The sequence below is a fragment of the Astyanax mexicanus genome, chromosome 3 (assembly GCF_023375975.1).
Source record: "Astyanax mexicanus isolate ESR-SI-001 chromosome 3, AstMex3_surface, whole genome shotgun sequence".
Classification (NCBI taxonomy): Eukaryota; Metazoa; Chordata; class Actinopteri; order Characiformes; family Acestrorhamphidae; genus Astyanax; species Astyanax mexicanus.
The window spans coordinates 12,910,756-13,054,934 of NC_064410.1; the positions used below are offsets into that span (position 1 = coordinate 12,910,756).

General features: G+C 39.6%; 1 protein-coding gene across 3 annotated transcripts; it reads left to right on the plus strand.

The window, feature by feature from the left end:
- The first annotated feature begins 942 nt into the window (after nucleotides 1–942).
- Nucleotides 943–120,173, plus strand: LOC103035315 (protein shisa-8). 3 transcript variants are annotated; one of them, XM_022682925.2, is made up of 6 exons: nucleotides 943–1,176; nucleotides 3,276–3,591; nucleotides 4,193–4,809; nucleotides 69,367–69,482; nucleotides 95,828–95,947; nucleotides 118,348–120,173. In XM_022682925.2, the coding sequence occupies exons 3-6, from the start codon at nucleotides 4,274–4,276 to the stop codon at nucleotides 118,809–118,811; spliced, it is 1,236 nt and encodes a 411-aa protein (XP_022538646.2). In that variant the 5' UTR covers nucleotides 943–1,176; nucleotides 3,276–3,591; nucleotides 4,193–4,273; the 3' UTR covers nucleotides 118,812–120,173. The 3 variants fall into 3 exon arrangements, with proteins under 3 accessions (XP_022538646.2, XP_022538649.2, XP_022538645.2); XM_022682928.2 differs by having other exon boundaries at nucleotides 95,831–95,947; XM_022682924.2 differs by lacking the exon at nucleotides 943–1,176 and having other exon boundaries at nucleotides 2,927–3,591.
- The last annotated feature ends 24,006 nt before the right edge of the window (nucleotides 120,174–144,179 follow it).

Genomic DNA, 144,179 nt, shown 5'->3' on the forward strand with positions numbered 1-144,179 from the left:
GTGCAGTATGCAGTGTTTGGTATGTAGTCTGCAGAGAGGCTGTAGATGAGTGCGGAGCTGCTGCTGAGTGTAATCTAGTTCATGTTTTGCATTATTATAAATTAAAATGCAGAACCGCCTTCTCTCTCTCTTTCCTTTGTTCTCTGGCCTGCTGTTTGTTTTTAACTCCTATCTCCCTTTCTCTCTATCTCTCTCTCTCCCTTTCTCTCTATCTCTCTCTCATACTCTCTCTCTCTCTCTTGCTCTATCTTTCTCTCTCTCTCACTTTCTTTCTGAGCTGCTCTGAGTGTGTCTCTCTTATCTGTCCTTTCCTTTCTCCTTTTTTTCCCCACAGTAATTCCATCATTCTCTCTCTCTCTCTCTTTCTCTCTCTAGGTCAGTGCTGTCGCTGTTCCCCCATCATCCACTTCTTTCCCGCTCTTTCCTCTTCTTCATTTCTCTCTTCCTCTAATCCTCTGTGCGCATCATCTCAGCCTAGCCCCACAGCGCGCGCGCACACACACACACGCACGCGCACACACGTGCACGCAGTGAGGGACAGGCGAGTGTGTTGAGGGGAAAGGAGGGCAGGTAAACAAAGTGAGAATCAAAGAAAGAACAGAGCGATAGAACGAAAAGAGCAACAGTGTGAGCGCGTGAGAGAAAGAGAGAGAGAGAAGGTAGTGAAAAGGCGGGAAAAGAGATGCGCGAGAGTGAGAGGGTTTTTGGAGTGAAATTATCAGGGGAAAGAAAGGAGGAGGAGAGAAAGAGAGAAAGAGAGAGAGGAAGTGTCAATGACGGAGCCACGGAGAAAATATAGTGACAGAGGAAAAGGGGATGGGGGAGAGAGAGGGAGAGAGAGGGAGAGAGAGAGAGAGGTGCGCTCATTCGCTCGTGAAATAGGGAGGGAGGGCGCGCGCGAGAGCGGGAGAGAGAGAGCGGGAGAGAGAGGGGGAACAGAGCCATCATTCGTTCCTGAGCTGGTCCAGGAGACACACTCGGCTCTGCAGCACAGCCAGAGGAGAGATAAAGCGAGGGAGGAAAGAAAGAGAGAAAGAGAGAGGGAGGAGGTAGAACCCTGGTTTCTCCGTCAGCCGCAGAGAGAAAACACATACAATATAAGATATATCTATAAACCTGATATACATATATCACTATATACAGTATGCCTGTTTTCCTAAAGCACACTCAGCCCGGGTAAGAGCTCTCTCTCTACTGCACCACTGCACCGCTCTCTACCTCCACACAGCTCTCTGTCTCTCTTTACATTTACATATGGAATAGAGAGAGAGAGAGAGAGAGAGAGAGAGAGAAAGAGAGAGAGATTTATATACATTTTCTCTATTTTCTCTTATTTTTCTTTTTTTCCCCCTAATTAATTCTTATATTTTATCTTTATTTGCTTTTTTGTTATTCTCCTTTTGTCTCAATCTCTCTTAATTGCTCTCTTTTTTGATTAGTTTATATCTCCCTCCTTTCTCTCTCTCTCTCTCACTCAATCTGAAAGAGCTGGCTGAGGGGGAACAATACTGATGCAGAGATTGGCTTCAACACCACACACACACACACACACACACACACACATACAGACACTTGCAGAGCTTTTTGTTATCTGTACTATTGTGCAGATATCGCTCACATACATAGTTGTGTGTGTGTGTGTGTGTGTGTGTTAGTGAGTGTGTTTTTTTTAAGTGTGAGATAAACAGAGAGAGAGCGAGAGGGAGAAATAGAGAGAGAAAGAGAGAGAGAGACAGAGAGAGAGAGAGAAATTGAGCCAGATGGAAACAGAATCATAAGGGATCTAAACACTGATTAACACTTAAACATTAAGGGTCAGTTTTCAGGGATTAAGACTAATCTTGGACTAAACTGCATTTTATATGGATATTTTAGAAGAAAAATATATAATCAACTAGATTTAATCTCTGCCCAGAAAACTTAACCCCATAAACTTTAATCTTCTGATTAAATTTATATCTTTATCATCAGATCTGGCTCTGTACAGATCTGCTGCTCATCCTTTTCCACCTCTCCATCCTCCACCTCCTCCATCTCCTTGTTCTAATCCTTCACTTCCACCTAGACGTCCTCCTTCTACACATCCTCTTCCTCCACCTTGATGTCCTCCTCCCACCCCCACCCCCTCAACCTCATCGTTCTCATCCTCCACCTAGACCCCCTTCTCTCTCCACCTCCTCTAAATGCACCTTGATTTCCTCCTACTCCCCTCCACCTCCACCTCTTTGTCCTCATCATCCACCTCATCCTCCACCTCCTGATTCTCATCCTTCACCCTGATGTCCTCCTCCTAATCCTTCTCCTCCACTTTCTCTACCTACACCTTGTCCTCCCCAAACACTACTTGCCCATCTCTACCTCCACCTCCTTTCCAATTTCTCCACATCCACTACCTTTTTCTCCTCCACTTCCCCATCCTCTTTGTCCTTCTTTCTCGTCATTCTCTCCTTCTCACCTCCTCCTCCTTCACCTTTTCACCTCCTCATCCTTTATCACTTCCAGCTCCTTCTTCACCTTCACCTCCTCCTCTTTCACAACGTCCCCAACCTCCACCTCACCCACCTTTACCTCCTCCTTATCCTCTACCTCTTCATCCTCCACCTTCATCTCACCTTTCTTTCTTCTTTTCCACAACCTTTTCTTTCTCCTCCAACTCCACCTTGTTCTCCACTTATAGATAGACACTTTATTGATCCCAAAATTTAGAAACTTTCTCTTCCACCTCTTTCTCCACCACCTCCTACTTCACCCCTCTTCCACCTGCTTCCCCTCCTTCTTCTCCTCCACCTGTCTGATCTTCACAGCCCAGCCACCTCCCACTGAAGGGGTGTGTGAAGTCTGCTGTGTTTTAGAATCACACACACTGCTTCAGCAGGGAGTGTGTGATCTGTGCTGGCTGCAGCATGAGCTCATTAAAATACATGCACACACACACACACACACACACACACAAACACGTGCAAACACACACACACACACACACACACACACACACACACACACACACACACACACACACACAGGGAGGGATAAGCCGAGGGCTGACTGTAAGGGGTCCGGCTCTGCTGCTGTAGATAAACACTTCAAACACACACTCAGACTCTGCGAAGAACGGGATCAAACACACACACACACACACACACACACCCATACACCCATACACCCATACACACGCGCACGTCCCTTCCTACAAAGAAGTGTGTCAAACACACAGTCTCAGTCCTGCTGTCAACAGGCTGCGTGTGTGACCGTGTGTGTGTGATCTCTGACCACAGGTGTGAGCACAGCTGGAGCAGGTGAGACGGGACGGTTGCCGGGCGACGAGGGACAGGTGTGCTGATAAACAGGGTTTAAACAAACCCATCTGTCTTAAAATGAGGTGCACGAGGGGCGAGCGTGCGGACCCCCTGCACCCCCTCCTGACTTCTGCTGAGACTTTGGTGGGACAGAAATCGCCTCGGATACGGATGAGTTCTGATATCTCCTCTGAAACGGCTCGGTTCTGTTAACCACACACAGACGAGGGTCCGGTTTCCTTAAGGAGAGGCGTGGATGAAGCAGGAGAGCAGCTGATTGGACCACTGGGAGTGTGTGAGGACACGCACACACATACACACTTTCTGTACAGCTCTCTGTCTCTCTTTTCAACTTTTGTCTTTCTTTCTTCTTGGTTTACTCTTCTCAGTCTCTACTTGTCTATCTCTGTCTAAGGTTTCTGTATACTTTCTTTTTTTCTTATTCCATATTACCATTCTTCCTTCCTTCCGTTCTTTTTTTCTTTTTGTATCTTTTTCTTCTTTCATTTCTTTTTTCTGTTTTCCTTCCTTTCTTTTTGTCCTTTTTATATGTCCTTTTTCTTTTTTCTTGTTCCCATTGGCATTTCTTTCTTTCCTACTTCCTTGCAACTACTTTTCTTTTTTTTTTTTTACCTTTTTTTACCTCTTCTTCATTGTATCTCCTCTCTTTTTTCCACTTGTTCATCTCCATTTGTTGCTCTTCCTCTTCTCTTTTGTCATTCTCCTCTCTCTCTCTCTGTCTCTCTCTTTCTCTCTTTGTTACAATGTGAGGTGATGTCAGTGATGCTCTGAGCTGGTGAGGATAGATCTGTAGTGTTGGTGGGATGTTAAATTGATTGCCCTTCATTCTCTCTCTCTCCCTTTCTCTCTCTCTCTCGCTCTCTCTCTGACTGTAGTGCTGTTTGTCTGAGTGGGCTGGGGCTGGTGGTCTGAGTGGAGGAACAGTGAAGAAGAGTAAGAAGGAGTGAAGAGTGAAGATGGCCTGCTGTTTTTATCTCTGTGCTCTGGTATCTCTGGTCCTGCTGTGTGGAGAACCTTCTTACACCCAAAACTCCGTTACCACGGACGCCCAGGCGGCCAATCAGACGGCCGGGCCGTCGGGCGCGCCGGAGCTGACCCTGACGACTCCGGGGTCGGAGACGGAAGTGCCGTCGTCGGGGAGCCGTTGTTGGGGATACTATGACGTGATGGGTCAGTGGGACCCTCCGTTTAACTGTAACGCGGGGATCTACCTGTTCTGCTGCGGCTCCTGCTTCTACCGCTTCTGCTGCCAGTTTAAAGCCCACAGCCTGGACCAGACCTCCTGCTCCAACTACGACACACCCGTCTGGGCCAACACGGGCAAACCGGTGGCCCCGGTCACCGAGGTCCAGCAGCAGCAGGACCGGGACCGCACTCACATGATCGTCTACATCATCTGTGGAGTGGTGGCCATTATGGTGCTGGTGGGCATCTTCACCAAACTGGGATTGGAGAAGAGTCAAGGAGGGCAGACTGACATGAGCAACTCCAGGTTAGAGACTCTTACTCTCTGTTTATGTGTGTGTTAGTGAGTGTGTGTTGATTGTGAGAACACTGGTGGGGACTGGTGTTAATCCTGTGGTCACTACTGCAGGTCATTATTCATCTGTGCAAAGTATATGGCTGTCCAATGTTTGGCCCAGTAAGAGATGAGATGTTGAATTGGCCACCTGAGAGTTTTTAGGGTTTTAGGGTTCCATGATGGTGTTGAAGTTCTAAAAAAGACTATTTAAGACCAGAATGCTGAACAGGTTATAGATATTACTTAAATAAGTACATTAATAAGTTCCAGCTTCAGTGCCTCTGCGAAACTTCATGTGAAACTAAGTTTGTGAGTGTTGCACGAAGCCAAAATTGCCTTCACAAGTTTACACACTAGCATATTTCCTGTGGTGTGTTTGGCTATATGGTCCCAGTTTGTCCAGTGTTCAGTGTTTGTGATACAGTGAACAAAGCCTCTGTGTGACCTCTTTATAGTACTAGGTCATTATTTTAGGTAACATAATGACAACATAATGTTCAACACGGCATTACCACACTGAAATACATAACCAGGCTGACTGACTGGCTCCCAACCCTGATCCTGATTGGAGAACCTCCTGTCCTGCACATTTTAGTGTTTAGTGTTTGATTTGAGACTATAAGGGGGACAATACACACACATACACACACACTGTATTACACTGAAAACTCACACAGTTCACACAGGTGTTTTCTAGAGTGTTCATTTATACATGAAGCTATAATAAATACTTTATGCTTTTCTATTGTTATATTTTTTGCTGATATGTGTCGTAGCAGGCAGATTGACAAGATTCTTACAATAACTGTTTAAACATTTGTTTTTTAATTTGTTTTTTTTTACAAGATAAGGTCACTTCTATTTCAAAGCATACACTGATTACCCATGTGTGTGTGTTTTTGATGATGTACTGTTGCACTCATGTTGTGATCAGCAGAGATTAGAGGGCTTGTGCGTATGTTTAAAGCGTGGGAGGTGTATGAGGTGGTGTTTAGGTGGTGTTTTTTGGTGTTTTGGGTTGTGTTTTAGTTATTAGGTATTTAAGGCTGTGTTTTATGTGGTGTTATGTGTTGTGGTTTAGGTGGTATTTAAGGTGGTGTTTTATGTGGTGTTTATAGTGGTATTTATGCTGGTGTTTTAGGTGATGTTTAGAAGGTGTTTTGGGTGGTGTTTTATGTGGTGTTTTGGGTTGTGATTTAATGGGGGTTTATGGTGGTTTTTGGGTTGTGATTTAGGTGGTGTTTTAGGCGGTATATTGGGTGGTGTTTATGGTAGTGTTTTGGGTTGTGATTTAGGTGGTGTTTTTGGTGGTATATTGGGTGGTGTTTATGGTAGTGTTTTGGGTTTTGATTTAGGTGGTGTTTATGGTGGTGTTTTGGTTGGTGCTTTGGGTAGTGTTAATGGTAGTGTTTTGGGTTGTGATTTAGGTGGTGTATCTTTTATGGCACATAACTGAATGATAAGGTTTGGTGTGTTCTGTCTATATCTGTGCTGGTTTCCTCCGGGTTTCCTACTTCATACTGTAGGTGAGTTGACTCTGCTAAATTACCCTAGCTGTGTGTGTGTGTGTGTGTGTGTGTGTGTGAGTATGGGTGTGTGTGTGTGTGTGTTTAAATTAGTGTGATTGTGATTGTATGGGTGAGAGTTGGATTCTCTGGCTAGGAGCACACTGCAGGAATCATAACACTCAGGGTTTTTTCCTTCATTGTAATATTATATATAATAATACTAATGTTATCCAGACTACTGTTGTGTTTTCTGAGGCTGAATGTATCCTGTGAAACAGATGTAACTCTTGGTCTCCCTTTCTTGGGGCAGTCCTGATGAGGGCCAGTTTCATCTTAACGTTTTTGATGGTCTTTGTGACTGCAATTCATACTTCTTGAAATGTTTCGGATTGGCTGACCTTCATTTCATAAAGTAGTTTTTACTTTGCTTGGTTGAGTAGATAGATAGATAAATAGAGTTATTCACTGTATACCTGTAACTCTACCTCATATAACTGACATAAAGCTGCTTTCAGATTTCACACAGGTGATCCACCAGTGTAAGATCTTAGACTTGCAGCACAGCGGCAAGAACATGATAATGAAAGAAAGAGAGAGAGAGAGAGAAAGTGATATACACTGGGGCAGAACTACAGTGATTTGTTAAGGTGAACATATGAAGCTATCATAATTCAGTGGCTGACAGCTGGACTTGTTTCAGAGCTCACTCTTAACACTGAACATTAGAAAGAACAGTTCAAACCAATCTAGCCCTGTGTAAAAAGCTGTTTGCCTCTAAACCAAAAAAAAATTGTTGTGCTTTTCTTGGCAGCAACAACTGCAATCAAGCTTTAGTGATAACTGTCGATGACTCTTTTACATCTCTGTGGAGGAATTTTGTTCCACTCTTCTTTACAGAATTGTGAATTCAGACACATTGTAGAGTTTTTGAGCATAAACATCCTGTTTAAGATCATCCACAGCATCCTAATCAGATTTTGACTAGGCCAAACCATTCAGAGGTGGACTCGTTTGCGTGCTTTGGGTCATTGTCCTGCTGCAGAACCAGGATACGCCTGAGCTTGAGGCTATGAACAGGTGGTCGGAGATTCTTCTTCAGGATTGTCTGGAAAACAGCAGAAATCTTATTAGTATTCCATCTATTACAGCAAGTTAAGACCATCACACTACCACCACCATGTTTTACGTTTAATATGATGTATTCTTTTGCTGAAATCATGTGTAAGTTTTACTCCAGATGTAACAGAACACAAACCTTCCAAAAAGTTCCTTTTTTTGTCACGAATATTTACTCAAAGTCCTGGGGATTAGTTTGTTGGTAATTGTGAGATGGGTCTTTGTGTTCTTTTTGGTCAGCAGTGTTTTTTTTATCTTGGAACTCTTCAATGGAGACCATTTTCGACCAGTCTCTTTCTTATTATTGAATCATTAACACTGATCTTAACTGTTGCAAGTGAGACCTGCAGTTCTTTAAATGTTGTTCTTTTGGGACCTCCTGGATGAGTTGTCCATGCCCTTTTCGAACAATTTCAGTCAGATGGCCATTCCTCGGAAGGTTTACTAGTGTTCCATGTTTGCTCCATTTGTGAACGATATGTGGTCAATGACTTTGTTTTCTCATCTGTTTTTGAATTTCTTCAGATCTCGGCATAATGTGTTTTCTTTTTGAGATCTTTTAGCTGCTTCGTGTTTTCAGACAGGTTCTATTTGATTTAAGTGATTTCTTGATTCTACAGCTCTGGCAGTAATCAGGCCTGGTTGTGGATAGTGATGAAAAAATGTGCTTAATCACAGTCAATTTATAGGGGGCAAACACTTTTTCACACAGGGCTAGATTAGTTTGGATAGATTTTTTTTCCCTTAATAAATGAAATCATAATTTAAAAAGTGTGTTTTATATTTACTCAGGGGTTATATTTGTCTGATATTGAAGTGTGTTTGATAATCTAAAAAAATGTAAGTAGAACAAAAATGCAAAAACAAAAGAAATCTGTAAGGGGTCAAATACTTTTTCAAACCAGTATATCAGATTGAATATATTATAGCTCTGTGAGCTTGTTATCCCACCACTAAAACAAACAACTCAAACTAAAAATATACATACTTCATGCTTCGAAGGAAATTAAGAGACCCCTTCTTTTTAATATCAGTTTCTCTGATTTTGCTATTCATAGGTTTATGTTTAAGTAAAATAAACATTGTTGTTTTATTCTATAAACTACTGACAACTCTGAAAGAACTGAACCCCACTGAAAACCTCTGGAATATAATCAAGAGGAAGAGGAAGCCATCAAACAAAGCTGAACTGCTTGATTTTTTTGCATCAGGAGTGGCATAAGATCAAAAAGCAAAAGCAGTGTGTAAGACTGGTGGAGAGCACGTCAAGAAAAATAAAATAAATGCTCTAAATAATAAAAATATATTTGGTATTTGGGAGAAATGTTGTCAGTAGTTTATAGAAAATTGTTCATTTTACTCAGATACACACCTTTAAATAGTAAAATCGGAGAAACTGATCATGTTTCCAGGGAAAAAAATTGGAACATTTATTTGGCTAAAGTAATGAAAATAATTATTTAGATTTTTTTTCAATCTGTACTTTTATATCATATATCAATTTTAAACTGTCATGTCACAGCATTTCTCTTTTTTTCACGACAAATCAAACAAAACTGCAAAGCCTCACCCACACAGAAACCTCATTGGTCAACTAGGCATGAAAAGAGGCCAATCAGGATGCTGTACTTGTCACTCTCTCACTATGTGTGTGTGTCTTTCTCTCTCTCGCTTGCTCTAAAAATTAAAAAAATATATATTTCCAAAATATTGTATATAATTTGGGGGCATTAAATAGACCCTATTAAAATATGGGAGGCTCCCGGAACTTCTGTGACAGGTGGGATATTTGGATTGCTGACACAGATGTGGAAATGCTTTAAATGTTGTTCTTTTGGGACCTCCTGGATGAGTTGTCCATGCCCTTTTCGAACAATTTCAGTCAGATGGCCATTCCTCGGAAGGTTTACTAGTGTTCCATGTTTGCTCCATTTGTGAACGATATGTGGTCAATGACTTTGTTTTCTCATCTGTTTTTGAATTTCTTCAGATCTCGGCATAATGTGTTTTCTTTTTGAGATCTTTTAGCTGCTTCGTGTTTTCAGACAGGTTCTATTTGATTTAAGTGATTTCTTGATTCTACAGCTCTGGCAGTAATCAGGCCTGGTTGTGGATAGTGATGAAAAAATGTGCTTAATCACAGTCAATTTATAGGGGGCAAACACTTTTTCACACAGGGCTAGATTAGTTTGGATAGATTTTTTTTCCCTTAATAAATGAAATCATAATTTAAAAAGTGTGTTTTATATTTACTCAGGGGTTATATTTGTCTGATATTGAAGTGTGTTTGATAATCTAAAAAAATGTAAGTAGAACAAAAATGCAAAAACAAAAGAAATCTGTAAGGGGTCAAATACTTTTTCAAACCAGTATATCAGATTGAATATATTATAGCTCTGTGAGCTTGTTATCCCACCACTAAAACAAACAACTCAAACTAAAAATATACATACTTCATGCTTCGAAGGAAATTAAGAGACCCCTTCTTTTTAATATCAGTTTCTCTGATTTTGCTATTCATAGGTTTATGTTTAAGTAAAATAAACATTGTTGTTTTATTCTATAAACTACTGACAACTCTGAAAGAACTGAACCCCACTGAAAACCTCTGGAATATAATCAAGAGGAAGAGGAAGCCATCAAACAAAGCTGAACTGCTTGATTTTTTTGCATCAGGAGTGGCATAAGATCAAAAAGCAAAAGCAGTGTGTAAGACTGGTGGAGAGCACGTCAAGAAAAATAAAATAAATGCTCTAAATAATAAAAATATATTTGGTATTTGGGAGAAATGTTGTCAGTAGTTTATAGAAAATTGTTCATTTTACTCAGATACACACCTTTAAATAGTAAAATCGGAGAAACTGATCATGTTTCCAGGGAAAAAAATTGGAACATTTATTTGGCTAAAGTAATGAAAATAATTATTTAGATTTTTTTTCAATCTGTACTTTTATATCATATATCAATTTTAAACTGTCATGTCACAGCATTTCTCTTTTTTTCACGACAAATCAAACAAAACTGCAAAGCCTCACCCACACAGAAACCTCATTGGTCAACTAGGCATGAAAAGAGGCCAATCAGGATGCTGTACTTGTCACTCTCTCACTATGTGTGTGTGTCTTTCTCTCTCTCGCTTGCTCTAAAAATTAAAAAAATATATATTTCCAAAATATTGTATATAATTTGGGGGCATTAAATAGACCCTATTAAAATATGGGAGGCTCCCGGAACTTCTGTGACAGGTGGGATATTTGGATTGCTGACACAGATGTGGAAATGCACACTCGCAGCTTGTCTAGTCCCTGTGGAGAGTACTGCCAACAGAATAGGACTGATGTCCCAATACTTTTGTTCATATGGTGCACATACATAAATACTCTATATATCTATGTGTGTGTGTGGTCTATGTGTCTATAAGTATGCTGGTGTGTGTGTGTGTATGTGGACGGAAAGAGAAAGAGGGGATTCTATTGATTAGCTCTGAGAAATCCAATCAGGCCAACATGGGCATATCCAGCCAACACTGCTATCGACCACACACACACACACACACACACATATATGTGTGCATGCAGCACTGACCTAATAAAATTGGTGGTTTAGGACAATGGAGAAGGAACTGCTGACGTCTTTCAACTGGAGTGGCTTATAAACGTGTGTGAGTGTGTGTGTGTGTGTGTGTGTGTGTGTGTAACAGAGAGAAAGAGAGAGAGAGTTAGCTATCTGTTGATGCAGTGATGGAATGCCTTTCAGTTTTAATGAAAGTGATTCTGAATTGTTCAATGTGTGTGTGTGTGTGTGTGGATGTGTGTGAGTGTGTGTGTGTGTGTGTGTGTGTGTGTGTGTGTGTGGATGTGTGTGTGTGCTGTAAATATATAATCTGTTGTGTGTTTATTATTTCAAACTGCCGCACTCTCAGAAGTCACTCGAGAGAATGTGTTCTGCTTCTGGCAGCAGTGTGTGTGTGTGTATGTGTATGTGTGTGTGTGTGGGGGGGGGGGGGGGGGAGTTTTCCATGAATTTACATTTACATGTCTTTCTTTTTTCTGTTTCTGTCTCTTTCAGTCTCTTTACTTCTGTCTCTTCCTTTTTCTTTCTCTCACTATCGGTCTCTCTCTGTCTTTCTTTCTAACTCTCCGTTTCTGTCACCCTCTTTCTGCTAGTCTCTTTCTGTCTGTCTTTTTGCTTCTGTCTCTCGTTTTGCTTCTGTCTCTCTTTCTCTCTGTCTGTCTCTCTCTCTTTCTTTCTGTCAGTCACTTCCTGTCTCTCTTTCTCTTTGTCTGCTTTGGTTCTGTTTCTGCCTTTCTCTCTTCCTTTCTGTCTGTCTCTTTGTGCCCATCTTTTCCTGTCTCTCTCTCCTTCTTTCTGTTTCTTTCTCACTTTCTGCCTCTTTTTTCTGTCTCTCTCTCCTTCTGTCTGTTTCTCTCTCACTTTCTGCCTCTTTCTTTCTATCTCTCTCTCCCTTTCTGTCTGTCTCCTTGTGCCTGTATCTCTTTTTGCATCTGTCTGTCTCTTTGTCTTCCTCTCTCTTTCTGTCTCTCTCTCTCTCTCTTTCTGTCTGTCTGTGTGTCTGTCTCTCTCTCTCTCTCTCTCTCTCTCTCTCTTACTTTGTTTCTTTCTTTCTGTCTCTCCGCAAACTTCACACAAACAGCAGCATTTTCTCCAGCAGGCTATGCCAGTGTGTGTGAGAATGTGTGTGTGTAAGAGTGTGTGTGTAAGAGTGTGTGTGTGTAAGAGTGTGTGTGTGTGTAAGAGTGTGTGTGTGAGTTTGTGTGTGTGCGTGCATGCATAGAGCGTATGAATATTCATGTCCATAAAGATTTGATCAGAAGCTGGAGGAGAAGAATCTCTTTGATGTCTGTGTCTACGTCATGCGCACTGGTTGCTGGTGGAACTGCAGTTCCTCTCAGCACCTCCTCCTTATTCCTCATTAGCTAACGCTAATAAACACTGCTACTGAACCAACTGCAGCACCACCACTGATACTTCCATCTCATCATCCACCCAAACTCCATCACTCTCCACCCAAACTCCATCACTCTACATCCAAACTCCATCACTCTCCACCCAAACTCCATCACTCTACATCCAAACTCCATCATTCTCCACCCAAACTCCATCACTCTACATCCAAACTCCATCACACTACATCCAAACTCCATCATTCTCCACCCAAACTCCATCACTCTACATCCAAACTCCATCAATTTCCACCAAAACCCTGTCACTCTCCACTCAAACTGCATCATTCTTCACCCAAACTCCATCACTCTCCACCCAAACTCCATCACTCTCCAGCCAAACTCCATCATTCTCCACCCAAACTCTATCACTCTACATCCAAACTCCATCACTCTCCACCCAAACTCCATCACTCTACATCCAAACTCCATCACTCTACATACAAACTCCATCACTCTCCACTCAAATTCCATCACTCTCCACCCAAACTCCATTGCTCTCCACCCAAACCCTGTCACTCTCCACCCAAACTCCATCACTCTACACCCAAACTCCATCACTCTCCACCCAAACTCCATCACTCTACACCCAAACTCCATCACTCTACATCCAAACTCCATCACTCTAAATCCAAACTCCATCACTCTCCAGCCAAACTCCATCACTCTCCACCCAAGCTCCATCACTCTTCACCAAAACATTATCACTCTTCACCCAAACCCTATTGCTTTGCACCCAAACCCCATCACTCTCCACCCAAACCCCATCACTCTCCACCCAAACCCCATCACTCTCCACCCAAAACCCATCACTTTACACCAACTTAATATTATACCTAGCAATATCAATTTTCCACTATTTTACTCCCCAAAAATAATCACACTCCATCCGAATTCCGTCATCTTTCACCCAAACACCATCATATTTTTTTAAACACTCATTCACACTGTATTTTATTTTTATTGTTATTAATGTATAATGTAGCAGTGTACAGTAATCCTTACACATTCTTGCACTCAGAGATCAGAGATATCATGATCTCTTGTTCTGAAAGTCAGCTGGGTGTGATGGACAGATCTGGAACGCTGGAGCTCGTTTGTCTTTCTGGAGACTTTGGACAAACTTTTTTCCTGACCCCGTCTCATGACATCATGCTTTGACTGGCTATTCATATCATTGCTTTGAAAGCCACCCCAGGGGTGGAGACTATCATCAGTCAGAGCACACACACACACACACACACACACACACACACAGCGTATTCTCAACAGGAATGTGTTATTCGTCCATATTGCATTATTTCTGATGCTTCTCTCTGCTATCCATGGCCTTTCTCTATCCACCCCTCTCTCTCTCTCTCTATTAATTATAGGGACAGTATGTTCTCTGGACCCTCAGCACACCTGAGGTTGGGTCAAATGTTTCTAGACTGTAGTTGTGATCACTGTAAGCTGCTCAGTGTAGAATTACAGACTGGTGGTGTGTAGATGTGACTCTCTTTGCCCATGGTGCGTTCAATAAAGCAGTGTGTTGCGTAATGCCTTGTGTGTGTATGAATTAAACAAGCTGTTAATCCAGCTGATACCATGAACACAAACACACTCAACATGCAGACACCAATTATCACCAGTCTTCACCAAACACTAACACTCTCCAAAAACATAAACTTTCTTTACCAAAAACCATCCATTCTCCATTAAACACTATCATTTTGCACCACAAACCATCATTCTACACTAAATACTGTTAGGTCCAATCCCATATACCCCTTGGCCCTACCACATACCCGATTCTTGTTAGGCTGGAGGGGTAGGAGGATGGATAGAGCTTGGTAGCCCTTCAAATGGAGATGTTTTAGAGGCACACTTCAAACCGAGGGGTATAAGAATAACTGGTAAAATGGTGGCTCAAGTGACCAAATGTAAACATTTTCCATGTTAAAAGTGACAATTAGCACTATATTACTATAGTTTAATATGTAGTTTCAATGTTTTATGACTGAATTCTTCATAACAAAGAAGATTGCTAGTGGTTTGTCTCTTTGGTTTGTAACTTTCCTATTCCACCTTAAATAGTGCAACAGGCAGCAGGGGCTACAGCATTTAGATAGATAGATGGAAGTAAACAGTCGTAGATATGAGGTAGTGCAGTAAAACAATAAATTAAGTATAGGAGGTATCAGCAGATATGACAATATTAAACATAAACCTGTGCAAGTATTGTATTTAAGTCATGATGGAGAGTATGTTGTGCAGTTTCCTCCTCTCTGCCACCGTTACCACAGAGTCCAGCTCCACACCAACCACGGACCCCGCACGCCTGACCAGCTTGGTTGGTGTGGAGCTGGACTCTGTGGTAAGGGTGGCAGAGAGGAGGACCAGAAGGACCAGAATTTAAGGCGGGACAGAAAAAAAATAAAAGCTAATTTCAGCTTCCCCTCACAGAGTTATTAAGGAATAAATAGTAATGTGAACAATGAGCACAGATGACACTGGAAGACACTTTAGCAGGTTTTAATCAGGAGAGTAACAAGAAACAGACTACCAAACTATAAACTGGACAAAAACACAACAGGGCTTAACAGAGCTAGAATTATCACGGTTTTTGGCAGGACAAAGGCACATGGAAGGTGCAATGCTGCGCAGGGAGCTGAACAGGAGTGAGGTTTATATAGGCAGAGCTAACGAGCAGGGAACGAGATCCATGTGTCAGTACTCAGGGGAGGCGGAGCGCTGACTTGTCACTGAAGAGGGAGTGATAGGGAAACGCTGGTTGGTGGAAGGAATATTTCAAGTAATAAATAATTTCTGTATCAAGTGCTTGAAGGGTTGTCCCAATTCTTATGGGGAGGATTTCACCCCTTCCCCTTGTAACTCTGGGTTACACTGGAAAACAAGGGGTAGGGGTAAGTGGTAGGGCCAAGGGGTGAAATGGGATTGGGACTTATTCTCCATCAAACCTCACTATTCTCCATTGAAACCCATTATCTCCCAAACACCACCATTTCCCATTAAACGTTATCATTCCACACCAAACACTGCTATTCTCTATCAACCCCCCAACATTCTGCATCAAAGCATATTATCTACCAAACACCAACATTTTCCATTAAACACTATAATTTTCACCTCAAACCATCATTCTACATTAAACACTCATTCTCTATCAAATACCACCATTCTCCACCAAAGCCCATTATCTACCAAACACCATCAGTCTCCATTAAACACCACCATCCTCCATTAAAGATCATTATCTACCAAACACCACCAGTCTCCATTGAACACCACCATCCTCTATCAAAGCGCATTATCTACCAAACACCATCAGTCTCCATTAAACACCACCATCCTCCATCAAAGCCCATTATCTACCAAACACCATCAGTCTCCATTAAACACCACCATCCTCCATCAAAGCCCATTATCTACCAAACACCACCAGCCTTCATTTAACACCACCATCCTCCATCAAAGCCCAATATCTACCAAACACCACCAGTCTCCATTAAACACTATCATCTCTACCACAAACCATCATTCTACACCAAACACTGTATTTCTCTATCAAACACCATCATTCTCCATCAAAGCCCATGTTCTACCAAACACCATCATTCTTCGTTAAACACTATCATCTTCAACACAAACTATCATTCTACATCAAACACTGTATTTCTGTATCAAACACCATCATTCTCCATCAAAGCCCATTATCTACCAAACACCACAATCCTCCATCAAAACCCATTATCTGCCAAACACCACCATTCTCCATTGAACTCTATTATATCCACCAACGCCCACCATTCTCTTCTAAGTACCAACTTTCTCCATCAATCCCAGCTATTGTCTATTGAACACTGTCATAGACCAAATTCACTGTCATCACCAAATACCATCATTCTCCATCCAACACCATCTTTTTCTATGAAACTCCACCATTGTCTACCACATACACACCATCCAGTATAATGTATACACTGAGAGAGTGTGTTGGTATAGAAGGCTGTGGGTGATTGTATAAGAGCTTGAGTGTGTGTCGTATATGTGAGAACATTTTGAGTGCTGTCTTCTTAGCTTTCCACTTGGGTGGGCTTGTTACGGTGTGTATGCTGCTGTGTGTGTGTGTGTGTGTGTGTGTTTTGTAGGCCGGCTAATGTTGCAGGCTTGGCGATTGACGCTTTTCTAGAATCGCACTGACAGAAAATCAACAGCTAACTTGTAGTAATTTGTTGGCGAGCCTTTAGAACCCAGAACCCAGAGTTATCCTCTCTCGCTCTCTCCCTCACTCTCTCCTCCTCCCTCGCCCTCTCTCTCCCTCTCCTCCTCCTCCCTCCCTCCCTCTCTCGCTTTCCTTATCCCTCTCTTGACATCTCTTTATTCTCTCTAACTCCCCATAAACCCTGACTGCTCTCGTTTCAGGCTTTTCACCCAGATAAATACTATACGACCTCAGAGCTTCTCAAATACACACTGCTGATCTCTCTCTCTCTCTCTCTCTCTCTCTCTCTCTCTCTCATTCTCCTTTCTCTCTATCTCTCTCTCTCTTTCTCTCTCTCTCTCTGTTGTTGTGTTCTTTCTCTTTCTGTATTAGCCTCTCTCTCTCTCTCTCTCTCTCTCTCTCTCAATTTTTTAGATTGGTTGCAGTGATTAGCTCTTCTCTGCCCCAAGGGAGTAAACATCACCCCTCTCTCCTTCTTTCTTGCCCCTCACTCCATCGCTGCACACTCATACACCACTGGTTGGGCTGTTAGGGGGTGGGGTGGATGGGGTGGTATGTGGTGCTGGTGAAAAGGATTTGATTGAGAGCAGGAAAGGTCAGAATGTGAATCAGCGGACTTAACTCGATCTTAGAACTGTCAATCAATGCTGAAGAGATTATTTATGATGATGATCGCTTAGAGAGAGAGAGAGAGTGAAGTTAATACTGTAAATGGCTCACTAGCATAGTCTCCTTAGTCCTGTGTAAGACTAAAATACCAATACTCTTTACCAAACACCCCACTAAACACCACTGTTCTACACTAAATACCATTATTGTCCATTAAACACCATAATTTTAGTGCTGGACGGTAACCAAAAATGCATATCACAGTATTTTGCAAGATTCTGATGGTTTCCCTGTATTTTTAATTATTATTATTTATTTATATATATATATTTTGCATGACTGGGCTTTTATATTGGTTTGTGACTTGTGTTTGGAGTACATATAATATAAAACACTATGGCTTTAAATTAAGTCTTTAAATACAATTGGGTTTACTTTGTCCCACAAAATTACACAATATATGAAGAAATCAAACTTCATTAAAAGAAAAACAGCTAAAGAATTGAAACAATAGACCTTAGAAAGAGATTTAACACGGCTTGCTTTACTAAACTAATTATTTTAACCCTCCTGCTATGTCACAGGTGAAATTGACCTGTCTTAAAGTTTAAAGATCTAGGAAAAATAGTTAAAAGTATTTTTTTCAGTATTAAACTTTTTCTGCTGGCCTTGATTATTGTAATCAACATATAATATAAAAATGGTTCATCTCACATATTTACAACCACCCCCTGCACAAACTAAATCTAAAACAAAATTGCAATGTTGTGTCTCAATGTTATGTAATAAATGTAATAAATATGTTGGTCATTCAAAAGTAATAAAGTAGTGAAACATTTAAAAAAGTTTGAACATGAATTGTTCCTGAAAAACGAGTTAATTATGCTAATTGAACCATTACCTGTTATAGGTGAGGAATAATTAGCAATGGAGTTAGTTATGATAATAATTAGCAATGGAGTTATAAAATATTCACATTGCTGGTTAAGATTTTTTTTAGATATCTTTTGGATAATTAAACATGCACCAGGTGAAATTGAAACAGACCAAAGCTTTATTGCACAAGTAAAACACAAGTTTAATATCAATTTACAATATGTTATTACTGAAGCCATTAGAGACATTACTGTATTTAAGCAGCTGTTTCACAGTTTATCACAAATCTCACAGTTCTCCAGTTAACAAATACATTCAGTTTAGTGTGCATTTAAATAATCACTTAAGCTACAGTATTAATGTATTTAAACAGGGCTATAGTTACTCATATAGCAAGGAGCAGCAGCAGCAGAAGCTGCAGGAGGCCTGTTCTCATGTTTCTCCTTCTTTGACGGTGCTCTACACTTCTACACAGCGCTCCACTAAACACCATGATTCACGATGCACCGAAAGTTTACTATTGGTACTGGAATGCAAGAGAGCCAGTTCTGCACCTGGACTCATTTTTGCAAAGCCAAGCTGTTGTGATGGATGCAGCAGGTGATTGTGCATTGTCTTGCTGAAATGTGCCAGGTTCTAAAACCTCTGTACTCTACACTGTTCAGCATTGACTCTTCAAAGGTTTATGAACTGTTTGCTGATAACAAGCTGGATGGTCCCTGTCTTTTTGAGTGTGTAGCTCACAGTGTCCGTAGTTTCCAAAACCACCATTAGTGGATTGAAGCACAGTGGAATTTGTTCACAGAAAGTGATTTCTGGAAGTGGTTGTGAAAAGTTGTGTGCAGTTATTTTCAGTACAGAATCAGTACAGCCTGTTTTTTTTTAATTCAGATCCACCTGTGTGCCTGAAGATTACCAGCATCTAATACTGATAATAAGCTTTGTTTCTTGAATCTGGAGTCTGGAGTGATATCCTGATGTTAAGAAACATGATTTTTTCATAAATTGTTCCACATCTTTGCTTCTGAGAGACCCCACATTTCTAGAATGCTCTTTTTATATCAAATCATGTGAAGTAATTGCTCCTATAGCAGCTGTTTTTATTAGTATCACTCACATTTCCAGCCTTGTGTTGACCTTTTCCCAACTTTTTCAGATGTATTGCTGCCATGAAGTTCTAAATGAGTTAGGGCCCTATTTAGCGATTTATAGCGCAGTAGGTAATTGCGCTTTGCGCAGCTGGATTTAGGGGCGTGTCCTGTGTCTTTGGTTTTGTGAGAGCGTGGAAAATACACCTTGTGCAGCTCCAATAGCGCAAAAAACGTGTTTTAATTCCCTCAATTATTCATGGGTGTGTTTTGGGCGTAACGTGAAATAAACCAATCAGTGTGTCTGTAGTCATTACCTTTAAGATGCAGAATGATAAGAAATGATAGAATAATAATAAACTAAAAACATGGGAATCAAAATAAAACATAAGACGAAATAAATAAATACATAAATAAATAAATAAATAAACAAATAAATAACAAACTCAAAATTAAAATATTATAAAATATAAACTCTAAAAAAAATAATAATTTAAAACAATCACATGATGCGCAGAATAACTGACATTGGTTTCATTTCCAAATCGTTAAAAAAACAGCTCACCAAAACCTCAACATATTCTTTATATTTGACTATATTTTAACATTTGATTAACTTTACAGGGCCTTATTCACCTTAAATTCATTTAACTGAAATGTGTTTTATATTATATTTTAGCCTGGCTCTGAACTCCACTCTTTAACTTGGTTAAATAACAGTAAAGATGGTTGTTTTTTAATTTTATTTCATATTTTTTCATTATTTTCTCCCAATTTGGCTATCCAATTGTCCCACCCCTTTGTGCGTCCCCATCACCGGTGGCATCTGCGACCCTTGGAGGATGCGGACGAGCACACGCCTCCTCCGACACGTGTGAAGTCAGTCACCCCTTTTTTTGAGCTACTGCAGATGAATCATTGCCTGAACAGCTAGCATACTCAGAGGAAAGCACAGCGGCCAGGTTCCGATACATCCGCTCACAGACGCCTCGTGCCGCCCGGCGCCACCTTTAAGCGTGATGGGGAGAGAGCGCCATCTACCCACCCGGAGGGAGCAGGGCCAATTGTGCTCCCTCTGAGCGCCTGCAGCTGATGGCAAAACTGCATGAGCGGGGGGTTTGAACCTGCGACCTCCCGCTCATAGTGGCAGTGCTTTATACCGCTGGACCACTCGGCGCCCTGTGGTATTTTAGAGCGCTGGACGAGATTTTAATTAATGAAACAATATATTTTATATTTTAATAAATGATGTTATGTAATAACAAAAGTTTGGGAGAAGGACCACGCCCGAACTCTACGTTCTAACTCCACCCCGTATCAATCAACCGTCCTATAAATACCTCCCCTAACTAACTACCTCTCGTGACGAAAACTTCGCAACCCACCTCCTCCCCAACAACCCCCTTTTTTCTACTCTTCCACTAAAAGGGGGGGATATAACTGCACGCTTCTTCAGCACGCAGTTCAGAACTCCAGCCCAAATTTCCCCGAGTTCCCTCCCCTTTTTTCTTCCTCCTTTTCTACTTCTATAAGGCGTGGTCCGCACTTAGCAAAATGTGCAGTGGTGATAAGAAAGCAGTGCTAACATATAGCTTTTATTTAAAATAGCAGGTAAAACAATATTAATTTATAATCAGTCAAAGTGCTTCTCACTTTTCATTTTTTATTTCCTAAACTGCAGGGTTTTATATAGAGAAAGATTGAGAATAAGCATCTGTTAAAATTCTCAAATAGCAGAATGATAATGATATAATCTACTATATTAAACAATTATTAAATCTGTGTACTTATAATTGATAATAACTAATAATAACTAGTTCCCGTGCACATTTTTTAAGCATGTTTTATAGTTTTATAGAGTGCTGAAGGCTAATCCAGGTGTTTTGTCCTGTGGAAGTGATGGTATGTGGTATTTTGGAGCGCAGCGCTCGTGGTGATCGTGATTCAGTTCAAGTCTTTTTTCCGCCACCAAGATAGAAACATGCCAGAAATTCACCTGAACACACGTCATTTCCAGACCACCACGCCCATCGGCGTTAATATATTCATACAGCCCAACGCTATTTTAAGGAGGCGTGCGCAAGGAGTGAAAATAGACTGTTGATGGGGTGTACGATGGCAACACACCACACTGTGCGCCTTGCGCAGGGTGCACGATAGGGCCCTTAATATTTTTTTCATGAAGAATTTAGATGTTGCTGAAATGTGCAAAACATTACATTGTGTTTGTATTACTTTTATTTAGATTTTATACAACATCCCATCTTTTTTTTTGGAATTGGGGTTATAGTTAGTTGATTCTTTTTGATCTAGTTTATTTTTAGTGGTTCGTTCCTGTTGGATCACGGGCCTGTGATTGATTATACTCCACACTCACCAGCAGTAGGAGCAGCAGCAGCTGGAACCTAATTCACTTTATGGTGGGGGAACATGTGTTCATTTGTAAATGTTTTGTGTGTGTGTGTGTGTGTGTGTGTGTGTGTGCGCAGTGTGGAACCCGTGTTTATGTATTCCAGTTCAGGGACTGGAAATGGAGCGTGGCATAATATCCCTGATATTTCTTCACTAATTCACCAATTCTGCATGGACTATTCTCTTTATCTACACCCAGGTGTTTGTTATCCCTGAGGTTGTGTCTCAGTATCTCATGCTCAGTCTAGATCCGCAGCAGTTTAAGTGATCAAGTGCACACTCCAGCAGAATCCTGTCTCTGGTGCTCTTTTAAAGCTGCTACACAGAAAGCTCAGATCTGTATCAGTGTCGGCAGTGTTGCTAATGCGCTGGAATCAGATGCTGCAGACCCTGATGCTAATTGAAGGTAGCAGACACAGAAATCAGAAGATTTAGGGCTAATTTGGCCCAGTTAAGGCATGTACATACTCTACCAGTACGCTAAATATGGTAGTGCCAAGTGTGTGTGGCCTCAACATCTGTACTCATCATCAGGAAGTAAGGTACAGATCTGGAAAGGCTTCTCATGCCAGGTTCACACTACACTATTTTAGCCCAGTTTTTCAGTCAGCCAATAAAAAATCAGCTTGGAGGCAAATCCAGGAAATCTGGGCGCTTGCCAGACAAATATTTGGCATGCTAAATATCTGATCCAGTCTGCGACTAAGAGTCAAGAGCAGTAACTACTAATCTACAGCCAATGGGATCAGTGGGGTCTAAAACACATTTCTACAAGACCAGAGCTGTTCATGGAGAGTCTGTTTCCTCTGTTATATTACTGTTAACCTCTAGAGTGAGCCTGTGTGTAGGTCCACTATAAATGGGAGCGAATTGAGCTAAAATCGAACAACTTTAAAAAATAAAAAAAAATACTAACTAACTACTTATTTGAGCATTACTTTAATTCTACAAAGTAGTATAATAGATTTTACACAATAAAAATGAGAAAGCATATTTGGATATTCCATTTTCCTACAGCAAATGTGTTTTACAGAGTAAAGACACTAGCATCCCTGCTACTGCATGCTGATTGGTCTGTAATCTGACGCTGGAGCACATTTAAGGTTTATAACTCTAATTTAAACCGCCAAGCATTTCATATAGTTCATATTTAAAATTAATCAGACATTTATAAACTCAGATTTTACTTAATTGCTTAATATGAACCCTTTTATTTTAAACTCACTGCAAGGAGAGAGCGCCATCTACCCACCTGGAGGGAGCAGGGCCAATTTTGCTCCCTCTGAGTGCCGGCAGCTGATGGCAGAGCTACATGAACAGGATTCGAACCTGCGACCTCCTGCTCGTAGTGGCAGGGCATTAGGCCACCCCATAGTTCTTGTGTGTTCTTGTGACAAAACTTATTTTTGGAGACTAGCCAAGTGAGCCATTAAATTTCTACTGAAGAAAAATGTGAAACATGTGTAATTCCACATGTGCCTCTTAATTGTTTTATGTCTTTAATATTAATGCACAATGAAGAGAACAAATTACATAATGAAAATTTAAATGATATCAACAATATTACATGGTGTATCCCACCATGCAAACTGCAATAATCTTAAATATGCACAGATCAGACTTATAAGAAATTACAACTTTACAACTGATGCTCTCAAACACATTAAGAGGACAGTAAATCCAAGTAATTAACTCTTGAGGAGATCAGCACAGCTGTTAACTGAAAGCCTGAATTCCAGGTGACTCTACCTCACAAAGCTGCCAAGATGTGCAAAAAAGGGTGCCTATTTCGAACAATCTGAAATATAAAACATATTCTGGTCTGGTTTGTTTGTTTGTGTTTACTAAATATTTCCGTATATTTTTCCTCATAGTTTGGATGACTTTAAATTTATGTTGTGTCCAAACCTTTCCATCCTATAGAAGAACAGTTTGTTCATGCAGAAAACCATTAAAATCCACTAATGCTTGAAAGATGTGGAGCTACATCAAATAGTCCAGCTATTGTCAGTCTGTACTGCATGTTTTAATTGGGTTAAGTTTAGCTCAAGGCCCTAATCAGACTATGACAATTAAATTATACTGTTTATACGATCACAGCTCAGGCCATCAGTCTTACTCAGACAAATATCTGACCACCGGTGGGCCTGGAAACCCGGTTAGTGTGCAGATGGACTGGGTCTGCAGTATGTGCCCAGCATTAATGGGCTCTTTTCAGCAGTACCTCCATTGTGAGTCCCAGTCTGGCCTTCAAGGACCTCCAGCCAGCCCTCCTTCTCCCTTACATCAGCCTCCAGCACCTCCAGCACTCTAATTACTTGGCTCAGGTGTGCTGGGAGCTGGAGCGAGATAAAAGCACGGACTGGTCTTGGGTGGACTCTGCTGTGCCTTTGTGTATCACACAAAGAACAACTCTGTTAGCCTCATTAGCGTTTCCCATTCTGGCAAACGCAGATTCCCATCTCCTCGTTCTTCAGCCCGGGATCATGACTCACTCCGCCGGCCGCTCTGTTTCCTCCACTCAGCACCGCGCCGCCGTCTCTCAGCTTTGTGTAATCTAGTGTATTGCCTCTCTCTTCTTTGAGCTGTCCTTCCAGGCACATGCTGAATGCCTGAGATATTTTAACACCGGCAATAAATCACCTGAAGAGCTAAGCTTTGCCAAAACCTCAGCGGTGCAGTGGGGATTTATGGTTGGCTTTCCTGAGCGGAGCTGAAGCGCGTGCAGTAAGAGAGCACTGCGGAATAACACCGCGTTCCAGAATCCATCACATGATCCTGCTCCTCATGAGGAGAAATTCTGAGAACGCTGTGAGAGATTTGTCTGATTGTATCTGTCAGCTATAGGGGAAGTGTTTCTAGATCAGCATTCCTTTTGTACAATTCCTCTACAAGTCATCTAACGTCTGATCTGATGTCTTTACTGTGTATTACTCATCGCCAGGCCACAGGGCCGGACTGAGACTGCTGTTCAGACCACACACACATGCCAGACCATCACAGCTACTGTATCTGAATTGGTGTTTAGTAGGGCTTTTATATAAAAGCAATATAATGTGTTTTTCTGCAGTCCTTCTGTTTTTCTACATATTTTATTATCCTCCTTTATTATTTTTTATTTAAGGTATTTTATTTATTTATTTTATTTATGAAATGTATGGTTAGAAAGTCATTACTGAGGTAAATTCATGATTAGAATAACGCTGCTGACATAAATTCTTGATTAGAGAAGCACTGCTGAGGTAAGTTTAGTATTAGAACAGACCTGTAGAGGTAAATGTGTGAGTAAAATAACACTGCTGAGGAAAATTCATTATTAAAATGTCATTGTTGAGGTAAATTTATAATTAGAATAGCACTACTGATGTGAATTCCTGATTAGAATAGCATTGCTGGCATGAATTCATGATTAGAATTGCAGGTAGATTTATAATTATAATAGCACTGCTGAGGTACATTTGTTATTACAATAGCGCAGATGAGGTTCATTTAGGATTAGAATAGCACTGCTGAGGTAAGTTTATAAGTAGAATATTGTGGCTGAGGAAAATGTATCATTAAAATAGCACTGCTGAGGTAAATATATGATTCTAATAGCACTGTGGATGTAAATAAGTTTATGAGTAGAATATTGTGGCTGAGGAAAATGTATGATTAAAATAGCACTGCTGAGGTAAATATATGATTCTAATAGCACTGTGGATGTAAATAAAAAATAATAGATTAACACTGCTGAGGTAAATGTTTTATTAAAATAGCACTGCTGATAATTATGATATTATATATTTATAATATTGATGCTAAGGTAAATATAGGTTTAGAATAACACTGCTTATGTAAATGTATGATTCAATAACACAGCTGAGCTAAATGTATGCTTAAATAGCATTGCTGATGTATTATTAGAATAGCACTGCTGAGCTAAATTGTTTAGAATAGCATTGCTGTAAATTCAGCATTGCTGTAAATTCATGATTAGAACAAAACTGCTAAGGTAAATGTTTGATTAGAATAGCAATGCTGAGGTAAGTTTATGATCATAATAGCACTGCTAAGATGTATAATTAGAATAGCAATTCTGAGGTAAATTTATAGTTAGAAGAGCACTGCTGAGTTGATTATATATTTACGATAGCACTTCTGAGGTAAATTCATGCGTAGAATTTCACTGCTAAGATTTATAATAAGAATCGCACTGCTGAGGTAAATGTATGATTACAATAGCATTTCTGAGGTGAATTCATGATTAGAATAGCACTCCTGAGGTAAATTTATGATTAGGATGGTACTGTTGAGGTAAATGCATTGTGTTTTTTTATATTTCTTTGTATGTTTTCATTGTAGTTTTGTTTCCTTTTGAAAAAATAAAACAAGACAAAAAGCACATTAATTAATCAGTGGTGAAAAAAAGTATTAAAATGAATTAGAGCTTGTTTGAAGATTGTTGCTTATTATGTAAATCCCTGACCACAGTCTGATCTTCTGATGTGAGGAGTCTGAGGAAGGTGCTGGTGGTATATATTAGATTAGCAGCCTGGCTATCTCTGCTTCTCTAAGCTCTTCCTTCATCATATAGACGCTTTCAGTTTAATGGGCTGCAGTCACACCGAGCACTCATCCTTCTCCTCCCTCGCTCCTTCCCTCCGCTCTCCCTCCACTCCTGCTTTGTGTGTGAAGTGCTCTCGTTACACACTGATACCTTTCTCCTTCCCTCGCTTCACCGAGGACACGAGAGAGAGAGAGAGAGAGAGATGTGCTGTATCACTCTTCTCCTTGTGTAGAGTCACAGGTTTATTTCTGCTCTCACCGCCTTCCTTTTTTAAACAGAGCCGGTGGGAGTATAGAGTTTAACACCAGAGTGAAGGACAATACACACCTCTCTCTCTCTCTCTCTCTCTCTCTCTCTTTTTCTCTATCTCTCTCTGTCTCTATATCTCCTTCGCTCTCTCTCTCTTTTCCTTTTCCTTTCTCTTTATGTCTCTCTCTCTCTCTGCCTCTCTTTCTTTTCATTTCCCTTTCTCGTTATGTCTCTCTCTCTCTCTCTCTCTCTCTCTCTCTCTCTCTCTGCCTCCTTTTGGATTTACTGAATGTGTGTGTATTAAATTGTAGTGTATTTTCTCATTCTGTTATTCAGGTTATTCTGGTCAGACAGTGGAAGATATGTTGCATCACCATTTTTTTCACTTTTCTCCATAATGTAAATCTTATTTTTCTCTGATTTTCATAATGAATAAACCAATAGAAATGCTTTAAAAAGTATTTTGTCCACTTGGTACCTATAATGAACCCATCTGTAATGGTTAATGTACAGTGGGGCCAAAAAAGGATTTAGTCAGCCACCGATCATGCAAGTTCTCCTACTTGGAAAGATAAGAGTGAATATTCATGATTAGAATAACACTGTTGAGGTAAATTCATATTTAAAATGTTGTTGTTGAGGTAAATTTATGATTAGAATAGCACTATTGATGTGAATTACTTAATAGAATAGCATTGCTGCCATAAATCCATAATTAGAATTGCACTGCTGAGGTAGATTTATGATTAGAACCACACTGCTGGGGTAGATTTATGATTAGAATCACACTGCTGAGGTAAATTGATGATTACAAATGTGTGTGTATTATATTGTATTGTATTTGTGTTATTCAAGTTATTCTGGTCAGACAGTGGAAGATATGTTGCATCACTATTTTTTTAGTTTTTCACTTTTCTCCACAATGTAAATCTCATTTCTCTCTAAATTTCATGAGGAATAAACCAATAGAAATGCTCTAAAAGGTATTTTGTCCACTTGGTACCTATAATGAACCCATCTGTAATGGTTAATGTACAGTGGGGCAAAAAAGTATTTAGTCAGCCACCGATTGTGCAAGTTCTCCTTCTTGGAAAGATGAGAGAGGTCTGTAATTTTCATCATAGGTACACTGTAAACTATGAGAGACAAAATGAAAAAAAAAATAGTGTTAGATTTAGAACAGCACTGCAGAGGTAAATTCATGATTAGGACCACACTGCTGAGGTAAATTTATGATTACGATTGTGTGTGTATTATATTGTATTGTATTTTGTCATTCTTTATTCGGGTTATTCTGGTCAGTGGAGGAGTATTTTGTCCTTTTGGTACCTATATTGAACCCATCTGTAATGGCTAATTACGGCCACCGATTGTGCAAAGTCTCCTACTTGGAAAGATGAGAGAGGTCTGTCATTTTCATAATAGGTACACTGTAAATTATGAGAGACAATATGAGAAAAAAGGTTTGTATTAGAATAGCACTGCAGAGGTAAATTAATGATTAGAATAACACTGTTGAGGTAAATTCATAATTAGAATGTCGTTGATGAGGTGAATTTATGATTCGAATAGCACTACTGATGTGAATTCCTGATTAGAATTGCACTGCTGAGGTAGATTTATGATTAGAATCACACTGGTGAGGTAAATTTACGATTACAAATGTGTGTGTATTATATTGTATTGTATTTTGTCATTCTGTTATTCAGGTTATTCTGGTCAGACAGTGGAAGATATGTTGCATCACCATTTTTTCAGTTTTTTACTTTTCTCCATAATGTAAATCTCATTTTTCACATATTTTTCCCCTAGACCTATGTTGTAATGCCACCTGTAATGGTTAATGTACAGTGGGGCAAAAAGTATTTAGTCAGCCACTGATTGTGCAAGTTCTACTTCTTGGAAAGATGAGAGAGATCTGCAATTTTTATCATAGGTACACTTCAACTGTAACAGACAAAATTAGAAAAAACGAATCCAGTTCTTAAAGAATTTATTTGCACATAATAGTGGAAAATAAGTATTTGGTCAATAACCTTTGTTGGCAATGACAGAGGTCATTTTCTGTAAGTCTTCACCTGTAAGGTTTCCACACATCGTTGCTGGTATTTTGGCCCATTCCTCCATGCAGATCTCCTCTAGAGCAGTGATGTTTTGGGGCTGTCGGTGGGCAACATGGACTTTCAACTCCCTCCACACATTTTCTATGGGGCTAAGATTGCAGAAAAACAGCCCCAAAGCATGATGCTTCCACCCCCATGCTTCACAGTAGTTATGAGTAGGTAGTGCTATATCTAGCTTTAGTTTGAGTTAAGCAGGTAGTTTCACACTTTTTCTGTGGACACTTTTGAGTCTTTATTTACTGATATTATTTGGTTTGAAACATCATATAAATAAGTTTGAAGCACTAAAGGTAAATAATATTGGTTGGGAAAGGAGATTTCACTTTTTTAGGTGTTTTTCTCAATGGGTTTCTTGTAGATTTAGCTTTACCGCACTGGGGTGTCATCGCTATTTTTAGAAAGAGTAAGTTTCATCCTTTCTAATCATATGTGGATTATGTTTATGTGTGAAGGGATTCCTAAATAGTTAAGCTGAGAACACAAGGTGCGATTTTGTACGGAAAATCCGTTCATAGGGTTCTAGGGGTTAAAGAAGAAGTAACAGGGGGCGCCGAGTGGTCCAGCGGTCTAAAGCGCTGCCACTATGAGCGGGAGGTCGCAGGTTCGAACCCAAGCTAATGCAGCTTTGTCATCAAGCTGCTGGCGCTCAGAGGGAGCACAATTGGCCCTGCTCCCTCTGGGTGGGTAGATGGCGCTCTCTCCCCACATCACTCCTAGGGTGATGTCTGCAGCACACACGTCTGTGAGCTGATGTATCAGAAGCGAGCCGCTGCGCTTTCCTCCAAGAGTGCTGTGATGCTGCTCGCCAGTGCTACATCAGCAGCAGCACGAAAATGTTTTGGAGGAGGCATGTGCTAGTCTTCACCCTCCTGGTGTGTTGGGGCATCACTAGTGATAGCAGGGAGTCCTAATGAGCGAGTTGGATAATTGGCCGTGTAAATTGGGGAGAAAATGGGAAAAATTAGAAATAAAATAAAAAATAAAACATAAAAAAATTGTTTGTAGGTGAACAAATACCTATTTCCCACCGTAATTTACTAATAAATTATTTAAAAGTCCTACAATGTGATTTCTTGGATTTTTTTTTTCTCTAATAGATGAAGTGTTCTTATAATAAAAATTCTAGATCTCTCTCCTCTTTTTAAGTAGAAGAACTTGCACAATCAGTGGTGGACTAAATACTTTTTTGCCCCACTGTGTATTTTGTTGGATAGACACAGTGATTGATTTATGGTGCATTAGTGTTTTTGTGTTTTTCTTTTAATATGGCACAAACTGTCATAATTATTATTATTATTTGTTTATTATTACCGATGCATGAATATCCTTACTGGTATCAGGTATTTTCCCGATACTCTTCTCATGTACTCATACTTGTAATCACAAACGAGGCTCTGATACCAACATCCGATATTGTTAGTAACCAGCTAATGCACGTTGCTGCGCTAATAAACATACAACTTAAAATGTTGCCGATCTGGAATGATCTTTCGAAGAGTGATGCAACCCATGCAGATCAGACTACAAAACTGTGCTTTATGAAGCATCTTCCTACAGCACACATAACCTGATAAAACATTTGAAAAACTAATGAAGTGCTGCATTGCACGACTTTACACTAATTTTGCTTAATCCTTAGTAGGTATCAAATATCAGCAAGTACAAAAATACATATAAAAATTGGGTACCACTTTAAAATAAGACTACCTTTATAAAGAGTTTATAAATGGTTTACAAGTAGTTTATTAATGGTTACTTATTAGGTTGTAAATGCCTTAAAAATCATTAATAATCAGTTATAACACATGCGTAGAAAGATGGCTGTGGGTTCACTATTTGGCAAACAACAGGTCATTGTTGCCCTTTCTATGTATGTGTTATAACTGAGTATTAATGATTTTTAAGGCATGTACAATCTATTTAGTAACCATTAATAAACTAATTGTAAACCATTTATAAACCCTTTATAAAGGTAGTCTTGTTTTAAAGTGGTACCAAAAATTGTACATGCTTCTCTTGTTATTATTATTATTATTATTATTATTGTTATTATTATTATTATTATTATTATTATTATTATTATTGTGTGTGTGTGTATGTTTGTGTTTGTGTGTGTATATAAGAGTATAACTGGTCAGTGTGGTTTGTTGTTACATCACCTCATTGACAGCATCAGCACGGCTGTGTGAATAATTACGTATCGACCAAAACAATTCACCAACCCGGGGCCATGTGACACAACTCTACCCCCCTCAACTCAGACCTGCTCAGAGTTCACACCATTTACTCCTGAATCCAGTAGATCACCCCAACACTCTTACTGTCGATACGCAACGACTCAACTGATTAACACGCTTTACAGATGTGCGGTCATTAAGCACGGTTTAAATCAGATCAAATATGACATAAAACTAATTGTTATTTCATTATTTCTGTTTGGTATTTCAGTTAATAATTTAAACAGAGTAAATCTAATGAAGCTGGATTACACTTAACCCTTGTGTGGTGTTCGGGTCTGTGGGACCCGTTTTAATTTTTCATCAAATGATACAAAAAAAATATTTTTTCTAACTCAAACTCATTGGCATTGGCTCATTTTTGGTGAAAAACATATATCAAAACACATTTTCGATAAACACAAACTGTACCCCCCCCCCCCCCCCACACACACACATTTATATTACATACAGTCTGTTTGGCCAAGGGTTAATAAACATTGCTTCATTTGTAAATTTGAAACTAAACACATTTTCTACTCATATCTTGAGTTTAATTCATTTTCTTTTACATTTTATTAAAAAACTAATAAAAAAGAGTAGCACTTTTTGAAAGAAATGAAACATAAGAAAGGTAAAGGGCAAATATTAACCATGTAAGCTGTTTATATTGCTTGCAATTTAGGTGAAGCAAGCATGTGTAAAGCATTTTAATGTAAAATTGCTTAATTTTGCTGAATTAAATACAAGTAACAAAGTAAACGAGTAACAAAAATATGAACGCCACACGAGGGTTAAACAAGAGATACATCAATCCAGTTATGACCAGAAATAAGTAGTGTAAAGGTGCTGATGTGTTGTTTGGATATATACTGTGGATTATTGTTCTGCTGAGGCTTTAGCTTTTCAGCTCCACTGATAATTAAGGGAGTAATTTGTAGTTCTAAAAGTACAGATTGTAGTCCTGTTCCTGTTTCTCTGTATACTTTATAATTCCCACAGAATAGACCACCACAATGCAGCTATTATGTGGGTGGTGGGTCAGTCTTAGCACTGCAGTGACTGTACTGGCATGGTGGTGGTGTGTATAAGGTGTTAGTGTGTGTTGTGCTGGTATGAGTGGATCAGATACAGCAGTGCTGCTGGAGTTTTTAAACACCTCACTGTCACTGCTGGACTGAGAACAGTCATCCAACAGCCAGTGCTGTGGGCGGCGTTCTGTAATCACTGATGAAGGACTAAAGCATAACTAATACAAAACTGTGCAGGAACAGATAGAGAGCTTCTGTGTCTGACTTTACTTTATCTACACAGTGGAGCATTATGATGAGTTGAGGGGTTGGGGATGAGGTGGGTGGTGGGTGGGTTCACTACTGCTAGCTAGCACAAAACCTTCACTGGACACTAGAGAACATTACTCCAACAAAAACAGAATAAACCTGTTTAATGTACTTTTAGATATATATCATACATACAGAAAAAAACTCTCTGTCTTATAAATAAATAATACTAATCTTAGTGTGGGTCTTAAAGAGAGAGACCTACAGATTGAGAGAGAGAAAGAGAGGGAGAGGAAAAAAGAGAGAGAAACGCTGCGCTCACCACAAAGAAATAAATCTACTTAATGACTGCAGACCGTCGTGTGCCAGAAGGAGAGAGAGAGAGAGATAGATAGAGAGAGAGAAAGATAGAGTGAGCAAAAGATAGATATAGAGATAGAGATAAAGCGAGATGGAGACATATAGATCCGTTAGAGATATAGATAGAGTAAGAAGGAGATGGAAAGAGAGGTAGAGAGAGATTCAGAAAGATGGAGATATAAAGAGAGATAGAGAGAAATACATAGATAGAGAGAATGATGAAGAAAGAGAGAGAGAGGTGGACAGAGAGAGGTAGACAAAGAGGTATACAGATATAGAGAGAGTGAATGAGAGATCAATAGATAGATACAAAGAGAGAGAAGCAGAGTGACAGAGAGATAAAAAAGGGAGCAAGAGGTGAAAAGATAGACAGGTAACAAAATAGATAGATAGATAGATAGATAGATAGATAGATAGATAGATAGATAGATAGATAGATAGATATAGAGTAAGCAAAAGATAGATATAGAGATAAAGATGAAGCGAGATAGAGACTGATGAAGAGAGAGAGATGGTGAGAGTGAGGTGGAGAGAGAGAGAGAAACGTATATATAGATATCTTGATAGAGTGAGCAAGAGATAGATATATAGAGAGATGTAGATAGATTCAAAGACGTGAGAAAGGGAGAGAGATTGAGGAAGAGATAGAGATTTGAAGAGTAAGAGATAGGGAGCAAGAGGTGAAAAGATAGACAGGTAACAAAATAGATAGATAGATAGATAGATAGATAGATAGATAGATAGATAGATAGATAGATAGATAGATAGATAGATAGATAGATAGATAGATAGATAGATAGATATAGAGTGAGCAAAAGATAGATATAGAGATAGAGATAAAGCGAGATGGAGACAGATAGATGAAGTTAGAGATATAGATAGAGTGAGAAGGAGATGGTAGAAGAAGAGAGGTAGAGGAAGATTCAGAAAGATGGAGATATAAAGAGAGATAGAGAGAAATACATAGATAGGGAGACTGATGAAGAGAGAGAGAGAGAGAGGTGGACAGAGAGAGGTAGACAGAGAGGTATACAGATATAGAGAGAGTGAACGAGAGATCAATAGATAGATACAAAGAGAGAGAAGGAGAGTGACAGAGAGATAAAAGAGGGAGGTAGAATTGAGAGAGAGAAAAAGAGATGGAGACAGATAAAAAGAGATATAGATAGTGAGCAAGAGAGATAAAGAGAGTGAGGAAGAGATAAAGAGATTCAAAGACGTGAGAAAGGGAGAGAGATTGAGGAAGAGATAGAGATTTGAAGAGTAAGAGATAGGGAGAGAGAGGTGAAAAGATAGACAGGCAACAAAATAGATAGATAGATAGATAGATAGATAGATAGATAGATAGATAGATAGATAGATAGATAGATAGATAGATAGATAGATAGATAGATAGATAGATAGATAGATAGAGGAGAAATTCAAAGAGTGAGATATGGGAGAGAGATTTGGAAACAGATAAATAGGTAGACAAATAGATAGATAGATAGAGAGAGAGAGAGAGAGAGAGAGAGAGAGAGAGAGAGAGATAGTAATATAAGAGTGAGACTGTGTGAGGTGTTATTGTCCTATATTTCAGTGTGGGATAAGCACTGAAAGCACTAACACAGTTTGAACCAGGTGTCCCAGTTGGAAGCTCTGAGTGTCTGGAGGAACAGGATGATGTCATTAGCTGATCTTCTGGTTCACAGAGCCACAGAGCTGCACAATATTCCACTATTAATCTTCATAATAATACTGTTACTGGAGGAAGACCAGTATTCCCAGTTCAGCTCCCACCCAGCACCCAGTTTATATTTAATCAGTCCTACATTAAAGTTAATCAGGTGAGCTGCTGGAGGAACTGAACCCACCCACACAGTGTCTGCAGCCAGACCTGTTCTTGTCTAACCAACATCTCAATACCTGTGTTGTCCAACTGCAAATTCCTACCACTGGCTTTAATGTGTTTGTAATGTATGCAGGGTGTGGTTTAGCATTGTCTTGTTGAAAAATGCATGGATGCCCTGGAGAAGACGTCAGCATGAAGGCAGCATATATTAATATGTTTCTCTAGGATCTGCATTTATGTTGCATTACAGAAATAAACTTACACCCTGACTTTTGAATTTATTGCTGATAACAGTCTGGATCAGGGGTGTCCAAACTAGGGCCCGCGGGCCATTTGCGGCCCGTTTCCTTTTATGGAGCGGCCCGTGAGGTATTTTAGAAATAGAATGAAAGTTGGCCCGCTGTTAAGCAGGTTCTTATAATGTGAGATTCAAAGTTTGAACGCTAGGTGTCAGAAACGAGCCAACGAGTCTAAAAGCGGAGAGAGTGCGCATTTCTAGCTCAGAAAAACGGGCCAAAGAGTCTAAAAGTGGAGAGGGTGCACATTCCTAGTGCAGACAAACGGGCCAAAGAGTCTAAAAGCGGAGAGGGTGCGCATTTCTAGTGCAGAAAAACAGGCCAAAGAGTCTAAAAGCGGAAAGAGTGTGCATTTCTAGCTCAGAAAAACAGACCAAAGAGTCTAAAAGCGGAAAGAGTGTGCATTTCTAGCTCAGAAAAACGGGGCAAAGAGTCTAAAAGCGGAGAGAGTGCGCATTTGTAGCACCGAAAAACAGGCCAAAGAGACTAAAAGCAGAGAGAGTGCGCATTTCTAGCTCAGAAAAACGTGGCCAAAGACTCTAAAAGCGGAGAGAGTGCGCATTTCTAGCTCAGAAAAACGGGGCAAAGAGTCTAAAAGCGGAGAGAGTGCGCATTTCTAGCTCAGAAAACAGAATCTAAAAGTTGCCGTAATTAAGGATTTCTGCATAAATTGGTCATTAAATGTGTTCTGTCACAACAATAGACAAACACTGTCTGTTTAAACTAATACCACACAAAAAATATACATTTGCATGGTTTTATTGAACACAACATGTTAACATTCACAGTGCAGGGTGGAAAAAGTATGTGAAACTTTGGATTTAATAACTGGTTGATCCTCCATTGGCAGCAAAAACCTCAACCAAGCATTTCCTGTAGTTACAAATCAGACCTGCACAACAGATCAATTGGGCTGAGGTCAGGACTCTCCAGAAGGTGTATTTTCTTCTGTTGAAGACATTCGATTGTTGATTTAATTGTATGTTTTGGGTCGTTGTCCTGTTGCATCATCTATCCTCTTTTGAGCTTCAGTTGGTGAACAGATGATCTTAAGTTTTCCTGCAAAATGTTTTGAATAACTTGGGAATTCATTTTTCTATTGATAACGGCAATCCGTTCAGGCCCTGATGCAGCAAAGCAGCCCCAAACCATGATGCTCCTACCACCATGTTTCACAGTTGGGATGAGGTTTTGATGATGGTGTGCTTTTTTTACTCCACAGTACTGCTGTGGAACATCCAGGTGTTGTTCTTCAAACTTCAAACATGCAGCAATGAGTTTTTTTGGACAGCAGTGGCTTCCTCCTCCGTGGTGTCCTCCCATGAACTCCATTCTTGTTTGATGTTTTCTTTATTGTAGATTTGTCAACAAAAAAGTTAACGTGTGCCAGAGATTTCTATAAGTCTTTAGCTGACACTCTAGGATTCTTCCTCACCTCATTGATTCTCATTCTGCGCTGTGCTCTTGCAGTCATCTTTACAGGACTTTACCACGATTAGGGAGAGTAGCAACAGTGCTGAACTTTCCCCATTTGTAGACCCTCTGTCTCACTGTGGACATGTGAACATCAAGGCTTTTAGAGATACTTCTGTAACCCTTGTGGTATTAGTGAATATAGTAACTCTGTATTCTAGAGCTTGTTGTTAATAAATATGGGTAAAGTAATCTCTTGTTCTTGTGATTCTATCAGCTGTTGTTGATGGTGGTTCTTAATTCAGTGCATCTGAGGGATCAGAGATCATTGACATTCAGCTCAGGCTTGAGCCTGTATGCTTTAAACAGATATTGATATTATGGGATGTAGGGGAAAAAATTACAGAGCGAAAATGTTCTTAAACATTTCACACAGTTTTCTACGTGCCTTTGCTTCTTTTGTACCAGTTCATGATTATAACCACCTGTTTTAACCCTTGTGTGGTGTTCGGGTCTGTGGGACCCGTTTTCATTTTTCATCAAATGATACTAAAAAAAATATTTTTTCTAACTCAAACTCATTGGCATTGGCTCATTTTTTGTGAAAAACATATATCAAAACACATTTTCGATAAACACACACTATACACCTCCCCCCCCCCCCCACATTTATATTACATACAGTATGTTTGGCCAAGGGCTAATAAACATTGCTTCATTTGTAAATTTGAAACTAAACAAATTTTCTACTCATATCTTGAGTTTAATTCATTTTCTTTTACATTTTATTAAAAAACTAATAAAAAAAAGACAAAGAAATGTAACATAAGAAAGGTAAAGGTCAAATATTAACCATGTAAGCTGTTTATATCGCTTGCAATTTAGGTGAAGCAAGCATGTGTAAAGCGTTTTAATGTAAAATTGCTTAATTTTGCTGAATTAAATACAAGTAACAAAGTAAACGAGTAACAAAAATATGAACACCACACAAGGGTTAAATCTCATCATTGTTTTTTTTTTTTTTATTGTGTTAATAAATGGGATCATTCCTAAAAAATATACATTTGTTTCAAGCAAATGCAGGAATAGATGTATATTAATGCATTAAATGGACAAAAAAAAGTTTGGGCTCATAATGTCTGCAATTCTAATGAATTATAATTAATTGGGTTGTAAATGGCAGTATTTACATTAGGATTGTATTTACAGATGTTTGTGGCGTAGCTAAGCCATAGAATACTAATCTATAGCTGATTAATGTGTTTTTATCATGAGCTTAAATTTGACTTAGACTTTTCATATATAATTTACAATATGATCAATTTAATCTATTGGCTATTTATTGATTGTCATTTTTGGCCCAGAAATCTCATATTAGTTAAATTACCTACATCCCTCATCCAAATTTCAGACACTGACCTGCTACCTATCAGATACACACACAGCCCCAGATCACTACAGGCAGGCTTTCAGCAGCCCTACCAACTCTGTGTGTGTGTGTGTGTGTGTGTGTATGCACGTGTTTGTGTACGTGTGTTTAAGTAAAGTAAAAAGGTCCTGGTACATTTACTCTACATTGGGCTTCTGGGACTGTGTGTGTAAGTGTGTGTGTGTGTGTGTGTGTGTATGAATCAGAGGGCATTTTGTCATGTTGCTGCTTCAAAGACCTGATTTAAGCTGACAGGTGTAGCCAACCAGAGCGTGTACACACACACACACACACACACACACACACGCAAACACACACTTACAGAATGAGAGAGAGAAATGAAATGAACTGATGGTTGACTGTTTTCTGTTTCTGTCTGGTGACGTAATGGTGTAGTGGTTAATATCAGACGCATCATTCTGCTGATGAAACGTCTATCAGTCATTCTGTCTCTATACTCTATACTATTCAGCTTCTGTCACAGTAATTTATTGTGGTGACGGACATATTTAGTGGAAATAGGAGAGTTGAGGTGGACATTGAATTCTGCAGTGATTTGATCAGCCGTGGTTTTATGTTTTTTTGGATACAATCCGGGTTAGCACCCGAACATCCCTTTCAGACAGCTTCCTCTTACAGCGTCCACAGTTAATCCTGTTGGATGTGGTTGGTCCTTTTTGGTGGTATGCTGACATTACCCTGGATACCGTGGCTCTTGGTACATCACAGAGACTTGCTGTCTTGGTCACAGATGCCCCAACAAGACGTGCACCAACAATTTGTCCTCTTTTGAACTCTGGTATGTCACCCATAATGTTGTGTGCATTGCAATATTTTGAGCAGAACTGTGCTCTTACCCTGCTAATTGAACCTTCACACTCTGCTCTTACTGGTGCAATAATGTGCAGGTAATAAAGATTGGCCACCAGGCTGCTCCAATTTAGCCATGAAACCTACCCACACTAAAATGACAGGTTTCAGTTTCATTGTCCAACCCCTGTATATAATCTATTTAATAACACAAAATGAAGATAACACTGTAGAATAAGTGTAAGACTGCAGAATACTGTAGATTTTGGTAAATACTGCAAAGTAGATTCAGTTAATACTGTTTGAGATCTTCATAGGGCTAGGAATAGAGCAGATTGTGAAGAGTGGATAGTGTTGAGCAGATAGTGATAGAGCGGAAAGTGTAGAGCGGATAGTGATAGAGCGGATAGTGTAGAGTGGATAGTGATAGAGCGGATAGTGTAGAGTGGATAGTGATAGAGTGGAAAGTGTAGAGCGGATAGTGTAGAGCGGATAGTGATAGAGCGGATAGTGTAGAGTGGATAGTGATAGAGCGGATAGTGTAGAGTGGATAGTGATAGAGTGGAAAGTGTAGAGCGGATAGTGTAGAGCGGATAGTGATAGAGCGGATAGTGTAGAGCGGATAGTGATAGAGCAGATAATGTAAAGTAGATAGTGATAGAGCAGATAGTTAGAGTGCTGATAGTGGTAGAGCTGATTGTGTAGAGGTGATAGTGATGGAGGTGATGGTGTAGAGCGGATAGTGATAGAGTGGATAGTGATAGAGCTGATAGTGTAGAGGTGATAGTGAGGGAGCTGATGGTGTAGAGCGGATAGTGATAGAGTGGATAGTGATAGAGCTGATAGTGTAGAGATGATAGTGACAGAGCTGATGTTGTAGAGCGGATAGGGATAGAGCTGATAGTGTTGAGCTGATAGTGACGGAGCTGATGTTGTAGAGCGGATAGTGTAGAGCTGATAGTGTAGAGGTGATAGTGATGGAGCTGATGGTGGAGAGCAGATTGTGGCAGAGTGGATAGTGATAGAGTGGATAGTGATAGAGCTGATAGTGTAGAGGTGATAGTGATGGAGCTGATGGTGTAAAGTGGATTGTGATAGAGTGGATAGTAATAGAGCTGATATTGTAGAGATGATAGTGACGGAGCTGATGGTGTAGAGCGGATAGTGTAGAGCTGATAGTGTAGAGGTGATAGTGATGGAGCTGATGGTGTAAAGTGGATTGTGATAGAGTGGATAGTAATAGAGCTGATATTGTAGAGATGATAGTGACGGAGCTGATGGTGTAGAGCGGATAGTGATAGAAAGAATAGTGATAGAGTGGATAGTGATAGAGCTGATAGTGTAGAGATGATAGTGATAGAGCTGATAGTGATAGAGCTGATAGTGTAGAGCTGATAGTGTAGAGCTAATAGTGATAGAGCTAATAGTGATAGAGCTGATAGTGATAGAGCTGATAGTGATAGAGTGGATGGTGATAGAGCTGATAGTGATAGAGTGGATAGTGATAGAGCTGATAGTGATAGAGTGGATAGTGATAGAGCTGATAGTGATAGAGCTGATAGTGATAGAGCTGATAGTGATAGAGTGGATAGTGATAGAGCTGATAGTGATAGAGCTGATAGTGTAGAGCTAATAGTGATAGAGCTGATAATTTAGAGCTAATAGTGATAGAGCTGATAGTGTAGAGCAAACAGTGATAGAGTAGATAGTGTAGAGCTGATAGTGATAGAGTGGATAGTGATAGAGCTAATAGTGATAGAGTGGATAGTGATAGAGTGGATAGTGATAGAGCTAATAGTGATAGAATGTATAGTGATAGAGTGGATAGTGATAGAGCTAATAGTGATAGAGCTGATAGTGTAGAGCTAATAGTGATAGAGCTAAAAAAGTAGAGCTAATAGTGATAGAGCTGATAGTGTAGAGCTAATAGTGATAGAGCTGATAGTGTAGAGCTAATAGTGATAGAGCTGATAGTGTAGAGCTAATAGTGATAGAGCTGATAACGTAGAGCTTATAGTGATAGAGCTGATAGTGTAGAGCTAATAGTGATAGAGCTGATAGCGTAGAGCTAATAGTGATAGAGCTGATAGCGTAGAGCTAATAGTGATAGAGCTGATAGTGTAGAGCTAATAGTGATAGAGCTGATAACATAGAGCTTATAGTGATAGAGCTGATAGTGTAGAGCTAATAGTGATAGAGCTGATAGCGTAGAGCTAATAGTGATAGAGCTGATAGTGTAGAGCTAATATTGATAGAGCTGATAACGTAGAGCTTATAGTGATAGAGCTTATAGTGTAGAGCTAATAGTGATAGAGCTGATAACGTAGAGCTTACAGTGATAGAGCTGATAATGTAGAGCTTATAGTGATAGAGCTGATAACGTAGAGCTTACAGTGATAGAGCTGATAGTGTAGAGCTAATAGTGATAGAGCTGATAGTGTAGAGCTAATAGTGATAGAGCTGATAACGTAGAGCTTATAGTGATAGAGCTGATAGTGTAGAGCTAATAGTGATAGAGCTGATAGTGATAGAGCTAATAGTGATAGAGCTGATAGTGTAGAGCTAATAGTGATAGAGCTAATAGTGTAGAGCTAATAGTGATAGAGCTGATAGTGATAGAGCGGATAGTGATAGAGCTGTGGGGTTCTGATTCTCATGATTGGGCATATGTTCTGTTGGAGTGTTGGAACATGTAGAAAACAAACAATCTGAAAACATTCTAATAACAGAAATAGTGTTATATTGTGTGTGTGTGTGTGTTTGTGTGTGTGTGTTTGTGTGTGTGTGTGTTAGTTGATGACAGGATCAGTAGCAGTGGTGAAACAGTGCCAGCAGGGCTGTTATAGTGCCGCCAGCTCGCTCTCCTGTGACTGTTCTCACTGATTTAGCCCAAGTCTGATTCTGAGCTTCTGCCAACCTGCAGATATTTATAAACATCCTGATTCCAGACTTTCTTCAGACAACTCACTATCATTTACACACACACACCAGATCACACATCAGATCAGATCATTTACACACACACACCAGATCACACATCAGATCAGATCATTTACACACACACAACAGATCACACATCAGATCAGATCATTTACACAAACACAACAGATCAGATCACACATCAGATTACAGATCTGATCATTTACAGATTACAGAGTATTTTGGTTCCCCTCATCTAAGCAGGTAGGAGGCAAGTCTTGATTGGGTGGATATAACTGCCTGGTGAGAAAGAAACCAGAGAGACAGAGCGAGAGCAAGAGAGAGGGTGGAGAGAAAAGAGAATTTTGCATTTTAAAACACTTTTATTTTAACAACGAAAACAAAAAGAGAGAGAGAGAGAATGTACAAGTCTGGAATGAGAAAGAAACCTGAGAGAGACAGTTTTTTTTTTTTTTTCAACCACTCTCAATTTAAATTAAAAATAAAGAGAGAGAGTGAGAGAGCTGAGAAAGTGAGGGTGAGAGAGAGAGAGAAAGAGCGGTAGAGAGAGAGAGAGAGAGTGAGATTGAGTTAGAGCTGTGTTTGTCCTGAGAGAGTCACACACATTTACTCTTTAATCACTCTATTAGTCAGTGTTTAGTTGTTGTTAGAAAAATATCTGCTGAAAGACACACACACTCTTTCACACACACTATCACACACACTATAAGAAACACACACACACACACATACACACACACACGATCGCTTAAATTCCTATGGTGCAGCCCAGAACAGATGAAGCTGCAGGCCATGGTGCAGACTGACGTCAAGAATATATCCAGTGTGTCATCACACACACACACACACACACACACACACACACACACACACACACACACACACACCCTTTATGCAGATCGTATGACAGCGTATTGTGGTTTAGTGTGCTAATCTGATTTGCTTGATGGTTATTGGTTGATTTTTTTCTAATGGAAATAAACATCACTTTTAATATACAGTGAGGAAAATAAGTATTTGAACACCCTGAGACTTTGCAAGTTCTCCCACTTAGAAATCACAGTGTATGTATACTTTTTTAATTATTTATAGTAGATTTCATAGTTTAAAGTCATACATGACACGGAAGGTTCCCCTGCTTAAATCAGCACACGTTCAGGCCTGTCTTAAGTTTGCCCATGACCATTTGGATGATCCAGAAGAGCCATGGGAGAAAGTTCTGTGGTCATATGAGATCAAAATATAACTTTTTGGTCTTAATTCCACTCAACGAGTACCATCCCAAAAACACCATCCCTACTGTGAAGCCTGGGGTGGAAGCCTTATGCTCTGGGTGTGTTTTCTACTCATGGGACAGGACGAATGCACTGTATTAAGAAGAGGATGACCGGGGTCATGTATTGCGAGATTTTGTGAAACAACCTCCTTCCCTCAGTTAGAGCATTGAAGATAGGTCGTGTCTGGGTCTTCCAACATGACAATGACCCAAAGCACACAGCCAAGATAATCAAGGAGTGGCTCTGTAAGAAGAATATCAAGGTTCCTGGAGTGGCCGAGCCAGTCTTTAGACCTTAAACCCTATAGAAAATCTTTGGAAGGATCTCAAACTTTGTGTTTCTCAGTGACAGTGCAGAAACCTGGCTGACCTGGAGAAGATCTGTGTGGAGGAATGGGCCAAAGCCCCTGCTGCAGTGTCTGACCTCTGTAATTGCAAACAAAGGCTACTGTTCCAAATATTAACACTGATTTGTACAGGTGTTCAAATACGTATTTGCAGCAATAACACTTAAATAAATAATTAAAAAATCATACATTGTGAATTCTTTTTTTTTTTTAGATTATGTCTGTAACAGTGGACATGCACCTAAGATAAAAAAATCAGTTTTCAAGTTGCAGGGTGTTCAAATACTTTTTTATTCCAAAATCAAGCATATTTAAATGAGTTTATCCTGCTTTTGTTGGAGTAACTGTCTCTACTGTCCAGAGACTGGTTTCTACTACCTTTTTTTTCTCACATTGCTGTGAGGATTTGATTGCATTCAGAGACATGAGCATTAGTGAGGTCAGGATGTTGGATGATCACCACCCCACCTAGTGCACAACTATACAGTGGCAGGAAAAAATAACAATTTGGAATGTCATGGTATTTGCATGAATTTGTCATATAATGTGATCTTCTAATCTTCTGATCTTCATCTAAGTTAAGGGTACTGACAAATCTAATGTGCATTAAAATGTGAACCCTTGTGTTAATGACCCAAAATATGCTAAGTAGATTCAAGTATTAGCAGGCATTGTGTCTTGCTAGTTTGGAGGCGTGGACTAGAGCTAATTTGATGATACAAAACACAACACAAGATGGATACACATATGTGAGCCATGCCACACCAAAAATAGATTTACTATTGAAAATGGTTATAAAGTGATTTCAAAGACTTTAGAAATTCACCAATTTTCTATGAATTTTCTATGAATTGAGACAATTGTTGTTCTTTTTGAGACAATATTCTACCAAGTAGTGGGTACCCAGTCAAAATTACCCAAAGGGTACAAAAGAGACTCAACGGTGAGATAAAAAAAAACAATCCTGAGTGACAAACAAGGATTTGAAGGTGTTATTGGTCCAGACTAACATCTGTTTTCATGAGTCTACAGTCCATAAAACCTTGAATCACAAAGGAAGCCTCCACTAACTAAAAGAACACTTTGACACTTGGCAAAAGACACCACTTAAAAAGGATGAGTTTCTTTGATTTTACTAAATTGAAAACATCTGGAATATAATCAAGAGGAAGATGGATGATCACAAGCCATCAAACCAAACTGAACTGCTTGAATTTTTGCACCAGGAGTAAAGGCATAAAGTTATCCAAAAGCAGTGTGTAAGACTGGTGGAGGAGAACATAATGCCACGATGGATGAAAACTGTGATTAAAAACCAGGGTTATTCCACCAAATATTGATTAACCCTCCTATCATGTTCGTTTATCAGGAACAGCAATGATGTTTTAATTACTAACTCTACTACTAATTATTCTATTAATATTTAGTGCAATGGTGTTTCTTACCTCTAACAGGTAGTGCTTCAATTAGGATTATTCACAAATTTTTCATTAAAAATATGTTCATACTTTTTTTTTATTGTTTCACTACTTTGTTACTTTTGAAAGACCAATATAACAAAAAACATTATTTTTACATAATTTGAAACATAACATTGTAATGTTGTTTTAGTTTTGTTTTTTGCAGGAGGTGATCGCAAATATTTTTTGATTAACCATTTTCATATTGTGTGTTGATTACACTAATTATGGCAAGCAGATGACGTTTCGTACTGAAAAAATATTTTAAACTATATTTCCTAGATCTTCGAACTTTAAAACGGGTTAATTTGATGTTATAAATGTATGAATATGAACCTGATTTCTTTGCATTATTTAAGATGATCTGAAAGCTCTGCATCTTTTTTGTTGTTTCAGTCATTTTCTACAAATAAATGCTCTTAATGACAATATTTTTATTTGGATTTTGTAAGAAATACTGTCTGTAGTTTATAGAATAGAACAACAATGTTAATTTTACTCAAACATAAACCTATAAGTAGCAAAATCAGAGAAACTGATTCAGAAACTGAAGTGGTCTCTTCATTTTTCCAGAGCTTTATTTACATTTTGGTAAATGTATTTATAAGTCTTTTTTTTTTTAAATAATAGATAACAACTTTCTCTCTTTCTCTCTCTCTTTCTCTCTCTCTTTCGCTCTCTCTCTCTCTCTCTCTCTCTCTCTCTCTCTCTCTCTCTCTCTCTCTCTCTCTCAGTGTGAGACAGTGCTGAGGGCCAGTATTTGGCAGCTGTCATCCTCAGTGTAAACTCTGTAGAGAATGTGTGTAGGAGGGGAGGACACTTTTTTTGGCAGCTGTGTGTGTTGTGATCCCTGTTTGGAAATGTAAATAATCTCTAAATAATCTCTGTAACTCTACTCACACGCACACACACACACACACACACACACACACACAGTTCCTCTACAGTTGAACCTCTGTTAGCCCTTGGCTCTGAGCTGCTGAGGGTAATTACTCACGCTGTGGTGCTGCAGTTGGATGGTCCTCCTGTTCTGTTTACTGGGGCTTTGAGCTCCTGCTTTGATCTGCAGAGCTCCTGAGCTCAGGCGCTGTATTCTCAGAGCTGCAGGCGGAGGTGGTGGAGGTGCTGTCTGCATTGGTGAACTGTGCCTTATTAGAGAGCATCACTCCAGCGTACTCCTGCTTCCGTCACATTGATCACATGAACAGAATGATCCGGACTGGGTTTCGTGAGAATCCAACCCAGTGAGAATAGTGTACAGTAGTGGTGAGAGGAAGTAGATGTCCTCAGATAAACAAGTCTGCTTCCCCCAGAACCAATTCTGAGCTTGGTTTGGGGGAAGGAACTTATTATCACTGGTTTGTTTTCACACACGAAGAACTCTCTCTGAACTGTGGGTCGATTGTGCATTCCACATCACTTTTCTGATCGGAGTTTTGCTAAATCTTCAGCCATTTGCTGCCTATTATTATTTTTTTGTATATATATATATATATATATATATATATATATATATATATATATATATATATATATATATATATATATATATATATATATATATATAAACACGGCTTGGGATCCTCAGCCTTTTACCATGCAGGAGCTCTTTCAGATCAGCAGTCGTCCTGGTATGAGGAGTTCTTTTCTGTATGCAGGGCAGCAGGTGAAAAGCGTTTATCACCATGCTGCCAATACCCCCACTCACTCCACAAACCTGAGCTTATTACAGTACCCTCACTCCAGTCCTATCACAGTGTGCTTTATTAAAGTATAACATATATATACCATATATACGATTGTTCACATGCACAGAAATATTTACACACACAAACATGCTGCTGTACTTTTTATTTGTTACAAAAAGGGTCAGTGCAATGAATTTACAAATATATTTACAGCCTAAATGTCTGGATGACAGAAGCGACAGTAAAATGTCTGAAGTTGGGCTGAGCTCTTGCGTTGTCAGCACATGGTTGATGACGTGATCAGCTGAGGTTCCTCTGATTTCAACTGAAAGTTTTGGACTTCTTTGTACATGAACTTCAGAAGCAGCTCTACCCCTATCTCTCACTCTTCCTCATCCTCTCACTCTTCCTCTCACCCTCTCACCCTTCCCCATCCTCTCACTCTTCCTCATCTTCTCACTCTCACTCTTACCCTTTCACTTATCCTCCCCTCTCACTCTTCCTCTCACCCTCTCACGCTTCCCCATCCTCTCACTCTTCCTCATCTTCTCACTCTCACTCTTACCCTTTCACTTATCCTCCCCTCTCACCCTCTCACGCTTCCCCATCCTCTCACTCTTCCTCATCTTCTCACTCTCACTCTTACCCTTTCACTTATCCTCCCCTCTCACCCTCTCACGCTTCCCCATCCTCTCACTCTTCCTCATCCTCTCACTCTTCCTCTCACCCTCTCACCATTCCCCATCCTCTCACTCTTCCTCATCTTCTCACTCTCACTCTTACCCTTTCACTTATCCTCCCCTCTCACTCTTCCTCTCACCCTCTCACGCTTCCCCATCTTTTCACTCTTCCTCATCTTCTCACTCTCACTCTTACCCTTTCACTTATCCTCCCCTCTCACTCTTCCTCTCACCCTCTCACGCTTCCCCATCCTCTCACTCTTCCTCATCTTCTCACTCTCACTCTTACCCTTTCACTTATCCTCCCCTCTCACTCTTCCTCTCACCCTCTCACGCTTCCCCATCCTCTCACTCTTCCTCATCTTCTCACTCTTACCCTTTCACTTATCCTCCCCTCTCACTCTTCCTCTCACCCTCTCACGCTTCCCCATCCTCTCACTCTTCCTCATCTTCTCACTCTCACTCTTACCCTTTCACTTATCCTCCCCTCTCACTCTTCCTCTCACCCTCTCACGCTTCCCCATCCTCTCACTCTTCCTCATCTTCTCACTCTTACCCTTTCACTTATCCTCCCCTCTCACTCTTCCTCTCACCCTCTCATGCTTCCCCATCCTCTCACTCTTCCTCATCTTCTCACTCTCACTCTTACTCTTTCACTTATCCTCCCCTCTCACTCTTCCTCTCACCCTCTCACGCTTCCCCATCCTCTCACTCTTCCTCATCTTCTCACTCTCACTCTTACCCTTTCACTTATCCTCCCCTCTCACTCTTCCTCTCACCCTCTCACGCTTCCCCATCCTCTCACTCTTCCTCATCTTCTCACTCTCACTCTTACCCTTTCACTTATCCTCCCCTCTCACTCTTCCTCTCACCCTCTCACGCTTCCCCATCTTTTCACTCTTCCTCCCCTCTCACTGTTCCTCTCACTCTTCCTCATCTTCTCACTTTTACTCTTACCCTCTAACTCTTCCTCCCCTTTCACTCTTTTTCATCCTCTCATTCTTCCTCTCAGCCTTTTACTCTCACCCTCTAACTCTTTCTCCCCTCTCACTCTTTTATACCCTCTCACTCTTCCTCTCACCCTCTCACTGTCACTCTCCCCCTCTCACTCTTCCTCTCACCCTCTCACTGATCCTCATCCTTTCACACTTCTTTACCCTCTCACTCTTCCTCTCACCCTCTAACTCTTCCTCCCCCTCTAACTCTTCCTTGCCTTTCACTCTTCCCCCTCACTCTTCTCCATCCTCTTATTCTTCCTCTCACCCTCTTCCTCTCACTTATTTTCATCCTCTTCCTCTTTCTCTTCCTCATCCTCTCACTCTGTCACTCTTTAATTCCTGAATGAAGGGATAACAATTAGCCATAGAGGTGTTTGGGCAGGTGGCACATATATCGGCCAGTTAGCTCATGTTGTGTTATTTTGAATGGCAGTGTTTTGATATGAAAACATGTGACTTAATGTCAGATTGTTGTATCTTATGCAGAGAACCGTGTTCAGTGTGAGTTTGAAGTGGGAAACTGTGTGTTAAGCAGGAAATGTGTTTAGAGTGTTGGAGAATTGAGAAGAGGTTATACTATTTATGTGTCAGTTTTAGGGCTGGGCGATATGGATCAAAAACTATAGCTCAATATTTTTTTCTGAATTGCGATATACAATAAATATCTCGATATTTTTTCATTTCCTGTCTGTCCTCTTGCCTGTGTGTGTCCCACGTGACCTGTGCCCCTGTGTTCTGTCTCAGTAGTTTTCACCACGTGTGTCTCATTTGTAGCTCCACGCCTTAGCCCCAGGTGTTTCCACTTCTAGCGTGTTTCCTGTTCATATAAATAGTCCCCTGTGCAACTTTGTCTTCGTCGGTCTTTGCACTAACCTTTGTTGTTTGTCTCTCTCCGCGTTTCATTGTTTCTCTTAGCGTTTCTCTGTTTTTATAGTCATAGCCCTAGTCCTTTGTTCTTTGTATATATTCTTGTTTTTCCTAGTTTATATCTTCTTGTTTATTTCTTTTTCAGTTCTGTTTTGTTTATCTAGTTTCAGTTAGTTTATTCTCTTGTATATATATTCCTGCCCTGTTTAGTTTGTATTATTTTCAGTTACTTGTTTGTTTTCTTGTGTTGCCTCCCTGTTTGTTTTATGTTATCTATTCACACTGTTTCTTTGTTCCGTGTTTATTTGTCTCTTTGTTTTTATTATTTATTTATTAAATTTTCAATACCTGCGTTTACGTCCGCCTCCTCGTCTCCCTGCCTGGCACTCCCTGACACAGAATGTATATAATCACACCTGCAGCAGAACCGCTCGAAGACTGTGCATGAAGTGAAACCCAGATCATTGACTTCAGGATGACCTGAGATCAGTACTCTTCGACGCTCCTGAGCTGTAAAGCAGCTTTCACACTTGACCAATTGTACCAAACCTGCAGAACAAGCACTTTCAGATCCTGAAAAACTGCCTTATGCCCTCAAGCTCTAAAAGCTCCTCACAGAAAGTTATTGCATGCCTGATGACTGACTCACTGTTTTAACAGAGTTACTAGAAGATTGTGGGTCTAAAAATAGTTTGTAAAAATCGCATATCATTAAACTGGTGGATGCTGGTGATATTGTTATGAAGTTTGCGTTCGTATCGCCGATCTCCGCGTTCAGTTTTGATTAGCTAAGGAGAGAGTTAATGAGGCCCCTGCTAAAATATGACGGCTAATTACAGACCACACGCCTAGTGATGAATAGAGCACACACTGAGAACAACTCAGGTCTATTAGACTCCACAGACGCACACACACACACAGCAATAAATAATTCACATTAACACACATTAACACACACATGCACACAATGAAAACTCGTTCAGACTGTCTCATACACACATACACACACCGTGATTAGAGATAATATGTCCTCCATAAGCAGCTGATTGATCTCTGATTGCTGTGCCGCAGTGAACGGATGGCTCTGGAAATAATCGCCGTTCATATTTAATCAGCGAGGAGAGAAAAGCTGCTGTGTAGCAATTTTTGAAGGCAGTGCAATTTGTGACTGTTATCAATTAACACAGCTGGCTGGTTAAGAGGGCTGGGGGAGGGGCTTGCAGCAAGAGAACGTCTTTGAGAAGTTGTGGTTCATGTCTCAAAACATTTCAAGCCTTTTTAGTTTGTTAATGTTTTTAATGTTGATTTATTTAGTGTTCCTCCACTGAATCTGAATCTTTCCCTGCTATGTAGAAATGAAGACAGGAGTTTATGTTCGGTCATATTGTGCGTAACATGCTGTTTAGTGAAAACCAGTGTCCCCCCAGTGCAACGAAAACCTGTTTATTAACAACAAACCCACTTCCACTACAACGAAATCCACTTCTACTATAACTAAACCCACTTCCACTACAACTAAACCCACTTCCACTACAACTAAACCCACTTCCACTACAACCAAACCAATTTCTACCACAGCTAAAACCCTTCCATTACACTAAAACCCACTACCAATACAATTAAACTTACTTCCACTTCAACCAAACCCACTTCCACCACAACTAAACCCACTACCATTACAATTAAACCTACTTCCACTTAAACCAAACCCATTTCCACTACAACTATTCCAACTTCCACTACAACCAAACCCACTTCCACTACAACTATTCCAACTTCCACTTCAACCAAACCCACTTCCACTAAAACCAAACCCACTTTCACTACAACCAAACCAATTTCTACCACAACTAAAACCCTTCCATTACACCAAAACACACTACCAATTAGGGTTGGGCGGTATTGAAATTTTTCATACCGCCATACCGTCGTCCGATTATATGGCCGTATACGGTATTACCGGGGGTTACCGGGGTTTATGGATATTATTTTATTTTTGTACCCGTGTGTACAGTATTTCGTTTTGATTTTTTAGAATTCGTTAGATTATATTTTCTTTAGCATTTTGATCTTAGTTTAGTTCATTTTTTTCATTTCATATCTATTTTTCAGTTTTTATTAAATGCTGTTATTAGCTTAGCTTCTAGCTTGTTGCTGCCTTCTATCTTATTTAGCATACAGAAATACTCACTGGTCTTTTTAATGAATGTTGATTTACTCATTTAATAGCTGTATCTAACTATTTTAAGCCAGACAGGCACTGTGTGATTTTTTAATCGGGTGTGGAGAGCTCATTCACATTGAATGGTTTGTCCTGTAGGAAAACGCACGCGATTTATCTGCTGACACTGTGGGCTGACTGGCAGGCTGAGAGACTGCAGGTCATGCAGCCCGTAGGCAGTAGAAGAAGCGCGAAGTGCGCACACATTAATCCACCTGCGGAGCTTTAAACGCGCAGAAGAGCTCGCTTTCAGGCTCGCGTTCAGGCCGCATTTAAGCTCGGGTTCAGGCAGACAATCTAAACTCTAGTATGCAGAACTATATTATTATTGTTATTAATTTTCCATTCTTTTAAATAGCAGGATACTTTGATTTTTATTTCTCTGCCCAGATCCGACCCGGCCGAGGAAAGTAATGGAAAATCTCGGGTCGAGTCCAGGCTCCAGAAAAAAGTCTATGTAGTCATCTAATTTTTAATACTATTTTTATTTTATAAAAAGCTATGGCCTGATAATCACCATATACCTAAGTAACAAAGTATTATTTTAAACGAAAACGAACGAAATAACGAAAACTGAAAGTGAAAGTTCTCCTTAACTGAAACTAATAAAAATGGTAATTAAAAGAAAAAAATAAAACAAACTGAAATTACAGATTGAATACCCTCATTTTCGTGTTTGTTAATTTATTTATAAGCGCTGTTTCAACTACAACAGTTTAACAGCGGGTGGTGTTGTGCCGTTTCTGCTCCCAAAGGGGAGCTGGATTCTGGGGGTCAGATTTCGGCAGCACGCTGCAGCGCCTTGCGGTCCGCTGAATTACTTATATTTACAGCGCTGGAGCTAGCGACGAAATAATGACAGAAAACCCTGAGTAAACTGTAGAATTCTGTATGGGATTAGAATATGCGCGCGAAGGAGATAAAAAAAGGAGAGAAAGTAGAGAAACAGGAGATGAGGAATATTTGAGAAGCAGCTGTAACTTTACCTGTGAGTAACTCACCCCACGCTGCAGGAACAACTGATAAATATGATCCTTTTGGTGGTTGGTTGTTTTTTTGGGGGTTTTATTGCCACTCCAGCACAAATGTGGCTATTTGTGGCGATAATTTCGGTGAAAATTAGTGAAACCTGTAGAGCTTATTGAGTTTTTGCTGTATGATCTCCTCAGTGAGAATCCCCACCCCATAACCAATCAGGGAGCGCCAACTGCTTACCCCTCCCACTGCTCTTTCATTGTGGATGCGCAGAATGTCTTAAACGTCCTGTTTTACAAAGTACAGATTTGGAACGTCACGTGGTTAATGTACCGTCACTATTTTACAACAGCATATTTATATACCGTGGTATACCGAAATACCGTCATACCGCCCAACCCTACTACCAATACAATTAAACTTACTTCCACTTCAACCAAACCCACTTCCACCACACCTAAACCCACTACCAATACAATTAAACCTACTTCCACTTAAACCAAACCCACTTCCACTACAACTATTCCAACTTCCACTACAACCAAACCAATTTCTACCACAGCTAAAACCCTTCCATTACACCAAAACACACTACCAATACAATTAACCCTACTTCCACTTCAACCAAACCCACTTCCACCACAACTAAACCCACTTCTACTACAACTAAACCCACTTCCACTACAACTAAACCCACTTCCACTACAACCAAACCATTTTTACCACAGCTAAAACCCTTCCATTACACCAAAACCCACTACCAATACAATTAAACTTACTTTCACTTTAACCAAACCCATTCCACCACAACTAAACCCACTTCTACTACAACCAAACCAATTTCTACCACAGCTAAAACCCTTCCATTACACCAAAAATCACTACCAGTACAATTCAACTTACTTCCACTTTAACCAAACCCACTTCCACTACAGCTAAACCCACTTCCACTACAGCTAAACCCACTTCCACTACAACCAAACCAATCTCTACCACAGCTAAAACCCTTTCCATTACACCAAACCCACTACCAATACAATTAAACCTACTTCCACTTCAACCAAACCCACTTCCACTACAACTAAACCCACTTCCACTACAACTAATCCAACTTCCACTACAACCAAACCAATTTCTACCACAGCTAAAACCCTTCCATTACACCAAAACCCACTACCAATACAATTAAACTTACTTCCACTTCAGCAAACCCACTTCCACTACAACCAAACTCAATTTCACTACAGCCAAACACACTTCCAATATAATCAAACCTACTTCGACTACACCTAAACCCGCTTCCACAACAACCAAACTCACTTGAACTTCAACTAAACCCATTTCCACTTCAACCAAACCCCCTTCCACAACAACCAAAAACACTTCCACTACAACTAAGCTCACTTCCACTACAACCAAATCCACTTCCACAATCTAAACCCTCTTTCACTACACCCAAACCAATTTCCGTTACAACTAAACCCACTTCCACTACAACTAAATCCAGTCAAACAAGTCAACACTTATTACTTTAGATTAAATTCTGTTTTTTTAAATATAAACTATGTTTCTTGCTCATTGTTTCATAATAAAATGCTGTTAATTTAAGATGTGTGCAACACTGAATCCTCAGAGGTAGATTCTTACTTGAGGGCCACCCGAGGGGAAGCGCTGTGCAGTGTGCCGCTGGGACTGCATGGGAGTAGTGAGTAGGGTGGACCCAAGTGACTAGAGATGAGTGGGAAATGAAGCTTAAGGCTTTAGGGAATCTCAGAAGGAAGTAAAAGTTTTAGAAACTTGACTTGGAAGAATATGATGGAAAAGAATGTTGGAGAAACTTCAGAGAAGGAAACTTTGGATGGTCCTGAGTTAATCTCAGTCTGCCGGGGGAATGGGAAGTTACTGGTACTAAACTAACTCTGAGCCCAGCAGTAATGTAGGGATATGAAAAAAGACTAAAGATGGATGAAGAAGTTGGGATGCTATGTGTGTAGGTCACTAAGAGGCCTCTATTTTACACCCTGCATAAGGCTTGTCGTGATGCTAATTGCTATGTTTCACCCCGCTAACAGTGTATTTTCACACCTTCCACCTGTGTTGTTTAAATATCAACAGAGTTTGCGTATATATTTATGCTGAAAAAGAGGTGTGTTCAGGAAAATTTCTGGTGTATTGCTATCTTGACAACAGAAAACACAGGGGTGCCACTGACCAAAAAAAAAAACGTAGGCAGATATCAACCATTGGACGTTCATTGCTATCTTGCTAGCTCTTAAAAAAATGGCAAATGACAAGCTGAGTGGTTTAATTCATGTTTTCATGTCTCACCCAAAACACACCCAGGATAAGTTAACCCTCCTGTAATGTTCCAACATATAAAACTACTGTTTTATATGTTGGTCTTTTAAAAAAAAGTAATAAAGTAGAAAACATAAAAAAATATATATTTTTTTTTCATTGAAAAACGAGTGAATTATCCTAATTGAACTGTTACCTGTTGGAGGTAAGGAACGTCATTGAACTACATATTGATAGAATAATTAGTAATACAGTTAGTATTGAAATATCACACTGCTTGTTAGGATTTTTTGGGGGGTTTTAGACATCTTTTGGATAATTAAACAACTGACCCTGGAACACCATTGCTGTTCCTGACAAATGAACATAACAGGAGGGTTAAGAGAATTTTTGCGGGTTTTAGCCATGCAGGGCATACTTTTCCCATTGTTACAACAGCAAAGAGACACAAACAGACCATAAATTATGCTGCACGGTGCGTTGTTGATTACTCGCATAAAGATTGGCCAAGAAAAGGGCCCTGAGAGTAAAAAAAAGACAGACTTCATTTATTTCCCCAGCTCCTGGATGCTGAACTTGTTTGATTGTCATTTGTGACGCAGTCTCATACAAAATGAATGGAGACCACTCGGGACAAACTGCAAGTGGCAGGTGAATACTGGAGGGCATAGACCTGCGTAAAATAGCAGCATACTGTGTGGCTGCTGCTGGCCAATCATGCAAATGCCACCTTCAAAATGACAAAGCATAATTACCACGATCAGGAAAGGTGAACCATGAAGTCTAGAGAGGGAGAGAAGGAAAAATGTTGTAAACGTGAAAAATTGGGACTGCCACGATGAGCGAGAAACATAAAAAATTATGGAATAAGGCTCAAGGAATCTTGTTTGAAGTAACAGAAAAACAAATCCAACTAATAATCCAGTCTAAGTGATTATCTGACGGGGTTGTTCGTACCTCACGCTGCTTTTATTTGATGCTGTTGTTTTTAAATCTGTTTGGACGCAGTGTTAAAGGTCTTTTTCTGCTAAAATCCTTTTAAAATACTTTTTCTTCTTCTTCCTCCACTGCAGTAGCTTGTAAAAGAAAATATTTAGAAAAATTAATCGATCAGGAAAAGCACCGTGTCTACATCAACTCGTGTATTTGTATTCATGGCCCCGCCCACCTTGGCTCAGGACCGCCCACAGACAGAGCTGAAGCCATGTAGCCAGATATGTCTCATTAGACAGGAGCTAACAGCGCTAGGAACAGCATAGCAGTTTGTTCCTGCGTTATTTGTGCAAATAACACATCAGTGATAAATGCTTTCCCCAGTTATTCAAAGCTAAGGAACAAATGGTTAGAATCTGTCTATGAAGGAAAAACACCAACAGCCAAGTACAATTGAGATTTGTAGGTGTATGTTTAAAACAGTTCTGTTTACACTAGTTAAAAGTAAAAATCAACTGCCCGGACGGCTCTGCTGCAGTTCTGCCAATAAAACCCCTGGACCTAGACTACCCCCCTCTCTGTGAGTAACTATATGTTGAAATAGGATCTCCGGTGGATTTTGCGTTTTACAGAGACTCAAAGACTAGGTCAGTGGCTGAACTGCACTTATCAGGGCATTACACATGCTTTAAAGTAACATATGATATTGCAAAGACTGTTATTAATTAAAAAAAGGTCTTTATTTTAAAACGCTTCTAACTGTTGCTCGTCTCAGCCGTGCCTCCAGGGATGTATGAATATTCATGAGCAAGAGCCGAAATCTTATACTTTCTCCCTCTCCACTGAACTTTTTTTTTACAAAAGCCAGCTCACATAGCATTCATTCATACTAGACACCACAACTAGACATTTTCAAATAAGTAAATAATAAAAAACGATGGAATGAGACCTTTAATATGATGTTGATATGCGTCAGCTTAGTAGCTCAGTCTGAAGATTTATAAATGACTTGTTATCGCTCTCAAACTTCCAGATTATCCATCACCATCACTTTCAAATCACCTGTCAATCAAAAAATCTCTACCGAATGGAAAAATAAACTGAATGGCAAAATCGAGGTCAAATTGGGGCTGAAGTTTGTGTGCTGTGCTCCAGGCTATAATCACAGTTCCATAAGAAATATAAAAAGCTGCCATGTGGAAGCACCTGACTGAACCCGGACCAGATGGAAGTATGAGCCATTAATTAACCCTCTAAGGCCCCCATTAATTCTACAGCTCAAAACTTGCTCTCCTTACATTTTGTTGAGTTATTTCTGACTCATCTGAGTTCATTTAGACAAGCACAGACACTGAGAAAAGACTGTACTTGTGTTCTCAAGCAGAAGATGAAATATTTTTGCAATATTACAAATAGTTTTTAAGTTGTTTTATGCTAACCATATAATAGACGACTTTGAAAAGACTCTGAAAAGACTCTGAAAAGACTTTTAATAGACTTTAAAATCTGACACTCTCTCACATCTAAAGACAAGTCAAACTTTTTAGTCACAGACTTTTTAGTCACAGGCTAAGATACAGACTACACTACAACTAGATTCCGTCGCCGGAGTCTCATCCACGTCCAGTTCCGCAAACGTTCCCGTGCTTGCATTGTGGTTTCATGTGGCTCTCCTATTGGTTCATGTCACGAGTTAATTTTATCTGAACGCAGGACGAGAAAAAGACTGACTTAAACCTTCGATCCTAAACACCTTATGCCAGGTTCACACTACACGATTTTGTGTGTCATGTGATCAGGAGTGAGCCTGATGTCATGGTGTGGTGCGTTCTGGGTATTGTAGTTGCACTGAAAAAAGAGAATTGTTGGACCAACTTAAAAAAATTAATTACTTCAATTGGTAACACATAAATAAATTAAGTTTTTACAAATTAAGTAAACAAGTTAGATCAACACAATTCCTTTAAGTTAGCTCAACGTAATTATTTGATTACTTTCAAGTTGACAGTTTTCATTATCTCAACTTAAATTTAAGGCAAATCAACTTAAATTATCCAGTTTATCCAACTTAATTACGTGCTTCATAATTTTAAAGTACAATGTAAAACATTTCAAGTTGTTTAAACTCAGCAATATAAGTTCTCCTGCTGCCTTAAAAGGCTGAGTTAACTCAATGTGGTATTCTCAACATATTTGGTATATTATTATTTAACTGCAAATACTGACAGTATAATACTGGAGTAAACTCAGCAAAGAGTGAACTCTGTAGCTCAAAGCCAGCATACTGTGATCACTAGAAACACAGAATAAAGTTAATGTGCTCTTACAGCCCACAAACACTGAGGCCTGGCAATCAAATTATATTAGAATATTGCACGCCTAGGATAAGGTAGCTTTGGGCAACAGACAACACAAAGATGGTAAGTAAGGAAGAGGCCACACCCAATATGCAGATATATGGTGCCAGGAGCCTATAGGAAAGCTGCATGAACCAACACTCTAGAAAGAGCATTGACACAGGTAGTGACTAAAAGTTGGTTCAAATCACATTTTTTCATTGGCTCAACAAACATTTTTAAGTTTTCAGGTTGAAGTTCTCTGAACTCATTTTATTGAGTTGTACTGGCCGATAAGTTCAATCCACTTAATAATATTAGTTTCCACTGACTAAAACACAGAATCACTTTTTAGAGTGTGGAAGCTTGGTTAGGTAGAGCTGAGTGTGGGAGACACGGGTGTGCTTTCAGCACCAGACATGACAGCCAGTTTTTCTGTTCATGACAGAGGTTTTTCATTGATTGCCCGGCAGATATTCAACATGTTTAATATCTGACTCAGTCTGCAACTAGAAGTCAGGAGCAGCGGCTACATACAGCCAATGAGATCACAGAAAGAGAGAACCACGGGTCCAAAACACACCAGAGCTGATTATAGAGAGTCTGACCACCCTACCAGTCATTCCCCCTGTTATATCAGTAAATGACTCATAAGCCCATAAGTGAGTCCTCTATGAATAGGTTTGAATGGAGCTAAAAGCTAAAAACGTATGAACTATCTAATCTAACGTATGAAGTATCTAATTGAGGTGTAATGAGGAGGTAATGCTTGGATTAGACTATAGACTATAGTACTTGAATGTAAATGCTTTGCAGTCAATGATTGAAGTCTGAACCCCATAGTCATCCCCAAATCCTGAGTCTCCTCTGTCAGGATGTTTTGCTTTTGGTCTCTGATGGTTTGTGGGTCTTTCTGCTGTAGGTTTGTTTTCAGTAAATTAAAAGCTTCTCCGATGGGATGAGGTCAGGTGACTGAATCAGCCAATAAAAAACATTGCATTTCCTTGTCTTATGAAGTTTATGAAGTTTCGGGTCATTATCTATCAAACACCATCTGTTTTTGAGTGTTTGTGTGAAGCTGAGAAGAATTTAGAACCTGATACATCATCAGTAAACACCAGTGATCCAGTTCCTTCTGTGATCATCAACCATGTAATAAGCCTATTGAGCTTCTGAGCTGACCAGTGCATTCCATCTTTCCTTCATTTTTTAAGAATAAACCTATTTGTGCATTTCCTGTCTCTGAAAGTGTCCCTTATCTCTCTAGTTGTATCTTAGCCTAATGATGCCCCCCTTTATTTACAGCCATTAGAAAACAAATGTTATAAACAGCTCATTATTGAGCTCAGTATTAAAAGAAATAGCTTATAAATGCTGTCAACTAGGGGGGTGCGAAATCGTATCATACGCAATAATATCTGCAACGTTTTTGAATATCGTGAAAAATAATATACTCTGAAATATCATGCCTTATCACCCACCCCTAATTATTAAATAGCAAAAGAAAAATTCACACTATTCTCATTTACTATTATATATCTACTAGAGACTATATACAGGGGTTGGACAATGAAACGTGTGGGAGGTTTCATGGCTAAATTGGAGCAGCCTGGTGTCCAATCTTCATTAATTGCACATTGCACCAGTAAGAGCAGAATGTGAAGGTTCAATTAGCAGGGTAAGAGCACAGATTTACTCAAAGTATTGCAATGAACAGAACATTATGGGGGACATACCAGAGTTCAAAAGAGGACAAATTGTTGGTGCTCGTCTTGCTGGCGCATCTGTGACCAAGACAGCAAGTCTTTGTGGCGTATCAAGAGACACGGTATCCAGGGTAATGTCAGCATACCACCAAGAAGGACCAACCACATCCAACAGGATTAACTGTGGATGCTGTAAGAGGAAGCTGTCTGAAAAGGATGTTCAGGTGCTAACCAGGATATTTTCCAAAAAACATAAAAAACACGGCTGAATAAATCACGGCAGAATTCAATGTGCACCTCAACTCTCCTGTTTCCACCAGAACTGTCCGTCACCACAATAAATCATTGTGATCTAAAACCAGGTGTTTCAGTTTTATTGTCCAACCCCTGTATATAATTCTAGAGATTATATCTGTCCAGTATCATTTATTTTACTTTAATCTTGGATATATGGAGATATTTGGAGTGCATTTTTAACATCATTACATTCAGGATCATTGACTTCTGTTACAAATCTGATAAAATTCTTGTATTTTTTAATATCTTAGTTAGGGGTGTGCCATATCATATTGTATACAATAATTAAAATAAAAAATGTCATTTTGTTACAGTAGTGTATTCTTTATATATATATATATATATATATATATATTTTTTTTTTATTAATGTTTTGTCATATCGCAAAGAGTATCGTTATCACAAAAATACCATGAAATATTGTGCTATTATTTTAGAGCCACATCGTCCACCCCTACTGTCAGTGTTAACACACATGATTAACCTGGAAACTTTAACATGTTTAATTTTTTAACACATTAATTATGTTACCAGTTTTGACTCCAACGTCCTTTAATATTTCACTCTGATGATGTATCAGCGTTTTAGCTGTGTTTAGCGATGTGAAAACAATGTCACTACTGCTCAGAAGTTCAGATGGTAGATTACTTTTTAATTAATATTAAAATATGGATGCTCTCTGTGCCCTTATTTGCCAGAAACACACACACACTTATTGCTGCTTCTGTAAATTTTACTCTTTTTCTCTTGTCTGTTTAATCCACCCATTTATCTACTTAAAAAGATTCTTTCCTGTATTCCTTTTTATATTTTGCATTGATATTGTTATTTTTTTTTAATTCAAGTGGATCAAGACTAATTACAGCAGATTAGGTGATTAATTAGTTTTTTTTTTAATCCACATCCCTTGAGATTATGTAACCTAACAAATAAACGTAAGAAATTACGGTAACACTTCCTATGAACCCTGTATTCATAATGCCTTACGAATGCCTTACATTCATAGTGCATTATATGACATGCATAAACCTTATAATGACTGGAATAAGCCTTTATAATAACTCATCAGTACTTACAGCGACATTATATTATAACACATTATAAACTACAAGTATAAGGGTTTATAAAGAAAGGGCTTACAATGCCTTATAATATCTGTTCATAAGAACATTGTACAATGTAGTGTTGTAATGCACTACAACACAGATATTTTGGTATATTTAGGTGTAATGCATTATAATATGCAGCTATGATTTCTCAAATTAAGCTTTTATATAAGTGCATAACACATTATAAAGCTTTATACACAGTCATTACTGACTTTAAGTGAAGTCAGTTTTCATATGCTTAATTTGAGAAATCATAGCTGCTGATTATAATGCATTATAACAAAATATACCAAATCTGTGTTGTAGTGCATTACAACACTAGATTGTATAATGTTCTTATGAACAGATATTATAAGGCATTGTAAGCCCTTTCTTTATAAACACTTACACCTGTAGTTTATAATGTGTTATGGATGTCGCTGAAAGTACTTATTATAACCCTGTATAGTAATCATACAGTTTTTTTACAGTCATTATACGGTCTTATGCATGTCATATAATGCATTTATAATGCGTTATGAATACAGGGTTCATAGGAAGTGTTACCAAAATTACATTGAACATTGAAACAGAAGTTGTAAAATGTAATAAACCAAAATCTCAGGAGGACACGCCCACATTAAGTAGTTAATGTCTAAAATTAGAACCACTTTCACCACATTAGTGTTAGATGTGGGAGGAGTCTGTATTATTTAAACCTCAGAGGTTAGTTTGGCTTGATCTTAATTGTTGATGGCAAAATTACAAAAATGTATTTGTCCAAATACTTATGTACAGTATGTATGTATGTATGTATGTATATATATTCAATTCAACTCAACTTTATTTATATAACAAATATTATATTATTGTAAAAAGGGGTGTTTAATAGGGAATTTTTCCTTTTTCCTGCAATAACAGCCTCTACTCTTTTGTGAAGCTGTAAAACTAGATGTTGGGACTAGGGGTGGGCGATATGGCCCTAAAATAATATCACGATATTTCATGGTATTTTCGCGTTATCGATTCTCGATATTTCAAGAATACACTACTGCAACAAAATGAAAAGTATTTTTTTATTATTGCATACGATATGATATGGCACACCCCTAACCCCTAAGAGGTGAATGATCCAGAATATCATGATACTAATAATACACTCCAAAGATCTCCATATATCCAGGATTAAAGTAAAATAAATGAAACTGGACAGATATAATCTGTATCTAGTAGATATATAATAGAAAATGAGAACAATATAAATTAGTTTATAAAAAAGTAAAAAAGTAGTACCTTGATGTGATAATTAGGGGTGAGTGATATGGCACAATATTTCAGGGTATAATATCGTTCACGATATTTAAATATGTTGTCAATATTATTGCGTACCATATGATATGGCACACCCCTAGTTGGGACATTGCTGTGAGGAGGATTTGATTGTATTCTGCCACAAGAAAACATCAGAGCATTCCATACCAGTCCAGCTTATCCCAGAGGTATTGTCTAGAGCTCCATTATCCCTCTAGAGACTGCAGTTTAAATGATCAGGAGAAGGAATGAGTAAATTAGCATTAGTTTAGCAGGAAACTTTGTCACTCTTAGGGGATACTCTCAAGTTTCACCCCAAAACTTTCCCTCCCGTCCGCTGACTCATCGCAGCAAAGCGTGACTAAAGCATTCCTTGTTATCTTTTATTCATTAATCGATTCATTCCCCCTCTCCATTCCTGCACGCAAGCTTGTTTTAAATTAGCTGCATCAGTGTAAGTAACGCTAGCTTCTGTGGAGCTCATGCTTAAAGGAGTTATTGTTCAGGACAGAACAATCCGAGTGTTCGTGAAACGCTGGCTCCTCCCACCTGAGCCCTCTAAGCATTTTCAGCTCAGAAGCCTGAAATATTAATGGGATATTTTGCTCTAAAAATGCTAACACGGATAGCAGTGAACGCCAGCGTTTCGGAGGTGAAGCGTGACTTTAATATTTTAATCTTCTGAGCTGTAAACGTCCAGAGGCTCCTGGAGGGAGGAGTCAAGCCTCTGATGGTTCATTTCTCTGAAAAGGTTAGAATGATTTTCACTGGTTGATTTGAGTCAGAGAAGGAAACAACCAGTCTGTAAAGGGGAATATTATAGGTAAAACTAAGAGAAAATGCTAAACGTTCACTGCTACACACATAGCATTAGCTTTGGAAATTGTCCTTTAAAGCAGCATTATGTGAAAACTGATAAAAAAAAAATTGTTTCCCATACTGTAATATGAATGGTGTCACATTTCTCCATTGAGAAGTTATTTTTGCTCAGATTTTGCTTTATCACCTTTAATCATTGACATTTTTGTATGTTGGATTTTTTCACAATGTACTGGAAATGGAAAACTACAATAAAAATTTTGATCAACCATTAAAGGACATGCCCAAGCACGGAACAAGATGAAGTCAGTAATGCTGCGTTCCTGTAAACAAACATGGCGCTGTTGTGCCGAATTCAGCACCCCCACCAGGAAAAGCACCCTCTCTCATTTGAGCGTGTACGCACCATCTTATTGATAAAAGAGTAGAGCAGAAACGAGTAATACTTTGCCTATTGCAAGTTAGTGGAGCGGCAACATGATTTCAAAACCAATTTAGGCTAAAAATGTGACTGAGTGCTGCTTTAAATACCTGTTTGCTGAGTCACTTTTCCAGCCAGTCTGAAATGTGAATATCTAGCTATTAGCTAGTAAGGTATGCATTTTTACAGTTATCTATAAGGATAGTTCTTAACCCTGCTATTTCAAAATATCTAATATTTCTAATTTTGAGATTTTGAGATTGAACACATCTAGCTGCTAGATCTAAGTACATTGGTAGATTATATTCAATCTAATGAAAACACTCACAGACGCCTTGTTCTGATTGACATTACCCTAGAAGTGATGTGGAGAGAGAGCGCCATCTACCCACACAGAGAAAGCAATGCTAATTGTGCTCTCGCAGGGCTCCGGATTCAAACCAATTGAAGCAATCTCCTGATCATAGTGGCAGTGCTTGGCTGCTGGATAACTTGGCGCCCAGTGAGGTAGCCTGTGGTCAGACTGTTCTGCAGTCAGCCATATTTTCATTCATTTTCCCCATATTTGTTAATGCTAATGTTTGGTGTGTATTGCACTTTCTGCTTTTTACGTAAGTAATTTAATGATCATAAATGATTTGTTTATTTAAAGAATAGACTTTAGGCCTTTACAGTTGGTATTTGTAATATGTATTTGTTAGTAAACTCTTGATTTAATGGTTTAACCTCTAAAAACTCCCTCACAGAAACTCTGAATGCTGTCTGCATCACTATTTTACATCTTCTTAAAGTTAAATTTAATTAAAATTGTGGACAAATAAGCTAAATATGCTAAATTCAGCATCCCTGCCAGGAAAAGCCCCCCTCTCTCGTATTCGCATGCTGTGTTGCTCTGTATATATGGTGACTGAGATAACTGTGACTTTTGGTTCATATTTGTAAGTAAATTAAAGTGGATTATATCCACTTTTATCAAAATGAGAGGGTGCTTTTCATGACCGGGGTTCTGAATTTGACACAAATCCAGCAAGCCCACTGAGCAGTGAGTAATGACGTAAGCGTGCTCGGGCACGGATTGTTTAAACGCAGTGTGAGTGCAGGCCAGCGGGGGAATGGGGAGCGGGCAGGACTGTGCTCCAACACAATTCAACCAAAGTGTGCTTATTGTAAGTACACCCTCAGTCCCAATAACTCTATTATTATATCTTTGCCCATCTATCTACTGGGCCAGCGGTTACCTCAGACTCTAGGACTCTAACGCTTAGCATTACTAACTCTAAGGCTTGCTCTTATTCCCACTAAATCTGTGTGCTGATTTAAATGTTTGAAAAGATACCAAGAAATATGAGAAGCTTGCCTCCCTCTGCTGCCTAATTCCTCCGTGCATATCTACCACGTTCCTGCTGAATGATTCAGACTGGGCTGGATATCAGAGCCTGTCCTCTCTCATGTAAAGTCCATTCCCCGAGTCCCTCCGTCCAGTGAGCCGGTGATTGATCTGACTGGCAGGAGGGTCTGGCTGTTTGCTGAAGTTTGTAGTACACGTTCTCTGAAGCCAGTTGGCAGCAGCAGAGAAGAAACAGAGACGAGAGGAAGCTGAGTGTTAGGGCAGAACTTCAGTCAGTCAGAGAGCTTGGCTGGATCTTTGGTTCTTCTGGTTCTTATCGAGGCACAGACAGACCCTTACAGCAAGCCTCGGTCCAACTTTCCCTGCAAAGCAGTTCTCAGAAACATATCTTAGAGATCCATCCCAGTCTGATACTGGGGCTGTGGCAACAGGAAGTAGAGGGCTAGAGTGTTTCACAGTATAGGATTCTACGTTCTCTAGCACACCCAGTTCAGCTCCAAAATTGCCATACTTCGGTGGCAATTCCACCGAATGGGTGCCATTTTCCTGTTGTAACTCTTCCAAATTAAACTTATTTTTATTTTTTAACTCCAAATCTAATAACACATATATTTAACTATTCAAAACTTGTACTGGTCAAACTCAGGCAGCTTTACTTATTTTTTACAAGGTTTCTAATCCGAATATGGTTAAATTGTTCTCAGTCATTTTACCAAAACTCATGTGACATTTTAAAAGCATGTTTAAAAGCAAGTCCATTAATTCCTTTGATTTTCTCTCAAGAAAGTGGTTGACTGTATGTTCAAATAGTTTATATTTTTTACCAAAAAAACACTGTACATGCATGCACATTGTATTTTCTAAATGCAAGGCCATTTTTATTTTTTCAAGAGGCCCCAAATCTGAAATTGATCAAATTTATTATCATGCAATTTAGTAAACACATGGATGAATGAATGATGAACCAAAAATAATTGGAAAAAAGTGGTTTACATGAACTAAAATTCACATTAATAAATCAATAAACCAGGTAACAGGAATCACTCCTGTTACTGGAACTCACTCCTGTTACTGACACTCAGTCCTGTTGTTTTTCATATTTTGAGTAACAGGAATAAAAGTAACAGGAATGAGTTTTTAGCATAGAATTAGCAAAAACATGAAAAACAGCTAAATGGTGGCTATGCTAATAGCATGAGGTTACAGGAATGGGTAAAAAAACAGGGACACAACTAAAATGTGTATTATAACTTAAATATTATTGATTTATTATAAAAAATATTACACACACACACAAAAAATACATCTCTGAAGGATTTTAATAATTATATTTCATGGTAAAGTTTATAGTTAGTGGGGACAGAAAAACAAATGCTATTTTTTCAGTGTTCTAACCAGTTTTTATAAATGTTTTTTTACTACATATTTTAAGTTTGCAATTAGGTCAATGTATAAGACACTATGCTTAATAATAAAATGTATTTTAAAGTTATTTTGTGTGCACATTTATTCATGTAACTTCTTGGGGACAGAAATGGCACCGATTTGGGCGAAATATGCCATGTGTGCTGTAGTTTTCTGAAGTTTGCTGAATTTGATCCATGATATTTGCAGGTTCTTCAGTCAAAATGTGTTCATTATACACACTGTAAACTCAGAAGTAGTTTGAACTCAAATGATTTAAGTCTGTTTTACATAAAATTTGAGATTTCTAAACAATACTCAACTATTTTGAGTAGGGGTGGGAATCGTTTACTATCTCACGATTCGATTTGATTCCGATTTTGGGGGCCACGATTCGATTCAAAATCGATTTTTGATTCAAAACGATTTGAATTATAAAAATTTCTGCTTCTGGCTTATGAATCTTATTGAAAAAAAACCCTCCATAATATACACTGGTCCTGGAGCAGGTAATGTGTTACAAAAACAATAAAATGTGCAGGAATGTGGGTCCTCAGTGACAGAGGAATCACTGGGATATCACAATGACGTTAATGAACAATAAATAAATAATAAATAACACTGCTTTATTACCAGGCTACTAGCGGTGGTGTGTAGGTGACGCTGCTGGGCTGATGTGATGATAGCAGTGGAGCGCTAAAGTTCAGGAGCAGCTGCTGATTAACTAGTTAATTTAAGGTGGTTGTATTTCTTCAGAAAGGGGGCAGGAGGTGGAGAAATTAATTCATATGGTCCATTCCTTAATTCCTCTGTGATGAGGAGCTGAAATTAGCTCTGATTAGCTTATTGTATTTTTCCGTTCCGCCTTAAATGCTGCAGCCCGCTGCCACCTGTAGCGTTATTTAAGGTGGAACTGGAAAGTTAGCTAGTTAGCTAGCTAACAGTTACTGAAACTAACTACTAGCGATCTTTTTTATGCTTGTTATGAAGCATTCTGCCATAAAACATTGAAACTACACGTTAATCTAATGTAATATAGTGCTTGTTCTGCCATCTTACCGGTGATTCTCAAACACCTACGCTCTGTGTGTGTCTGGAAGATCTCCGTTTGAAAGGACAAGCGCTATCCCCAGGGTTGCCAGGTCCAACAAAAATACCCAGCCCAAAATCAGTCTAAAACCCGCCCCTCAGAATCGATTTTGGGACATTTTAAATCGATTCTGAATCGTAGTAAATGAGAATCAAGATTCTTATGTGAATCGATTTTTTGGCACACCTCTAATTTTGAGTTAGTTGAACATTCAAACAGAGATCTTTGAGTTGAACCAACTTATAATAACTGAGTTTAGTCTGTTGCCATTGGCAGCTTCTTTTTTTCCATTGGCTTCTGTCTATTTGCATACTGGGTGTGTCCAACAGTTTCTGACTAACACTCACCATCAATGTGTAGTGATTCCCCCTGGGCTACCTTAGAAATAAAAAGTTACCCTTTATTTGTAATAACTTAGTGTTTTAATTTATGCTAACTCAAATTTTCATTTCCTTTTGTTTAAATAATTATAGGTCTTACAGTAGAACAAAAGTAAAAAAGTTAAATTAACGTCTCCTTTAGTTGAAATAACGTGATGTTCTAAGTTATGCTAATTTAAGTTTTTATTACTTATTACTTAACTTTTTTAAGGCAACGGTTTCCTCAATTTTTTAAAGTAAATTCAACATAACCTGGCTTACAGTGCAGTAGTAGTGCTCTGAAAAGTACAGAACAGTGTTAAGTAGTTAGCGTTTGTCCAGAATCTGTGCTCAGTAGTTGTTGTGGTAGATATAAGATGTGATGTGTGCAGTGATGTGCTGGAGATAATGAGAAGGTTTGAGTGCTTTGTGTGGAGGCCCTGTTTCCTGTTCCTGGTTTATAGCTGGTCTATAGCTGAGCAGATAATCTGGTAATCTGGTTATGAAACGTGACGTTTAAACGCTGATAGACGAGGCCCGGGGAGCGCAGGGGTGAGATGTCAGTGGGACATTGCTGGGATGCTGTTGCTGGGATGGGAACTGAGAGATGATTCGGTCCTCGGGCTTTATGAAGGATCAGAATGACAGCAGCTCGGGGGTGGGGTGCGTGAGGGAGTGGTGGTGGGGAGGGGGGGCATTTATAGTGTTGCTATAGAGATGCTGACAGATATGAGAGTAAACAAAGATAACACAAACCTTTCCATCTTTTTTCTCTCTCTTTAAGATTATTTTAGAAATATTATATGATCTACTGACTCATGTTGAACTTATTTGTACTAGATTAAATCCATTTTATTAACTTATTTCTTGGGTTGCCAAGTGCAACAAAAATCATCACAACAATCCATACTCTCTGTTGATTGGTCCAACCTGTCTTGGGTGGGATATATGAGATGTGGAATATAATGTGCAAAAGTTTAAAACTTCTGTCAGCTGTCAGTCATTGTTAGGCTTGTATTCAACTGTCGATTGGTGTTGAGTCTGCAGGGGGTGGGGCAAATCATACATATATTATATAATATATATATCATTAAAAATCGTATTTCGTTACTGTCCAATCAACACCAGGTATCTCCAAAACAGCAACTTTACAGGAGAGAAAAAACCTTCTTAACTTTCAATGGAAGTCAATGTATAAAGAGTTTATTGTAGGTCATTTTTGAGAATTTCTACTGGTCCATTCAAGAAATTCATCAAGAGTCACTTTCTATGTTCAAATTATGTAGTAGACAGTGACAATATGTAACAAACATATTGTATAGGTTATTGTAAAGTCATGTGATGACCTGTTACTGAAGTCTATTAACAAGTTGAACTTTGATTTGCTAAAATGTCTGTGTGAAAATAAATATATTTAAAACAAACTAAAAATATTAAGAAAAAGAGTTTTTTCTGCTGTTAAATTTCACATAGTCTTAAAAATCCACAGGTAATATATCAATGTTAATTGCGCCTCAACAGTCATTTAGCTCAATCATGAGCTAAATATATTTGAATATATGGAATAGTTATATAACTGGAACTAGTATCATGTCCCATGACTTTTGCTGTATTGTATCCCATGGTAGATAAAGAAGACTGCACATAATTCATATCACTTCACCATGAGAAACCTGTTCAGTGTTTAATCAACCTCACTCACAAGATACCACCTCACAAAGTATACAGGTGTGGGTGTTCAAATGCTTTCCCCTCATGATGAGTTTACATGCCTGAAAACTCACATGCGCAGTGCTAAAATTGTATATATGGTAACACATACCAATTTACATTTGGCAGCTGTAGTGTTTGTGTTTCTCAATTAGGCAGTAAGGGTGTGAGAATATATTGTATTTTATGTTGCAATACTGTATCAATTTTTAAAAACAGTATATATTTTTAGACAGTGGTTAGCTTAGTTATGTGTTTAAACCCCGCCCTCTAGATAAAAGTGTTCTACTCTGTTGTTAGAGCTCAATAATTTAATTAAATAAAAAGTAAACTCATTTATTTTTTATTAGAACTAAATCATCACAATATATTGCTCACAGAATCTCAATATACTCTGATATATTGTACTGTAACCCTTGTTTAGTCATACATATTGTATTGCTGATTTCTTGACTATTCCCAGCTCTAATATGCAGTACTGTGTGTGTGTATATGTGTGTGTGTGTGTGTGTGTGTTATTTACACCATGCAATACTGTTTATACTGACTGTTACTCTCTACAGTAAGTGGTTGTAATTGTATGTAAATCCTCTGACTTTAGGACCCTGACGGAGCTGCTGAAGCAGCCCGGGGAGATGGGGGGTGTGGACAGAGGGGGAGGGCATCATCCAATTGGATCCAATGGCATCTCCGGACGATCGATGCGGACCAACAATGGTAAGCTTCAACTCTACACAAACATACACACACACAAACACACACACACATTACTGTGTTTGCCCTCCCAGCAGTGAGTGATCACACTGAGATTGTGAATGAGCTGCAGTGATCACACCTTCATCCCGAGAGACGAGCTGCAGGTCAGCTGACAGGAGCATCATTCAGTATCTATTAACATCACTCATCCGTAGGTTATGTAGATGAGGACTCACGTCACACACACACACACACACACACACACACACACACACACACACACACACACACACACACACACACAGTTCGAGTCTTGATTACTTTGTTTTTCTGTGGTTCTGTGGTTTCTCAGTCTTTTTAGACTTATCAATAACCAATGGCTGGTGCCCCCATGGGTAGAGTGCCTACTCTATGGGTGCCCTTTGGCCTTTCCAATAAAAACAGTACTGTATAGAAGTGCATACTTTGCCATTGCTACTATACAGTAAAGAAAATGGAATGCTATGCTGAATAAGGATCTTCTACAGATGGTGCATTTACAATACATTAAAGTGCATTTACTGGTAGAAGATAAAGTAAATTGTTGTCAATGATGGCACAACATTTAAAAAACTCCCATTATAATTCATAAAATAATCTCATTATATTGCATACATGTAGGATTTCAGTTTTACCCAGGGGTGATTCTAGGATCAGTAGTTTAGGGGTGTTGAGCACCCAATGAACCCATATTCTGGGTTTAAATAGCAATGAGCAATGAAGTTTTATTCTGTTTTTACCTTTTTCTCCCACCTGAAACCTAACCCTGCTATTTACGCTGAAAAAAATACCCAATATCTATCACTGACTGGCCACACACACACACGACATTTCAGAGAAAGTGTATCATGCCATTTCTGGGACAAGGGGAGATATCTGAATTATCAATCTGTATAATGATCTACTTAGATTTGAAATTGTATTATCTTATGAGAGACACACTTTTGCTAGTGAGGTCCCTGGCCACACCCCCTCTATGCCTTATGCTGTGCAGGTGGTGCCACCACTGGCAATAACAAAAACATATGAAGTGCACCAAATACTTTTTTTTGTTTTTATGCAAATTACTCTACCTTTTCAAACTATATATATATATATATATATATATATATATATATACTATATCCAACATTTGTTTGAACAGTTCACGCTTCTTAACTGACGCTCAGGCACAAGAGTAATGCTTCCACTGAAGCCTTAGTTTTATTTTCTCCAGCATCACTGAAGCAATAAAGGAGATCCAGTAACTGCAGCTTACTGTAAGACATCCATAGTATTTGACCAGACTTATCAGATTTCATACCACACATATACACATAGTGAGGCAAACTGAAAAGTAAACTGTCAGATTTTGTATGTCATTCAGATCTGTATGTTTACACAGCAAAAAAGATCAGATTTTGCTGTGTAATCTTAGCCTTGGTGTCATCAGTTGGTATGTACATTCACACAGAAGGGGGAAAGTGGCCTAAATCAGATTTTCTGACCAAATCCGATGTTAATTTTAGTCTGTTTACACTGTCTTTCTGATGTGCCCCGTATCTAACTTTCATGAACAGTCTGCACTGTGTAACTGACACACATTCAGAAAAGAGCAGCACTTCACATGAAGTTTCAGTTTCATCCTCCTCAGGAGGCAGAGGCTGACAGCTGGACCAAGAATACGTTTACTGACGCTGTAAAAGGGACACAGTATTCAGCAATAGCCATTTTTCATTTTTCATTTTTAAGCTTTATAGTGTTTTTTTTTTCATTTGTAGGCTTGTCCTCTGGTCATGTTTGGTTATTTTATTAGAAACTGGATTAATTATATTATTTATTAGCTCTGTTACCTCATTATTTCACCAATGCAGTCCCTTTTTACAGCTGTAATGCATTTATTATTATAAAAGTTAATATAAATGAATATAAAAGTCACATGAGTTGCAATCAAGCTTTACTGTAAAAGTGCATGTTATTTTTTTTTTTTTTTTTTATCCCACTTTTCTCCTCAATGATGTGGAGAGAGAGTACCACCTACCTACTTGGAGAAACCATGGCCAGTGTTGCTCTCTCGGGACTCCAGCAGCTGATGGCAAGCTGCATGATCGGTATTCGAACCAGCGATATGGACAGTTGGTTTTTAGTTTTGGATGCTGCGTCACGATCTGTAGCTGTGTTTGGCCAATTCATTAGGAACACCGCACTGCTCTGACACCAGTCCAAATATTTGTTTGTCCGACACTGAAATTCTCAAATCACTACTGCTCTCCATTTTCCCATCTTTTCACAGTCGTTTTACTTCTTTTTGATATAAAGATCAATTTACACATGTAATTACATATGATATAATATATCATATTTGGGTCCATTTCACCTGCTGTGTGAATGAAGCCTTAAATTTCAGTTCTGTATACAAATACAGTCATGGTGTTGGATTTTTTATTTCTCCCTGAAAGTTATTGTTATACACATGTTTATTTCCTGTGTGTATTGGAACAACACAAAAACAGAGGAAAAAAGGAAGATTTTATGTAATTTTACAAAAAAATTCAAAATTGTGTTATACGGCCATGACTGTATAATAAACTAGATGGAGCTGCTGAATCCTGATCAATACCGGAGTTCCTCTGGGTTCTGATTGGATTCTGATGGCTTATCAATAAGCAACACATCTGAACACTAAAGGTCACGACCTTGGGGAGAACCTCTCGACTCCGGGTCAGTGAAGCAGGAGTAATTAGTGTGTGCTGGTCAGTAAAGCGAGAGTAATTAATGCGGCTTACAAGTAAATCCCCGCTGCCCGCGTGCGGAATTAAAGGAAGTGGCTTAACGAAGTGTCTGGTGCTAATTAAGATATAATTAACTTAAAGCAAAGCCAAAACCTGCTGATAGGAAGCTCACAGTCCTTCTGGAGGACAGCTACACACACACACACACGTATATATAAACACGAGGCTGGGTGTGCTTGTCATTCATCCCTCCCCTCATCGTTGATCATCCTCTCCGCACTCCTCCGTCCCCCTCAGGTTTTAATGAGACTTTAATGATGAGTTCATTAACACCGGATGGATCACGCTGCAGGAACACACACCGGCCCTAGAGAGACCCATCTGCACACACTCACGCTCCCCTTAATACAGCACACGCCCATACACACACACACGCACACACACACACACACACATACAGACATGTGCCTATGCAAAGATACACACAGGTGTGCTCTCTACAGGTATACATTAGTGCTGTTAGGGGATACATCTTCACCCACAGATAAGCCAAAACATTAAGACTCCTCCACAGTGAGGGTAACAATCAGTGTGTTTACATTCACTTCAAATTAATCTGATTTCTGCAGATCAGCATAGCTTGTTGTAGTTTAAATCTATTCAACATGTGGGCGAACTCATGCATGAGGCAGTAATTAGATTTTTGCTTTCCAACCAGCCAATAAACTCACAGAAAATGCAAGAGGAAAACATCACCAAAAAAAAAAAAAATGACTTCACATCTAAACTATATTCACGTTACAAGCCACATTTATCAAATCCGATTTTTTGCTCAGATTGAACTTGGCTATCTAGACTGTTCACATTCACAAATGTAAGTAACCTGTATCTGTGTCTTATCAGTGTTAATTTCATTAACGAAAACTATGAGGAAAAATCTTTCTTTGACAATCTATTTTTCATGATGAAAACGAGACGAAAACTAAATAAAAATGAATACTTGAAAACGAAAACTATGACGAAATTTGTGGAGCATCCTTTGCTGGAGTGGAGAAACAGAAAACAGCTGGACTGAAGTTCATGTTCAGGTCGAGGAGGTGAAAAAAGGCCAGGCGGTTTGCTTTTGCTGTTTTTGCAGCTATAGCTGCACAGCTGCACCGAGAGATGTGTGGCAACAAGAGAGAAGCATATAGCATGTTGGTGATCCTGAAACCCGAGTCTGAGCAGTAGAGACCAGAGGAGGGAGAAAGACTGTAGAGAGACAGCCTACTCATTTAAATAAACCCACCCCTGAGGGCTGCCTCGAGGTCACAGACTGCAGAGCGGGGCGGAGCGGAGCTGACGGTCTGTTATTGGTCCCGCCCATAACCAGCCCTTTTACAAAAGCCACACCTTTTTGAATAGAGCTGAATATCGTTTAAAAAATGAGTTCTGTGAGGATATAAACATTTAACAATATAAGCAGAGGTTAACTAGCTGTTACATTTAAATAAGGGAGGTAGAATTACAGTATATCAGAAAAAAACGGGATTTAAAGTTGTCTGTTTTGCCATTGAAACCTATGGGCTAAGCAGGGGGCGCCCGACCTGTGGTGGCTTCACTTTTGAGAGACGATGCTCTGTCCAGCTATACACAGTCTATGGATGAAAGCAAAAAGATGCATTAATTCTGATTTGCCTGTTCACATTCATGTCACAAGTCCATGGATTAGATACATATCTGATTTAGGACCACATATGAAAGTGACTCAAATCTGGTTTAAAAAAAAAAAAATTGGCACGTTCACACAGCCATGAAAAAATCAGATCTAAGCTACATTTAGCAAAACCTTTGAGATTTGAGTCACTTCAGCCTGGTAATGTGAATGCAGCTTAAAGACAATCTGTCATTACTCTGCAAAAACTGAACAGCTGGTCTGCTGTGTGTAGAAGGCAGGGGTGGAACAGGTGTGATTAGAGGTCTTTTAAAGACAGGTGGAAGCTCGTGATTGGTCAAGGTAAGGTGATGCAGCATTAGAGTCTCCTGACAGAACTACGCTGAGTTTGCATTTCTTAAGTTTAAATGTGTTGAATCAGGAAAAACGTGTAAGAAACTGAGAAACTTCAACAAGAACCAAACTGTGATGTTCTAGACATCGACTGACTCTGTCTCATGTCTAAACACTATCTGTCATTACTCTGCAAAAATAAATCTGAACAGCTGCTTTCTGTCTGGAGCTGGGGAGTAATTTGCAAGAGCCAAGACAGAAAACCAGTGCTGTCAACAGTCATGCATGAACACACACAATTCATCTGGATGTAGGTTTTTTTCAATGCATTAATTTTTTACCCATTTTGCCCCCAACATCCTGCCTAATTCACTCTGATGTCATTGAGTATTTTTTAGCAGCGTAAACACGGCTTTGCTACTCCTCAGATGTTCTACGAGGGTATATTGTGTTTTATTAATTTTTATTTATTTATTCTTTATAATTTATTTATAATTTTTCCCATTTTCTCCCCAATTTACACGGCCAATTACCCATTAACCAACTCATTAGGACTCCCCCTATCACTAGTGATGCCCCAACACACCAGGAGGGTGAAGACTAACACATGCTTCCTCCAATACATGTGAAGTCAGCCACCTTCACCTGCAGCATTGCTGAGCAGCCAGCACGCTCGGAGGAAAGCGCAGCGACTTGGTTCCGGTACATCAGCTCACAGACGCCCTGTGCTGTGGACATTACCCCAGGAGTGATGTGGGGAGAGAGCACCATCTACCCACCCGGAGGGAGCAGGGCCAATTGTGCTCCCTCTGAGCGCCGGCAGCTTGATGGCAAAGCTGCATGAGCGGGGGTTCGAACCTGCGACCTCCCGCTCGGCGCCCCCTGTGTTTTATTCATTTTGAAATACAGATTAAATATATACAGATACTCTACACATTCCCCTCTTCTGCTATCTCCGTCTTTCTCTGTATTACATTACATTACATTACATTTGGCAGACGCTTTTGTCCAAAGCGACTTACAATAATGGAGTACAAAAGTAATAGAAGTTAAAGGTAAAAACCTCTTTAGATAGGGCCTAAAGGAGGTCGAAGGGAAATAATGGGATAGAGAAGTGAAGGAGGGGAAGAAGGAAATGAGGTTAGAAGTAGTTAGTGTGTTAGAGGTGTTAGGAGAGTAAGTGCTCTTTGAAGAGCTCTGTCTTCAGGAGTTTATTAAAGATAGCGAGAGATTCTCCTCACCTTCTCTTTAACTCTTCCTCACATTCTCTCATTCTTCCTCCCCTCACTCTTCCTCCCTCTTTCACACTTGATCCTCTCTCATTCTCTTCATCTTTCTCTCTGTCTTCTTCCCTGTCTTACACTTTTTCTACCAGTTCTACTCCTCCTTCTCTTACTCTTTCCCCCCTCACTCTTCTTCTCTCTCTTACTTTTCAGCCCCCTCTCATTCGCTTCCATCTCTCGCTTTCTCCGTCTCTCACCCTTTTTCTAACAGTTACTTTTCCTTCCTCTCACTCTTCCTCTACTAGTTCTACCCCTCCCTTTTAATCTTTCTCCCACTCCTCCTCCCCCTCACTCTTCCTCCCTCTTTCTCTCTTGTGCCCTCTCTCATTCTCTTCATCTTTCTCTCAGTCTTCCTCCCTCTCTCACACTTTTTCTACCAGATCTACCCCTTTCTCTCACTCTTTTCCCCCTTACTTTTCCTCTCTCTCTCTTACTTTTCTGCCCCACCCCTCGTTCTCTCCATCTCACATCCTTTTTCTAAAAGTTCTACCTCTCTCACTCTTCCTCCCTCTTACTCTTCCTTCCTCTGTTCCTTTATCCACCCCTTTCATTCTCTGCATGGTACTCTCTCTAAATTTCCCTCCCTCTCACTCTTCCCCTACTAGTTCTACCACTCCCTTTTAGTCTTCCTCCCTCTCACTCCTCCTCCCCCTCACGCTTCCTCCCTCTTTTACTCTTTCTTCCTCCCTCATTCTCTCTATCTTTCTCTCTCTCACACTTCCTTCCCCTCTCATTTTCTCATCTTCCCCTCTCTCACTCTTCATCCCTCTTTCACTCTACCTTCCATTCTCTCTACATCCCTCTCTCTCACTCTTTCATCCCCAATCTTCCTCTCCCTCTTCCATTCCCTCTTATTCTCTCCATCTTCCTCCCATTCACTCTTCCTACCTCTCTCACTTTTCCTCCTCCTCTCCTTCTCTTCATCTTCCTCTCTCTTACTTCTCCTATCTTTTATCATTCTCATTCTCTCTCAATCTCTACCAATTGTACCCCTCACTCTTCCTCCACTGTCTCATTCTCTTTCTCTCACTTTTCCTCCCTCTCTCACTGTTCCACCCCCTCTCATTCTCTCCATCTTTTTCTTTCTCACTCCTCCTCCCTCTTCATTCTACCTCTCCTTTCCCCTCTCACTCTTCCACCATCTCTCCCTTCCCCTCTCACCCTTTCTTTTTCTCACTCTTTCTATTTCTGCAGCATCCTCTACTGTTGTTGTGAAAAGTTGTCCACTGTGGTGTTTTTATAGAGCTTAGTTCCTGATTGAAGTGGTACCAATACATTTTGAGGTGTTTGGTCAGGTGGCACATATATCGACCAATTATCTCATGTTATGTTTTATGCAGAGAATCATGTTCAGTGCAGTTATAAAGTGCTGTTTTGAAATGCAAAATGTGTGCAGAAAAGAAAAAATGCTTATAGTATTAAAATAAAAGTCAAAAGTTAACAGATAGATAACTTTGCTACACCTTATTTTACTGGGTTAGCAATTGTAAAAAACTGTAATTGAGATTAATCACAGCACATCATGTCGACAGTCATACTAAGAACTTTTGGTGTATTAAATACAGTGGTTTTATTGAAGCAGTGAAGGTAAAAGGTGGGCGTGACCCAAACCTGCACGCTCATGAGTTCTAATTCTATAAACGTAACAATACCAGACTGATTACATTAATTACTTTAAAGCTCTGCTACTTACACTGCTCTAGTGTTCACTTTGTGAAGAGGTAGGAGGAGAGAGAGAATGAGAATGAGGGATGAGTATGGAGAGAGAGAAAATGAGAGAATAAAAGGGCCCTCTGGCAGAGAGAGATAAGGAAAGAGAGAGAGAAGATTGAACTCAATGAATTAAATAGTAGGTTAGAGAGAGAGACAAATCGAGAGACCTGAGGGGACAGAAAGAGAGATGGAGGGCCTGCAGGCCGGATGAGGGAGGTGAAGAGAGAGTGACAGATTGTTAGATTATTGTAGAGTGATGAGTGTGCTTAGCAGGGGTGTTCAATATTCACTATATTATTTGCAGTCCAATAGTAACTAATACAAACACCATTCATGCACATTTTGTGGAGAAAATGCCCTTAATGATCATAACTCACACAACCACCTAGGGAATGTATGTCAGGACCTTCTTGGGGTCGCGACCCTGAGGTTAATCATTTTTTTCAGAGGTTTCAGAGAGAGGTGTGTGTGTAATGCAGATCTGATCAACAGGAGAGGAGACTTAAACCCAAGCGCTTCACCTTCACAGATCAGACGGTGTGTAAAGTGATTTAGATGCTGCTTCAGCAGCGGGACTTTCACACCGACAGGCAGAGACATGGTGTGTGTGTGTATGTGTGTGTGTGTGTGATTCAGAAGCATATGTGTGAAGCCTGTCCTTGGCAGAGAGTGAAGGTGTCTGCGTGAGTGTTAGAGTGTGTGTGTGTGTGTGAGTGTGTGTGTGTGTGTGTGTGTGTGAGAGAGACAGGGACATGTGCATCAGTCCGTATATATAGAGTACAGCGCCATATGTCAGGGAACATTGTATTGGCAGTGCTACTGCAGTGTGTGTGTGTGTGTGTGAGTGTGACTAAGCATGTGTGTGTGTGTGTGTGTGTGTGCATGAGTGATGGTTAAGCTTGAATAATTACGTATACGTGTGTGATGAACATGTGTAGGGTCGACAGTATAGAGACATCTGGGCTACGATAAAGAGAGAGAGAGAGGGAGAGAGAGAGAGAAAGACAGAGAGAGAGAGAGAGAGAGAGAATAATATCCTGAGGGTGCTCTATGTGAGGATCAGCTGGGCTTCTTCTGTACTCTTGGTTTCAGGACCACAAACAGCTCCTCACCAACCGTCTCACACTGACTGTAACTGTACCTGTATAGGTAGATGTTTCTAATAATGTAGCCATTGAGTACAAGGTGTCAGTGTATTTGTGTATGTGTTCCAGGATCCAGTATTGGCAGCAGGAAACATCAATCACAACGAAAACCAAGAGAGAGTGAGAGAGAGAGAAAGAGAGAGAGAAAGAGAGAGAGAAATTAAATAGAGATTAGTTCCAGCATACAGCAAAAAATACTATCAACATGTAGTCGCTTTACCACCAACCTCCTGACCCTCCAAACTCAGTCAGAGTCAGAACCCCCACAACCGGCAATCTAAGTCCTCAATGGGCATCACCGCCCCTAAATCTGTCACTGTTTCTATTGTTTCACAAATAATCCATTCCATTTGATTGATAGGGGAACACACACACACACACTGAAAGTCTACTCCAGGTTTTCAAAAACTTACCGCATGAAAGTGACACTGAAGGAGATATCATCCACTAAATGAACCCTAGGCCCATGTTAATTAAATGCATGTTCAATTAAACAATTCAATTCTAGGAGTAAACTTCGCATAATTTATTTTAAATAAAATTTTAAATAACATTTTAAATAAGTAAAAACAGATTAGACATTGATTATATAAACAGACTGAGGGTGTGGCTCCGCTCTATTTCTGTCCTTAAAAAAGTCTGAAGTACACATTCATAAAAGCTAGGGGTGTGACGAGATCTTGTGGCACGTGATGATATTTCTCGTCCAGCTTAAACCTGTCTCGCGGTAAAAAACGCAGTTTAGCATGGACTTTTTAAAATGGACCTGGCAACACAGTACTGATAGCAGCAAGTATGGTAGCTGAGCAGTGAGAGCAGCTCTCAGCAGAAGAGGACTTTTAAGTTGTATATCTGGCTGCATTTTGGATCCAGTGGAAACAATATACGGTAACAGAATGACCAACAAGACACAAACCATATGTAAATACTGTAAGTAAATCCTACACGTGACTGTTTCATAGGCAGGTGTACTAATCCCTTAGCTCTGTACTGTATTTAAAAAATGTTCTGTCTCTGTTTGCACTTCAACCACAGTCTTAATATGACTGGTCATGGTTATGCATAGTTAAATTACAAGAGATTTAGGAGAAAAAAACACAAACCATAGTCTTAATATGACTGGTTGTGGTTTGCACTTATTGTTTGCACTATATAAGACCTAGAAAAGTTTTATTTTTATTTTTTTACTTTATTACTTATAAGATCAATGTGTGAGAGAAACCAGTCTGTTAAGTTTGTGTTATATGATTTTGTCAAATAAAACTCTAGTTTTCAAGCTATTTTTCATTTTTGACCCCTAATAAAAACCCAATACCATAAGCCTTTAGTAGCAGGTGAAAGTAAGTGGGAGTTGTAGGCAATTGTAAGAGCTTCGAATTTAATATGAACAGTTGACAGTTGAGCTCAAAGAGTAGTGGGGTGATGTGCTCTTTTTGGCCGGGTAAAAAACAGGCGCGCTTCTGCATTCTGAACCATCTGTAGCGTCTTTGCAACACAGGCCAGGAAGCCCGATAGCATTTCATTGCAGTAGACAAGGCGTCAGATGACCACTGCTTGTACCAGGAGTTGTACTCATTTTTAGCTTCATCAGTCCACACAGCACCTTATTCCAAAATGAAGCTGGCTTGTCCAAATATGCTTTAGCTTTACCTTAAGTGACTCTGTTTGTGGCGTGTGCTCAGAAAAGGCTTCTTCTGCATTACTCTCACATACAGCCTTTCCTTGTGCAAAGTGAACTGAATAGTTGAACAATGACTCCATCTGCAGCAAGATGAAGATGTAGGTCTTTGGAGCTGATCTGTGGTCTGTGACCATGACTATGACTGTTCTCACCATCCTTCTCCTCTGATTATCTTAGATTTTTCTTAATCTGCCACTTCAGGTCTTCTTGATCTGCCACTTCAGGTCTAGATCTGTGCCTGTGATCTTTCATTCCTATGTTCCTCACAGTGGAAACTGACAGCTGAAATCTCTGAGATTTGAGCTTTTTGTATCTTTTCTCTAAACCATGATGTTGAACAATCTTTGTTTTCAGATCATTTCAGAGCTGTTTTGAGGCTCTTATGTTGCCACTCTTTAGAGAAGATGCAAAGAAGAGAAAAACTTGACCTACAAACTGAGTACGTAGGTCAAGAGTCAATGAGTTTACTAAACAAGTTTTGTTTTCCAGTAATTGGTGCTAAAATTACTTAAATCGATAAAAAGGCAAGGATAGCCAAATTTATGAACATGTCTAATTTTGTTTAAAAAATTATTATGCAAACTTAATTTTACTTTTCAAATATCACTGTGTTCATCTGCTTTATGATATATTTAACTGAAATTCCATTTAATGATTCGAACAACCAATGATTTATAAAGGAAAATCATAAAAATGATCAGGGGTGTTTATTATCAGTTAATCAAAGAATTTTATGATAAATCGGATTAAATCAGATTTCAAAATTAGCAGGTATTAGTGAACAGTAAACACTCAGTAAAAGCTTCATATCCAGGGAAAGCAGCACACACTCTCCTCCACACTCCAACACTCCCTCACACCCTCACAAATGCTCCGCCCACTCCCAACCTGCTGAGAGAGGATTTTATGAAATGAAGCGGAAAGATCGAATTCTCCTCAGGAAATACACCTCTCTTTCTCTCTCCCTCTCCCTCTCTCTTTCTCTCTCTCTCCCTCTCTCTCTTTCTCTCTTTCTCTCTCTCTCTCTCTATAAGAGGTGTAAATGTCACTGAACAATGTGAGTGTGTGTGTGTGTGTGCAGAGTGATCGAAATGTCAACCATAGTAAAGGATGACACGTCCATGTCTCCTGTGTGTATGTGTGTGTGTGTGTGTGTGTGTGTGTGTGGGTGCAGCTAAAAGCGTTCATTATAATATATTTTGATATATAGTGCAGGTCAGGTGGGTGTAATGAACAGGTGTATTAGATTCTGCATTTGCATAGAGTGAGGGTATGAGCAGTAGAGGTCATTTGAAGGTCAGTACAGAGATGGTGTGAATGATCATCAGGAAGGGTATACAGGAGTGGTCTTTATACCACAAACACACACTCACACACACACACTCACACACACACACACACACACACACTCACACACACACACACACGCATGCATGCATGCACACACAGTTGCTTGGTAAGCACTTTGCAGAGATTACATTAGACTGAGCTGCTGAGCAGAGTAGTAAATGAGAGGACACACACACACTAAATACACTCACTAACATGTCAAGGACACATGTAGCCACAACCTCATACTCGTTTACTACACATTTATCACTCTCTCCATTCTATGAGAGAGAGAGAGAGAGAGAGAGAGAGAGAAGGCTAAAAGAGTGAGATTTCTGCTTATTAGTCAAATTAAGTGAAAGATTATTTCAAAGATTCAATTCAAGTCCATTATAAAACTAAATTAACAGAATATGTAAATACATACATTTGATCTGAGAACAAATAAAACCCACCATCTCTTAATGCACACCCACAATTCATTACTGTCATACTTTTAGTGTATCTGCTTCATAGATCCTAAAATAGAACCCTGGGGGACTCCTTACAATCTGATGAGTTAAACAAAGAGAAAGCAGTGTGTGTAACAGGCAGGAGCAGCTGTGTGTGTTTATGTAAGGAGCTGTGTGTAATATCTAAAAGTATATTATCAGGATAGCCTGAGAATAACTGATTATTCTAATTGAATCAGTCCATTAAGTGACCGTAACCCCAGGGTCGTGTACGATACTTTGACAATGCAGTGTCAGGTGCGAGCAGGGAGTGGGACACAGAGGCACACATAAATGCGAGTAAGATTTCATTAATCACAAAGATTTAATGAAACAATAAACCAATAAACCAAGAACAGAACATATAAAATAATAAATAGTTAGGGCAAATAGAGCAAAAACGCAATCAAGACAGACGTATAACACGCACACCAAACAGATGAAGAACGTACAAGAACTGACACTGATACAGACAACACGCGGACTATACATACACACAGACAAGCATAGGAAACAAGAAACACCTGGAATAGGGGGCGGAGCTTCAAATGAACACAGGTGAAGGCACTAGACACAGAGGAACACATGGTAGAATGACAGGTAAACAAACACAGAGAAAAATGGGCACAGATGGGAAACAGAGGGAAACAGGGCACATCTCCAGAGGCGTGTAAAATCGAACCCCAGGGACAGGGGTAGAAGAGGGTCCAGGAAAGACAAGGGACGAGGCCAAGGACTGGACAAGAGCCTGGACATGAGGCACAAATGGAGACTGGACAGAGGACTGGACTGAGGCCATGAACGGAGACAGGACAGAAGACTGGACATTAGACTGGACTGGAGACGGGGGGCAGGACACTGGATGCGGACTGGGCAAGACGTTGGACTGGACCGAGGACATAAATAGACACTGGACATTGGGTGGAACACTGGACAAAGACACTGGAAATTAATGGAGGCTGAACGCTGGACTGGACTGGGGATGTGAATTGTGACTGGGTCTGAACAAGACTTGATGGGGAACAGGGACCAAAACATTGATAGGAACAGACACAAAGATATGAACCAGAACGGGTACAGAAAAAAAACTAAAGACAGGAACAGGAACACAGACAGACACGGGGACCAGGACAGGCAGAGACAAGGGTACAAACAAAGGAGGGTGCCCAGGACTGGCAAATTTCTAAGGGGAAGTCTGTGAGGTTCAGCCTGGGCACAGTTCCGGGGGAGTGTTCTTGGGGGGTGCTGCAAATACAGGTTCCAGGGCGGTGGCAGTCGCAAATGCAGGTTCCAGGAGCCGGCCTGGAGACGGGCATCACTGGCAATGGAGCTGGTGGCGCAAGTTAAGCAACAGGAGCTGGTGCTCTCTCTGAGGCTTTGGCGGTAAGAGCCGTGAAAAAGTACCTGAACCTAATATCCGGTTGGTCCACCCTTAGCAACAACAACTGCAATCAAGCGTTTACAGTAACTTGCAATAAGTCTTTTACAGCGTTGTGAAGGAATTTTGGTCTACTCTTCTTTACAGAATTGTTGTAACTCCACCACATTGGAGGGTTTTTGAGCATAAACCGCCTATTTAAAGTCATGCCACAGCATCTCAACAGGATTCAAGTCAGGACTTTGACGAGGCCACTCCAAAGTCTTCATTTGGATGTCCACTCATGGGAAGGATCATCATTGTACCCCACTTTCGCTATTTGTGAATAATAGCCCTTACTGTGGTTCACTGAAGTCCAAAAACTTTTGAATTGCCTTTATAACCTTTTCCAGACTGATACATCTTACATCGCTCTGTCAGGCAGGCCTTATTTAAGTGATTTGTTGATTGAGAAAGGTGTGGTTAGATAAATATATATTATTTTATAAACCACTGTTAAGTTATGCTTCAATTGGAGGGGGGTTGGGATGAAAAGACACTGGGTCATGTAGATTTGCATTTTTTTCTCCCTTAATGATAAAAACCTTCATTGAAAAACTGTAATTTGTGTGTACTTGTGTTGTATTTGATTAATATTTAAATTTGTTTGATGATCTAAAACAATTAAGTGTGACAAACGGGCAAAAAACAATAAATCATGAAGGGGCAAACACTTTTTTACTTTACTGTATGTGTGTATGTGTTCAACCCAGTAGTTAGAAATAATAGATAATGGTAAAAATAATAGATAATGGTGCTTGAACGCCTGTAATTGCCACTTTCTAAGATATCAAACTGGACATAGAAATCAACACGTTCTAAATGAATATTCCAGATTACCCCTTCCAACTATCTACAGAACACCAGTGCTGCAGTAACCACATACAGTACCAGTCAAAAGATAGGGCACCTTCTTATTTAAGGTTTTTATTTATTTCATTTGTCCTCTACTTTGTAGATTAATATTAAAGAGCACCTCCAGGAAATCCTTGAAAATGCTGAGAAAACTATTCCAGGTGACTCTACCTCATGAAGATACTGAGATTAAAATACCAAGAATTTGCAGATCAGTCCTTAAAAGATAAATGTGATGTCCAAAGTAGGGGTGTGCCATATCGTGTCAGATGTGATAATATGGCAAAAAATGTTGAATATTGTGAACAATATTATACCCTTAAATATTGTGCCATATTTATCACCCCTAATTATCATATTGGGGTACTATTTTTTGTCGTTTTTAGCAAAAGATAAATTTACACGGTTCTTATTTCCCATTATATACTGTATCTTTAGTCCAAAGAATGAAAAACATTCTGGTTTGTTTAACACTATAATTCCACATGTCTTGTATTTGTAAAGACTTAATGGCTTCAATTAAAAATATAAAAAATAGAAAACACATTGAATTTAGAAGAGATGTGCCCAAGCTTTTGACTGGTACTGTACTCATACCAGCACCCCACCCAACATACACACAACACACTCCGGAAGAACATACAAATTACACAACTACACACACACACACACACACACACACACTATCACTGTCATTTCTGATTATCTGTCACATTACATCACACAGTGCTGAATAGAGCAAAGCTGACAGACTCTGTGTAATACTACCACACACACACTCACACACACACACAAACTTATAACTGCAACAACAACTGCAGGCCTGCAGTAAGACATTGTGTAACACTTTCTTTAAGTCTCTGTCTCGCACACATTCTGTGGACAGTAATATTTAAATATGAATATGAATATTCATGTTTTTGCTCTTTCTTCCTGACTGGGCTGATGCATTATGAATGAGGCGGGCCGTGTTTCTGACGTGTGTGTGATTGGATTGTGCGGACCCTGAGGGACGGCGTGTCCTCGGAGAAGACAGGGTTTTACTGAGGTTTAGTGGGAACTCCTGCACGGGGGCCCAGTGTGGAGACCCCCAGCACACCCTGATAATACTGATCCCCCCCCCACAGACACACCTCAGCACACGTTAATACACACACTGTTACTGTAACCTAACAAATTAATTAACTGTATTTAACACATTACACACGATACATATTGTGTGTGCAAAAAGAAACGGCATATTAAATACACTGTGTCACTGTGTTTCTTGTTTTGCATTATTACTAAATTCATAGCAATTAAGCAGAAAATATTATATTTAACTTTACTTTATATGAGCATACACCCACACACATACACACTAAATTACACATTACACTTAGACTTAGACTTAGACTTCATTTATTGTCATTCTTAATACACTCCTGTACGCAGAACGAAATTTTGTTGCATTGACTCGCAAAAAAACAGAGAAAAATAAATAAATATAGCATGTAAGTACAAATACAAAAATATATGAAAATTTAGCAGCATAAATATTAAGTATAGATATATCACATAGATACACAATGTACATCTGCAAAAATATACACACCTCTATGATAGAATCATAAATATCTATAAATTAAGTGACTTGTGCAGTTAGAAATATGTAAAGTGTGAAAAAGTAGATAACCAGTGCTCTGTGTAGCATATGACTCAGAGTTTTATTTAAATTGACCAAGGTTTTAGGAGTTTAACAGTATAATAGCTTGGAGGAAGTACCAGTACCAGTCAATAGTTTGTGTTATTTACTACATTGTAGATTACCAGATTTTATGGACTATAAGACACACCATTTTATAAGGAGCACTATCAAAGAAGGCCTATTTTCTGGTCTATTTTCATACATAAGGTTCACAGGATTATAAGGTGCATTTTAAGTGATATAGGAAGAAACAAGGATTTTTCTCCTTAAAACTGTTTATTTGGGTGAGTAAAGCACTTTCTTTTATTTACAGTAAGCTCAGATTCCCAATATGTTTTTAACAGAGCGGTTCGCAGCAGCGCTAACCCTGGTTAGCAGTAGCACTAGCCACAGTTAGCAGCAGCACGCCACCCGACAGAGCTACATTGAGGAATACTGAGTGTTCTGGTAAGCCAGGGTGATATTAGCTAGCAGTTTGTCCCGCATAACTTGTTTTAACACAGTAAACACACAGGCTACAGTCCAGTATACTCACCTCTGAATGCCAAAAGAGCTAGCACTGTGCTTAGCAGCTAATGCTAATACTGCTCCAGTCTTAGTGCTGGAGAAACATCACTGAAACTCCTGTATAACGCTGTACTTCAGCAGAGTGGCTTCACTGCTCTTTACAACCTGACTGGTAGAATTTATACAGGACATTATAAAGCACACTGTCTATTTTGTTTAAAGAAAAGTAAAGGATTTAAAGTGTGCCTTATAGTGTGGAAAATAACTTAATACTAAAGACTTAAAAAATGATAAAATTAGTAGATAAAAGAGTTTGGCCTACACAAACAGCTCACATTAAACCCAATCCTGGTGGTTTGGGATGAGTTGGAGCACAGAGTGAAGAAAAGCAGTTAACAAGAGCTCAGCACCTCTAAAACCTCCTTTAAGTCAGTTTAAGAACAATTCCAGGTTCTACCTCATGAAGCCGACCGAAGGGACAAAGTTAGCATCAAAGCTAAAGATGCTACATTGAAGAATTTAAGAAAAAAACATATTTTTTGTTGTTTACTTCATACGTGCTTATGCATTCATTCCTAGTTTTGATTATTCTAGAGTAGAAAATAATAAAAAATACAGGGAAAAAACATTGCTTTGGGTGGCTAAGTTTAAAAGGAGAACATAAGGGGCATCAATTACCAAATTACACACTGATAAATACAATAAATCAAATTGAGTTTCTTCATATAGCACTTTTCACAGCTGATGTTACTGCAAAGCAGCTTGACAAAAATGTGGAGTAGGACAGAGAATCAGACAAAATATTCAACAATACAATAGAGAGCCTTCAGTAAGCGTGAAGGCTCTAAAACGCCCTCAGAGCTGGAGGAGGAAGAAACACTGGGAGGAACCAAAGCTCACATTTATCTTTTACTATTAAATGTACACATGTAATATCAAGGCTAACATATAAGGGGGGAACCATCTTCCTCTGGTCAGACAACTAATTAATGATTGTTAAAAAGTCATTATACAGCCACATATCCAAATTGTGATTTTGTGTGTATTTTATTAATTATTTAGTATATTTGTGTATTTTACTATGTATGTATATGTATGTATATTACTAATGGCTATGTATAGAAATCTATCAACAGAAATGAAAATGGATAACTAGGTTCAGGGCTGTTTCAAGGCATTTCCGTTCTCTCCTTTTTCTTTCTTTTTTGCCATATTTTGCCAGCTGCAGAAATTTAGAGATACTTTTGAAACCCTTTCCAGCTTTATGTAAGTCAACAATTCTTTAACGCAGGTCCTCTGAGAGCTTGATCTTTTGTGTGAGTCATGATTCACATCAAGCAATGCTTCTTAAGAACAGCAAACTCAAAACTGGTGTGTGTTTTTTATAGAGCAGGGCAGCTTTAACCAACACATCCAATCTCATCACATCCTAACTCCAATTAGCTCTTAGAAAAGTCATTAGCCTAAGTGTTCACATGCTTTTCCCCCTCACTGTGAATGTTAACATGCTGTGCTCAATAAAACCATGCAAACATATATATTTTTTGTGTGATATTAGTTTAAGCAGACTGTGTCTGTCTGATATTGTGACTATAGATGAAGATCAGAACACATTTAATGACCAATTTATGCAGAAATCCAAGTAATCCCAAAGGGTTCACATACTTTTTCTTTCAATTGTATAACAACTATATCCGAACTTCTCCCTGTGTTATTTTTATATCGTCTATTGTGTGAATGAGTAATGCCACTTTTAATATAATATTACAGTTTTTCCCAAATGTTTAAACGCATTTCTAAAAACTTGGCTCAGTTTCTCAAAACTCTAAACACAAACTGAAAATTATTAACTCCTTTGTTGAAACGCCACAAATCTCTGGCAAAACTGATTCCTTCCACCAAAACAACACACACAGCTATTTTATGCTTATCTCTTACAGAGCATCAAATAATCATTTAATTCAGAGCACTTTTATCAGAAGTATTTGGTTGTGTTTTTGACTTCATGAGGCCACTGTACAAATTCAAATGCATACAAGTCCATGGAAATATGTTGTCTTTCTGTTGTTTTTATTTATTTGGTGTGGTGTAGGACCCCCCCATTTACAGTACTACTCAAATGTAAGCTATATTTACTGTATGCAATATGTTCCAAAACTGTAATTTTCACCTATTTTCACAATGAGAAACATGATAAGGAAAATTCACATACAAAGAGGACACATAAATTTATTTATTGCAAAATGCAAAGAAACAGATCACTGTTCATCAGACCCCTGATATCGGTCAGGCAAGAAGACCTCATCCACATCAGCTGCAGTATTCTCTCTCGCCAAACAGCGGGGGAAAAACGCCTTGCATGGCAAATCCATCTTTGGCAATCATCTGCGTGGATGTCATCACATGCCTCCCCCATTACATGAAGTAGAGCCACACGCTCGTGGGGTCTGAGTTTGAATTCCTCTATTGGATTGAGAAATGGGGAATATGGTGGAAGGTGCAGCACAACAAACTGTGGATTTAGAGAACCAATCATTGACCAGAGCTGCCCAGTGGAAACTTACATTATCCCAGATGACAACATAGTATGGCTGTATCAGTCACGTGAGGCCTCTTTTATACTCTGACAAATGATTGAAATGTTCTGCTAATTAAGTCTGAACAGGTGCAACTTGTACCTTCTTAGTAATTCTTAGTACCTTCTTGGTAATTAGAGTTTTGTATTTGGAGGTCAGTGATTCTCAGGTGAGCAAGGTGTTCTAAATGATGCAATTTGTGTTTAGCGATTTGCAAAGCTGTGATTTAGATTGATATTTGAGTGAGAACATATAAAATTGTGTTTAGAGTTTAGCAGTTTGGAGTCACAATGTCGACACATGAGCTTCATGTTTTTGGATTTGTGTGCATAGTTCCACATTTTGTGTGTAAACATTTGGGAAAAACTGTAATCATAGAAAGAAAATCAGCAGAAGTGGGTCAATGCTGAGTGACTTCCACTGTTCCACGACCTGTCTCTGGGGACTGTGTGTGTGTGTGTGTGTGTGTGTGTGTGTGTGTGTGCGTGTGTGTGTGTGTGTGTGTGTGTGTGTGTGTGTGAGAGACAGAGAGAAACTGATCCTGAAGGAAAGTGTGCATGATGTAACCAGAGTGAAATAAAAACTGCTGAAAACTTTCTAATATCAGCAATACATCTACACACACACACACACACACACACACACACACACACACACACACACACACACACACACACACACACACACACACACACACACACAGCCTACATTTACATTTACTCAGTGCTGTGAATCACAGTCACTTTAACACCACAGAAATCACCACAAGTACATTGTATAATTAGTGATAATTATAACTCCATCCAACTCATTAAACCCTACCGGCGCCTGTGAAGCTCCACCCACCCCATTCCACCCACATTAAACCAGAGCCAATAATATCACATCTAGTGTGGTGCAAGAAAATATCGACATATCAAAGTATCACAATACTGTATTTATTTCCAAAAACACAATATTGATTAGTAGGGCTGCAGCGATTAGTCAGTGTAATCGACAATGTCAATTATAATAAATTGTCGACACGGAATTTCATTGTTGATGCATCTATAATGTGTAATGGAACGAGAGAGAGAGAGAAAGAGAAAGAGAGAGCACGCGCCAGACAAAACAGGCAAGAGAGGAAGACAAACACATAATAAGATGATAACAAATCCTAAGTACCCTGATTGGCTTCTACTAATGCTTAGTTGGCCAATGAGGTTTCAGTGTGGGTGGGACTTGAGAGAGCGGGAGAGAGAGTGCGGGGGAGCGGCACATAAAGTGTAATATCAGCACTTAGTCTATTAAACACAAATAAACACATTTAACTCCACAAAATAACTCTACAGTCTGTCTTTACTAGATGTGTACAGTTTAAACACTGATTTCTATATTACTGTAGAGAGCTGTTGAGGAGAGTTTGAATAGAATTCACACCTTCTTCCTTAGTTACACTAACATTAGCTGGCTAAGCGTAAGGAAGACACTGTAAAATGTCCACTGTATTAATTAAGTTATATGTTATAGTAACTACAGATGTAAAAAATATATATTTTCTTAGACAAACAGTCATTTTAGGGAGGTATCTTCTTGGAAAAAAAGTAAAAAAAAAATAACATCCAGTCTGTGAGAATGTTTCTTATAACATACTTTGTAATATATTTACGTCTAACTGTCAAAATGTACTGCAAAATTGAAATTGTGGCCTAATAATTTTGCTGTCCCCACCAGTAGGAAGTACAAATGGAGGGCATGATAAAAAAAAGAATTGTTACTAATTGACTAATCAAACAAATAAGCGACAGATTAGTCGACTACAAAAATAGTCATTAGTTGCAGCCCTATTGATTATCAATTATTAGTTTAGGTGTAAAGATTAGTGGCAGACAGTAGTTCATTTGGTGTTGTGTTTAAACCCCGTCCATCTGTGTTTCTGAAAAGTATAAAACACTCTTAAATAAGCAAATTTGAGGAATTTGCACAACTAAGTTCTTTACCACAGGTTAACCCTATTCATTTGAGTAATGAAGCAGTAACCTTAGTAAGTCTAATCGGGGGGTGGTCTTAGAGAGTTTAGAGCACCTATGTTTCAATAGAAATATCTAGATTTGATGCCATATGTCGATAATATATCGCAATCGAAATGATTGGCATATCTCAATACCAATATTTTGTCCCACTTCTAATATAGTCAGTATGTGAAGTATTCTGAATGAAAAGAAATGGATTATATCTAAACCAGTCACAATTGATATATGGAAGTATACCAGTGTGATACAGATTATAAAATTTATGCCTAAAGTGGTGACTATGAATATTCTATCAACTCGACTGACATGAAATCTATGAGCAATTCTGGGATTATTACAATAAACAAGTTTGTCCTCAATCTAAATCTCTATAACCTTATGTTCTCATGTTCTATAACAGCTTTGGACATACGTATACTCTCCAACTATGACTAAGCTTCAGACATACCATTCTACAGACAATGCTAATTCTATAGAGTGCATTTATACCACTCTTTGTCAATAATTCTGTACTTTCCAATGTTTCACAAGTAAAAGAAAGAAAGAAACAGAGTGAGGAAGAGAGAGAGAGGAAGTGAGTGAGAGAAAAAGAGATAGAAAGAGAGAGTAAGGAGTGACAGAGAGAGAGAGAGAGAGAGAGAGAGAGAGAGAGACGTTAGAGAGAGTACGTTAAGGAGAGTATGAGAGAGAAATAGAGAAAGTGAGGCGGTGGGAGACAGTAAGAGAGAGAGAGGGAGTGAAAGGAAGTGAGTGAGAGAGGAAGAGATAGAAAGAAAGAGAGTAAGGAGTGAGAGAGAGAGTAAGTTAAGGAAAGTATGAGAGAGAAATAGGGAAAGTGAGGAAGTGGGAGACAGTAAGAGAGAGAGGGATTGAGAGGAAGTGAGTGAGAGAGGAAGAGATAGAAAGAGAGAGAGTAAGGAGTGAGTGTTAGAGAGGTATTAGGAAAGTGAGGAAGTGAGATACAGTACGAGAAAAAGAGAGAGATAGAGAGAGAAAGAGAAAAGGAGAGAGACATGTAAAATAGGAGTGACTGAATCAGGATTGGTTCTGCACCTATGTGTTTAAAGATGATGAGATGATTTGATGGCATTTAATTTTGGTCCAAAACTGTCCCAAAAGTCGTGGAAGGAGAAGTATGAGTTAGAACAACAGACTACACTGTTGCTCCAACTCAATAACTCATCCCCATCATTCCATGGCGCTGTGTGTGCACTGGGTAAAAGTGTAATAGTGGGAAGAACTGGGGCGTGACCCAGTTGCTATGTGGGAGGTCAGTGTCAGAGACGGTTTGGTTTCTTTGGAGGCTGACAGATGTCCGGGTTTTGGACTCTGTGCTTCAGGCTAGAATCTTCTCCAGCACCCGTCAGCAGCTGCGGGTCATTTACTTAATTAAACATTACACTGATTGAGTGTGACTGTGTGTTCACACACACTGCTCCGCCACGACGACGGGTGATTTATGCACCAGGAGAGGTCATTCCACTCATCACTTTACCAAGGACACTCGGTTACAGTGATGCAAAGCACCACTCTTAAAGTGCTCAGCAAAAAAATCTCATCTTCACTCTGTTCCCTGCTGGAGATACAAGATAATGGAGGCTTATACCACACCAGTTAACAAAACCTAAAAAAACATAACACACTCTGCTCACACTATGTGGGGGTGTTCAGTAACGTGGCCACCATTTTTAATTGAAAGTAATGTTGTGTAGCCCGTGGATTAAGAGAACATCGAGGAAACAATATAAAATGTAGTTTTTTTATTTGCAAGTTACTTTCGGGTTGTAATGAGTAACTTGGCCTAAGCAAAAAAATAAAAAGGAAAAAATAAAACAAAACAAAAATTTACACCAAAAATATTCTTTTTGACAGGGTTTGAGTCTTCTGTTCTATTCAATAGTTCTTTCTTAAATTCTTAGGGAGTTTTAAGCATTATTTTTCAAGAACTCCCTACCTTTTACATGCATTTCTGGACAAGCTGAGAGATGAAGAAATGGTATCTTAAGTGAAATAAGTTTGTGTTCAGTGTTCAGTCCAGAGCAGCTATAGGTAGGAGTGTTTAACCCTTGTGTGGTGTTCGGGTCTGTGGGACCCATTTTCATTTTTCATTAAATGATAGTAAAAAAATATTTTTTCCAGCTCAAACTCATTGGCTCATTTTTTGTGAAAAACATATATCAAAACACATTTTCGATAAACACACACTGTACACCCCCCCCCCCCCACACACACACACACACATTTATATTACATACAGTATGTTTGGCCAAGGGTTAATAAACATTGCTTCATTTGTAAATTTGAAACTAAACAAATTTTCTACTCATATCTTGACTTTAATTAATTTTCTTTTACATTTTATTAAAAAACTAATAAAAAAAGAGTAGCACTTTTTGAAAGAAATGAAACATAAGAAAGGTAAAGGGCAAATATTAACCATGTAAGCTGTTTATATTGCTTGCAATTTAGGTGAAGCAAGCATGTGTAAAGCATTTTAATGTAAAATTGCTTAATTTTGCTGAATTAAATACAAGTAACAAAGTAAACGAGTAACAAAAATATGAACACCACACAAGGGTTAAAGGTTATTTAAGTAGTCAACAAACAAATGTAGCATGTCACAAAATTGGGTAACAATTGTAAATATTATATAATAATTTTCTGGAGGTTAAAGTTGCTGGAGTCAAATTGACTGCAAGGATAAAAGATTTGAATGTAACAGCAGGAGGGTTATAGAAATACTTTAATACACGGAAAGAGGGAAAAAACAGATACACGTGGACGGTTTCTTAAACAGTCTTGGTTTGTTTTTTCTGTCATTGTCTCACTAAAAGCACGAGAGAGAGAGAGTGATTGAGATAGAGAGAGAGAGAGAGAGAGAGAGAGAGAGAGAGAGAGAGAGAGAGAGAGAGAGAGAAAGGAGTAGGCAGGGTGTCCTGTAATTCAATTGATGGAAAGTTATCTGGCTGTGATCCAGCACAAGCACATCACTGCGACAAGAAGATGAGCAATGCTGTGTGTGTGTGTGTGTGTGTGTGTGCAGTGCATGTTCTTTATGTAATCCATTAGACACACTGACGGACAATTAAGTCTCAATGTCAGTCAAACAATGATGATGCTATATGTGTGTCATCTCTGTAGCTCTCTCTCACTTTCTTTCACTCTCCCTCTATCTCTCTCTCTCTCTCTCTCTCTCTCTCTCTCTCTCTCTCTCTTCATCTCAGTCAGTTCATTTTTCAGGTTGGCTTTTTATTGGTGTACCTGTTTCAATTACTTTATTGCCAAAAATGAATGTGGAGAAATGAAACAATGACAAAATAAATAGTAGAAATTATAATCATAATAATCAGCTAGAGATAAAAAAGTGATGCACCTGGATTGCTGCATTATTCAGTATGATGCTGTATATCAGGCAGATATATATCATTACAGGTGTGGAATGATTAGACCCTGGGTCTCACAACAACAGGGTAAAAATGCTGTCCTGCTGCTCTATAAGAAGACTACATTTGGGTAGTGTACCTCTTGGTGAGAGATCATTCACTGCTAGACATGTCTCTATGATATCTTTTTTTTTGCTCAGTTAAAAGACTTTGAAAAGTGCAGCATCACTGAACTGAGAGACAAAGAATGAGCACTGTCCATCGTCATGATTTTTTGGAATTTTGGTCTCTCGTTTATTTTCTCTCTCTCTCTCTCTCTCTCTCTCTCTCTCTCTCTGGTGTACTAAGCGTATTAGTTAGGAGGGAACATACAGTAGAGATTAGCACACCTGACATCACACACACCCACACACACACACATACAAAATGTGTATTGTGCCATCTGTTGTGTGGCTCATATGACACTTAAATCTATTCACCCCTATCACTCCATCAACTCCATCACACCACCTCCAGCACTCCATGAAAATCATCACTGTCATTTTCATTACCTACCTGAGCTCTATCACTCCACCTCTATCACCTCATCACCTCCATCAAACCACCTCCATCACCACCATTACATCACTCCATATCCACCATCTCCCCGTTATTTCCATCCCCTCTATCACCCCACCTCCATCAACTCCATCACCTCTATCACTCCGTCAACTCTATCACCTCAGTTACTCCATCACCCCATTACACCATTACCTCTATCACTCTGTGTACTTCATCATCTCTATAACACCATCATCTCTATTACTCCATAACATCCATCACTCCGTCAACTCCATCACCTCTATTACTCCATAACTTCCATCACTCTGTCAATTCCATCACCTCTATTACTCCATCACCTTTATTACTCCATCCCCTTTATTACTCCATCACCTCTATCATTCTGTCAATTCCATCACCTCTATATCTCCATAGCCTCCATCACTCTGTCAACTCCATCACCTCTATTACTTCATCACCTCCATCACTCCATCCACTCCATCACCTCTATTACTCCATCACCTTTATTACTCCATCACCTCTATCACTCTTTCGCCTCCATCACTCTGTCAACTCTATCACCTCCATCAGTCCATCACCTCAGTTACTCCATCACTGCTGTAATCACAAAACCCTAGGTTCACCATGGTCAGTGCCAAACGTTGGCTAGAGGGGTATAATGCCCACAATCATTAGGTGATGATGAAGCTCCATCCAACACATTTACCTGACCTCACTAATGCTCCCGTGAGGCTGAATGCAATCAAATCCTGCTCACAGCAATGTTGTAGCAAGCTTGTAGTGTGAATGTATTTTTTAAAACTCTTGGATTTAGTTGTTCATTAGTGAATAAAACACACACACACACACACACTAATACACCAGTGCACACCTACCTGCTGTAACAATCCCCATGAACTCTGAACCACGGCAAAAAACAAATAACTACTATTAACTAAACCTGACTAACCATACCTATCTCTCTGTTCCTCTCTCTCTCTGTCTCTCAGTAGATCATAATCACCTGAACAACGCCGCTCTCCCTTCTCTCGGACCTGCTATGACTCTCTCTCACCCCCACAATAACCTGGGAGTCGGATTCAACAAGTACTCATCTCTCAAAGTCCAGGGTAAGACACACACACACACACACACACATTTCACATGCCAAGTTTTTAAAAGAGCTCACAAACGGCTGTACATTCATAAGCTCTGCCTGGTTTAGTGTCAAGTCAAGTCAAGAGTCAAGAGGCTTTTATTGTCATTACATCTGAGTACAGGTACACAGAGTAGTGGAATTACATTCCTGCAACATGGAACAACAAGCAATAAACAACATAAAGTGCAAACTTGTAACAATTATAAGTCTATATATATATATATATATATATATATATATATATATATATATATATATATAAAGACTGTTGCAGAGTCTAGTAGTGGAGGCTCGGATGCTCCTGTATCTTCTGCCGGACGGCATCAGAGCGAAGAGTCCGTGTGAGGGATGGGTGGGGTCGTCCACAATGCTGGTGGCTTTTCAGGTGCAGCATGGGGTGTAGATCTCTGTGATGAAGGGGAGAGATCTACTCTGTAGAACAGAGGGTCTTCAGGTTCCAGGGCCTAGCTTCCGCCTGGTATGCCCGCAGTGCAGAGAATTTTGCCACCCAAAAAATGTGAAGATGACAATGATAACTTTGTACTGTTCACCAGTCTATCACCTCTATTACTCCATCATCACCTCCTCTATCACTCCACATCACTCCAACTCCATATCTCTATATCACTCTATCCCCACCATTACTCCAGCACTCCACCTCTATCACTGCTCCATCTCCTCCATCACCCCGTCATCTCCATCACCTCTTTCACTCCACGTCCAGCAACTCCAACACCTTTATTACTCCATCACCTCCATCACTTTGTCCACTCCATCCTCTCAGTAACTCCCTGCTGTACTACTGCTGAAATCACATGACCCTACGGTCACCATGGTCAATGCCAAACACAAGAAAATTTTGACACCAAAAAATATGAAGATGACAATACTTATTTTGTACTGTTGCACATCTTAAGATGTGTTTGCAGGGAGAATGGAGGAAATATAACACCAGAAACACTTCAGTGCTCGATTTTCTCGGTGCCAGAATATCTTGTGAGAAGAAACGGCAACATCACAAGGTGAACGCTTTTTTTGGAATGTGTTACAGGCCTGAAATGCAGGAATAGATGTATTTTAATCAGTGAAATGAAGTTGACTAGATAGCTATAAATTAATGATCTAACATTTTGACATATAGTGCATGCTGTAGCTTGATGAACATTGGCAGTATGTAGCCACTGCTTATGACTCCCAGTCACCGACTGGGTCAGATATTAAGCATGCCATATATTTGCCAGGCACCTGCAACTGGTCTGGAATCTGGCATTACTGTGTAGGTTAGGTTGATTATCTGAGTGATGCTTTGGAGGATCTGATTGTTATCCTCGGTGGTCCTCAGACCCTCAGTGAGAAGCGTGGGGTGATCTCAGCTCTCTGAGCAGCTGTGTGTGAAATGTGGAGTAGACCTCTTCAACCAGCCTCTTACACATTTACTCTGCTCCAGTGACCACACTCACACACACACACACACACACACAAACAAACACACACAAACACAAACATACACACTGTCTCTCTGTGGTGAGGGAGTGTTTATAAACAGCTGTCAAATGTGCAGCAGTGTGCAAAAATGTAAATGAGCGTGTGTATGTATGTGTGTGTGTTCACACATGCATGTGTGTATGTGTGTGTGTGTGTTCACACATGCATCTGTGTGTGTGTGTGTGTGTGTGTGTGTGCTCCTGAAGGTCACCTCACTGTGGGTCTCTGCTTAACAATGCAAATGTCTCTCTACACTGATAACCCCCCCCCCCAGATTAGAAGACACAGCATGACAGATATACACACATACACATATGTATATGTTTGTGTGTGTGTGTGTGTGTATGTGTGTGTGTGTGTGTGTGTGTGTGTGTGTGTGTGTCAGTGAGAAAAAAAGCCAATTTGCCATAAGCTGCGTTACTCACAACCAGTTTCATCTCTTTCCCTTTCACAAACTTACACACATATGCATATCTTGGTCATGACCCCAGTGACCTGTGTGTGTGTGTATATGTGTGTTAGGTTGCTGGTGGTTTGGCACATGCAGATGGTTGGCAAATGCAACAATGACAACAGCCCACCACCCCCACCCCCCTACACGCACTCCACATGTATGTCTGTAGCTTCAGCTTAATTTATGCTCTTTTGAACTTCACACCATATGCTCATTAACATAAAACACACACACACTCTCTCTCTCTCTCTCAAAGTCAAACAGACAATAAGAAGCTGAAAGTGGAATACATGAACAGGTGTTCAGACTGGAGAGAGGAGAAAAATCATATGTAAGCACTTACACACTGATCACACACACACACACACACACACACACACACACACATATACACACATTCTGTCACCTGGAACCAGCCTGTCTCTAACTGTGTGCACAAAGTCACCAAAAGGACAGAAAGATCAAACAAATGAGTCAATGAAGAGAAGTGAAAGGAGGAGTAATCAAAAAGGAGGAGTGAAAAGGGAAGGAGTAAAAAAAGAAGAGGTGTAAGGAAGGAGTGAACACAAAGGCGTGAATGGAGGAGAAAGTAAAGGGCTAGGAGGAAAGGGGAGGTTTGATGATAAAGTGACAAATGAAAGATGTGAAGAAGAATGGAACTGAATGGAGTGAATTGAATACAGCAGACGTGAAAGTGGAAAGATTGAAATAGGGAGGAGTGAAAGAGGAAGGGTGAAAATGTGTGAAAGGAAAAAGATGAAAAAAAGAAGAGTAAAATGTAAACAATGAAATGGGGAGGGGTGAAAGATGAAGTGAAAGAAGAAAGAATAAAAAAGAAGAATGAAATGAGGAGGAGTGAAAATGAAGTGAAAGGAGAAAGATTAAAAAAAGAAGAATGAAATGGGGAGGAGTTAAAGATGAAGTGAAATGAGAAATATGAAAAAAAGAAGAATGAAATGGGGAGGGGTAAAGATGAAGTGAAAGGAGAAATATGAAAAAAAGAAGAATGAAATGGGGAGGGGTAAAGATGAAGTGAAATGAGAAATATGAAAAAAAGAAGAGTAAAATGTAAACAATGAAATGGGGAGGGGTGAAAGATGAAGTGAAAGAAGAAATATTAATAAAAGAAGAATGAAATGAGGAGGGGTGAAAGATGAAGTGAAAGGAAAAAGATGAAAAAAAGAAGAATGAAATGGGGAGGGGTTAAAGATGAAGTGAAAGGAGAAAGATTAAAAAAAGAAGAATGAAATGGGGAGGGGTTAGTAATTAAGTAATATAATACAGGAAATTGACAAATCCTGCACCTAACAGCTGGGGTTATGCATAGGGCTCAGCCAGGATCTACTACTCACTCAACTAACAACAATAGCAAAACCACCACAATCTGATACTGGCTCGACAAGAATCCAGAAGCACAGCCTAACACTATGTTCATGGTCCATTGCCTCAACTGCCAAGTAACAGACCTACCAAAAAATAACCTATGAACAAACAGAATACCTCCTTAATCTAAGCTCACTTCCTTTAACTATGGCAACAACACACTTACCTAAGCACAATCACACACAATAAATCACATTATAAGTTGCTTGAGCAGAACACAGCAACCACTACCATCTGATACTGGCTCGACAAGAATCCAGAAGCATAGCGAACTATGTTCATGGTCCGTGCCTCAACTGCCAAGTACTCAGACGTCTACAAAAACTCATGAGACAAATTATTACAAGAGCAGGACCACACCAATCCCCTTCATCCAAACTCTAACACAAACTTCAGTGCAAGCTCTTCTCAGGGGTCATCAGGCAGGCACCTTCCTTCGTCAGTGTTTCGCTGAATTAGGCCCACGACACCTCCAGAAGGCTCAACAGTGAAGTCTGGCGTCCCAGACCCACCCCCCTCCAAGCTTGCTGTAGAAGCACAAACTCACTCCCTTCCCCACACAGCCTCAGCCCTTCTGAACCACAACCACTGACTAGATCTTTCAGCTACATCTAACAACTCCAACACAAACTTCAGTGCAAGCTCTTCTCAGGGGTCATCAGGTAGGCACCTTCCTTCGTCAGTGTTTCGCTGAATTAGGCCCATGACACCTCCAGAAGGCTCAACAGTGAAGTCTGGCGTCCCAGACCCACCGCCCTCCAAGCTTGCTGTAGAAGCACAAACTCACTCCCTTCCCCACACAGCCTCAGCCCTTCTGAACCACAACCACTGACTAGATCTTTCAGCTACATCTGACAACTCCTTCACTACAGTCCTTAGCACACGACCTCTAATTCCGAATTCAGACAGCAGTCTTGTGGCAGACTTCGCAACAAAGCCTCTAGTACCTACCTCTACCGGTCTAATATACGCTTGCCACCCACGCTCTCTCACCTCAGCCACCAAGTCTGTATACTTCAGCCTTTTCCTTTCATAAGCTCCATCTACCTCGTCTTCAAACGGAACAGTCAGCTCTATAAAATACACTATCCGCTTACTTTCAGAGTACAACACTACATCCGGCCTCAAGGTTGTAACCAGTATGCACTCTGGGATCTGCAGTTTACTACCTACATCCACTAATAACTTCCAATCTCGTGCATTGGCCCACTTACCAGCAGTTTTCAAGCACTGTGCTGTTTCTCCACTATGCTGCCCCTCACGCACAAACGTGATTACCCTACTGCAACCTACCACGGGCATGTTATTAACTTCTAACCGTTTCTTATCAAGTGCACCTGCAAGAGATCTAAGTACCTGATTATGCCTCCATGTGTAGCGCCCCTGGGATAGACTCACCTTACATGCCGACAAAATGTGCTTCAGCGTGCCACTTCCTGCACATAGCTTACAACTTGGATCCTCACCCACCCACTGAGCAAGGTTTTGTGGCGTTGGCAGAACATCATATGTAGCTCCCAAAAGAAACTTTATACGGCCTGTATCCAATCCCCATAACTCTCGCCAGGTGATTCTCCGCTTCTCTACACTTTCCCATCTCATCCACTGCCCCTGTTTACTCTGCCCTGCTGCTTTTGCCCTCCTTGCTTCCTCCTCCTGCTCACGAATAAACCCTGTAACCATACGCCTTTTCTCAGGTGATGTGGCCTTGCCGAATGCTTTCCAAGAATCACCTAAACCTAATCCTGCCCTCCCATTTTGCACCTGCCCCACAACATCCCTGTGCTCCAGTGCCCTCCTTGCGGCTTGAGTAGCTTCTCGAGCATTCCACTTCCTCCCAGACCTAGTCACTGGTGCTGTTGCTTTAACCAGCCCGTCTTTTGACCCTAACAACTGCATTTCACGTCCTACCTTAGCACATTTGAACTCCTCAACCAAGCTCGTCAATGGCAGTTCCAGCATCCCTCTCCCACACCACGCCACACTACTAAGGCAACGCGGCACCCCCAACCATGTCCTTATAGCCTTGCTCATAACCCTTTCTAACCTCTCAACCTCAGAAATCGGAATATCATAAACTGTAAGTGGCCACCTTAGACGAGGCAACAAACCAAACTGCAGACACCACAATTTTAATTTACCTGGCAGAAAAGACTTATCAATTCTATTAATGGCCTCCACCATTTCTGTCCTCAACCCTTCCACCTGCTCTTTATCATTCAGTGCTGCAGTATACCACCTACCTAAACTCTTAACTGGCTTTTCCAATATAGATGGTATGACTTCTCCCTCCATCATAAACCTTTCTTGTATCAATTTCCCTTTAACGATTGATACACTCCTAGACTTGCTCGGTTTAACTTTCATCCTAGCCAGCCTAAGATTATCATTTAACTTCCCTAGCAGTCGCCGGGTACATGGCACCGTGGTCGTTAATGTTGTCATATCGTCCATAAACGCCCTAACTGGTGGGAGCCGGGTGCCATCATGCAGCCTCTCCCCGCCTACGACCCACTTAGAAGCCCTAATAATCAACTCCATTGCCATCGTAAACGCTAGCGGTGAAATTGTACAACCTGCCATTATACCTATTTCCAGTCGTTGCCAAGATGTGACACACTCCCCTACACTAAAGCAAAACTGTATGTCTTCAAAATAGGCTTTAACTAACCTTGAAATCTCTTCTGGAACCCTAAAAAAATTGAATGCCTTCCACAACAATGCATGCGGTACCGAACCAAAAGCATTAGCCAGATCTAAAAACACCACATGTAGATCCTTTTTCTCGGCTCTTGCTGTTTGAATCTGATGCCAAATCATACTATTATGCTCTATGCAACCAGAAAAACCTGCAATTCCTGCCTTTTGTACAGACGTATCAATTAAATTATTTCTTTTCAGGTACGTTGCTAGTCTACGTGCAACCACACTAAAGAAGATCTTACCCTCCACATTCAACAAGCTTATGGGACGGAACTGATCAATAGCCACAGAATCCTTTTCTTTTGGGATAAGAACAACACCTGCTCTGCGCCACTCCTTTGGAATAATCCCCTTCTTCCACACTATAGCCATTAGTTTCCATAGAAACTTCAAAACATCTGGTGCACTTTTATATAATCTATATGGAACCCCGTTTGGCCCTGGGGCAGAACCTGCCTTTGCAGCCTTCACCACCTCCTGAACCTCACTCCACCTAGGGGGGTTAACATCCATTTTCCACTCTATATCACCTAACGGCGGCATGTCTGCTGGTAGGTCCAGGTCGCTAGACCTTTCCTTCTCTGTGTAAACACTCTTAAAGTGCTCCTCCAACTCCCTCTTTCCGACCTTTAGATTTCCTGATTTCTCCTTACTAAACAGACTCTTAACAAACCTAAATGGATCTCTAAAGAACTCTATCCTAGCACGCTCCTTCTTCTTCCTCCTTTTCCTCATAGCCTCTGCTCTCCGCAATTTTACCAACTTACTTCTCAACTCCTCCTGCAATAACTCAATGCCCTCTCTTTCTGCCTCATTACCCTTCTTCCACTTCTTTCTGAGTAACCTTGATTCCTTAACCAGTTTTTCTATTTCTACCTGCCGCCTTGATTTAACTACATCTTGACACTTTACGTTCCTCTGCACAACACCAAATCTTGCCATTCCATAATCATAAATGACTTTACCTAGCCTGTTCAATTTACTCTCTGCTGTTCCCTTCAAACCCTCAAACATACCTTTCAAATCATCATTAATACTCCTCCATGCCATCTTGTCTCCTGTGCCTGGCCATTTAACTTTGGATCTTTGACCGATTCCTTTCTCCCTACCCATCTGCTTTCCCTTAGCCTTTGACCTATCAACACCTCCTTCATCCTCCACTCCTTCTGTGCTTAAGTTAGCCTCCCTAGTATCAAAGGTATTGATATCCTGCGGACTGTGGCATGTAACCTGCCGCTGGACTTCAGCCGACTGACTCAAACAATTCTGTTCAAAGTATTGTTCAATGCGGGGCCCCTGCACTCCTTCACTCAAGCACCTCATCTTTCCTTGGTGTATCCTCAGCCCTCTCACTGATGTGACCTTGCTCCACCCACACACACAGGTCAGCAACTCCTTTCCACTTACCATCCCACCTGCCTCTATGCTTAACCCACTTCTCGTAGTCATGTCCGTTCCAGAGTCCGTAACCATGTTATCCGCCTGTGAGTCATCTTCCACCCCTGCTCTCGCTGACTCCTGGGGTATTGCTTTTTTCTTTTTCAATGTAGCTTGCTTGGTTGCACACACATGGTTAACCATGGTGGCTGCTACCATGGATTGCCAGCCCATGGCAGCACCGTTAGGGTCTATTCCCTCTTGTCAGCTGTCTTTCCATGCTGTCACAGGGTCTTTCCTCTGTTGTCAACTGTTCTCTTCACAGCAGTCACTAGCTTAACTAGATATCAAGTAATATAATACAGGAAATTGACAAATCCTGCACCTAACAGCTGGGGTTATGCATAGGGCTCAGCCAGGATCTACTACTCACTCAACTAACAACAATAGCAAAACCACCACAATCTGATACTGGCTCGACAAGAATCCAGAAGCACAGCCTAACACTATGTTCATGGTCCATTGCCTCAACTGCCAAGTAACAGACCTACCAAAAAATAACCTATGAACAAACAGAATACCTCCTTAATCTAAGCTCACTTCCTTTAACTATGGCAACAACACACTTACCTAAGCACAATCACACACAATAAATCACATTATAAGTTGCTTGAGCAGAACACAGCAACCACTACCATCTGATACTGGCTCGACAAGAATCCAGAAGCATAGCGAACTATGTTCATGGTCCGTGCCTCAACTGCCAAGTACTCAGACGTCTACAAAAACTCATGAGACAAATTATTACAAGAGCAGGACCACACCAATCCCCTTCATCCAAACTCTAACACAAACTTCAGTGCAAGCTCTTCTCAGGGGTCATCAGGCAGGCACCTTCCTTCGTCAGTGTTTCGCTGAATTAGGCCCACGACACCTCCAGAAGGCTCAACAGTGAAGGTTAAAGATGAAGTGAAAGGAGAAAGATTAAAAAAAGAAGAATGAAATGGAGAGGGGTTAAAGATGAAGTGAAAGGAGAAAGAACAAAAAAAGAAGAATGAAATGTAAAGAATGAAATGGGGAGAGGTGAAAAGAGAAGAAGAAGAAAACGTGGAGAAAGAAAAATTAAGGGGTAAAAGAGAAGGAAAGAAAGGAAAAGTGAAAATAAAAAAATATTGGGAGGAGTAAAAGGGAAAGGAGTGAAGGGGTAAACTGAAAAAGGAAGCATGAAAGGTGGAAAATGGAACGGGGTGAAAGAAAGATTATATGTGAAAGGTTTAAATCAGGAAAAGGGAAAGGTAAAGAATAAAAGGTGAGTGAAAGTGGAAGACTGAAGGATGGAGGCTTGAAAAAAGAAAAGTGAAAGGTGGAGAATCAAAAGTGGGGAGTGAAAGGAGGGGTATTGAAAAAGGAAACATGAAAGGTAGAGAATGAAAGGACCGGAATTTAAAGGAGGAGAAGTGAAAGGGGGAGGAGTGAACGGAGGGCATTGAGAATTAGATTGAAAGGGGCAGGAGTGATTTGGGGAGGAGTGAAAGGGGTGGAGTTAAGTGTTGTTGTGTGGGTGATGAGAAGGTTAAAGATAGAAATGTGAGATTTGTCACAGGGTTCCTACAGTCGTGGAAAACCTGGAAAAGTCATGGAATTTGAAAGTAGCAATTTCCAGGCCTGGATAAGTTTTGGAAAAATAAAAATTCCTAGAAAGTTTTGGAAAAGTCATGGATATTCACTCAAAAATCTGTGTTTCAGTTTATCGATGGAGAAAATCTATTTTGAGCTAAAAAAAATACTCCAACTCAGAGTTAATTAAGTAATTTAGCTCTACAAAGGATCTGACATACATTTTATTACTATAGATTCTTTTTACACCTACTGTTATCAATTTTAATTATAGTTTTAGTTGATTTTTGGTTTTATTAACCATGTCTACCTGCAGTCACTCCTGAAGGCTTACGCTACCTCCCGGCCGCTGCGCTCCTCCAATAAACGTCACCTCGCTTTACCAAACCAACATTCACACAAAACAATCCAGACTGTTCTCATACAGAGTTCCCCAATGGTGGAACAAACTACCTTCCACTACCAGATCAGAAGAATCTCTCGCTATCTTTAATAAACTCCTGAAGACAGAGCTCCTCAAACAGCACTTACTCTCCTAACACCTCTAACTAACTACCTTCTACTACCAGATCAGGAGAATCTCTCACTATCTTTAATAAACTCCTGAAGACAGAGCTCTTCAAAGAGAACTTACTCTCCTAACACCTCTTACTAACTACCTTCTACTACCAGATCAGGAGAATCTCTCACTATCTCTCACTAACTACTTCTAACCTCATTTCCTTCTTCCCCTCCTTTACTCCTCTATCCCATTATTTCCCTTTGACCTCCTTTAAGCCCTATCTAAAGATGTTTTACCTTTAAACTTCTATTATTTTTGTACATCACTATTGTAAGTCGCTTTGGACAAAAGCGTCTGCCAAATGTAATGTAATGTAATGTAATGTAATGTAGTGTAACGTAATTTCTGCACTGAATTTTAAGTGATTCTGTCCTGTGAGAGCGCAGTACCTTACTCACACTAATGAAGAAAGAGCGACAGATTCAGTGAGAGATTGAGAGAGGTGAATCAGAGGGAGGCGGATGGAGCGAGGGCGGATGAACGGCTTGTCTGAAGCCCCCCTGCATGCTCCTGCGTGGGACATATGCTCACTTCCTGTGTGAGTGACGCCACCATGTGTATCTCACGCTGTTCCCGCTGCTCGCTCTGAGCACGCTCTTAACACGCCTCTGTAGGACACACTGATGTCTATAAACACGGACTAAATGGTTTAGGTCGGCAGTTAGCACCGCGCTAATTGGCTTCCATTACTTGTTAGCCCTGACATTGTTAGCCCTGAAAACTACAGAAGGGCTTAGCTGTATGCAGGGTAAGAGGGTGAATCTAGTGTGTGGAGGAACTGTGTGTGTCTGGAACACTGCTTTGTAATGTCCTGTACTGCCAATAGAATAGGACTCTCTGGAGCACATAAACATAATGAACATAATGCCTAATGTCAGGTGTGGGCAAGAGGGGTATAAAGCCTCCCAGCATTGAGCTGTGGAGCCCCGGAACTGTGTTCTCTGGAATGATACATAGATGGAGCTCCAACCAATACGTTTTGGATGAGTTGGGAAGTTGAGGATCATCCAAACTCCTCATTAAGTAACATAAACTGTCAGTGAATGCAGTTAGATCCTCTCAGCCCATCTTCAAAATCACATGGCAAAAGTAGGCAAGGCAATATAAGGACAGTTTATTTATAAAGCACCTTTCGTATACAATGGTCATTCAAAGTACTTTACAAATGAGAAAATACAAAGAAAATATGTAAAAAAAACATGTAATAATAAAAAAGGAAATACAATAATAAAATACGAATAAAGCATGGATAAAACATTATTAAAACAAAGATATATCAAATTAAAAACATCTATAAGAACAATTGTAATTTAAGAAAACAGTTTAAGAACAAATGTTACAAGAAAATAATAGTAATAATAATAGAAAGACTTCTCTGGACAGTAGAGACAGTTACTCCAACATAATTAGGATAAACTCTTTTTTAAAGCCTCAATTTTAGAAGAATCCGTTAAAGACCAGACCGTTAAAAACATTTTGTAGGCCACATTTTATTGAAATTCTGGTAACACTTTACTTGGATGGTCCATTTTATGGCCTTTTTGATGCTCAACTGACTTTTAACTAACACTGAATTGAATGTCCATTAAATTTAACTTAACCCTATGTTGAATGTAAATGATTCAAAACAGAACCTAACCCTACACCTAACCCTAACCTTAACCCTTAATCTACCCTAACATCTAACCCTACACCTAACCCTTACCCTAACCTTAACCCTTAATCAACCATAAAATCAAACCCTACACCTAAACCTTACCCTTACCTTCACCTAAACCTAAAATCTAACCCTAAACTCAATCCTAAAATATTAAGATTGGATAAGCGTTTGGATTAGAGTTGAATGTAGGGTTATATTCAATAGAGAATAATTTACTTTCACCTTTAAGTTCATTTGCATTTAATAGACATGCAGTTGAGTGTTAGTTGAAAGTCAGTTGAGCATCAAAGAGGCCATCAAAAGGACCATCCAAGTAAAGTGTTACCGAAACTCTTTACAAATAATTTTATTAAAACTAGATTATTTTAAACTTTGTGTGTCCTTTAATATTGGTCAGAACAACAACACTGACAAAAAATGATGTAGGCAGGTTCTGAACACCAAGCTATGAGGCAGTTCGTTGAGTGAGTGTGTCTGTCAGTGTGTGTGTGTGTGTGTGTGTGTGTGTGTGTGTGTGTTGGGATTTGCGGTCCTCTAATCTGCAGGTTGGCAGTAGTAGGCGGCAGTTGAAAGCGGATCTGTTCAGACTGACTCATTATCAATATAATAGCCCCTTTACACAAGCCCCCCCAAACAATGAGCCCCTGCGTTCCTCACGCTCCCCAAAAACACACTCCGCTCTGCTGCTCTGAGACCCTCAACAAAAGAGACGGCATGCGTGACACGGTCTGGAATAAGCCAGTTCACAGCTCCATTCCTCAATGAATGTTCCAGTTCCAGTCAGGGCAAACTCCCAAATTCAGAAAAGCACACTGGCTAAGTGCTGATTTGCGTATATTTGCAAATTAGCTCTTCAATTAGCATCTTCTTGAGCAAATTAGCATGACCATGAGTCACGGCTATGCTGCAAAATGAGCTCTGTTGACCAGTTCTTATTACAGTCTGTTGGAGAGGGTTATGAACAGTATTGTTAGTAATGCGTTACTTAGTAAAACTGTACTCTGATCTGATCATTTTTTTTTCAGTAATGAGTAATCTAATATGTTACTATTTCCAATTAAGTAATCAGATTAAAGTTACTTATAAAAGTCACTGTGAGTTGCTTTTTTGCCGTTTTCCTTTGTAAAAAGATACCATAGCATCTGGTTGGAGGCATTAAAAGTAAGGACAAGAAAGACGTTTACTACCAGGTGAAAAAAATGTTAGTGTTTTAACATTTTGTGTGTGTAAATTTACTTTTCGCAAGCGCAAATGTCAAACTTGCAAGCAAAAAAAGGGGAATTGTGTGGGCCCTGAACAAAATATCGCTCTCAAGCTTCATTGTTCTCCCTCTTTGTGTTTTTTTTCCCTTTCGAATTCACAGTTGAACTTGAAGTTGCATTTTAGCATAGCTAGTTAGTTAATTCTTCTGCTGTCCTTCTCTCTCCGCTTCGTTTTCTTCTGGAAGTAGGTAGTAGGCGGTTTGTCACAACCCCTGGAGATATCAGCCAATAGTATTAGCTGAGGGAGGTGACCCCGCCCCCAAGTTGTCAAAACCACCCTTTTTAAAACTCATGCGCAGAAACTTCACTCAAGCAAAAACAGCAGCCGCAGGTAATTCTCATAGCGGGCGAGGAGAACTGTGAATTCTCGAGAAAAAAAAGAGGGAGATTCTGTTCAGCGTGCACACAATAACCTTTTTTTTTGCTCGTGACTTTCACATTTGCGCTCGTGAGAAGCAAATTTAAAAACATGCCGGTTATTTTTTTTCAGCTGGTATTTTTGTGGCCCCGACTTTTTTTTTATTATTTTATTTCTATTTTTTTCCATTTCCTCCCCAATTTTTGCACAGCCAATTACCCAACCCACTCATTAGGACTCCCCCTATCACTAGTGATGCTCCAACACACCAGCAGGGTAAGGACTAGCACGTGGTTCCTTCGATACATGTGAAGTCAGCCACCGCTTCTTTTCGAGCTGCTGCTGATGCAGCATTGCCGAGCAGCATCACAGCACGCTCAGAAGAAAAGCGCAGCGTCTCGGTTCCGATACATCAGCTCACAGATGCCCTTTGCTGCGGACATCACCCTTTAGTGATGTGGGGAGAGAGCGCCATCTACCCACCCGGAAGGAGCAAGGTCACTTTTGCTCCCTCTGAGCACCGCCAGCTTGATGGCTGGCCCCAACTTTTGACATTGATGTGATGCCATAATCGTTGGTTTATTGCTGGAACTATCGACCGCAACCGCGCCAAAATAACAACAGGCTAGCAAGGTAACAGGCTAAAAATAGCGCTAGGGCTGAACACACACACACAGTGAGCCCCCCTCTCTCTTAACCTCACACACACATACACACACACACACACACACACACACAGCGAGCCCCCCTTTCTCTTTACCTCACACATGCACACACATACACACACACACACACACAGCTAGCCCCCCTCTCTCTTTACCTCACACATGCACACACACACAGACAGCAAGGGAAAAGAGATATGCGTTTTTATCTGGAAATACAGACACTATTTTGAGTTTGTATCAGCTAAAGATGATCAATATCAAGATTGGATGTGCACTCTGTTCTGGGGATGAAGTGCTAACTAGCTTTAAAAACAAAAAAAATAAATTTTAAGAAATGTTTGTAGTTGCAGCGGCACACTTACAGAACAAGTTCCAAAGTGGAGCGAAGCTTCCAGTAAAGTGAGTTTTGGTAAAACTGTTATGTTGAGGCAGCAGAGGTGTGTGTGTGCTGTGAAAATAACTAATAAAGTAACTTAAAAGTAACTTAATTCATTTTAAAATCAAGTAATCCATAAAGTAACTAAATTACTTTTTAAAGGGGTAATCAGATTACTTTTTTAAAGTAACTTTGCTATTACTGGTTGTGGAGAGGTGAATTCAGTAATGATCTGTTAATAAGGGGGACAATGGGAAAGCGTTAGGGTCAAGTAAAATGTATTTATACAGCAAATTTTCTCAGACACTTAAATAAAATGCAGCATGGTGCATTATCCCATGCCTGCTTACAGAGGAAGCTCATTAAATGCTTTTTAAAAAGAATCAGCAGATCTTAGTGAAGGAGGCACAGTGTTCCACCGTTTGGGAGCAAAACTTCAAATGCTTGTTTCCCACAAATCTTTGGGAATGGGAATGCGGTACAGAGAACAGATTTAGCTTAATGGCCCTCTGAGAACATGCTGATGAGTGAGGGTGAAGAAGTTTAGCCACATAATCTGGAACCTGACCGTGTAATGCTCTAGAGAATGAGTGTCCATTTTCTTTTGTATGGGGCAAGATTGGACTACGGTATATCAAAATACCTAAGAGCCAGTCTCCCCTTCTCAAAATGATTAGTAATAAACTATTCAAAACATTGTATCCAAAATATAAAAACAAAATAAAACCATACACACCTTTAAGATGACAACTGCTTTTCAGAATAAGATAAAAGTAAAGAAGACTCAAGACTTAAGACCTAAACCCTATTGAGTAATTGTGGGGCATCCTCACATGGAAGGAGCTCAAGATCTGTGATATTATCATGGAGGAGTGGAAGAGGATTCCAGTGACTCTAGTGAAGCTCTAGTGAACTCCATGACCAATAGAGTTAAGGCATTGCTGGACAATAACTGTTGCCACACAAAATATTGACACAATTTGACAATTTTCACTCAGGGATGTATTCACATTTGTTGCCAGGGGTTTAGACATGAATGGCTGTGTGTTGAGTTATTTTGAGGACAAAGCAATTTTACACTGTTACACAAGCTGTACACTGAGTACTTTACATTGTATCAAAGTATCAGACCTTCAGTGTTGTTTGATGAAAATACATAATAAACTCTTTAATGGTTGTGTATAATGTGTATATATGCTAATCTGTTTTATGTGTGGTGTAAACATAGGGTGACCAAACGTCCGTATTTCCCGGGACATGTCAGTATTTCACATCCTGTCCCGGTCGTCCCGGGTTTTTTTCAAAAAGTGAGGAAATGTCCTGGTTTTTAAATTACCTTCATTGGACCATTACATTTACAGGCACTAGGGCACTGCGCACGGTGCTGCGTGTGACATAATCCCTGATAAAAAAAAAAAAACAACTACCGACAAATCTAGCGAGTTTTTGTGGTGTTATTGGAGACTTTTGGCGACTCTGAGATGAACACACGCTCTCTTCAGCCGTGATGCAGCGGCTGCTGCCGTGAGCCCCGCCCACATCACTCACACTGCAGTCTCTCAGTCAGAGCTTACACACCGCTCCACCAATACCCACAGCCACCGCTGACTGACCCCGCCCCGTATTTACAGATCAGGATATAAATATAACTGTCTTCAGTGTGAATATTGAATTTAACTCACACAGTCTCAGTCAGTCTCTCACCTCATTCACCACATAGCCTGTCACTCACCTCCTCCACAGTGTCTGCCTCTTTGTAAAAAGCTAAATATCTATTGAACCATTGAACAATTTACCTATGATAGCTTTAAAAATAAAGAAAACGTAAAAAAAAAAAAATATAATAACATAAAACAAAGAAAAACCCTAAAAAAAAAAAAAAAAAAAAAACGTAAACTAACACTTCTGGCTAACTGCTGCTCTTATAATAACATTTAAGAACACGGCAAAAAAAAACTCATTTATGTAATTCAGGTAAAAATAAAGTTACTGTAAAAAAGTGACGGCCTATTTAAAAAGCAACAGAAGTTGTTCATTTGTAACATTTCTAACATATTTATGGTGTTTTTTACACACTTTTTTCACTCCCACAACCTTAATCCTTTACAGCTTCAAAAACATGTATTATGCAAATTAGGTGTTGACGTCATTAAGCTTAGATTCACGAATTTCTCCAGCACTAAGGCTAGAGTATTAGCTGCTAACCAATAGCGCAGTTAGCGGCTAATGCTAATGCTGCTCCAGCAGCAGGCTACAGGCCGATAATACTCACCTTTGAACAGGAAAGTAGTGGTTAGCGGCTAATGCTAATGCTGCTCCAGCAGCAGGCTACAGGGCGATATTACTCACCTCTGAACGGGAAAGTAGTGGTTAGTGGCTAATGCTAATGTTGCTCCAGCAGCAGGCTACAGGGCGTTATTACTCACCTCTGAACGGGAAAGTAGTGGTTAGCGGCTAATGCTAATGTTGCTCCAGCAGCAGGGCGATATTACTCACCTCTGAACGGGAAAGTAGTGGTTAGCGGCTAATGCTAATGTTGCTCCAGCAGCAGGCTACAGGGCGTTATTACTCACCTCTGAACAGGAAAGTAGTGGTTAGCGGCTAATGCTAATGTTGCTCCAGCAGCAGGCTACAGGGCGATATTACTCACCTCTGAACGGGAAAGTAGTGGTTAGCGGCTAATGCTAATGCTGCTCCAGCAGCAGGCTACAGGGCGATATTACTCACCTCTGAACGGGAAAGTAGTGGTTAGCGGCTAATGCTAATGTTGCTCCAGCAGCAGGCTACAGGGCGATATTACTCACCTCTGAACGGGAAAGTAGTGGTTAGCGACTAATACTAATGGTACTCCAGCCCCTGGTGCTAAACTGAAATTCCTTTATAACGCAGTATGCTACTATAAGTGTAATGTGTAAGTGTAGCAAAAATTTTGTTTCAGTTAATTAAGAGAGGGGCTGACTCCATATTAATGCATATGGGTTGAGGATGTGATTTTATAAAGTAATTTATTAATCTAAATATGTAGGTGTCCTAATAATCTTATTAAAAATTTGTTGCTGCAAACAGGGGCTAAAGCCATATTAATGTTTATGGGTTTAGAACGTAATATTATACAGAAAAAAAAGGTCCTATATGTGTAATGGGCAGGTGTTCCAATACTTTTCTGCATATAGTGTGTGTGTGTGTGCGTGTGTGTGTGTGTGACTTTCATGTTAATTCAGCAGCTGCATGTTTAATGTGATGGAAGTGTAAGTCTGTTGTATGGTTGTAGCTTTAGGCGTTATTTTAGTTATAACGACCTGTTTCAGTGCATTCGCTCACCATCGAAACACAAGTGTGCTGATTACAGTCCGCGCTGCCGCCGCCGCTGCATTCCTACAATTACTACAGATGAGTTCCCTCGTGTCCGAGCGGTCTGAGGCAATCTGGACAGAGCAGAGGCCTCAGTTGGTTCGCATCTGCTGTCATATATGTTTAACAGAACACACACACACACACACACACACACACTCATACTGATACACACACTTGACTTGTCAGCACCTATTCCGTCTCTGTGTGATGATTTTGATGGAATCAATAGTGAGATCGGACTGGAGAGGGATTATGGGGGGGGGGGGGGGGGGGGGGGGTGTAAACAAGAGTGATTTCCTTTTTCCACTTAGACAAAAAAAAAGACAAAAAAAAAGATAGGAGCAAGGTTGTTAGTGTCTGAGGGCACTGATGCTAGCGGCGGTGACCTCACCGAGCAGCACTCAGCCGAGATGAGCTAATCCAAACTGACAGGCTAACACACTCTATTCTTAACCCACTCTACCCTGACTGCCGCTACCGCTAACATACGCTAACACGCAGCGCCCGGCTATCACTGCTGCTAACACACTGACGCACTCTCTCACTGACGCTAATAGGCTAACGTGCAGCGATGACTTCACCAAAACGAAGCCGCCGCTCTGATCCGATCTGATCTAATGTTTCAAAGTCCAGATTTCACAGGTGACCTCACATCACACAGGCTAATAGTATCAGGAATGCTAATGTATTCGGCGCGGTGGAAGCCGTAATGCATTCCGTTAGACTCTCGGGCATTACGCTGTGTGTGGGTTTCTGGATGAATTATCCTCTTTCACACAAACGTTTGGACACCCCTGGTCAAATGATGTTTTTGGTGATGTCATCTACTCGAGACACATTTAAATATATGGATATTTTTGCGCATATTTTATATTTTTGCAAGTTTCTATTTAAAAAAAAAAATATTAATTCATGTTTAGATATGCTCTGATCTATTTAACAGATTGGAAAACACAATACAATTCACAATTCTCAGTGTAGCATTCTCACATCCTAGTCAGTGATAAATTTATTTTTATTATACATACATATAATACATACATATATTATATCATACATTATATACTTTTTATAAAACTTTTAAAAATATATATTTAAAAAAATCAGTGTAAGATAATCATAATGGGATTTTTTTTTTTTAACTCAGAACAGAGGTGAGTATTATTGGCCTGTAGCCTGCTGCTAACCCTGGCTAGCACTGCTGGGGTATCATTAGCATTAGCCGCTAACCACAGCGCTAGCACTTTTGCCACTCAGAGGTGAGTATATTGGACTGTAGTCTGCATGTTTACTGTGTTAAAACAAGCTACATGGAATGAACCGCTAGCTGATAGCACCCTGTCTTACCGGAACACTCAGGGTTCCTCAGTGTAGCGCTGTCGGGCAGCATTAGCCACTAACCGCAGCTAGCCTTAGTGGAAATCTGATAATCTAAGCTTACTGTAAATAAACAGAAGTGCTTTGCTCACCCAAACAAACAGTTTTTAGGAGAGAAATATGTGTAAGTGAACGTCCAGTGCTTGTTTTTTTTTTTTACTTTACTTAGTTACACCCTCACCACCACCCAGCAGCAGAGACCTGCTGAATTAGAAGGTAAACATGGCGACACCCCTGTTACTTACTAGTGTGTCTTATGTATGAAAATAGACCAGAAAATACACATTTATAAATAGTGTGTCTTATAATCTGGTGCGTCATATAGTGCGAAAAATACAGTATATTCAATGAAAGCTAGTCATGAGATTTAATCTATATTTCAATATAAAAATAAAGTAATCTACCCTCTGAACTTCTGTGACTTATTAACCTTGTGTTTGCATTGATATTTAAAATATGATATTTTCATATGATAATATTTAAAATTTCTTCTTTTTTTATCCATCTTGTCATTTTATCTTGTATTTCTATATGACCAGACTGTTGGGAAAGCATTTCATCTCAGGCCTAACTACACATAAGTGTGCATGTGACAAATCTGATTGTGATTTGATTCGATTTGATATTTTTTTGACCAGTCTGTTCAATTCAGTAAATGATGCAGTAATTGTGTATTAAAATGGGCAGATGTGTGTGCATAGAGAATATTACAGGTATTTGTCACGTTTTTGTCCTGTTTTCTGTCCGTCCTTTTCTGTCTCTGTGTTCCTGTGTGTGTTTTTTCTAGCCATGTGCTTTCTTGCTCTTGGCTCGGTGTTCTCCTTGTCTCTGCCTTTTTCTTCAGTGCTCCTACGTGTCATTTGTAGCTCCGTCCCCTCATTACCTCTCCCCTGGTGTTTCCTGTTCTCTTTCGTGTATACAGCTCTGGAAAAAAATAAGAGACCACTTCAGTTTCTGAATCAGTTTCTCTGATGATTTTGCTATTTATAGGTTTATGTTTGAGTAAAATTAACATTCTTGTTTTATTCTATAAACTACAGACAACATTTCTCCCAAATTCCAAATAAAAATATTGTAATTTAGAGCATTTATTTGCAGAAAATGAGAAATGTCTGAAATAACAAACAAAAAAGATGTAGAGCTTTCAGACCTCAAATAATGCAAAGAAAACAAGTTCATATTCATACGAAATCAATATTTGGTGGAATAACCCTGGTTTTTAATCACAGTTTTCATGCATCTTGGCATGCTCTCCTCCACCAGTCTTACACACTGCTTTTGGATAACTTTATGCTTTACACTTCTGGTGCAGAAATTTAAGCAGTTTAGCTTGGTTTGATGGCTTGTGATCATCCATCTTCCTCTTGATTATATTCCAGAGGTTTTCAGTTCTGTAAAATCAAAGAAACTCATCATTTTTAAGTGTCTCTATTTTTCCAGAGCTGTATATTGCCCCTTTGTTTCAGCGTTTGATTGACGGTTCTTGTGCGTTTTTCACATCAGTAAAGTTGTTTCTCTGTTTCTTTTTATCCAGTCATATTGTATCTGTGTATCTTTGTTAAGTTTTCTTTTATTTTCCTGTTTGTAAATAAATAAATTGCATTTGTGTCGGTTCTCTGCGTCTCCTCTCTTGCTACACCTGACAGTATAACAATATTACAGGTCACAAGAGATTTTCATGATGATTTAAATTTTAGTTTTGGTTAAACTGAATCACAGGTGTATATTTTAGCTATTGTGACTGCAGAGCTTCCTGTCTGAACCAAGGCCTAAATGAGCATGTAAATAAAAGCGTAAAGCGTAAATGCTCCACCTGTAATGACTGATGGTGTTTATTTTCAGAATGTTGCATCTGTGCAACAATAAATCCTCAGCTGTAGCAAGAAACCTGGAGCTCCACAAGCTCTGCTGCTGCTGTTCTTATCTGAGAGAGCTCTCTCCGGCAGACGCTGCCCGTGAGAGATTCGTTTTAGCATTTTAGATTCCGGATTCATTTCCATGTTAACTGGGGGCAAAGCCTTGGCTTGTGTGTGTGAGTGTATGTTGAAGAGAAACCCTGGGGCATTCGGGCTTGCGTCAGAACCAGTGATTCTCAGCTGCTCGTGATTAAATCGTACTTCTGCCTTTTTAAGACGTCGCCTTTGTAAGGCTCACAACACACACAGGCTTTAACACAAGTCAATATTAAAGCCAGGGAATAGAATAGAGAATTAACTCACTGTAAAACATTGTCCTGTAAAGCTACAGTCATTATAGGAGAACTCTGGTGTAAAATGGACTTTTGCTGTAGTAAAACATGATAAAAAAGTACTTACCTTTGTTGAAAAGCACACCTCTGTTCTCCCACAGCGTTCCGAGATCCAGAAATTGTAACAGTTTGTCCAAACACCCTTTATACTGGGTGAAACGGGGCATAATTTGCCCTGATAAAAGCTTTTTTCCACTGTTATCCAGACTCAAAATAGCTCCACACCTCCTTGCTAGAATCTAGAGAGCCCTAACATTTAAAACGAGGCATTAATAATTAAAGAAGTGCACAAGAAGCTTTTTAAAAACACTGTTTACATCCCATAACGCTAGCTTCAGCTCCGAGCACCGCCATTACTCCTGGCGCCGGCTGCTACGCTTCTAAGCTGCTAAGCTTCTTGTGCACTTTTTAAGTTATTAATGCCTCGTTTTAAATGTCAGGGCTCTCCGGATTCTAGCAAGAAGGAGTGGAGCTACCTTGAGCTGAATAACGATAGAAAAAACGATTTATCAGGGCAAATTATGCCCCATGTCACCCAATCTGAAGGGTGTTTGGGCAAATGCGATCTCGGAACGCTGTGGGAGAATGGAGGTGAGCTACACCAAAAGTATTGTACTGTTATTTTACAGTGCATCTACTGTCATTTATTTAAACAGTATTTTACTGTATATACTGTATTCTGTAAAAAAAAATGGTAACTTGCTCTTATGACCTACAACAATGTAGGCAAGCAGTCAACCATTATATTAAGTATTAACTGAATTAACTGCATACCCAGAGGAACGTAGGGCTGGGGGGCAAGACTACACACTGATGGTGAGCAAATAAAGGTTTACAGGAGCCAATAGAAAAGACGGACTAAGGAATGTTGCATTGCACTTTTTCAATATAAATTCAAACAACATCTTCAACTTCATAAGTTTATTAAGTGAGGAACTGTTTTTGGTTCTACCAGTGTCCCCCAATAAGCAGCTGATCTTCTTGTATCCATTTATATTTATTTGTTTTTATATTTATTTACTGAATTTAATAAACTCTCACATGGAATTGCTTTATTTCCAGCAATGTTCTGTATTTGATTATTTACTTTACCTTTCCTTGTAAAATTAGATCAGTTTGTTAGTTTGTTAGAGTTTGTTTCTATTTATCATGAAGAACCAACTGGTCTGAAATGCATCTGTAATCCGTAATACATCAACAACCTTTAGAAAACCTTTAGAAAGATAATTTTGTTGCAATAGATGTTTTGATCCAATCTTTCACAGACATTTAGAGCTGTCAAATGTTCATGCTTCATTTACCTTCCAAACAACAGTTTCCAGTGGTGCTTCTGGGAAGTTGCTTGCAGTTCTATACTATATAACATTGGTCTGAAATCCCCGACTGTGGCTTATGTAATAGATGGCAGAGAATGTCAATACTCTGGGCTGTATATCCCTGAACACTTTGTACCATTCTCTAACCCTCCCTTTCTCTCTGCTTTGCAGATACGGCTGCCAGAGACTATTACAAGAGTTATCCCATGGTGGACTACACACACCGCCAGTCTTCTCCCGCAACCTTCCAACCCATCGCCTTCCATCCCAAAGACAAGCCCTTCCTGCCGCCTCCGGATATCCACGCCCCCCTCGCCATCACCATCACGCCCGCCCAGTTCCCCAAGCCCAAGATCTCCAAAACCAACACCCACCCGCTCACCTCCAGCTCGGCCTTCAAAGCCTGGGACCCCAGCAAAAGCCCTGTCCAGCATCAGGTGCCCCTCATGGGCCAGCCGCAACCACCGCAGTCGCACCCCAACAGCCGGCGCCAGGCCTACTCCAACAAGCGGCAGTTTAGCATAGAGACGCTGCCAGAGCTGTTCTCTCAGCCTCTGGGGTACGGCCAATCCCCTCACCTCCTCCCAAAACACAAGGGGCTGCCCACAAACAGCAAGACAGAGGTGACCGTGTGAACGCAGAGCTGGAGTCACGATGGGGAGAGGGAGAGGACGAGGGAATTGTGGAGGAAGAGGAGAAAGGAGGAGATTATAAAATAACGTGTGTGCTTGGAATTGGTTTTATTAAGATAAAAGTAAAGTTGGTAGTTGTCATAATTTTCTTTACTGTTGGAGAGAACTGGAAGAGGAGAGAACCAGTCACGACTCTCTCTCTCTCTTTCTTTGATCTTTGGGATTTCCTGGACGTCTTGTTTCTCTAACTCCCCCTGTGTCTCTCGGTTGTCTGGTCTCCACGATCTCAAGACCTGTGTTAAGTCCCAAAGTGTGGTGACTTGCACTGCCAGAGCGGGGCATTCTCAAAGCCCAACATCCCACTCCTCACACACCCGTCTGGACAGAACAATTGGGCTGTCAGTTCTCAACAACCTCTGGATGACACACTGGGAGACATCACTCAGACAGATCTAGAGCATAGGACTGAGAAAGGTGAGGAAGGAGAAGAGCTGTGAAGGAACAGGGTTGGGCATGGATAGGTTTAGGAATTTTGCATTGTTGTTAGAGTTTGTGGTTATAAATGGTTTAGAACAGGGATAGCCATTGATTGGATTAGGTGTTATTGGTTTGGGGAGAAGGCTTAGGTATATTAGGCTATAGGGTTTAAAACAGAGCTGAATATAGCTTTAATAAAAGTAAGGTTGGCTAAAAATCAATTGTAGACAAACAGTTGAGTGTCATTAAGGTGTTAACTGGGTGCTGCTAGAGTTAAGGGTTGGGTTGTGATTGGGTGTGATTTTGGTGGCTCCACAACTTCACAAAACTTGCAGTGAGACAGGAACAGTTTCAAAACTCTTCTTTTAGTCAGGTCAGGTACTCTAAAGACTTTGAGGTCGAGAGGGACAAAGGCACTCTTGACATCACTCCAGGGTGTAGCCATCACAGCCTCTCTCCAGCTGTTGCTATTTGTGTTTCTGCTTTTCTTTTCCTACCCCCTGCAAAAAGGCAAAGTGCACAGGTAGACTCAAGGTCACCGAGCTCAGATACGCAGGAGCAGTGCCAGGGACAAGAGCTGCCCGAGGAGATCAGGGTATCATAGCAACAGAGGGGCTAAAGTCTCGGTTAAGGAGTTCAGGAGAGACTGCTCTTCCTTTCTGTTGGAGACACTGTTGGATATATCTGTCTCCTTTCAGGGATGAGCATGTTAACAATCCTTATATATGCATGCGCACCTTAGATGATTTCACCTCAGTTAATTTATTGCTAGCAGCAGACATGACGCACTTGCTAAAAGTGAGTAATTCCCTTTTGAGACTGACATCTTGTTCACACAGAGAACGCTCGATACGGGCGTGAAAGAATACAGCTATTTTGAGCTTGTTGAACTCTTTAACATCTGCATGATAATACCCATCAGATTACCCTATAAAAAACGTGACCCAGAGCACCCAAGCCAGCAGTTTACTCTTGATAAATAAATAGAAGCTCTCCTATACATAACTTTCTGCCCAGGGTCAGGGTGGATTCTACTCTATGGAAGCCTCTTTGAAGGATGGGTTGAGGCTGTGCTATTCTACGCTAACCTCTGTGAGGGCAGAGTAGATCAGATGTTAGCATTTCCCAGGCAGGGGTGGATGAGTGATGGCTGCCGCTGCTGCTGGATCTCAGCCCTTCCAAGCTGTTCCAAGCTACACGTCTGACTGACTCGTTGGCACGGCACTGCAGGGGGCGCTGTAATTAATGATGGCCCATCTTTAACACGGCAGAGCCAGAAACTTCAGATCCTGCATCTCCGCTAGAGCCAGACGCAGACACACACTCTGCCACGAGACCAGCATGAATACGAAACTGCATGACTGCAAGAAGCGTAGCACTGCAGTAAAAGGACGTACTACAAAAGGGAAGCTACGCCACGGGTTTCTCCCTAAAAGATTCATGATTCTCATTCCCTCTTTCTGTCACATTCATGATTCTCATTCCTCTCCCTGTCTGACAAATGGCATAATTGATGCAATCTCTGCGAATTCAGTCTTTTCAGACTAGAGCAATAAGACATTTTGACCTCTACAGGATTGGCAAAGAGAGATTTCCAGAGAGCCGTAGAGGATGTAGATGATATGCAGATCTTGACTGTTACAGGATAATAAGGGATGTAAGAACGCTTGAGGGATTTATTGATTTGGACCACTTCCCAACGAAGGACGAGACAGAATTGGAAAATCAAAGCGCCGACTGTGTAACTCGACAACGTCTTACTACCTGAACGAATGGTCTCCAAAAGATTCTCCAGTGAAACCAAAGTACATCTCCCTCCCTCCCATTCTCCCATCCTCCCTCCTTCCCTCCCTCATTCTCTGTCTCCAGCGCTATTTTGAGAAAGAGTTCATTTCCACTGTGAGACAAACTGCCAGGTCAGATCTGCAGGAAATGCAGTTGTTGAGTTTTCCCAGACCGAAGTCCATTTTTAAACAACCTGATTGACACAGGGTTGCATTAATGCAGTCTTGCGGGTCTATGCTGAATCTGGCCATGTGATCTAATTATCTGGACCTGCTATGATCTGTGGTATTGTCTCCATGGAGATGCCTCCAGGGGGTTGTTTTTGGCCTCGGGTGAGCCTGTGGCTCGCCAAGGACAAACAAGGCCACCGGCCACCTCGACTCACAGCAACCATCCAACCAGACAGAAGCTCTGAGATGAGCCAATTACAGTACATGCAACCCATGCAAGGAAAAAGCAACGTTATTGGCTGGAACGTGTTTTGGGGTCGACCTTCAGAAGGCTTTTGAAAGGAACTTGCTTCCCTGTAAAAACTCTGCATCTCTCTGCATATACATCTATGACTTTGCTGCCTCCAGACAGTAGGGGGAGCTGTGATGATAAGGCCAATCCTCAATGCTCTAATGCCAGAGGATTGAGGAAAGTGTTTTTTTTTTTGAGGTTGAGAATTTCTCTGGCAATAACGTTCAGAGTCTAAGCAACAAGTGACTTCACGTCAGGATTATTTTAGACAGAACTACTGAGCATAAATGTTAAATAACTTAACTAAGGCTTGCAATTCTTTATTAATTAAGTTATTTAATGCAGTGCTAGCAGGTGCAGGACCAAAAAAAATGAAATCAGAAGAGTTTGAGCAGAGTACACAAACGTCTCCGATGCTGCTCTGATGTCTCGATGGAGCAAATATCGACTGTTCGTTTGTGGAGTTTCTAAGCATCAGGGATTAGTACTTAATCAATCTCTCCTGATTCCATTGTAGCACCTAAAATGACTCAATGACTGTTGTTTTTAAAGCTTCCTAAAAACGCAAGCGTCCTTTACCCAGATCCTGCGTGATGGGGTAGATACGCTTGCGTCTCTTGTCTAGCAATACATTGTGTATGATTTCACTGGTTTTTCTTTTTTGTACAGTGTTCGTAAAAAACAAAACAAAAAACAAAACAAAAACGGAAGTAACACTAAACTTGTAGCATCTGACGAACGCAAGTTGAAGTGCTTCCAGTGTTCCAGCGCACTTTTGACATTTCCCTTTCCGATCTTTAAATACGTCTTGCCATGTTCGAAGCTTGTGCTATGTATAGTAAATAATGTTTCATATAATCACTTTTAATAATGCATTGTAACTAAATGCTCGGATGAAACATTAGTTACCAATCAAAGGGATGGTGTACAGTGTATAATGAAATGTGTCGTTTTCCATTCGTTTAGTGCTTTGATTGCTATGTATTTACATAACGTTGTAATGCTGTACCTTTTAACTCTAGATAAGTTTGTTAAATTCTCATTTATATAAGGGCTTATTAATAAGGAGCAGACGCTGCACTAAAGTGCTGAACTTTGGTCTGGATTCTCCTATATGAATCTTGACTTTAAGCAAGGAAATAACAGTGACTTTATTGGTGAGATCTGTGCTTTGGGCAACCGTTGAATACAGAAGAAAGCCAGGCTTTGAGGAGATACCTGGTGGGTTTCTGAACTTATTTAGTCAAACGTTGAAAGAAAATGATTTGGACAGTCCAGTGCAACCTACTGGTAGCTTGTTTAGCAGTTTTAATGAAATCTTAATATACTTTCCCTTAAAACTTTTAGTAACTCTTTCTGTGAATCCTGTATTTATATTGTTGTATATTGTGTAGAGAATATGTTATAATGACCACCATAAGCTTGCATAGTAACATATAAGAACGATAACTAATAAAACATAGTGACATACAGGGGTTGAACAATGAAACTGAAACACCTGGTTTTAGACCACAATAATTTATTGTCCTGACAGACAGTTCTGGTGGAAACAGGAGAGTTGAGGTGCACATTGAATTCTGCTGTGATTTGATCAGCCGTGGTTTTATGTTTTTTGGATACAATCCGGGTTAGCACCCGAACATCCCTTTCAGACAGCTTCCTCTTACAGCATCCACAGTTAATCCTGTTGGATGTGGTTGGTCCTTCTTGGTGGTATGCTGACATTACCCTCGATACTGTGGCTCTTGATGCATCACAAAGACTTGCTGTCTAGGTCACAGATGCCCCAGCAAGACGTGCACGAACAATTTGTCCTCTTTTGAACTCTGGTATGTCACCCATAATGTTGTGTGCATTGTAATATCTTGAGCAAAACTGTGCTCTTACCCTGCTAATTGAACCTTCACACTCTGCTCTTACTGGTGCAATGTGCAGTTAATGAAGATTGGCCACCAGGCTGCTCCAATTTAGCCATGAAACCTCCCACACTAAAATGACAGGTGTTTTATTTTCATTGTCCAACCCCTGTATATAACAAGTTATAAAGTACAAGTATGTGACTTCATAAAGATAGGATAAGTTTCAATATGCCATATATCAGTATGTTCTATGTTCTTATGTTATTATGCAAGCTTATGATGGTCATTATATGTATAATGTATGCTATATTATGCATTATAAATGTTATATTTATGATACATTAGGAATACAGGATTCATATGAGGTGTATTTCTACTTTCTATGAATACGGAAGTTGAAATAAGTCATGTTTAACTGAAATCAGACTAAATACCCTAATAAATACCCTAATTAATACGACAACCAGCAGGCAGAGGCGGATACTCAGCTAACCAGAGACGCATTCTTAACCTTTATTTGAGATATTTAATGGCACAGATAGCTACAATTCTTGGAGGGATGTCTAAAATGTATAGGACTTGTCTCCTTTTGACCCTTTTTAAATCAAATCTTTTAGAGTTTATTAATTGGAGTTTATTAATTTATTAAACTTATTTTATTACCAATTTTTCTACTATCAGATAGCTGTTGGTATTTTGTCCTCCTCTGCCTGCTAATTATTAAGGTTATACCACCTGGGTCATCTCCTCCTAGTTTGGGATCAGATCAATATATCAGGGAAAGAAAAGCTTAGATTTTTGAGATTCTCTAAGAGTTTGAGGAAATTTTGGAAGCTTTTAAATATAAAAGATTCTGCAGTGTATGTGTATGGAGGACCAAAACTGCCCAAATAAAAAATAAACAATTAAATAAATAAAAGTGTATATAAATCACTCAATAAAAGTAAAATGGTGATTAAAATGGTAAAGAATAATTATAATTAATATAAAAATAAATATACATACATAAAAATAAATATCTTAATAAACTGTTATTTATGGGTTTCTTTAATAACATTGTTTAATTTTTCTTTTGATTATTTTTTTTATTTATTTACATGACTATTTATTTCTGCATGAATTTATTTCCCAATGTATTTATTTCTGTTTTTCCTTGTCCTTATATGATAATGAAGGGTCTGTCTAGTAATGATGTCACGGTGTCTCAGCATTCCTATTGGTTGATCGATGTCAGATACCCTAGATCGATTGTACATGTCTTGCTTCTTTGGCTCCTGGACTCTTCTGCTCATATCAGCTCCTCTCTCTCTGGGCTTGATTGCTAAGCCTGTATGTGAAAAACCCTTCATTAACATTATCATAAGGACAAGGAAAAACAGAAATCGGGAAATAAATGAATGCAGAAATAAATAGTTATGTAAATAAATAAACAAATAAATTAAAAGAAAATTAAACAAATGTTAATAAAGAAACCCATGAATAACAAATTATTTAGATTTATTTTTATGTATATGTATTTATTTTATTCTTTACTGTTTTAATCACCATATTGCTTATATTGAGTGATTTACTTAAGTTTTTATTTATTTATTTATTTTTAATTTTGGCAGTTTTGGTTCTGCATAGCAGTGTGGGGGGTCTGGGAAAAGATATTAGGGAAAAGTATCAGATTTATTCATGATAATGATGTCTTTTAGCTGCAATTAAAACACTCCAAATCTGCGAGCAATCAGATTGAACCTACCAGCATGTATAGGAAGTTTTAAGCCAATCAAAAAAACAGGTCAATACAGAGAACCCAAAAGTACATGAAGAGGGGGAAAATAAACATGGGTAAAAAAAAAACCTTCTGTCTGTGAAATGACTTGAATAGATTATCTCAGGATAATAAATGAAGAAGATTATGATGTGTGTTAGTTAAGTGTTTCAGTGCTCGCCAGCAGACTCATACTGGAGACTCAGAGAGCGTTAGAGAGGCAGTGTCTGGGAGTAATTGGTGCGCTTGTGTGTAAATAAACAGGCCTGGGTTGACTCACGTCAGTCTTTCTGTCTGTGAGTGCATTTATAGCTGCATTCACACAGCAGGTAAAAGTGGCTCAAATCTAGTGTTTATTTTAGGCTGTTCATACTATCTTTTCTGTTTTATTTAATTTTATTGAATCTTTTTCCACTTTTTTCCCCATTTTACATGGCTAATTACCAACCCACTCATTAGGACTCCCTCTATCACTAGTGATGCCCCAACACACCAGGAGGGTGAAGACTAGCACATGCCTCCTCCGATACATGTGAAGTCAGCCACCACCCTTTTTTTAAACTGCTGCTGATCAGTGTTGGGCACGTTACTTTGAAAAAGTAATTAGTAATAGTTACTAGTTACTTCTCAAAAAAGTTACTCCACTATAAAAGTAACTCATTACCAGTAAAAGTAACTATTGCATTTGTGTTACTCACTGCTTCTGATGCAGTATTACCGAGTAGCATCACAGCTCGTTTGGAGGAAAGCGCAGCGACTCAGTTCCGATACAGGAGCCTTGTGCTGTGCAACATCACCCTTTTGGATTGATGTGAGGATAAAGTACCATCTACCCACCCAGAGAGAGCAAGGCCAGTTGTGCTCTCTCAGGGCTCTGGTAGCTGATGGCAAGCTACATAAACAGGATTCGAACCGGCGATCTCCCGATCATAGTGGCAGCGCTTAGACCAGTAATATCTTTTTTATGTCACCCACATCTGACATTTTGACAGTTCATGCTGTGTAACTGCTGCACTTGTGTTAAACAGCAGCACTTCACTTCATGCAGTTTTGGTTTCATTCTGTGCTCATCACTGAGAATCTACTGAGCATCTACTGTTGACTATTTTCTCTTCTTCTCATGACATTTTGTCTCTTCTCATAAATTCTGATTTGGCCATTCAGACTAAGTAGCAAATCAGATATGTTTTAGATTTTAATATCAAACTATTTAAATGGCACACATCATAATTGAAAATAGCAGATTCAAGCTGTATTTGCTGATCACACAAATAATAACTAATAGATAAAAAAAAAGATTATACATGAAATAAAAAAGATTATTATATAAAGGTGAGATTTAGGACACTTACCTGCTTTTTACTTTTTGTTTCGCACAGTACTGCAGGCATGTGACTCCGCCTCTGGGCTGAGATCACAGATCACAGTATAGTGGTGTTGGTTTGCGAGCACTGAAACAATGCCCTCGTGTTTGACACCAAGTTTGACATAAAATACAAATAAAAAGTAAAGAATTCCATTTTCTTTATAATGATGAAAATGGCTGAATTAACCTGAATAACATCCCTGAAAATGTACAGTGAATTTGGGGTGATAATAGTGGCGAGGGTGGGTAATGCACTTGAGTCTTTCCTTGTATTGTTTGGATATATCTATTTTGAGCTAATCAGATTAATTAATACATCTACAGTCATTTAACAGGCAGAGGTTTTCTTTTTACTTAAACATATGTGATTTGTTATTCGTGCCATGTCCTTTCGGGGGCTCTGCAGATCAAAGCTAATTACTATCACTGTAAAAACACAAAATCCTGCAAGCGAAATCATCTTAAATACTGTAACAAGCGTGTAACAATGTAACAACACTGCCATCTCCTTCACAGTTTGGATGAGCCCACAACTCTACATCAGTAAGAGTCCATGGGCAAGACTCCCAACTTTATATTCCCCTTCTCTTTACAGTACAGACCAAAAGTTTGGACAAACTTTCTCTCTTTCAATGCGTTTTCTTTATTTTCATGACTATTTACATTGGAGATTCTCACTAAAGCATCAAAACTATGAATGAACACATGTGGAGTTGTATGTACTAAAGGTATGTAAAAAAGGTGAAATAACTAAAAAACAAACATGTTGTATATTGTAGTTTCTTCAAAATAAATAAAAGCCACCCTTAGCTCTGATTACTGCTTTGCACACCTTCGGCATCATTCTCTCAATGAGCTTCAAGAGGTGTCCACCTGAAATGAAAAGTTTTCCAACAGTCTTGAAGGAAAGAAGGAGTTCCCAGAGGTGTTTAGCACTTGCTGCTCCTTTGCCTTCTTCACTCTGTGCTCCAGCTCACCACAAACCATCTGGATTGGGTTCAGGTCCGGTGACTGTGTGGAGTACATAAAACTCCACATGTGTTCATTCATAGTTTTGATGCCTTCAGTGAGAATCTACAATGTAAATATTCATAAAAAAGCATTAAAAAGTGAAGGTGTGTCCAAACTATCGGCCTGTACTGTATATTAGCAAGCTATTTTTATTATTTAAAAAAAGTAATCCATTCAGCAAATTCTCTACATATATTCATATGTGAACAGAGTCATTCAGAGTGGGTTTGGTGTAAAATGCTACATTCTAGAGAAACTTCAACATCCAATGCTTATGACTACAAACTGTTTTACCAGAGTTCTGAGAAGATTATGGGTTGAAAACCTGTATTTATTATCGCATATCATTAAAATAGTGGAGGGATACATGGGTCCAGGCTGTTGTGCAGCAAAAAAAAAATAGTCCATTATTTCATATAAAACTCAGTTGACATGTGTTGTTCACTGGTGAGTTTGGATGTTAAGTCATGGCTTCATGAGCTTCTGTTCATCAACACCGTAAAGAAATCGCAAGCTCTGTGCAGAGTGTGTAAGCCTCTTTAAAATCAAGCGTAATTTTACACCAAACCCCCATTCTGAATGAGTAGAATATTGGTGGAATATTGGCGGGATTGATAAAAATGTCTTTGGCAACTTAATAAGACAATCTCACAGGACAAATGACGTTATATTAACAAAAATAAATAAATAAATAATTTGAATGGTAAAATATCCCTTGAGAAAAAGGAGCAATATTAAAACGAGAGATATAAACACTAGATTTAATATGATTTCACGCAGCAAGATTTAGTTGTTTGCAGTTTTTATTATTTTATGTTATTTTTTCCTGAAACCACAGGGTGAGAATTAGACACATCTGGTGTCGTTTCACCTGTTTGTGATGAAGATCTTGTTTTCTCTTAACATTTAATGTTTTTTTATGCAATCATGCTTATGCAGAGATAAGGGTTATGACAAATGTTAATCTTGTATAAATCTTGTAATGATTTGGTGACTGAACACTGACTTCTTTACGTTCACACTGGAGCTACACTGAAATGCCAAAAGTCGTGGAACATCAGTATGTAAAGAGACAAGTAACTGACCTGTGAAATATGTGGGCGGGGTCTCCTGCAACAAACAACAGAAGCATTAGTATACTAGTTAGCATTATGCTAAAGGCATCACACATGCTCCTAAAACTGTGAGGAAATGTTGAGTAATTAATTAACAGACCTGGTGATGGTTTTGTGGTATGAAAATCCATTATTTGTTTGGTTGATTAGCATCGTAGCTCCAGTTTAAAACTAAAGAAGCCAAACCTCAGACAAGCAACCTGATGTTCAAAAGGGTGAGTGTTGGTGGTGGGGGTGAAAGTTGGGTGGTGGTTGGGGGGGGGGGGGGGGGGTTGGGGTGTTGGTGGTGAGGGTGGGCTCTGGTGTTAATACTAGCAGGACTGTAAGAGTGTAATCCGGGAGGGAAAACTCCTCGTCCAAACTGTCAGCCTGCAGGAACACACACCATCTCCACTCTTAATCCCATATTAGCCCCCCAGCTGCAGCCCCCAACTACTCTCTCTCTCTCTCGCTCTCTCTGTTTCTCCTTCTCCATTTCACTCTCTCTATTTCTTATTCTCTCACTTTTTCTTTTTAATTTCTCTTCCTCTCTATTTCTATCTCCCCATTTCTCTCTTTTTCTATTTCTCTCTTTGTCTCTCTCCTCCTCCCTCTTTCTTTCTTTTTCTTTTTTCTTTCTCTCTATTTATCTTTCTCTCTCGTTCTCTGTCTCTATTCTCTCTCGCTCTCTCTCTTTCTCTGTTGGTTTCTTATTCTCTGTCAATTCTCCTTTTTCTATTTCTCTCTCTGTCTCTTTCCCCTCTCTATTACTTTCACTTTTTCACTTTTCTTTCTCTCTCTCTATTCACTCTCACTTTCTCTATCCCTCTTTATATTTTTATCTCTCTTTCTATTGCTCCCTCTCTCTATTTCTCTCTCTGTCTGTTTCTTATTCTCTGTCTATTGTCTCTCTTTTTCTATTTCCTTTTCTGTCCCTCTCTCCCCTCTCTTTGTCTGTCTCTCTCCATTTCTTTCTTTCTCTCATTCATTTTCTTTCTATTCACTCTCTTTTTCTCTTGATTCACTTTCTTTCTATTTATCTTTCTATTTTTCTTTCTATATATTTCTTTATCTTTCTGTTTCTCACTCTCTATTTTTCCCTCACTCTCTTCTTCTCTGTCTTTTTATTTCTCTCTCTCTCTTTCTATTCCTCTCTCTATTTCTATTCCTCTCTCTCTCTCTCTCTATATATATATATATATATATATATATTTCTCTCTCTCTCTCTCTCTATCTCTCTCTCTTTCTCTCTCCTGAGGGCGGCTGAATGTGTGAGGTCCAGCTGTCACTGATGTCCAAGTTCATTTGGCTTTCCAGAATCTGGCCCAAGTCCAACTGAGCGAAAGAGAGAGAGAGAGAGAGAGAGAGAAAGAGAGAGAGGGAGAAAGAGAGAGAGGAAGAAAGTGAGAGAGAGGGGGACGGAATAAGACAGAGAGAGAGAGCAGTGCTATGCTGTTATTTTAATCTGTACAGTCGTCCATCCTTACATTGCTCCCCCTCATTCTCTCTCTCATTTACTCTCTTTTTTTTACTTATTAATTCTCTCTATTCTCTTTTTATCCTCGCTATTCTGTTGTTTTTTTGTCTTATTTGTACTCTTGAATTCCCATTTACCCTTTTTTCCCTCACTTTTTGTTCCCTTCCTTCCATCGTTTTTGTTGGCTCTTTTTTCTGTTCAGTTCAGTCTTTTCTCTCTTCTTGCTCTTGGCATATTTTTTCTTTTCTTTCTCTTTTGCTCTCTTTCTCTTTTCTAATCAGAATCTGAGCACTGCAGACACCGTGTGTTTAGAGCATCATATTAATCCATGTAAGAGAGAGAGTGATGCAGTGTGTAAGTGAGTAAGAGTGAGCAGGAGTGTTACAGTGCCCGACACAATCTCACAATATCAAATCCATTGCAAAAACAGTGAAGTGAGTTACGGTGAGGGTCTGGCAGAGGCCAGAGTCATCCATACAACCTCCAACAGCCTGGATATGAAACTCATTTGTATGAATTTTCTTACATCATCCTCTAAATCCTACATTCCACCAAGGCATGACAGGGAAAAACTACAACTCCCAAAATCCCATAGAACTACAAATACCTGATGTCATCCCCAACCAGTCCTGTAAACCCCAGTAGCGCCAACCCAAGAACAGACCTGTTCTCAGTAGCTCGGTTACCGATATTAACTCCTCCTCGTGATACTGATGTCGATGCTAACGGTTTTTAATAAAGCTAACCAGTTTTGGGCTCGACCTGCTGTACGGCTTTTTAAGCATCTCTTTATAGATTCAACCTTAATAAATGGTCTTTGTATAAACTTGTTACAAAATTAAAATGATGAGCAAAATGACTCTGAGTGGTTATTGTCTGGTTATTGTGGTGTTTGATGGAATTTGGAAAAGTATTAATTATTACGTTTAATAGTTTTGAAGTATTTTGAGACTTTGGCTACATTCTCATAATGGAATCAAATTGCTCAAGTCAGATTTTTTGCTCAGATCAGATTTGGCTATCTTGACGGTTCACTGTATCTGTGTGTAATGTGAATGTATCTGTCCCTGAAACGTCTCACATGCGCACATTAATTCGTGTATAAACGTTTTCATCATTACTAACATCAAAAAACGTTGTACTTAAGAGACGACTCGTAGCTTTATAAAGGGAAATGGATGTGTTAGCAGCTCATATGTGCAGCATCTTTTGCTGGAGTGAAGTTCATGCTCAGGTCTCGTAAAAAATCGTATTTGGCACGTTCACACAGCCATGAAAAAGATAAGATCTGAGCCACGTTGAGAAAAAACGAAAAAAAAAAACGTAACTTTAACCTGGTAATATGAATGTAGCCTATGACTAGGTTTAATTTCTGTCTGGAAAACTGCCTCATAGAGGATGATTTACCTCTTTAACCCTTGTGTGGTGTTCGGGTCTGTGGGACCCGTTTTCATTTTTCATCAAATGATACTAAAAAAATGTTTTTTCTAACTCAAACTCATTGGCATTGGCTCATTTTTTGTGAAAAACATATATCAAAACACATTTTCAATAAACACACACTGTACACCCCCCCCCCCCCACACACACACACATTTATATTACATACAGTATGTTTGGCCAAGGGCTAATAAACATTGCTTCATTTGTAAATTTGAAACTAAACAAATTTTCTACTCATATCTTGAGTTTAATTCATTTTCTTTTACATTTTATTAAAAAACTAATAAAAAAAGAGTAGCACTTTTTGAAAGAAATGTAACATAAGAAAGGTAAAGGGCAAATATTAACCATGTAAGCTGTTTATATTGCTTGCAATTTAGGTGAAGCAAGCATGTGTAAAGCATTTTAATGTAAAATTGCTTAATTTTGCTGAATTAAATACAAGTAACAAAGTAAACGAGTAACAAAAATATGAACACCACACAAGGGTTAAAGTAGTGCATCCTTTACATACTTTTGGCCTATGCTTTTGTCCAGTACCAGAGAGCTTTTGTGCAGAGACAGAGAATCTCCAGACCCTCTATCAGGGGATATCAAGCAACCAAGGAACACACAAACCAAGCCTGAAAAATTAACCAAAACACATCAACTAGCAGCTAACAAATCAGGTAAAGAAGATAGCAAAACACAATGGCACTTATCCCCCACTGTTCCCCAAAAACATGTGATGAATTGGAATGAAGCTAACTAGAAAACAGAGCATAAAATGGTTGTGCTTGATTAGTCATAGCAGGAAGTTTTTTCCAGGTTTTCAAAGGGGAGGAGCCCTAAATATCTATAAGTCTTTTTAGATTTTTATGCACTTTATAGAGCTCCCCTGGTGGCCAAACTTCCCTCTGTCTGTTCTTCAGCTACAACAAGAACTCCAACCAAGAACCCAAACACATGATGCTGCAACCACCATGTTTCACTGTTGGAATGAAATTTGTTGAGCATTTCAGAATTTTGGCCTAAAAGAATATTTTTTACAATACCTGACTCTTTCTATTTAGTAACTCTGCAGTATAGATACAAGGTGACCAATCAGTGTCAGAGCAAATATACGTCAACTACCATAATTCCACAGCACCACTGTTATATGATTTAACCCAGGGGTGTCCAAACTACTGCCCGCGGGCCATTTGCGGCCCGTTTCCTTTTTTGAAGCGGCCCGCGAAATAGAATGAAAGTTGGCCCGCTGTTAAGCAGGTTTTTATAATGTGAGATTCAAAGTTTGAACGCTAGGTGTCAGAAACGGGCCAAAGAGTCTAAAAGCAGAGAGGGAGCGCATTTCTAGCGCAGAAAAACGGACCAAAGAGTCTAAAAGTTGTGGTAATTAAGGAGTTTTATATTAAGAGACATCATGAAATTAAACATCAATTTGAAAAATCTTAGTTTACACAACACTGTCAAAGATAAAGATAGTAAGTCAAGTAAAATAATGTGTAAATGAAATAATCAGGAAAAAATGATTATTTAAAGTGGTATATTTCAGTCTGAGTCTGTGGCCCGTGACTTCAAATATATTTCTCCTTCTGGCCCCCAACAAAAAAGTTTGGACACCCCTGATTTAACCTCACGCCCGTTTTGTCAACCCTACATTTTATATGACCTACAGATTGCAAGGGTTCCATTTCAGTCCTATCCAAAAGTACTGGAACAGTGAGGCCATTTCTGCTGTAGACACTGCCTCCACTGTGTTTCACAGATGAGCTATTATGTTTGGGATCATGAGCATGGCCTTCCTATTCTTTTTGGTAATAGTGGATGTCCTCCTCTGTACCTGTACCTGTAGACTGTGGTACTTTCACTCCTGCTTTCTGGGCGTTGTTGCTGATGTCACTTACAATTGTTTCAGGGTCTTTCTTTACATCATGCACAATGTTTCTGTCATTAACTGCTGGAAATAGCTGTCTACGTCAGAAATAAAGGGATTCACCTCACTTTACCCATACTTTCTGAAGGGGTGTATATTTAAGGTAATTCGGTTTAGAGCTGCAGCGCAACCTGCTGGACGAAACCTCAGCTTTAATGTCATCATGCCTGACCTGAAGAATGAACTGGACTACATGCATGTGAGAGATATAAAGGGCAGCAGCCCAGACACTGAGTCACCAACACACTCACAGTGATGCTACAGGGCTTCAGCACCCTCATAGGTTAAACACAGTCCAACCTCCTTATACACACATGACCACACACCACATACACTCACTGGCCACTTTATTAGAAACACCTACGTTAAGCTTCTCCTTACTGCCTACTTTATTTAGAAACACCTACCTTGTATTTCCACTCACTGGCCACTTTATTAGAAACACCTATGTTAAGCTTGTTCTTTCTGCTAACTTTATTTAGAAACACCTACCTTGTATTTCCACTCACTGGCCACTTTATTAGAAACACCTATGTTAAGCTTGTTCTTTCTGCTAACTTTATTTAGAAACACTGATCTTGTATTTCCACTCACTGGCCACTTTATTAGAAACACCTGTGTTGCTGAGCTACAGTTTCTGACTGTACACTGTAAGCCCGGATAAGTTGAATTTACTTTAAAAACAATTGAGGAATTCTCTTCCCTTTAAAAAGTTAAGTAATGGGTAATGAAAGCTTGAGTTAGCATAACTTAAATAATCACGTTATTACAACTAAAGAGGAAGGTTATTTAACTTTTTTATTTTTTTTTATACTGTAAGACCGGATAAGTTGAACTTTTTTAAGGCAGCTGGTTTGCTCTTTTTTTTTTTTTAGGTAATGGGGAATGAAAACTTGAGTTAACTCAAAACATCAAGTTTTAACAACTAAAGGGTAAGTTGATTTTTTCAAAGGTAGCCCAAAGGGAATTACTACACACTGATGGTGAGTGTCTGAAACTGTTGGACACACCCAGTGTGCAAATAGATTGAGGCCAATGGAAAAGAAGCTGCCAATGGAAACACAGACTAAACTCAGTTATTATAAGTTGGTTAACTCAAAGAGCTCAGTTTGAATAGTACAGTATATGTGCCCACATTTGTTCAACTAACTCAAAATAGTTGAGAATTGTTTAGAAATATCCAATTTTATGTAAAACAGAGTTCAAACAACGCATGAGTTTACAGTGTACATCTCATTGTGCAAGGTGGAGATACTTTCTTGCACAAGGACAGATACACACACATCACACACACATCACACACACACACACACACAAACACACACACCAAACTTCAGTTTGGTTCTCCTTGGCCGGTAGTGTGTAGTGTCATTGGGTCCAGCTGTCCAATAATAACCTCATTATGAATCAGACTGCTGATCATACAGCATGACTTACACACACTGCGGGACGAATCTGGCTGTGTCACATCTGTTAGCGGCCTGTTAGCTGTTAGCGGTCACTCACAGTCCTTCCCCCAGGGCAGAAGAACGGGACAGAAGCAGGAACGAGTCACACACTTAGAAACATGAGAAAAAGACTCACCATTTACCTACATTCAGACTATTCGGTTACTCAGGGACAGCACCTTCAATTATACCAGAACAGTCACCAACAGGACAGCGTTCCCAATATAGCCCCAAAAAACACCCCCTTGGTGCCCCAACGGTTGAAAAAACGTTGCTACAGTGACAATAAAGAGAAAGTGTCCTACTGGCTTCATTTCTTGTGGGAAAAAAGTTATTGAGTCCTTGCTAGGGTGTCACTTCCTACAAAAAATGATGATAATGTGTCTCTAGATCAAGAAACTATGATAATATTTCTTAACCAATGCTCATCTAGTCAAGTCAAGTCAAGATGCTTTAATTGTTTTCCCATCTGAGTACAAGTAAACAGCACAATTATATTGCATTCTTTTGGAACCATGGTGCAACATGGAACAAACAGTACAATATAGAAAACATAAAGTGCAACTGTGCAACAAATTGTGCCAAAATAGCACTAGAACACTACAATAAATACAGCAACATTAGACAATGTAACAGACACGACAGTGCAGTACCGGTTCAGTACAAACAAAATGTGTGTGGTGAAGATAATGTGCAGATATGTGTAACATATTGTAACATATAGAACATACAGTGTATCACAAAAGTGAGTACACCCCTCACATTTCTGCAGATATTTAGGTATATCTTTTCATGGGACAACATTGACTAAATGATACTTTGACACAATGAAAAGTAGTCTGTGTCCAGCTTATATAACTAAATGTATTCTTCCCTCAAAATTACTAGGCATGAAAAACTTATCTTTGTACTCCTCACCTGATTGATGCCACATTGAGACCATCTGAACCAAACAAATTAATATTGATCTCATCAGATCATAGGACATGGTTTTAGTAATCCATATCCTTTGTTGAAACTGTTTGCAGGATTTGTTGTGTACAGACTTCAGAAGAGGCTCTTTCTGGGGTGACAGCCATGCAGACCAATTTGATGTAGTGTGCGGCTTACAGTCTGAGCACTGACAGGCTGAACCCCCACGTCTTCAATCTCTGCAGCAATGCTAACAGCACTCCTGCGCCTCTTTCAAAGACAGCATTTGGATGTGACACTAAGCATGTGCACTTAGCTTCTTTGAACGATCAACACAAGGTCTGTTTTAAATGGCCCATGCTCTTTTAAAACGCTGGATGATCTTGGCCACTGTGCTGCAGCTCAGTTTCAGGGTGTTGGCAATCTTCTTGTAGCCTTGGCCATCTTCATGTATCTTAATAATTCGTTTTTAAGATCCTCAGAAAGTTATTTACCATGAGGCGCCATGTTGGAACTTTCAGTGACCAGTATGAGACAGTGTGAGAGCTGTACTACAAAAATGAAAACACCTGCTCTCTATGCACACCTGAGACCTAGTAACACTAATGAGTCACATGACAATCTGGAGGAAAAAGGACAAGCAGTGCTCAGTTTGGACACTTGTGGGGTGTATTCTCTTTGGGGTGTACTCACTTTTGTTGCCGGTGGTTTAGACATTAATGGATGTATATTAAGTTATTTTGAGGGAAGAGTAAATTTACATATTACAAATTATATTTAGCTGCACACATACTACTTTTCATTGTGTCAAAGTGTCATTTTGTCAGTGTTGTCCCATGAAAAGACATACTTAAATATCTGCAGAAATGTGAGGGGTGTACTCACTTTCGTGATACACTGTTCATGATCCCTGCAGTTACTGAAGTAGAGAATGTAGTTCTTAACAGAATAGAATTAGCAGCAAATATTGCTGATAGGTATAGAAGCAGTTACAGTCTCTGTGTGTTGAGAGTGTGTGTGTGTGTAGAGTGATGGGTAGGTTTAATACAGTTCTTTTTGTGTGTGTAAGGAGTGGTGGGGGGGGGTTAGTTCAGTTCTGTGTGAATGTGTTGGGTGTGAGGTGGTGAGGGGTTCAGCTCTGTCTTTGTGTGTTGAGGAGTCTGACTGCCTGGTGGATGAAGCTGTTGCAGAGTCTGGTAGTAGAGGCTCTGTGTGTTGAGGAGTCTGACTGCCTGGTGGATGAAGCTGTTGCAGAGTCTGGTAGTGGAGGATCTGTGTGTTAAGGAGTCTGACTGCCTGGTGGATGAAGCTGTTGCAGAGTCTGGTAGTGGTGGCTCTGTGTGTTAAGGAGTCTGATTGCCTGGTGGATGAAGCTGTTGCAGAGTCTGGTAGTGGAGGATCTGTGTATTGAGGAGTCAGACTGCCTGGTGTAAGAAGCTTTTGCAAAGTCTGGTAGTGGAGGATCTGTGTGTTGAGGAGTCTGACTGCCTGGTGGATGAAGCTGTTGCAGAGTCTGGTAGTGGGGGATCTGTGTGTTGAGGATTCTGACTGCCTGGTGGATGAAGCTGTTGCAGAGTCTGGTAGTGGAGATGCCCCTCTAATTAAGAAGTGCCATGCTAGTGGACTGAACATCATGTTGTGTGCTATAGGCTCCCTTACAATGGGATAAATTGTATTTTCTGGTGTAGTGAATTGTAAATAATGGCAAAATCTTGTATAATCTTTTAGTGCTGTTGTCTATAGCTAGAGTACTGGAAAAAAGATTCCCCACCAATTAGCACTGTGTCATCAATTAGCACTTTTTAATTAATTAGCACTGTTTTATCAATTAGCACTGTTGGTGGGGTTTGAGCTTCTTCAACGTGTTAGCTCCATCTGCCTTAAACACAAAAAAAATCTCAAACACAAATGCAAAGCATCAACAAAACACCCACTAACACATCACTATAACACTGGTGTTACTGCGGTGCTAACAATGCACCACCAATCACATAATACAACACACAGACAAAATACTGGGGCACCTTCTCATTCATTGTTTCTTCTGTAATTAAGAATATTATAAAAGAGGTTATGCTGCACTTGTTGGAGTAACTGGATTACCTCTACTGTCCAGAAAGGGCAGGGGGAATGACTACACACTGACAGTGAGCGTCAATTACAAGAGGACACACCCAGTATGCAAATAGATGATGACAGGAGCCAACAGGATAGGAAGCATCTGTTAATGGGTTGGTTGTTAAATGTCTAAGAGATTAATATAGAATACATCACAGTATAAAAAAAGCAATTACTCGTAATTAAAAATTTTACACTGTACATTTCTGAATAGTCTATAAGTCTGAAGCATTTCGTTGCTGTCCAATGAAAAACAAGTACAGTATCTCCATTTTTGTCGACTTTTAGTTTACTACATAACATGATCAGAGAGAATGTCTCTTACAATGTGTCAGAATTTCTTGATGAATGGACCATAGACTGTGTATAGCTGGACAGAGCATCGTCTCTCAAAACTGAAGCCACCACAGGTTGGGCGCCCCCTGCTGTTCGGTTTCAGAAAGCTGTGTAACCCCACCCATCCCCATAGGTTTCAATGGCAAAACTTTCAATCACGTTTTTTTCAATATACTGTAAATTTTACCTCCATTATTTAAATGCAGCAGCTAGTGTAACCTCTGCTTATATTGTTAAATGTTTATATCCCCACAGAATTTGTTTTTTTTTAATCATTATTCAGCTCTATTCAAAAAAGGTGTGGTTATTGTAAAGGGCCGGTTATGGGTGGGACCAATAACAGACCGTCAGCTCCGCTCCACCCGCTCTGCAGCCTGTGACCACAAGGCAGCCCTCAGGGGCGGGGTTATTCAAATGAGTAGGCTGTCTCTCCACAGTCTTTCTCCCTCCTTTGGTCTCTACTGCGCAGACTCAGGTATCAGGATCGCCAACATGGAGGAAGATTTTGGCTTCATTTTCATTGAATGAATGGGAACGGCGACACGGCGTCCATCTTTTTTTACAGTCTCTGGAATGGACCAATAGAAATGTTTCAAAATAAATAAAAAAAATTACATTGACTTCCATTGAAATCTTAGACGTTTTTTTCTCTCACCTGTAAAGTTGCTGTTTTAGAGATACTTGTTTTTCATTGGACACCAACGATATACAAAGTAAATGAGCAAATAGTCTATACAAGCTTTTTCTATACTGATTCAATATCAGTTTTTGGTTTGACTTACTAAAAAAGTTGAATCCAACTAAAGTTTATTTTTCAGTGTAGATTTTGGAGTATTGCTGATTACATTCAGTGATGTATAGTTAGCATTATAAAGTTCAGAATGTTGAATGATCACCAACCCAACTCCTCCCAAAAGTATTGCATGAAGTACCATCATTCCAGAGAACTCAGTTCCACTGCTCATTACTACATTGTGTGTCAGGGACAATGTTCAGTTTTAAACTGCAGGTGTATTTCAGGGAGATAATTCTCATTTCTCTCTGTGAGCTTGGTGGGTGTTGAGTGGAGCTAATTGAACGTTTGGGTCCAGCAGTGCTGCTCTGCTCTTCTGTGTAATCCACAGCTGCCCTGAGGCCGCCGCCTGCTGTACCTGCAGTGGTTAGGATGGGATTACCTGGGATTAGCTGGGATTTCTCACTGCAGCATCGTTCGCCTCATTTCCTCCTCATTTACTCCCACGGCTCAGGAGAAGTGCTTCATCCTGCTCGGGCGTGATCAAAAGACGAGTCCAGTAGATGATAATCAACAAGACAAGGTACCAGAACACGCAGCATAACATCAAAGGTAGCTGTAGAAGCTAAGAACATTAACACAATCCATGTAATTCTGCCGTGAACTGATTTTCTGAATATATCCAAATAGAGATATTTTTATTACGTTCTAGACAGAAACAGGATGGCTTTCCTGGACATTGATTTAAGCCTTCCAAATTCCAGTTGTGTAAAACTACTGAAAAGAGACTTTAAAAAGACTCTGAAAAGACTTTTAACAGACTAAATTCTGTTAAAGTCTCACACGTCACAGACTTTTTACTTTTCACTAAGATTTTGCAAAGACTGGTGATCACTATTTGCAAGACTACAACTAGATTCTTGCTAAGATTATTTCCCATTATGCTTTATTACATAATAAGTAACAAAAATAATGTGGATATCAGACCTATGATTTATAAGAGACTCACAACTTTTGTCCCCATCAACAGTTTATTTTTCTGCCACACTGATAGTTCTTAATAATCTTTAATGGAATAAATTTTGTGTTCTACTATGCTTATAAGCTCCTTTCCACCCTTTTTTGCTACAAACTTGTAGAGCAAAGAATCAATAAAGAACATCATTTCAGACAAACCAAGTCTCCCTGAAGCTGCGGGAGTCTCCCGCATTTCGGTAGTGGCTCCCTGATGCCCGCGAGTCACATATACTCTCCCAGAATTCAGAACGAGTGCCCCAAACGCGCACACAGGCCACAGACTTTTCTCTAATCGCGTGTGGGAAGGAGAGAGAGAAAACAGAGAGGGTTCTGATTGGCCTGTTCTCTGCAAAAAGTCTGTGAGACAGTTTTTAGTGTGGGCGGGCAGTGTTTTTCCCCCCTCCCGGACGGGATTTGTTCAGTGACTGAGAGAAAGCAGATCATGGCGGAGGCAGGGAAAGCAGAGGCAGGGCCTTCCAAAAAGAAAAAAATATAAAACTCATTTCACCTCTAAGTACTCTAAGTTTTAATTAAAAAAAAGGAGGGGGGTGAAATCAACTTTTGCAACTTGGGATGTCTGTCATTTTCGCATTTTTTTTGTCGTATGTATTACCCTTTTTTTTTTTAAACAAAAATAACACTGCACAATAGGAAAACGTAGTGCAAAATAAAATAACTGTAAATACAATGACTTTAAAATGCTACCTGTGTTTAAAATGCTGTACATATTGAAGTAAGAACCATATAAGACATATTATTAACTGCCAAATGTGTTCTTTTTTAAATCGTTTGTAAACAGTCACGTAAAATATTCTTGCCTTGTGGCTTCCTGAATCTCTTCTATTGGTTGTTAACATTAACTAGTAACTCTGTGCTGTAGAGTGTGTTGTGTGTGAACCCTTTGGGATTACTTGATTTTTTGCATAAACTGGTCATTATATGTGTTCTGATCTTCATCTAAGTCACAATAATAGACAAACACAGTCTGCTTAAACAAAACATTATATGTTTGCATGATTTCATTGAAACACAACATGTTAACTTTCACAGTGCAGGGTGAAAAAAGTATGTGAACCCCTCGGCTAATGACTTTTCTAACAGCTAATTGGAGCCAGGAGTCAGCCAACCTGGAGTCCAATCAATGTGATGAGATTGGATGTGTTGGTTAAAGCTTCCCTGCTCTATAAAAAAAACAACAGTTTTGAGTTTGCTGTTCTTAAGAAGCATTGCTTTATGTGAATTGTGCTAACATTCACAATGAGGGGGGAAGTATGTGAACCTTTGGGTTTAATAACTGGATGATTCTCCTTTGCCAGCAAAAACCTCAACCAAACGTTTCCTGTAGTTGAGGATCAGACCTCCATAACAGTCAGGAAAAAAATTTGACCATTCCTCTTCACAAAACTGTTTCATTTCAGTAATATTCTTGGCATATCTGGTGTGAATCTCTCTTGAGGTCTTGATGCCATAGCATCTCAATTGGGTTGAGGTCAGGACTCTCCAGAAGGCGTATTTACTTCTGTTGAATCCTTTTGGTTGATGATTTACTTCTATGTTTTGGGTCGCTGTTCTGTTGCATCATCCATCCTCTGCTGAGCTTCAGTTTCTGCAAAATGTCTTGGTAAACTTAGGAATTATTTTTTATTTTGATGACAGCAATCTGTTCAGGCCCTGAAGCAGCAAAGCAGCCCCAAACCATGATGCCCCCTCCACCATGTTTCACAGTTGGGATGAGGTTTTGATGATGGTGTGCTGTGCCTTTTTTTTCTCCACACATAGCATTGTGTGTTCCTTCCAAACAACTTTATTTTGGTTTCATATGTCCACAGTATATTTAGCCAGTACTGCTGTGGAACATCCAGGCACTCTTTTGCAAACTTTAAACATGCAGCAATGAGTTTTGGACTCCGGTGTCTACCTCAATGGTGTCCTCCCATGAGCTCTCATTAATTCTTGTTTAATGTTTTACTTATTGTAGATTTATCAACACAAATGTTAGCATGTGCCAGTGTCTGTACCTGACATTCTAGGATTCTTCTTCACCTCATTGATCATTCTGTGCTGTGCTCTTGCAGTCATCTTTACAGGACGACCACGCCTAGAGAGAGTTACAACAGTGCTGAACTTTCTCCATTTGTAGAGCGTCTGTCTCACCATGGACACATGAACATCAAGGCTTTTAGAGTCAACAATTCTTGACTGTAGGTCTTCTGAGAGCTCTTTTGTGCGAGGCATGATTCACATCAAGCAATGCTTCTTAAGAACAGCAAACTCAAAACTGGTGTTTTTTTTTTTATAGAGCAGGGCAGCTTTAACCAACACATCCAATCTCATCACATCCTGGCTTTAATTAGCCCTAGAAAAGTCATTAACCTAGGGGTTCACATACTTCCACCCCTTGTTGGTGATAAAGGTCATGGTGAATATAAGGCTTGTGTTGTGTACAGTCAAGTTGTAAGTGGTATTAGTGAATATAGTAACTGTATTGTAGAGCTTGTTGGTGATAAAGGTCATGGTGAACATAAGGCTTGTGTTGTGTACAGTAAAGTTGTGAGTGGTATTAGTGAATATAGTAACTCTGTATTGTTGAGCTTGTTGGTGATAAAGGTCATGGTGAACATAAGGCTTGTGTTGTGTACAGTAAAGTTGTAAGTGGTATTAGTGAATATAGTAACTCTGTATTGTTGAGCTTGTTGGTGATAAAGGTGTTTAAGGTAATCTCTTCTCACTCATTTGTTACAAAAGTGGATACAACCTTTGTAGCAAATCATAATTATAATCACCTGTTTACATCATCTGCTTGAAAGCACATCTTCATTTTCAAGTTTTTAAGTTTTCTCTTAATACTAGCCCTAAATGGTCCCATTATGTATCCTTGTATTGTTTTTGTTTGAACGTGTAGCAGAGCTGAAATGCAGGAATGGATGTATAAATAATAAATGGCATGAAGTTGAGCAGATGAAACAAGAAATAAAGTAAGTAAGGAAGTTTGTCTTGTTTGTGTTTCTACTCTAACAGCTTCTACTCTATTGCATCATTGGGAAATTTGATTGCATTTATCCTCACAAGAGCATCATGAGTCAGATGGAGATGTTGAGTTCAGATGTTAGCCAAATATACTCAAACATAAAATTAGATGTTTGAGTGTTAAATAGCTTCCATTTTTATAGTTTTTTATAGTTTTATATACCATTTCTTTAGTTTTTATGTGGGTTCTGAAATCAGATTTTTTTTTCTACACCTTCAGACAAACAAATTTCAACTTTCTCCAATTTCTGCTTTGTACCAAGTCCTCACAAACACATTAAGTGAGCTCATCTCTTTCTTGTCTTTATTTCAACAGTAGCTTTCATAAAGCCCAGATTTGTGGAGTGCACGACTTAGAGTTGTCCTGTATACGGATTCTCCCACCTGAGCTGTGGATTTCTGCAGCTCCTCCAGAGTGACCATGAGCCTCTTGGCTGCTTCTTATGCCAGTGCTCTTTTTGCTTGATCTGTCAGTTTGGGTGGACGGCCATGTCTTGGCAGGTTTATAGTTGTAGAATACATTTTCCATTTTTGGATGGTGGATTAAACAGTGCTCTTTGGGATGCTTAAAGTTTGGGATATGTTTTTAGAATCTAACCCTGCTTTAAACTTCTCCACAACTTTATCTCTGACCTGTCTGGTGAGTTCCTTGGTCTTCATGATGCTGTTTGTTCACTAGTGTTCTCTAACAAACCACTGAGGTTGATACAGGACAGCTGTTTTTATACTGAGACTCAATTACACACAACTGGACTCTGTTAACTAATGAAGTGACTCATGAATACAACTGACTGCACTGGATTTTATTTAGGGGGTTCAGATTAAAGGGGGCTGAATACTTTTGCACATCACACCTTTCAGATTTTTATTTTATAAGATTTTTTAAAACAATGTATAATTTTCATTTCACTTCACAATTATGTGCTAATTTATGTTGGTTTATCACTTTAAATCTTTATAAAACACTTAAAAAAAATCACAAGTTTGTGATTGTAAGATGAAAAAATGTAGAAAAGTTGAAGGGGTATGAATACTCTTGCAAGCCACTGTATTAATTACCATATACAGTATATATTGTATCTTCTCAGATATAACTGCTGGAATTGATGGTCCTATATGCTTTAAAACTTCAAAT

Coding starts and splice junctions, on each gene's coding strand:
- LOC103035315 (XM_022682925.2), top strand. CDS start 4,274: ATGGCCTGCTGTTTTTATCTCTGTGCTCTGGTATCTCTGGTCCTGCTG. Junction 4,810..69,366: donor ACTGACATGAGCAACTCCAG/GTTAGAGACTCT, acceptor CTCTGACTTTAG/GACCCTGACGGAGCTGCTGA. Junction 95,948..118,347: donor CTCATCTCTCAAAGTCCAGG/GTAAGACACACA, acceptor TCTGCTTTGCAG/ATACGGCTGCCAGAGACTAT.